The sequence below is a fragment of the Dryobates pubescens genome, chromosome 28 (assembly GCF_014839835.1).
Source record: "Dryobates pubescens isolate bDryPub1 chromosome 28, bDryPub1.pri, whole genome shotgun sequence".
In the NCBI taxonomy this organism is placed as follows: domain Eukaryota; kingdom Metazoa; phylum Chordata; class Aves; order Piciformes; family Picidae; genus Dryobates; species Dryobates pubescens.
The window spans coordinates 811323-944114 of NC_071639.1; the positions used below are offsets into that span (position 1 = coordinate 811323).

The 132792-nt window shown below is 57.5% G+C and overlaps 1 protein-coding gene and 1 pseudogene across 1 annotated transcript; both read right to left on the reverse strand.

Moving 5' to 3' along the window:
• Nucleotides 1-4400: 4400 nt before the first annotated feature.
• On the reverse strand, nt 4401-8442 carry LOC128898615 (kinesin-like protein KIF18B; annotated as a pseudogene).
• A 7718-nt stretch (nt 8443-16160) lies between these two features.
• LOC104300083 (ectonucleotide pyrophosphatase/phosphodiesterase family member 1) lies at nt 16161-111157 on the reverse strand. Its single transcript, XM_054174028.1, has 25 exons — nt 110949-111157; nt 92041-92113; nt 87238-87354; nt 83289-83414; nt 83071-83131; nt 71916-72013; nt 68838-68917; nt 67059-67178; nt 61438-61547; nt 58293-58358; nt 57945-58017; nt 44379-44487; nt 41320-41451; nt 39539-39570; nt 37639-37766; nt 32163-32232; nt 29480-29567; nt 28626-28801; nt 28124-28175; nt 26254-26408; nt 21959-22094; nt 19548-19628; nt 18233-18365; nt 17215-17371; nt 16161-16348 (listed from the first exon to the last, which is right to left on the reverse strand). The coding sequence occupies exons 1-25, from the start codon at nt 111138-111140 to the stop codon at nt 16181-16183; spliced, it is 2733 nt and encodes a 910-aa protein (XP_054030003.1). The 5' UTR covers nt 111141-111157; the 3' UTR covers nt 16161-16180.
• Between the last annotated feature and the right edge of the window lie 21635 nt (nt 111158-132792).

Genomic DNA, 132792 nt, shown 5'->3' on the forward strand with positions numbered 1-132792 from the left:
TGGATCCCATCTGGTCCCATGGACTTGTGGGGATCCAAGTGGCTGAGCAGATCACCAACTACCCCATTCTGGAACAGAGGGAAGCTATGCTGCTCCCTAACTCCTTCTGCCAGCTCTGCAGGCCAGCTGTCTGGAAGACATTGTGTCCTGCTAGTAAAAATTGAGGCAAAGAAGGTGTTAAGTACCTCTGCCTTCTCCTCAGCCTTTGTTACAACCTTCCCCTCCGTGTCCACCAGGGAGTGGAGGTTGTCCCTGCCCTCCTCTTGCTATTCAGGTATTTATAGAAGGACTTTTTGTTGTCCTTCACAGCAGAGGCCAGGCTAAGCTCCAAAGGTGCATTTGCCTCCCTCATTTTCTTCCTGCAAGACCTAGCACCATCCTTAAACATTCCATGGGTTGCCTCCCCTTTCTTCCAAAGATGATACACCCTCTTTTTGTCCCTTAGTTCCTTCAGAAGCTCATTGCCCATCCAGGCTGTCTGCCCCGGGGCTCATCTCTGGCACATTGGCACAGCCTGTTCTGAGCCTTCAAGAGCTCTCCCTTGAAGCAGGCCCAGCTGCAGGGGGGGAGGGACCAGCACCACGGCGGCGACGACGACGCAGGGCTGAGGGCACTGCCCCTGGGGTCCGCACAGCAGCGCTCCAAGCACAGCACTGGCTGAAGAACACAACTCCGGGCTCCCAAGTCCCGAGGGTGCACTCTCCGAAGGAAAAAAGGTCAGGCAGGGAGGGGAAGCGGCGCAGGGGGAGCCTCAGGCTGGAGAAAGCCTGGACTCCCCCAGACCCCCACCCGGGATCCCGCTCCCACGCCCTCCCTCTCGTAAATCCCACCGGTTCCCCGAGAGCTGCCCTTAGAACACCCTCCAGCCCTACAGGTTCCCAGCGTCCGCAAGGATCCCACATCAGCCTGGGGTCCCCACCACCACCCTAACGCTCCTACAGCCACCTCGGGGCCACACAGCCCCTCCACAACCAGAGCCCTGATCCCCAGCCCACTCCCCACGACCATACTCCCGGCCTGGAGCCCTCCCCGGCACCCTCCCCAGCTTCCCCCCAGCGCTGCCGCTGCCGCCTCCCGCGCTGCCGCCTCCCGCACTCCCTGCCTCCCCCAGCCGCCGCTCCCCGCAGCCGTCCCCAGCCCTCTCCCTCGCCGCTGCCGGAGCCCCAGCGCCACTCACCGCTGCCCGCGCCGCAGGGCTTCAAACGCTGCCGCCGGACACGCCCCCTGCGCTCATTGGCCGGTGCCCGAACGCAGCCTCCCATTGGCTCTTCGACGCCGACAGCCCCGCCCCCTCCCGCCGGCGCACAGCACCATGGGAGCTGTAGGCCGCCGGGGCCCGGCCGCCATCTTCGCCCTCAGCCCCGGCCCTGCCCCGGCAGCTTCTCCTCCCAGCTCCCTGCCGACACCTCCGGCCCTCACCAGCCCCCGCGGCCAGCCCAGCGCCGCCTCCCCCTCATCAGCGCTGAGAAGCCAGCAGCGGGCACCCGCCAGGGCCTGCGAGGGGCACCCCCGGGGCTGCCCACACATCCCCAAGGGCTCTGCTCTCTGACCCGGGGCTGGAGGCACTCTGGGGCTCCTCTTGCTGCGCTGCTGCTCAGAGGGCCTGAAGGTTGCTCTGGGGCTGCCGAGAGAGAAGGGCATCAGGCAGCGCTGGGCACAGCCAGGCCCTGGCAGCTCCCTGCTCTCTTGCCCTCCCCCCAGCTGGGGCTGCAGCCACCCCCCAGCACCAACCCTCCCCATGCCAGGGCTGTGCCTGGCAGCTGGCACGGGGCTGGCACAGCAGCAGGCTGCAGCCACCCCCCCAGCACCAACCCTCCCCATGCCAGGGCTCTGCCTCGCAGCTGGCACGGGGCTGGCACAGCAGCAGGCTGCAGCCACCCCCCAGCACCAACCCTCCCCATGCCAGGGCTGTGCCTGGCAGCTGGCACGGGGCTGGCACAGCAGCAGGCTGCAGCCACCCCCCAGCACCAACCCTCCCCATGCCAGGGCTGTGCCTGGCAGCTGGCACGGGGCTGGCACAGCAGCAGGCTGCAGCCACCCCCCAGAACCAACCCTCCCCATGCCAGGGCTGTGCCTGGCAGCTGGCACGGGGCTGGCACAGCAGCAGGCTGCAGCCACCCCCCAGCACCAACCCTCCCCATGCCAGGGCTCTGCCTCGCAGCTGGCACGGGGCTGGCACAGCAGCAGGCTGCAGCCACCCCCCAGCACCAACCCTCCCCATGCCAGGGCTCTGCCTCGCAGCTGGCACGGGGCTGGCACAGCAGCAGGGCTCACTCCTGGCAGAGGGGTTCCCAGGGCAGCCTCACCTGGGCTGCAGAGGCCTTGGCAGCTCCGCTGCCCACCCCCGGGGGGGCAAAGGGCTCTGAGAAAGGCAAAGAGGCCATTGGCACCCAGCCAGGCTCGGGGCAGAGGCCTCCCTGCAGCCCAGAGGCCACAGGCAAGGGGCAGCCCCAGCCATGGGGCTGGGCCCACACTGGGCAGCACAAGCAGCTGCTGGCAGCTCTCTCATCTCTCAGCTGCCTTCTGCTTCAGGGCAGAGGCTCTGGAGACCACAGGGAGCCTGGGCACAGAGGGTGCCTGTGTGGCACAGGCCAGCTTGCAGGGCCTGCAGACAGGGCAGAGATGGTCAGTGCCAGGGGGGATCCTGACTGCCCCCTGGCACGGGGCTGGGCCGTTCCCTGTCCCCATTGCCAGCTATCCTCACTCTGAGCTCTTTACAGAGCTCCAGAAGCAAGGAGGTCTCCCTGAGGGTGTCCTGCACCGCCATGGCCATGTGGGGCTCAGCTTCTGCACAGCCACAAGGCTCCAGGAGAGCCAGAGCCTCTGTGGTGCACAGCCCAAAGCAACCCCAACAATCCCCAACCCCCACAAGGGCACAGCCCTGACCCTCACTGCCAGGAGAGCAGATGCCCAAGCTGCTCCCAGCCAGCACTCCTGCAGCCATCTGGAGGATGCTCCAGGGCCAAAGGGAAAAGCAGGAGGAGAAAAAGCTTCTCTTGGAAGGCTCTCTGCCCCTTGCAGCCATGCCCAGATGAGCTCAGCCTGTGCCTGCTGGCCAAGTGCCTCCTGCCCACCCTCTGCCCTCCACAGAGCTGCAGCCACCCACCCAGGAGTCCCCCAGCCATGGAGGGGATCCCCAGACCCACAGGGAGGGCCCCAGGGCGGCACTCACTTGGGCACCCAGAGGGCATCCTGCTGCTGGAGGAGGTCCTGGCAGGGGGGCTCCAGGCCCCTGCAGCCCAAGGGCCCAGGGCTGCCGGCTGAGGCTGGCAGCCTGCACACCTGGGAGGTGCCATTGAGGTCAGGGCCCGGGGGCTGGGGCAGGGCACAGCCCTTGGCAGCTGCCAGCGGCGCCAGGGGCAGGCGGCTCCGGGAGAGCCTCCCCGGGCACAGCCTGGAGCTGCGGGGGCAGGGTGGCAGGGAGCCAGGGGCTGCCGGGGCTGCAGCCGGGGGGCAGGGGCTGGAGGGGCTCTGTGCCGCCCTGGCAGCCTCTGCTGGCTTCCCACTGCGCCGGCGGCGCTTCAGCCGCGGGGAGAGGCTGCAGGCAGCTGCCGGCTGGGCAGGAGTTGGCATCTCAGGGGACCTCCTCCTCTTGGGGATGGGGCTGAGGGCCTGCAGCGTGGCACTGCGGAGCGCAGCCAGGTGCTGGCAGCCTGGCAGGGGAGAGCTCACCACAGGGCCGCCAGGCACAGCCACAGAGGTCTCGGCTAGAGGAGCAGAGACCCAGTCGGCTCCCTGCCTGCAGCGACCAGGCACCCCCAGGCCCCAGGGCGTCCCCCTCTGCCCCCCACCACCCTCAGCTCTTTGCTGTGGCTGCCCCAGGCTCAGACCCCACTGGGTGCCAGGGCAGGAGAAACTTCTCCCCCTGCCCTGTGCCCACAGCTGGCAGCTGCCCCCCCCCACCCCTGCAGCAGAGCCTGGGGCAGAGCAGAGAGCACAAACCTGGATCCTCAGCAGCACAGCCCTGCTGGCTCCTCTGGGCTGGGCTGGCCCTGCTGGCCTCTGCAGCCCTCCCTGGGGATGAGGCCTGCTCCTGGCTTGCAGCAGCCTCCTGAGGGGCCAGGGGCTGCAGCTCCCCAGAGGCCACAGCAGCAGCAGCAAGGAAGCTGCCAGCCTGGGGCAGGGACTGCTGCTTTGGGGAGGAGCTCCTGGCAGCAGCTACAGCCCTGGGGCAGAGAGAGACAGAGCCAAGGAGCAGTGAGGGGCTGAGCCTCAGCCACTGGCACTGCCTGACAAGAGGCACTGAAGGCTCTCAGCTGCTGTGCCTGGGAACCTTCCCTGCTGACCCTTCCACGGGAGCTTATCCCCTGGGACTGGCTCTCGAGGAGCCATAGCCCACTTGAGAGGGCAGGCACTCCTCTGCAAGCCAAGACCCGGACCCTCCCCCACCTCCAGCACCCTCAGGGGGGCTGCACACACCAGGAAGGGTGAAACTCTCTGAGCAGCCAGGAGGAAGTGGCACAGGGAGGTGGCACAAGGACACTCACCCCTCTGGCTGGCTGGCACTCAAGCCCTGCAGCAGGAGGCCTGCTTCCTTTGCTCCCTGCTGCACATCTGCCTGCTGGCTGGCTGGGGCAGACCTTTCCTCTGCAGCCTGCAGCAAGCCCCCAAAGCAGCATGAGGCCACAGCTGAGCTGAGCCTGGGCCCCCAGCTGCCCATTCCCTGCGAGGCTCAGAGCTTTCTCTGGCACTCCACAGCCCAGCACCTGCTGAGCCAAGACCTCCCAGAGCAGCTCAGCTCCTGCCCTCTCCCAGCTTGCCCAGCAAGGTAGCTGAGCTGCCTGCTGGGTGCCACTCAGCAGGCCAAGCCCTCCTCTCACCTCCAAGGCCAGCTGCAAGGGAACAGGACAGCCAGCTGCCAGCTCCTGCTGCTCTCCAGCCCTCTCCCCACCGGTGAGGTCCAGGCACACCTTGGGCACAGCCTCCTCCGCCCTACAGGAGTCACAGCAGCAGCCCCTGAGCCAGGGAAGGCCCTCTGGGGAAGCCATCCCCTGGCCTACCAAGTTTTGGGGTGGAGCCCAAGGAAGCTTTGTCCTTTGTCCCCCAGCTGTGGGGGCTGCCAGGCTCCTAACTGCAGCTGGGCAGTGGAGAGGCTGTGGCACAGCAGCAGAGCAGCTCAGCTGTGTCCTGGCAGCCACTTGGGCTGCAGCCAGCAGCCAACCTCTGCAAGCTCCTGGCCGTGGGGGACCCCAAGATGCCAGGCCGGGCTCCATCCCTCCTGCCCAGCAGCCTCACCTGGGCAGCTGCAACGGGCTGGAGCCGAGGGCAGGCAGCGGCAGCGGCGCCTGGCTCTGTGCCCTGTGGGCAGCGCCCTCGTAGGCACGGAGCTTGGCCTGCAGCTCTGCCAGCTGGGAGCAAGGGGCAGCCCTGGCTCAGAGCCTGCCATGAGCCCCAGCAGCTCAGCAGGCTGGGTGCCAGGCAAAGCAGAGGTGCAGACAGAGCCCAGCCCTGCCGCCAGCAGCTGACCTGCGCTCTGAGCTGCGCACACAGCACAGCATAGTGACAGACAGTCCGGGCTGAGCAGGCTGCTCTTGAGCTGCAGGGAGAGGGAGGAGCGGAGCCGAGAGCAGCACCGGGACAGCTGCTTGCCCTCTGCCGAGGCGGCAGCAGGGCAGCTGCTCAGCCTCCCCTGGGCTGAGGGGGCCCGAGGGGTTGCAGCTGACTGTGAGAGGGGCTCCAGAGGCAGCCCGGCTGCAGCAGGGAGGCGGCGGCAGCCCGCAGCAGCCTGCCCCGGGCTCCTTCGCAGCCAGCCCCAGCCGCTGCCGGCCGTGGGGCGAGGTGCTCACCGAGAGCTGGATATCCTTGGCCCTGCTGGCATACTTGAGGGTGTTGAGGGTGTCGTGGCAGCAGCGCGGCGAGGGGCTGAGGGCAGCCAGCATGAGGGTGCGGCAGTTGCCGCCGATGGAGTCCTTGAGCAGCCGCGTCAGCTTGCTGTCCCGGTACGGGATGTGGCTCTGCTTGCCCTGGGCGGCACAGCGAGGCTCCGCTGAGGGGCTGGCCCTCGGCTGCCAGCCCTGGGCAGGCCCAGCCCAGGGCAGCTGTGCCGTGGGGACGGCGCTGAGGGCCCCTCGGCGGCAGCCTTACCTTGGCCCCAGCCAGCGCCTGGATGACGCTGAGCAGGGCCAGCAGCGAGCGGTTGATGCTGGCTCCCTCCCGCAGCCGCTCGCCCCTGCTCTTGGCCAGCGCGGCTCGCTCCGAGCCGGCCAGGTCGACCAAGCTCATCTTGGCCACCCGCACAGCCCCGCCGAGGCCCCCGGCGCGGTCCTGCTGCTTCACGTAGACCTGGCAGGGCACAGGCAGGGCACAGCCAGGGCAGGCTGCAGCTCCGCAGGGCGCTCGGGCTCGCCGCTCGCAGCCTGGCAGCCCCGGGCCGCCGGCCCTGGCACAGCCTCGCCGCCTGCCCCGTTGCGGGCAGCGCTGCCAAGGGCCGCCCCAAGCACCGGCCCTCACCTGCAGGACGGCGTGGGAGCGGGAGGAGGAGGAGGCGTTGGCAGCGGTGGGATGCTGCGTGCGGTTCCTGCCGCCCCTCAGCAGCGTCTGCAGGAGCTGCTCTGCCGAGCTGGGCTGGCAGGGAGCAGGCGGAGGGCAGGGAGCAGCGCGGGCACAGAGCGGGCAACGAGCGGCCGCAGGCACAGCGGCTGAGGCCTCCTGCGGCTCTGCAGGGCTCCTCTGGCCTCGGGCTCACCTCTGCCGCCAGCCAGCACCCACCCAGCCGGCACCCCCGGGGCCCCCCAGCCCCTGCCCCGGGGCCCCCCAGCCCTCCCCTCCCCCCTCCAGGCCCCTCAGTGCTCGCTGGCACCCCCGGGGCAGGCGCAGCGCTGCCCACACCTTGTGCCTGCTTCCACCCCCACCTGCTGGATGGAGAGACCCTGAACCACAGCTCCTCTCTCGGGATCCTCCCGGATGGGCAGAGGGCCCTTGGGCTCCAGCAGGTCATGGATCTCCTCGTTGTAGACCTGCAGCCGGCAACTGCAGCTCAGGCTGAGGGTTGGCTCTCCAGAGGGCAGCAGGCAGAGGAACTTTGCACCTCAGGGCCTGGTGCCCACCCAACAGCACCTCTGGCACCTGGTGCCAGCAAGAGCAGCTGAAGGTGCCCTAAAGGCAGGGGACAGCTCAGGAGGCTTCAGCAGCAAGGCACTGAGCCACTGCTCCTGCAAAGCCCTTGCAGCCAGGAAGCCCTCATTGCCCTGTGGCCCTCAGCAAATTCGCCCAGCTCCAGAGGGGGCAGACCAGCAGCACCAGCTCAGCAGGCTGGCCAGGGGGAGCCTGCTTCCAGACTGGGGCTGTCCTGGGCACTGGGCACAGCTGGCAGCACAGGGGTGCCCCTGGCACTACAAGCCCAGACCTTGGAGATGGTGGCCTGGCAGCAGGAGGGGTACAGCTGGGCACAGCCTACCTCCAGGTAGGAGACCAGGACCTCATAGCTCTTCTGCTCCTTCCTAGCCTCAAGCCTCCTGAACAGCTCCTCCATGGTGAGGTAGATGATGCCAGGGCTCTTCTCTGAGCCCAGCATGGTGTAGGTTTTCCCTGCTCCTGTTGCCCCATAGGCAAACACTGGGAGGAGAAAGGGAGGAGCCCTGAGAGCAGCCTCCACCACCAGCAGCACTGGGGGGAATGCTCCCGGCTCTGCCTCAGCTGGAAACGCCCCTGGGGACACAACCCCAGACCCAGCTGCTGCTATGGGGCACTGCTGCCTCCCACTCACATCCTGTCCAGCAGGACCCCCAGGGCCCTCTGCACCAGGCTGCTCCCCAGCCTGCACAGGGCCCCCAGCTGATGCCACCCCACAGGCAGGACTCCACACTCATCTGGGCTTGTCTCTGCTCTCCTCTTGCTGGCCTGGGCCCTGCCTGCTCCCAGAGCCCCCAGATGACATCTCCAGGTCAGCCCTGGCCCTGTCCTGACCACGCTTGGCACGGCCCCAGCTTGGTGCCAACAGCAAGGTCAAGGCTTTCTCTTTCTGCAGAGCTGCTGTGTGCCCACTACTGCCACAGCTGCTCAGGGCTTCTGGAACCAGCCCCCAGCGCTGCTGAGCCCACCCAGAGCAGGGGCAGATGGGGCAGGAGCTCCTGCAGGGACCAGAGCAGGCTGCTGGGGCTCACCAGAGCAGTTGTAGCCGTCGAGGACGGTGTCGACCATCTGAGGGGTGGTGTGCTGGAACACCTCCTCCTGGGTGGCCTGCTCAGCACAAACCCGGCCGAAGAGGAACTTCTGAGGTTTCCCTGGGTTCTTGCTGCGGCCAGCAGGCAGCACCCCGCCGGAGGCAGCAGCAGAGCCCTCAGGGTCGAACAGGAGGGTGTGATGGTCGAGCACCCTCAGCACCGGGTGCTGTGTGGCTCCCTCGCCGGGGGCCGGGGGTCGCACTCGCACCATGACGGCCACGGTGCCCTCCCGGGGGGGAGGGACCACCGCCATGGCGGCGGCGGCGACGAAGATGACACAAGGCTAAGGGCTCTACCCTTAGGGCTCGCACAGCACCGAACAAGAAAAGCACCGCTCGAAGGAAAGCGCCGGCTGAAGAACACCGAAGAACACCGCTCTGGGCTCGAAAGTCCTGAGAGTGCTCTCTGAGAAGAGAAAACAGGGTCAGGCAGGGAGGGGAAGCGGCGGAGGGGGAGCCTGAGGCTGGAGACAACCTTTACCTCTCGAGGCCGGAGCCGGCTCCCAAGCCCTGCCTGCCCTAACCGCCGCTGGTGCCGCCGGAGCTGCCGTTAGAACCCCCCCAGCCCTGCGCGTTCTCCCCGTGCGGAAGGACCCTGCATCCCCTGCGGGTCCCCGCAACCACCCGAACGCTCCGAGCCGCACCGCGGGTCCCCAGAGCCCCTCCCCCGCCTGAGCCCCGATCCCCAGCCCACCCCATCCCCCGGCCCCGTAACGCTGCCCGGGACCCGAACCCAGCATTGCCCAGGGCGCTCTCTCTGCCGCCTGCCCCAGCCCCGCCGCCTGCCCCAGCCCCGCAGCCCTCGCAGGCGGTCCCCGCAGCCGTCCCTATCCATCTGCCTTCGCCCTTCGCGCCCCGGAGCGCCGCTCACCGCTGAGGGCTCAAACAATCCCGCCAACCACGCCCCCTGCGCTCATTGGTCAATCGTCGAGCAGAGCCTGCCATTGGCTCTTCAGCAACGCGAGCCCCGCCTGCTGCCGCCCACGAGCCCCGCCTGCTGCCGGCCGCTCCGCGCAGTGCACCATGGGAGCTGTAGGCCGCCGGGGCCTGGCCACCATCGTGACGCTGAGCAGCCAGCCCCAGGCACCCCTCAGGGCCTGCGAGGGTTCCCCTGCCCCAGCCCCAGCCCCGGCCCCAGGGCTGCCCACACATCGCCAAGGGCTCTGCTCTCTGAGCCGGGGCACGGAGCACTCTGGGGCTCCTCTCGCTGCGCTGCTGCTCAGAGGGCCTGAAGGATGCTGCGGGGCTGCAGCCAGAGCAGAGAAGGGCAGGAGGCAGCGCTGGGCACAGGCAGCAAACACAGCTCCCCTCCTGCCGGCTGGCACAGGCCCTGTCCTGAACAGAGGCTTTCCTTTAGAGGGCAGCTGCCAATCAGCTGCTTAACCAAGCCCCATCCTGAGGCTGAGCGCCTTTCCCAGGCCGCTGCTGCTGCTCATGCTGCAAGAGTTGCAAGAGTTAAGCAGACAGCGGCAGGGGCAGGCTCTGAAAGGGTTTTGCTCTTGTGTCTGCCCTGCAGGTACTGCCCTGCTCATTCCTCACCAGCAGGGAAGGGCTGGTGGGGATGTGGTGCTCGGAGGCTGTTTAGGGGCCAGTGACCAGGAGAGAATTGAATCTCAGTCCTCAGCCAAGCTAAGAGGGTGTGGTGGTTTAGGCTGGGTGCTGGCCCAGATGCCACTGCGCAGGCCACACCTGGGAGGTCCCAAGGGGTGGGCCCAGCCCAGGGGGTGGTCACAGGGACCAGGTATTCCATTCCCATAATGCCCTGCTCCCCTATAAAAAGGCCATGCAGGGTCTTCACTTCCTCTTTCGTCCCCTGCTGCTGCCTAGGTAACATGGCTGAGCTGCCTCCCTTGGGCCTGCCCAGGCCCAAGGCTGGGTTGGGGGGGGAAGAAAGAGCCCTGGGGGGGGGGGTTTGGGTGTACCCCCAGGTGGGGATGGGATGTTCTTGGGTATGTTCTGGGATCTCTCTCTTTGTCATGGTGCTTGTGGGTCTCTGTAAAACTTTCATTGTTGTTTGTTATTGTTTTCCTATTTAAACTTTCATCACTTTTGCAATCTGTTTGAGTCGTTATTTCTGCCTGTGGTGGGGAGGGGGTCTGCCCCAACCCATTACATTTTGGCGCGCCAACGTGGGGCCAACTGCAGCTCGGATTGCAAAAGATGGAGAGTTTAAATTTAGTTCTGGGCGTCGGTTTGGGTTTGGGAAGTTGGGGCTCAGGTTTTGTGTTACCGGGGCGACTGTGTGAACTCCTGTGGACTGCAGAAGGATAGCTGGTGCGTAGCTGATGGCATGGAATTCCCTCCTGTTGTTTGGGAACAGCGAGGGGTGGCTCTTTCTGTGACTTTCTGCCCAGGGTAGCTTAAGAATGCTCGAGTAGCCTAAGAAGGCGAGACCTGCCTTCTCCTCGTTCTCTGCGGAGCGGCAGGGAGCGGAGGAGGGGCAGCGGCAAGCAGAGCGTGGTCGGCCCGCGGCCGCTGCGGGAGCGGACACCTGCGGCGAGCGGGCAAGCGACTGCTGGAGGTGACTCGGACTCTGCATCGCGGGGACAGAGACGGCGGGGGCCGGGCCGGGCCGCGTTCAAGCGGCGGCGGCGGCACCGCCCGAGCCGGGCTGCGTTCAGGCGGCGGCGGCAGCTGTAAATCTTTCCCTGGTGTTTTCGGGCATGTTCTGAAAACGGCGCCGAGCACCTGGCTCCGCCTCCTCTCTTCTCAGCGAGCTGTGCTGCAGCCGCCCCCTCCGGGGGAGGGCTGTGAACCGGATGTGGTGATGCCTCGGTATGTGAACGCCCCGTGGGGGGGCGATGTGCCTGCGATGTGCATTGGTGTAGCTTTGGACTGGCCAGAAGCTGTCGGTTGTGGTTCCCTGGAGGGATGGAAAAAGCGGTCGTGGAGCCTGATTGCTCCGACCGGCTTGCCCCAGGGGTGGAAAAAGCCGCTGAGAAACTGTAAATGCAGATAAAGGCTTGGCTGAGAAGTCGTGAGGTGTTTCCAGGTGACCAGGATGTCCCAAGGAGTCCACAAGGAATTCACACTGCAGGAGAAGGACTGCGTCACTGGGAGGTTCCATCACATGAGGAAGAACAACTGGAATGGACTGATGCTTGAGCCTGAATGAGAGACTGTGTGGAAGGACGCCCAGAAGAAGACATGGACTGTTGCTAGATATGTCATAAGAAGAGTTCTAATTTGATGATATGTTCTGGGTGCAGGGATTATGGTATGGAATAAGGGGTGGTCTGTGGTGGTTTAGGCTGGGTGCTGGCCCAGATGCCACTGCGCAGGCCACACCTGGAAGGTCCCAAGGGGTGGGCCCAGCCCAGGGGGTGGTCACAGGGACCAGGTATTCCATTCCCATAATGCCCTGTTCCCCTATAAAAAGGCCACGCGAGATCTTCACTTCCTCTTTCGTCCCCTGCTGCTGCCTAGGTAACATGGTGTGAGCTGCCTCCCTTGGGCCTGCCCAGGCCCAAGGCTGGGTTGGGGGGGGAAGAAAGAGCCCTGGGGGGGTTTGGGTGTACCCCCAGGTGGGGATGGGATGTTCTTGGGTATGTTCTGGGATCTCTCTCTTTGTCATGGTGCTTGTGGGTCTCAGTAAAACTTTCATTGTTGTTTGTTATTGTTTTCCTATTTAAACTTTCCATCACTTTTGCAATCCGTTTGCCTGAGTCGTTATTTCTGCCTGTGGTGGGGAGGGGGTCTGCCCCAACCCATTACAGAAGGGCAGCAAGAAGACCTCCACTCTGGACTGCCAGAGGGCAGACTGCAGGCTGCTCATGGAATAACTCAGAAGGTTCCTTGGGAAACAGCCCTTAGAAACAAAGGGGTCCAGGAGGGCTGGGCCTGCTTCAAGGGAGAGCTCTTGAAGGCTCAGAACAGGCTGTGCCAATGTGCCGGAGATGAGCCCCGGGGCAGACAGCCTGGATGGGCAATGAGCTTCTGAAGGAACTAAGGGACAAAAAGAGGGTGTATCATCTTTGGAAGAAAGGGGAGGCAACCCATGGAATGTTTAAGGATGGTGCTAGGTCTTGCAGGAAGAAAATGAGGGAGGCAAAAGCACCTTTGGAGCTTAGCCTGGCCTCTGCTGTGAAGGACAACAAAAAGTCCTTCTATAAATACCTGAATAGCAAGAGGAGGGCAGGGACAACCTCCACTCCCTGGTGGACACGGAGGGGAAGGTTGTAACAAAGGCTGAGGAGAAGGCAGAGGTACTTAACACCTTCTTTGCCTCAATTTTTACTAGCAGGACAGAATGTCTTCCAGAGAGCTGGCCTGCAGAACTGGCAGAAGGAGTTAGGGAGCAGCATAGCTTCCCTCTGTTCCAGAATGGGGTAGTTGGTGATCTGCTCAGCCACTTGGATCCCTACAAGTCCATGGGACCAGATGGGATCCATCCTGGGGTGCTGAGAGAGCTGTCAGATGAGCTGCCAAGACACTCTCCATCATTTTTCATCAGTCCTGGCTCACTGCAGAGGTCCCAGAGGACTAGAAGCTGCCAGCGTGGTGCCCATCCAGAAGCAGGGCAGGTTGGATGAGCCAGGGAATTCCAGGCCTGTCAGCCTGAGCTCAGTGCCAGGCAAGGTTATGGAACAGTCATCTTGAGTGCAGTCACACAGCACTTAGAGCATGGCCAAGGGCTCAGGCCCAGCCAGCAGGGATTCAGGCAGGGCAGATCCTGCCTGACCAACCTGAGCTCCTTCCATGCCCAGCTGACTGCCTGGTGGCTGTGGGGCAGGCTGTGGATGGAGTCTGCCTGGACTGCAGCAAGGCCTTTGCCACCATCCCCCACAGCAAGCTCCTGGCCAAGCTGTCAGCCCCTGGCTTGGACAGCAGCTCTCTGAGCTGGGTTAGGAACTGGCTGGAGGCTGAGCCCAGAGAGTGGTGGTGAATGGTGCCACAGCCAGCTGGCAGCCAGGCACCAGTGGTGTGCCCCAGGGAGCAGTACTGGGCCCCAGCCTGTTCAATATCTTTATTGATGATCTGGAGGAGGGCATTGAGTCCATCAGCAGTAAATGTGCAGCTGACAGCAAGCTGGGGGCAGGAGTTGAGCTGTTAGAGGGTAGGAGAGCTCTGCAGAGGGACCTTGCCAGGCTGGGCAGATGGGCAGAGGCCAAGGGCAGGAGATTGAACACATCCAAGTGCCAGGGGCTGCACATTGGCCACAGCAACCCCAGGCAGTGCTACAGGCTGGGGGCAGAGTGGCTGAGAGCAGCCAGGCAGAGAGGGACCTGGGGGTGCTGGTTGATGGTAGGCTGAACATGAGCCTGCAGTGTGCCCAGGCAGCCAGGAGGGCCAATGGCATCCTGGCCTGCATCAGGAACACTGTGGCCAGCAGGAGCAGGGAGGTCATTCTGCCCCTGTACACTGCACTGGTTAGGCCACACCTTGAGTCCTGTGTCCAGCTCTAGGCTCCTCAGGTCACGAAGGACATTGAGAGACTTGAAGGTGTCCAGAGAAGGGCAGGGAGGCTGGGGAGGGGTCTGGAGCACAGCCCTGTGAGGAGAGGCTGAGGGAGCTGGGGTTGCTTAGCCTGCAGAAGAGGAGGCTCAGGGGAGACCTTCTTGCTCTCTGCAACTCCCTGCAGGGAGGTTGTAGCCAGGTGGGGGTTGGGCTCTTCTCCCAGGCAGCCAGCACCAGAACAAGAGGACACAGTCTCAAGCTGTGCCAGGGGAGGTTTAGGCTGGAGGTTAGGAAGAAGTTCTACACAGAGAGAGTGATTGCCCATTGGGATGGGCTGCCTGGGGAGGTGGTGGAGTTGCTGTCGCTGGGGGTGTTCAGGGCAAGGCTTGACAGGGTGCTGGGTGCCATGGGTTAGTTGTTTAGGTGGTGTTGGATTGGTTGATAGGTTGGACACAATGATCTTGAAGGTCTCTTCCAACCTGCTTTATTCTGTTCTATTCTGTTCTGCACCCTGTCCATCAGGTCCATGTCTCTTTTATATTGAGGGCTCCCCAGGTGGACACAGCCCTGCAGGTGAGGTCTCCCCAGAGCAGAGCAGAGGGGCAGGATCCTCTCTCTCCAGCTCTGGCCAAGCTGCTTTGGATGCAGCCCAGGCTGCCCTTGGCCTTCCATGCTGCCAGTGCCCATTGCTGGCTCCTGTCCAGCCTCTCCCCCACCAGCACCCCCAAGTCCTTCTCTGCAGGGCTGCTCTCAATCTCCTCACCCCCAGCTTGGACTGGTTCTGTGGATTGCCCCCAGCCAGTTGCAGGGCCTGACACTCCTGACCATCTTCTTACTTTCCCCTTCCAACAATGAACAATTCAGCACCCCAGCTGGAGGAGAAGTTGTCTTCCCCTCAAAGAGCAGGAGCTGAAGAAACTCCCTCCTCACCCCCTGAAAATGCTGTGATGTAGCCCTGGTGCTGAACAGGCCAGGAGCCTTTGGTACAGTCAGGAGGAGCAGGCTGGGAGTGATGTCTGTGCTGGTCACAGGCAGGTACAGAGCAGTTACACTGACTCAGGCTCTCACAGCTGGATTACAACCAGGGGCTGCTACAACACATCTGAATTTCACACAGTGGAACTACCTCAGGGAGAAACAAATAAATCATGCCTGCAACAGAGGAGCAAGAGAGGAGGTCTGGTTAAAAGAGAAAATGGTCCCAGGATTGCAGCCCTGCTGGGAAGGCTCCCACTGCCTCCCAGCCCCCACCAGCCAGGGCCAGGCTGGGAGCTGCTCAGGCACAGGCTCTTCCTCCTGCTCTCACTCTTGTGCCTGGAGCATTCCCTTCTTTGCCCACCAGAAGAGCAGAGCTGTGGCTGTGCCAGCTCCACAGAGCACAGAGCCAGCTCTGGTCAGCAGCCTCAGCCAGGGTGGGGGCATGGCAACAGCAGCACAGCCACTGGATGAGGAGGGGGATCCTGCACTCCTGAGTGCCTGGCAGCTCCCAGGAGAGCTCATCACAAGCTTCCCCAGAACCTGCACCTGACAGTGTCTGCCTTCCAGAGGAGCCAGTTGTGGGAGCTGTAGGAAAATGTGGCTCCAGGAACAGCTACAAACACAGCCAGGATCAAGGCCTGCGCTGCCAGCAGCCAGCTGAGTGCCCTGTGGGCACTGACTGAGGTGCTGAGGTGTGCCAAGGAGCAGATCACCTAAGCAGCCCAGGGCAAGGGGACCTTCTCTTGACCACAATGGGATTTCAAAGGCACAACTGACAACATCATGCACCAGCCTGAGGAACACAGGAGAGCAAAATCCTTTCATCAAATGGAAGTCTAATTGGCAGTGAGATCATTACTGCTGGCACCTCAGGTGTAGTCCTCAGCTCATCTCTTCTGAGTTGCAGGTGACTGGGTGCAGTGCAGCCTCCTCTGACTGCACCCTCCCCTGGATGCATCCTGCACCTGCTCATCCTGAGGATGCATTTACAACATGCAAGCTGTGCAACAAATCTTGCTCCAGTTCTGGTGACCCCACAGGCAGCAGCAGACCAAGGCTCCCACCTGAGCACAGCCCTCTGGCCAGGCATCTCCCCCCTGCTTGGGAAGCTCCAGCTGCCAGCCCTGTCAGCCTCCGTGGGGCTTCTTGCACCACCAGGCTGCAGCATTGCCAGAGCCAAGGCTCAGAAGGCTCCAAGGAAGACTGCCAGGAGAGGTGGTGGTGCCTGGATCTCAGTGATGAGCAGGAATGCTGTCCTTTGGCAGGACTGTGGTTGCTAATGAGCTCTATTTTGAAAGTAGAACATTGGTCTAAAGCCATCCTTGAGCAGCTTCTCCCCCTCCAGTGCATACAGAGGTGACAGTGCTGTTGGTGTCTCAGGCCGTGATGGTCAAATGCTGCTGGCACTGAACAGTGGCCTTCAAGTGGCAAGGACAGGAGCTGCCATCCTGTGCTGCACACACCAGGAGTCCCTGAGATACAAATGTGGCACCCACTCGCCTCCCTGCTGGCGTTTTGGTCCAGAGTTCCCATGAAGGTTCCAGCTTATTGTTAAAAAAACCCCAAAACAACCTAAAAAAAGTCTTCATCCATGACAAAGTCTATTTACAAACAGCTGTGGCAGCAGCACCCCCTGGGGAGGACTCAGTTCACTTCAGCAGAGGGTAAGTATGTTTTCAACTGCAAAATCTCAGCCACTGGCTGCTTCCTGTCCTGGTAGAAACTGAGTCCAGTGAGCAGCTCCACGTCTCTGACCCGAGCTGTGTGGAACTTCATTCTCTCTTCAACCCACGTGGCCTCAGCCCTGCCAGCCTGTTGGGACACAGCAGGAGAAAGGGGGGGTGTAAAATACTGGGCTCTCTGACAGGCACTTAGTGAAGCAACAGAAGACATCTGGGTGTTCAGTGAGACAAAGCAGCAGCTGGTGGCAGACAAGTGCAGAGTCCTGCCCCAGGCACCAGTACAGACCAGGTCACCCTGATGGAAAGCAGCCCTATGGAGTGCTGGTGGACAGCAAGTTCTGCATGGGCCAGCAATGGGCCCCTGTAGCCAAGAGGGCAAATGGGATCCTGGGCTGCATTCAGGAGAGTGTGGCCAGCAGGGCAAGGGAGGCTCTCCTGCCCCCCAGCTCTGCCCTGGTGAGACCACACCTGCAGTAGTGTGTCCAGTTCTGTGCTCCCCAGGTCAAGACGGACAGGGAACTGCTGGAGAGAGTCCAAGGGAGGCTATGAGGATGCTGAAGGGCCTGGAGCAGCTGTGTGAGGAGGAGAGGCTGAGAGCCTGGAAAAGCTTGAGAGGGGATCTGATCAATGCCTATCAATATCTGAGGGGTGGGGGGCAGGAAGGGGCCAGGCTCTGGGCAGTGGTGTCCTGGGATAGGACAAGAGGCAATGGACACAAACTGGAACCCAGGAGGTTCCACCTGAACATGAGGACTCCTTGGTGTGAGGCTGCTGAGCCCTGGGGCAGGCTGCCCAGAGAGGTTGTGGAGTCTCCTGCTCTGGAGCCTTTCCAGCCCCACCTGGATGTGTTCTGTGTGCCCTGCCCTGGGTGCCCTGCTCTGGCAGGGGGTTGGACTTATCTCCAGAGGTCCCTTCCCACCCCTAACACTCTATGGCTCTGTGACAGCCAAGCCAAGCAAGCTGAGTGATCAGGTGCTGCTGGGGACTGATACTCACCGCACAGCTTTCACTGTTGTCTTCTCTGTGAGGTACAACAAAGGACAAGGCATCCAGAGAGCCCCCACAGCCCAGAGGAGTTTCAGAGGTGTTTTTACAGCTGGTCAGTACAATGAAGAAGTGAGTTGGAATTGGAACTTCTGAATTCCTGGGGTGCCTGCAACACAAAAGGTCTTTCAGTAAAGGCACCAAATGCCAAAGAACAACTGACAGCAATCAGCTGTCCCCAGCAGATCCACTGCAGCAATCCACCCTCGGCCCAGGGCAGGCTTCAGCCTGGGAGGACAGCTCCAGAGTCTCACTCTGCCACTCAAGTGTGGCCTGGGGGCTGATGTGAGTGCCAAGTCTGCTGAGGCAGAGCAGCAGGCTGTGAATATGGGTAAGAATCCCAAGCAGGTGCAGAGTGCAGCCCCAGCCCAGAACTCCAGCTGCCTGCTGGCCTCAGCCACCGGGGCTGCACCCACAGCTTTGCAGGGGGACTGCCGGCTCACAGTGTCACCCGTGGCAGCGTGGGGAAGCCCTTGCCTCACCCCCTCCTGGAGGCAATGTCTCAGGCACAGGCTGCTCAGGGAGGTGCTGGAGTCCCCATCCCTGGAGGGGTTTCAAAGATGTGTGGATGTGGTGCTGGGGGAAGTGGTGCAGTGGCTCAGCAGCAGGGGTGGGGATGTGAGCGCTGGGGGAGGGCTCGGACTTGGTGATCTCAGAGCTCTCTTCCAACCTCCACAGCTCTGTGGTAATAAGATTTCAGGCTGGTGAATATTCTTCCACATGCAACAGCTTCTCCTGCAGTGCACCTTCAGTTTGGAGGGTGACACTTCTGAGGGTGCATTTGCTACCTGTGCTCACTGCTTGTTCCTCACCTTCCCCCTGCTGCCCCTGCTCAGTGCCATCCCTGCGTGACACAACCTGCCCAGGGCCCATCCTCACACAAAGCTTCCCTTCAGAACAAGAATCACAACTACTTCTTGACCACTAACAGAGGGCAGTGACAAAGGATTGGGATGTGCAAGGTCCTCACCTTTTCACCTTTTCTGGGCTATCACAGAGCCCATCAGCATCATAGTCAAACACAGGCCCACTGACCACGTTGACTCCGCTCCTGGCTGCAGCATACTCTGGCAGCAGCTGCTGGTGGAAGTAGTTCCAGAGGACTGAAACACAGAAATGGAAGTGGGACAATCCCCAAGGCTAAAAAGCTCTCAGTGGAGCACAAGCAGATGGCATCAGCCAGGAAGAGCCTCAGTCACGCAGAGCACTGCAGCTTGGAGAGGCTGCAGCTCAGCCAGCAGCATGCAGTGCAGCACCCCCTGGCAGTGTGGTTTCACAGCCACCCCAACCACCAAGCTGAGGCATGGAGATGCTGCTGCCCTGTGGCCTTCAGCTTCTTTCCTTGGAAAGCAAACCATGCAGAGACCAGAGGAGGGAGGTGAGACACCACCAAGTGTGCCTGGGTCTTGCCCTGCTACCAAGCTGGCCTGGCTGACTTCTACCTCCACCCCTGCCAGTGGGAAGTGTCTCACTGGTAAGATCAACCCAGTGAGGGTGGTGAGACTCTGGCACAGGCTGCCCAGGGAGGCTGTGGCTGCCTCCTCCCTGGAGGTGTTCAAGGCCAGGCTGGGTGAGGCCTTGAGCAGCCTGGGCTGGTGGGAGGTGTCCTGGGCAGCAGGGCAGGGGCTTGGGACTGGATGATCTTCAAGGTCTTTTCTCACCCAAACCATTCCTGGACTCTGGGATAGTTTGAATTGCAGCTAAGGGTTGACCATTATTCCATGAAGAAAACCCCAGGACATCTTCTGTCCAGGGGAAGTGCCTTAGTTATTCTTCTTTTTCACCAGGAAGATGCTCAACCTGTCTCAGCCAACCATCTCATGCTGCCTCTCACCCAGGCAGTCCAGCTCTTCATCCTCCCTACTAGGGACAGTCATTTCCCTCTTTCCTCAGTGTCTGAGCCCCTAGATTCCTGCCTGGAAACCCAGTGGCCTTTAGGAGACATTCCTAAGCTGGACCTTAATGCAACTCACAAAGTTCTCTCTGGTGTCTGGGTTCCCCAAGGAGATATTCTGTAGAACCCTGCCTGGGTAGGCAGGGAAATGCAAACAGAAGGATCAGGCCTTGCCTGCAGGCTCTCACACTGTGCTGCCATGCAGAGAGCCACTTGCTGAGGGACAAGCTCACACCTTTCATAACCCCACTTCAAGGAAGTGCTCCCTGAGGTCAGAAGCCCACAGCTGGGGAAGCAGCTCAGCCAGGGCTGGTTGGCATGGCTGGAAGCAAGCAAAGCCCCAGCAGCCTTTGCTGCCCTCAGCTGTGCAGAGCACAGGCAGCCACAGTACCTTTAAATGCAGGATACATGGGCACAACGTTGGTGCTGAGCAGGGCATCGTGGTGAGGCCTCTGTCCCTCTGCCATCCAGTCTAGAACAGAACACAGCAGTTCCTGCCTTGGCTCTGGCACTGCACACTGCTTCTGCATGGCTGTGCTGACACTGAACTTCAGCCAGCTCCACCTTGCCTTCCAAAGCTGATGTGTGTCCAGGTGCTAACTGCAGGACATCCAAACCAACCAACCTGACAAGCAGCAGCAGCTGCACTTCTCAGGCACCTGGACTGCAGCCAGAGCAGGGAGAGCAGCAGCACAGGGAGGGGATTCTGCCCCTCTGCTCTGCTCTGCTCAGACCCCACCTGCAGCACTGCCTCCAGCTCTGGGGCCCCCAAAACAAGGGCCTGGAGCTGTTGGAGGGGGTCCAGAGGAGGCCACAGAGGGCTGCAGAACCTCCATGGGGACAGGCTGGGAGAGCTGGGGCTGTTCAGCCTGAAAAGAAGGCTCCAGGGAGTCCTTAGAGGAACCTTCCAGTACCTGAAGGGGAGCTGCAGGCAGCTGGGGAGAGACTGTTCAGAAGGGGCTGTGGGGATAGGCCAAGGGGCAATGGTTTGAGACTGGAGCAGGGCAGAGTTAGGATGGACATCAGGAGGAAGTTCTGCACAGGGAGGCTGGGGAGACACTGGCACAGGCTGCCCTGTGGCTGGTTTTGAGGATGTGGTTGAGGCCCCATCCTGGAGATATTCCAGATCAGCCCTGATGTGTCCCTGGGCAGCCTGCTCTGGCTGGAGCTGTCCCTGCTGCCTGCAGGGGCTTGGACAAGATGCCCTTGGGAGGTCCCTTCCAACTGGATGCATTCTGTGCCTGTGATTTGCATGCTCTGCTCTCTCAAGCAGCAGCTGTGTGTCAGGGGCTGTCCCTCAGATTTGTTCATGAATTCACAGGGTTTGGGTAGGTTTCTGTGTTTTGTCTTAAACCACTTTGGCTCTGTGGGAAGCGACACCAAGCTGTGTCCTGTGGTGATGGTGGAGCTGCAGTGAGCTGGCTCAGCACCCTGCCAAGCTGAGTCTCAAACTGCCCAGTGCAGGGGGCTCCACAGCTGCCCTTGGGAGATGATTCCAGTCTCTGCCTGTGCTCATGGGGAGCATTTTCTTCTGTGGTCCAATGGGAATGTCCCCAGCAGTAGAGTAGAGTGGAGTAGAGTAAAGTAGAATAGAATAGAGCAGGTTGGAAGAGAACTTCAAGATCATCAAGTCCAACCTATCACCCAGCACCATCTGATCAGCTAACCCATGCCACCAAGCACCCTATCAAGTCTCCTCCTAAACACCTCCAATGATGATGACTCCACCACATCCCTGGGCAGCACATTCCAATGGGCAATCACTCTCTCTGGGAAGAACTTCTTCCTAACATCCAGCCTAAACCTCCCCTGGCACAGCTTGAGACTGTGTCCTCTTGTTCTGCTGCTGGGTGCCTGGGAGAAGAGACCAACCCCCACCTGGCTCCAACCTCCCTTCAGGGAGTTGGAGAGAGCAAGAAGGTCTCCTCTGAGCCTCCTCTTCTGCAGGCTAAGCAACCCCAGCTCCCTCAGCCTCTCCTCACAGGGCTGTGCTCCAGACCCCTCCCCAGCCTCCTTGCCCTTCTCTGGACACCTTCAAGTCTCTCAATGTCCTTCTTGAGCTGAGGAGCCCAGAACTGGACACAGGACTCAAGGTGTGGCCTAAGCAGTGCTGAGCACAGGGCACAAGGACTTCCCTGCTGCTGCTGGCCACACTGCTCCTGATGCAGGCCAGGATGCCTTTGGCCCTCTTGGCTGCCTGGGCACACTGCAGGCTCATGTTCAGCCTACCATTGACCAGCACCCCCAGGTCCCTCTCTGTTTGGCTGCTCTCAGCCACTCTGCCCCCAGCCTGTAGCACTGCCTGGGGTTGCTGTGGCCAATGTGCAGCACCCGGCACTTGGATGTGTTCAATCTTTGCCATGGCACTCCCTGTACAAAGGCAGGCTCCATCCTCCTGGCAGCCACCCTTCATGCACTGGTCCATGGCAATAAGGTCTCCCCTCAGCCTTCTCTTCTCCAGGCTGAACCCCCCCAGCTCTCTCAGCCTCTCCTCACAGGGAGGTGATTGGCAATTTCATAGCCAGCCAAACTTGACTCAGACTTGACTCTTCTTTCCACTTCCTTCCATGAGTTGCCACTTGAAAAGCCTGAGAAGCTCTAAAACCTTCAGAGGTTCTACAAGGGACAGCTGCCAGAACCCCCAGTGCTGGAGTGCCCCAAATGCTTCCTTCCTCTCATGCTGAAGTGCACTGCAGCCACTCACAACTGCTGCTTCACCCTCTGGGCAGTTACCAGGACCACAGCTGCTGGAGCACAACTCACTGCAGTCAGCTCTGCTGGCAGAGGGAGGAGAGAACTTACTTGGAGGAGCAAGGAATCCGTAAGTGAGGGCAGGATGGCTGCGGTAGAACAAACAGCTCTGGCTGTGGTTGAGAGGAACTCGAGCATCCCTGTGCAAGCAGCTGGAGGCATCCTCTGCAGCAGGGAGCCACTGGTCCTGGGGAGCAAGGAGAAAGTATCACAGCTGCAGGCGCAGCTACAGGGCACAGCTGTGGGGCACAGCTGCAAGGCACAGCTGGGGGGCACAGCCGCGGGGCACAGCTGCAGGCACAGCTGCGGGACACAGCTGCGGGGCACAGCCGGGGGGCACAGCCGGGGGGCACAGCCGGGGGGCACAGCTGCGGGACACAGCCGCGGGGCACAGCTGGGGGGCACAGCTGCAGGGCACAGCTGCAGGGCACAGCCGCAGGGCACAGCCGGGGGGCACAGCTGGGGGGCACAGCCGCGGGGCACAGCTGCGGGGCACAGCTGGGGGGCACAGCCGCGGGGCACAGCTGCGGGGCACAGCTGCGGGGCACAGCTGCGGGGCACAGCCGCGGGGCACAGCTGCGGGGCACAGCCGCAGGCACAGCCGTGGGGCACAGCCGTGGGGCACAGCTGCAGGCACAGCTGCAGGCACAGCTGCGGGGCACAGCTGCAGGGCACAGCCGTGGGGCAGAGCTGCAGGCACAGCTGCGGGACACAGCTGCAGGCACAGCTGCGGGACACAGCCGCGGGGCAGAGCTGCAGGCACAGCTGGGGGGGCACAGCTGCAGGCACAGCTGCGGGGCACAGCCGGGGGGCACAGCCGCGGGGCACAGCTGCGGGGCACAGCTGTGGGGCACAGCCGGGGGGCACAGCCGCGGGGCACAGCTGCGGGGCACAGCCGCGGGGCACAGCTGCGGGGCACAGCTGGGGGGCACAGCCGGGGGGCACAGCTGTGGGGCACAGCCGGGGGGCACAGCCGCGGGGCACAGCTGCGGGGCACAGCTGGGGGGCACAGCCGGGGGGCACAGCCGGGGGGCACAGCTGCGGGGCACAGCTGCAGGCACAGCCGGGGGGCACAGCCGCGGGGCACAGCCCCGGGGCACAGCTGCGGGGCACAGCTGGGGGGCACAGCTGCAGGCACAGCCGGGGGGCACAGCTGCGGGGCACAGCTGCGGGGCACAGCCGGGGGGCACAGCTGCGGGGCACAGCCGCGGGGCACAGCTGCGGGGCACAGCTGCGGGGCACAGCCGGGGGGCACAGCCGGGGGGCACAGCTGCGGGGCACAGCTGCGGGGCACAGCCGGGGGGCACAGCCGGGGGGCACAGCTGCGGGGCACAGCCGGGGGGCACAGCCGCGGGGCACAGCCGCGGGGCACAGCTGCGGGGCACAGCCGGGGGGCACAGCCGTGGGGCACAGCTGCGGGGCACAGCCGGGGGGCACAGCCGGGGGGCACAGCCGCGGGGCACAGCTGCGGGGCACAGCCGGGGGGCACAGCCGTGGGGCACAGCTGCGGGGCACAGCCGGGGGGCACAGCCGGGGGGCACAGCCGTGGGGCACAGCTGCGGGGCACAGCTGCAGGCACAGCCGCGGGGCACAGCCGCGGGGCACAGCCGCGGGCACAGCCGTGGGGCACAGCCGGGGGGCACAGCTGGGGGGCACAGCCGCGGGGCACAGCTGCGGGGCACAGCCACGGGGCACAGCCGGGGGGCACAGCCGGGGGGCACAGCTGGGGGGCACAGCTGCAGGCACAGCCGCGGGGCACAGCTGCGGGGCACAGCCGCGGGGCACAGCTGCGGGGCACAGCTGGGGGGCACAGCCGGGGGGCACAGCCGGGGGGTACAGCTGCGGGGCACAGCTGCAGGGCACAGCCGGGGGGCACAGCCGCGGGGCACAGCCGCGGGGCACAGCCGCGGGGCACAGCTGGGGGGCACAGCCGCGGGCACAGCCGTGGGGCACAGCTGCGGGGCACAGCCGGGGGGCACAGCCGCGGGGCACAGCCGCGGGGCACAGCCGCGGGCACAGCCGTGGGGCACAGCTGCGGGGCACAGCCGGGTGGCACAGCCGGGGGGCACAGCCGGGGGGCACAGCTGCAGGCACAGCCGGGGGGCACAGCTGCAGGCACAGCCGCGGGGCACAGCCGGGGGGCACAGCCGTGGGGCACAGCTGCAGGGCACAGCCGGGGGGCACAGCCGGGGGGCACAGCCGCGGGGCACAGCCAGGGGGCACAGCCAGGGGGCACAGCCGGGGGGCACAGCCGGGGGGCACAGCCGCGGGGCACAGCCGCGGGCACAGCCGTGGGGCACAGCTGCGGGGCACAGCCGGGGGGCACAGCCGGGGGGCACAGCCGGGGGGCACAGCTGCAGGCACAGCCGGGGGGCACAGCTGCAGGCACAGCCGCGGGGCACAGCCGCGGGGCACAGCTGCAGGCACAGCCGCGGGGCACAGATGCAGGGCACAGCCATGGAGCACAGCTGAGGGGCACAGCCGCGGGCACAGCCGGGGGGCACAGATGCAGGCACAGCTGGGGGGCACAGCCATGGAGCACAGCCGGGGGGCACAGCCGCGGGCACAGCCGGGGGGCACAGCTGCGGGGCACAGCCAGGGGGCACAGCCGGGGGGCACAGCTGCAGGCACAGCCGTGGGGTACAGCTGGGGGGCACAGCCATGGAGCACAGCCGGGGGGCACAGCCGCGGGCACAGCCGGGGGGCACAGATGCAGGCACAGCTGGGGGGCACAGCCAGGGGGCACAGCCGGGGGGCACAGCTGCCTTACAGAGCTTCCCTCCCTCGAAATACTGAGCTGCAGAGGCTTTTAACTTAGTGAAGGGACTGAGCTCAGAGGCAGGAATTGTCCCGCTCTTGTCGGGGCAAAACAAGGCCTCCATGCACTTCACATCACCTGGAAATGAAGTGAACAGAGCTGCAGCTTCTCAGCTGAGTTCAGAATGTGTTCAGAGAGGAAAGCTGGAAGTGCTCATTAGAGACAAGCTGCTGGAGGTGTACTTGGTCATGGACCCAGAGAATCACTGGAGAAGCCCTCTGGGATCACCCAGCCCAGCCAGCAGCCCAACCCAACCATGGACACCAAACCCTGGCCCCAAGTGCCATGGCCACAGCTTGCTGGAACACCTGCAGGCATGGGGACTCCACCACCCCCCTGGGCAGGCTGTGTCTGAATGGGAAAGTCCAACTTGACAAGAACTCCACTTCCATCCATGAGATCAGTGCTGTGCATCAGCCTCTGCATCTCAGCACAGGGCTCACAACAGCAGACACCAGATTCATCTTCACCAAGCCCTCACCCCCCAACAGGATGATGCCCTGTGAGCAGGACTGGAGCAGCACAGGACCAGCTCAAGGCAGCCCAGAAACTGCTTCTACAAAAGGCTCCTGCCAGATTTCAAACTCTGCTTGAAGACCTCGAAGCTCCTGTGGAGAGCAGGCCGCAGGGGCAGGCTGCCACAGCACAGCTACACTGCCCTGCAGGCTCACAGGGCTCTGAGACCAAGGCCAGGGGAGTCCTCACTTCATGGTGGGTCTGCTCCTCTGGAGGGAAAGATGCAGTTGGCAGAAAGAGCTCAGAGGCAAAGGCAATCCTCAGCGGCACAGCAAAGTGAAGAAAAGCTCAAACTGAATTCTTCTGTTTCTCTCACCTGCTCACACCCAGCCCCTGGGAGATGAGCCCAGAATGCTTTGGCTGGGAAGGGACCCCAAAGGTCATCTTGATAACTCCCCTGCCATGGGCAGGGACACCTCCCACCAGCACAGCTTGCTCAAGGCCTCACCCAGCCTGGCCTTGAACACTTCCAGGCAGGGGACAGCCACAGCCTCCCTGGGCAGCCTGTGCCAGTGTCTCACCAGCCTCATTGGAAAGAATTTCTTCCCTACATCCAGTCTCAATCTGCTCTCTCCCAGCTCAAAGCCATCCTGCTCCTTCCAGCCCTTGTCAAAGTCCCTCCCCAGCTCTCCTGGAGCCCTTCAGGTACTGGGAGGCTGCTCTGAGGTCTCCCTGGAGCCTTCTCTTCTCCAGACTGCACAGCCCCAGCTCTCCCAGCCTGTCTCCACAGGGGAGGTTTTGCAGCCTCTGAGCATCTTGGTGGCCTCCTCTGGAGCCTCTCCAGCAGCTCTAGGTTCTTCCTGTGCTTGGGGCCCCAGAGCTGGAGGCAGTGCTGCAGGTGGGGGCTGAGCAGAGGAGAGCAGAGGAGAGGGGCAGAATCCCCTCCCTGTGCTGCTGCTCTCCCTGCTCTGGCTGCAGCTCAGGATGTCAGGATCAAGATGCATTCAGGAATAGCTGACATTCAAGCTGTTTACCTTGCATGGTGGCTTCTGAGGTGTGCTCCTGTGCTTACCTGCTGGTGGATGGTGTATGCAGTCCAGAGAGCCATGCTGTAGTCCTGGCTGTAGGCACTCAGGTAGCGGGGATGGTGGAGCAGGCAGTAGCTGAGCCCTGGCTGCAGCACCCGGGGCCGGCCGTAGGGCACAGACAGCTGCCCTGCACTCTCAGCTGAGGGAAAGAGTGCTGGGGTCAGGGCCCTGCAGAGCACCTTCCCCTGCAGGGCACAGAGTGCTGGGGTCAGGACCCTGCAGAGCACCTTCCCCTGCAGGGCACAGAGTGCTGGGGTCAGGGCCCTGCAGAGCACCTTCCCCTGCAGGGCACAGAGTGCTGGGGTCAGGGCCCTGCAGAGCACCTTCCCCTGCAGGGCACAGAGTGCTGGGGTCAGGGCCCTGCAGAGCACCGTCCCCTGCAGGGCACAGAGTGCTGGGGTCAGGGCCCTGCAGAGCACCTTCCCCTGCAGGGCACAGAGTGCTGTCCCTGCTGTGCACAGCAGCTTCCCCTGCAGGCACTGAGTGCTGTCCCTGCTGTGCACAGCAGCTTCCCCTGCAGGCACTGAGTGCTGTCCCTGCTGTGCACAGCAGCTTCCCCTGCAGGCACTGAGTGCTGTCCCTGCTGTGCACAGCACTTCCCCTGCAGGCACTGAGTGCTGTCCCTGCTGTGCACAGCAGCTTCCCCTGCAGGCACTGAGTGCTGTCAGTGCTGTGCACAGCACTTCCCCTGCAGGCACTGAGTGCTGTCCCTGCTGTGCACAGCAGCCTCCACTGCTCTACCTCTACAGCAGCCTCAGTTTCCCACTGCCAAGCAGTCTGAGAGGTCTCAGTGACCTCACCACAAGAGTTCCCTTTATCCCCACTGAATCACACAATGGTAGGGGTTGGAAGGGGCCTCTGGAGATTGAGTCGAACCCCCTGCCAGAGCAGGGCACCCAGGGCAGGGCACACAGAACACATCCAGGTGGGGCTGGAAAGGCTCCAGAGCAGGAGACTCCACAACCTCTCTGGGCAGCCTGCTCCAGGGCTCAGCAGCCTCACACCAAAGAAGTTTCTCTTCATGCTGAGGTGGAACCTCCTGGGTTCCAGTTTGTGTCCATTGCCTCTTGTCCTATCCCAGGACACCACTGCCCAGAGCCTGGCCCCTTCCTGCCCCCCACCCCTCAGGTATTTGTAACCATTGATCAGATCCCTCTCAGCCTTCTCTTCTCCAGGCTCAACAGCCCCAGGGCTCTCAGCCTTCCCTCCTCACACAGATGTTCCAGGCCCTTCAACATCCTCACAGCCTCTCCTGGTCTCTCTGTCCCTCTTGAACTGGGGAGCCCAGAACTGACTCAATCCTCCAGATGTGGCTTCACCAGGGCACAGCAGGGGAGAGAGGAGAACCTTCCTTGCCCTCTGACCACACTCTTCTTGCTGCTCCCCAGCTGTAAGGACACATTTCCACCTGAGAGCAAATGGCTCAGCAGGACTCTGCTGCTAACCTGCAGAGCTAGAGACCAGGAAGCATTTGAAAGCATTTTTACCTCATTTACTTGAGAGCTGCTCAGCAGCTGAGGCATTAAGCATTCTGTATTGTGAACAACTTTTATATCTGAACCACAGAACTGCCAGGGTTGGAAGGGAGCTCAAGGCTCAGCCAGTCCCAGCCCCCTGCCATGGGCAGGGACACCTCACACTGCAGCAGGTTGCTCACAGCCACCTCCAGCCTGGCTGCAAACACCTCCAGGCAGGAGGCTGCCACCACCTCCCTGGGCAACCTGTGCCAGGCTCTCACCACCCTCCTGGGGAAGAACAACTTCCTGACAGCCAATCTCAATCTCCCCACTTCTAGTTTTGCTGCACCCCCCAGCCCTGAGCCCTGTCCCAGCTGGGGCAGTGCCCAGCTCTTACCTTCTGCCTGGCTGAGATCCAAACGCTGAGGGAAATCCTGCACTGGCAACCCCTGCAGCACAAAGCAGAGACCCAGGTGCTAGCAGGACTGCTGCAAAGTGTGTTGTGAGCCACTCCTACTCCATCAAGCACTGAGTCACCCTGCCCTGTGAGTTACCCCTACACAGACCTCTGGCAAGCCCTGGACACAGGCTGTGGAGACTTTGCAGAAGCAAATTGGGTTTGCCACAAGCAGATCCACAGCCTCGGAGGCCACAGCCCCAAACACAGGAGGGGAACTGCCCCTGAGCCAAGTGAAGCAAGCAGCAGCTGACTGCTTGCTGCATCAGAGCTTGCTTCTGTGCTGGCTCTTCAGAGCTGAGTGTGACTTTACATAAGCAGGGCTGGAACCCCCTGGCCTCAAGGCAAGACTGTGCAAGCAAAAGCAGGAGACTGCAAGGTAAACACAGGAGAATCCAGCACAGCAGCCTGCTGCCACAGCTGCAGCCACTGCAGCACTCACCCTGGCCCTGCAGGAGCAGCCAGGGCTGACTGAGAAGGCTCTGTGTCCCACCACAGGGCACTCAGAAGGGTGGCTTCTCTCCTTGGGGTGGTGGGGGATGTACACAGGATCCCTCAGCAGATGGTTCAGGCGTCCATGGGTTCCATTGTTTGGGGCTGGTTTCAAATCAAGCAGATCTGTGAAAGAATTCAAGTGATAGTAACAGGATCCCAGAGTCACAGAATGCATCCAGCTGGCAGGGCCCTCCCAGCTCCCCCAGCCCAGCCCTCCCCCCAGCACTGCAGGCTCAGCACCAAACCAGGTCCCTAAGCACCAGCTCCATGCTGCTGGAACACCCCCAGGGATGGGGACTCCAGCACTGCCCTGGGCAGCCTCTCCCAATGTCTGAGAGCCCTTCCAGGGCAGAAATAGTTCCTCACATCCAGCCTCAGCCTCTCCTGGGGCAGCTTGGAGCCATTGCCTCTGCTCCTGGCCCTTGGCACCAAGGAGCAGAGGCTGTCCCTTCCTCACTGCAACCTCCCTGCAGGGAGCTGCAGAGAGCAGTGAGGTCTCCCTCAGCCTCCTCTTCTCCAGGCTCAACCCCCCCAGCTCCCTCAGCCCTCCTCTAGCCCAGGGGCTCCAGGCCCTTCTCCAGCCTGGCTGCCCTGCTCTGGGCAGCTCAAGTGTCAGCCTCTCAGCAGCCATCAGCTGTGCAGCTGCTGGAGCTCACTCAGAAACACAAACTCTTTACCTGTTAAAACCAACAGCAAGCCCTGAGGACTTGCTAAGGACACTTAACCATCTGTTATGAGAGGCCTTCCAATGCCCAGAAGCCCCCTGACTGCCCCCAGGCTGCCCCCAGCAGGGCTACTCACCACACATTAAATTGTACACTTCAATGTTCTCAAATGGCTCCACCTGAGTACGAGACTTGAACCCTGGTCCAAAGCCAATGAAGATAGCCTAGGGTTTACAGAGACAAGCTCAGTGGGACTCTGGCTTAGACCACTGAAATGGGAGATAGCTTCAGACACACACACACACACACATACAGAGAGGGCTTTCTCTGCCAAGAACTGAATTTTGCCAACATGGTCTGAAGCAAGAGGGGGCAAAAAGGCAATGTCTGAAAATAGCTGGGGTGAAGTGCTGAGAGAGCTCCAGAACCCACTGCTGCCTTTGCAAGGCTGTCTCCTCTGCTGGTGAAGGAGCTGAGCTCCTTCTCTTCAGTGTTTGAAGAGCCTTAGTGCAAATGCTGAGCCAAAATAACCCCTGGCAGCAGCTGGGCAGCTCTGAGCTCAGGGCTGTGCCTGCCCTGCTGGCAGGAGGGTTCCAGCAGGGGCTGCTGTGCCTGCCCTGCAGCTCCTCCTTCTGCTCCTTGCACCACTTCCTGAGCTGCACTGGCAGGAGCTATGGTGTGAGTGAACCTGAGCCCAGAGTGCAGCCAGCTCACACAGCTTTGCCCTCCCTCTGGCTCTTTTCCTTCTGGTTCAGTTCCCCAACCTCCTTGGGGCTGCAGCCACCCAAAGTTTGCTCCAGCAGAGAGCAGCCTCTGCTGCAGGAGGCAAGGGCAGCAAACCCTGCAGCTGCTGCCTGCCTGGCCTTGCATTTGCCCTGAGATATCCAGCTGGGGTTTGAGTGAGTGAAACAGACTGCATCCCTCTGGAGCAGCCAGGCACTGAGTGAGGGATGGGTGCTCTGCACCCTGTAGTACCTTCCTGGGTAAGGTCTGAGAGCTCTTTGCAAGCCCTGCTATGGTCTCACATCTCACAGCTGCCTGGCAAAAAGAGGCTGGAAACTGACTGCTGCTGAGCTGCCACCCTGCAGCTCCTGGTACTCAAACCTGCAGGCTAATAATTGCCTCAACAAGCCTGAGTGGAACCAAATGAGGCAAGAGCATGCTGCCAGCTTTCTGTTGTGGGAGGCAATCACAGGGCATGAAATTGGTGTTGCTGTAAGGTGAGCCACCAGAGGATAAACTGCATCTCTCTGAAGATCATTCAGGGATGCTATGAATGCTGGTGGCACCAAACTGGGAGCAGTGGTGACACCCCTCAGGCTGTGCTGCCATCCTGCCTGACCTGGACAGGCTGGGGAGAAATGGAATGAAATCCAACAAGGGCAAAGGTAGAGTCTTGTACCTGGGGAAGAACATGGAGCAGGATGGGTTGGGGACTGAGCTGTTGGAGAGCAGTGCAGAGGAGAGGGACCTGAGGGTCCTGGTGTACAGAAGGATGCCCCTGAGCCAGCAGTGTGTCCTGGTGACCAAGAAAGCCAAGGGCCTCCTGGGGTGCATTACAAGGGCTGTGGTCAGTAGGTCAGAGAGGTTCTCCTGCCCCTCTGCTCTGCCCTGCTGAGGCCACAGCTGGAATATTGTGTCCAGTTCTGGGGCACTCAGCTCAAGAAGGACCTCAGGGAACTGCTTGAGAGAGTCCAGCCCAGAGGCACAGAGCTGCTGCAGGCAGTGGAACATCTCCCTGTGAGGCCAGGCTGAGGCAGCTGGGGCTTGGAGCTGGGAGCAGAGCAGCCTGAGGGCTGCCCTCATGGCTGGGGATAAAGATGTGCAGGGCTGGAGCCAGGCCACCCAGAACACAAAGTCTGGACCAGCCTTACAGGTCAGGGCACTGACTGCCTAGGGAGCAACTCTGCTTGCCAGAGCCTGGGTGGCACAGTGAACAGGAGGCCAAACATGAGCCAGTGGCATGCCCTGGCAGCAAAGAAGGCCAGCAGCATCCCAGGCAGCAGGCTGAGGGGAGGGATGATCCCTCTCTCCTCTCCTGCTGGCTACTGCACCTCCAACAGAAGGATGGAATCAAGAAACAGCCCCTGGAGATTCAGGAGTGCCCCCAAGGTGGCTGAGGGTTGAAGGCCTTGGCCTTAGGGCAACACAGCTTCCTCAGCAGGGAGACACAGACTGCTCCAGGCAGGCCTAAGGGCAGTCCCCAGTAGCTGCACCACCATCACGGAGGTAGAGCCATGCTCCTCAGCACTACACAGCAGGAGGCAGAGGCAGAAAGTGACACCAGAAAGGTTCTGCATGGCTACAACTACAGCAATTTGCAGCAGCAGGACAGTCAGGCAGTGGAGCAGCCTGGTCAGAAGCTGTGCAGCTTCTGCCCTCAGCACTTTCAAAGCATTTTCAGCCACACAAAGCCTTAAGCAGTGTGGTCTGATGGTGCAGCTGACAGCCTTGGGGTGGAGGTGTCCTTCCAGTCTGAATCCTTGGGAGCTCTACAATTACTCTGTTTGAGGATTTGATTAGTTCTCTCCTCCTGCTGTTCATGTCACAACAAAGCAGCTCGGCACCACTTCATCCTCTCACCAGCACAGCACAGTCTCTGGGGCAAGGCTGGCTGGGTGCTGCCCAGCCCCTGCAACAACTGCCCCCAGCCTGTGCTGGCTACCCTCTGTCACAGCAGCAGGCCAGCACTGCTTCATTTCCTCAGCTGTGGATGGAATTGTGGCACAGATGCTGTTTTAAACAAAAAATCCTCTCAGCACTGAGCAAGCACAAGAGGAGGAGCTAAAAGCAAGAGCCAGCAGAAGCTTGCATCTCACCTGCATGCTGGGGAGGCGATTGTCTGAGCCATGGAATCCACCTGTGCACCTCTTGATCTCAGCTGGCTTCCTGTGAACCAGGCACAGTTTGTACAGCACACACAGAACCACAGAGCCATTGAGGTGTCAGGGCTGGAAGGGAGCTCAAGGCTCAGCCAGCTCCAACCCCCTGCCATGGGCAGGGACACCTCACACTGCAGCAGGTTGCTCACAGCCACCTCCAGCCTGGCTGCAAACACCTCCAGGCAGGAGGCTGCCACCACCTCCCTGGGCAGCCTGTGCCAGGCTCTCACCACCCTCCTGGGGAACAACTTCTGCCTCACAGCCAATCTCAATCTCCCCATTTCTAGTTCTGCTCCATCCCCCCCAGTCCTATCCCTCCCTGACACCCTCAAAAGTCCCTCCCCAGCTTTCTTGGAGCCCCCTGCAGATCCTGCAAGGCCACAATGAGGTCTCCTGGGAGCCTTCTCCTCTTCAGCCTGCACAACCCCAACTCCCTCAGTCTGTGCTCACAGCAGAGCAGCTCCAGCCCTCTGCTCCTCCTCGTGGCCCTTCTCTGGACACCTTCCAGCCCCTCCAGAGCCTTCCTGGCACAGAGGCTCCAGCACTGGCCCCAGAGCTGCAGCTGTGGTCTCAGCAGAGTGGAGCAGAGGGGCAGAATCCCCTCCCTGGCCCTGCTGGCCACACTTCTCTTGCTGCACACGTTCCAAAGCATCTCAGACCACTGTGTGGATAAATGGTTCAACACTGCCAGGGGCTTGTCCATAGGCAACAGCAGACTCTAAGCTCTGTCTTTACAACTGTTCATTCCTCTGCCACTCTTGTCCTGTCAGGACTCTCAAGAGCCCATCAGAGCCGTTTAGAGTCAAGTAAGCTCAGCCTGTGCCAGCAGCGCCCTCACAAGGCTGATGCAGCTGAGAGCCTTCCAGGACTCCCTTTGGAAACCCCTCAAGCATGGCAGTGTGCACAGGGCACCTGAGTGCCCGACACGTGTGTCACAAACCTGCCACCACCTGCGTGCTCAGCACAGTGCCACAGCTGCCAGCTTGGGACTGAGCACCCTCAGGGCACTGACAGCAGAGAAAAGCCTCTGCCACAGCCCTGTGCTGGCACAGTCGCTACCAGCAGGCTCCAAGAGCTGCAGCGACCCTGGACCTGCCTGGCACCGACCCTTGAACCTGCCTGGCACCGACCCTGGACCTGCCTGGCACCGACCCCCAAATCTGCCTGCACTGACCCTGGACCTGCCTGGCACTGACACTTGAACCTGCCTGGCACCGACCCTGGACCTGCCTGGCACCGACCCTTGAACCTGCCTCGCACCGACCCTTGAACCTGCCTGGCACTGACCCTTGAACCTGCCTGGCACCGACCCTGGACCTGCCTGGCACCGACCCTTGAACCTGCCTGGCACCGACCCTTGAACCTGCCTCGCACCGACCCTGGACCTGCCTGGCACCAACCCCGGACCTGCCTGGCACTGACCCCCAAACCTGCCTGGCACCGACCCTGGACCTGCCTGGCACCGACCCTTGAACCTGCCTGGCACCGACCCTTGAACCTGCCTGGCACCGACCCTGGACCTGCCTGGCACCGACCCCCAAATCTGCCTGCACTGACCCTGGACCTGCCTGGCACTGACACTTGAACCTGCCTGGCACCGACCCTGGACCTGCCTGGCACCGACCCTTGAACCTGCCTCGCACCGACCCTTGAACCTGCCTGGCACTGACCCTTGAACCTGCCTGGCACCGACCCTGGACCTGCCTGGCACCGACCCTTGAACCTGCCTGGCACCGACCCTTGAACCTGCCTCGCACCGACCCTGGACCTGCCTGGCACCAACCCCGGACCTGCCTGGCACTGACCCCCAAACCTGCCTGGCACCGACCCTGGACCTGCCTGGCACCGACCCTTGAACCTGCCTGGCACCGACCCTTGAACCTGCCTGGCACCGACCCTGGACCTGCCTGGCACCGACCCCCAAATCTGCCTGCACTGACCCTGGACCTGCCTGGCACTGACACTTGAACCTGCCTGGCACCGACCCTGGACCTGCCTGGCACCGACCCTTGAACCTGCCTCGCACCGACCCTTGAACCTGCCTGGCACTGACCCTTGAACCTGCCTGGCACCGACCCTGGACCTGCCTGGCACCGACCCTTGAACCTGCCTGGCACCGACCCTTGAACCTGCCTCGCACCGACCCTGGACCTGCCTGGCACCAACCCCGGACCTGCCTGGCACTGACCCCCAAACCTGCCTGGCACCGACCCTTGAACCTGCCTGGCACCGACCCTGGACCTGCCTGGCACCGACCCTTGAACCTGCCTCGCACCGACCCTTGAACCTGCCTGGCACCGACCCTTGAACCTGCCTGGCACCGACCCTGGACCTGCCTGGCACCGACCCTTGAACCTGCCTCGCACCGACCCTTGAACCTGCCTCGCACCGACCCTTGAACCTGCCTCGCACCGACCCCCAAACCTGCCTGGCACTGACCCCCGGACCTGCCTGGCACCGACCCTTGAACCTGCCTGGCACCGACCCTTGAACCTGCCTGGCACCGACCCCGGACCTGCCTGGCACTGACCCCGGACCTGCCTGGCACCGACCCCCAAACCTGCCTGGCACCGACCCCCAAACCTGCCTGGCACCGACCCTGGACCTGCCTGGCACCGACCCTTGAACCTGCCTGGCACCAACCCTTGAACCTGCCTGGCACCGACCCTTGAACCTGCCAGGCACCGACCCCCGGACCTGCCTCGCACCGACCCTTGAACCTGCCTGGCACCGACCCTGGACCTGCCTGGCACCGACCCCCGAACCTGCCTGGCACCGACCCTTGAACCTGCCTGGCACCGACCCTTGAACCTGCCTGGCACCGACCCCAGACCTGCCTGGCACTGACCCTGGACCTGCCTGGCACCGACCCTTGAACCTGCCTCGCACCGACCCTTGAACCTGCCTGGCACCGACCCCCAAACCTGCCTGGCACCGACCCTTGAACCTGCCTGGCACCGGCCCCCGGACCTGCCTGGCACCGACCCTTGAACCTGCCTGGCACCGACCCCCAAACCTGCCTGGCACCGACCCCCAAACCTGCCTGGCACCGACCCTTGAACCTGCCTGGCACCGACCCCCGGACCTGCCTGGCACCAACCCTTGAACCTGCCTGGCACCGACCCCCAAACCTGCCTGGCACTGACCCCGGACCTGCCTGGCACCGACCCCCAAACCTGCCTGGCACTGACCCCAGACCTGCCTGGCACTGACCCTGGACCTGCCTGGCACCGACCCTTGAACCTGCCTGGCACCGACCCTGGACCTGCCTGGCACCGACCCTTGAACCTGCCTGGCACTGACCCTGGACCTGCCTGGCACCGACCCTTGAACCTGCCTGGCACCGACCCTGGACCTGCCTGGCACCGACCCTTGAACCTGCCTGGCACCGACCCTGGACCTGCCTGGCACCGACCCTTGAACCTGCCTGGCACCGACCCTGGACCTGCCTGGCACCGACCCCGGACCTGCCTCGCACCGACCCTTGAACCTGCCTGGCACCGACCCCGGACCTGCCTGGCACCGACCCTTGAACCTGCCTCGCACCGACCCTGGACCTGCCTGGCACCGACCCCCAAACCTGCCTGGCACTGACCCTGGACCTGCCTGGCACCGACCCCCAAACCTGCCTGGCACTGACCCCAGACCTGCCTGGCACCGACCCCCAAACCTGCCTGGCACCAACCCCCAAACCTGCCTGGCACTGACCCCGGACCTGCCTGGCACCAACCCCGGACCTGCCTGGCACCGACCCCTAAACCTGCCTGGCACTGACCCTGGACCTGCCTGGCACCGACCCCCAAACCTGCCTGGCACCGACCCCTGGACCTGCCTGGCACCGACCCCCAAACCTGCCTGGTACTGACCCCCGGACCTGCCTGGCACCGAATCCCGGACTTGCCTGGCACTGACCCCCAAACCTGCCTGGCACCGACCCCAGGACCTGCCTGGCACTGACCCCCGGACCTGCCTGGCACCGAACCCCGGACCTGCCTGGCACTGATCCCCGGACCTGCCTGGCACCAACCCCTGACCTGCCTGGCACCGACCCCGGGACCTGCCTGGCACCGACCCCTTACCTAGCACCAAAGCCTGCACCTTCCTAGCACCATAGCCTGGCCTTACCTAGCACCAAAGCCTGCACCTACCTAGCACCAAAGCCTGGCATTACCTAGCACCAATTCCTGGCCTTACCTAGCACCATAGCCTGCACCTACCTAGCACCAAAGCCTGCACCTACCTAGCACCAAAGCCTGGCATTACCTAGCACCAATGCCTGGCCTTACCTAGCACCATAGCCTGGCCTTACCTAGCACCATATCCTGCACCTACCTAGGAACAAAGCCTGGCATTACCTAGCACCAATGCCTGGCCTTACCTAGCACCATAGCCTGCACCTACCTAGCACCATAGCCTGCACCTACCTAGCACCAAAGCCTGGCCTTACCTAGCACCATAGCCTGCACCTACCTAGCACCAAAGCCTGGCCTTACCTAGCACCATAGCCTGCACCTACCTAGCACCAAAGCCTGGCCTTACCTAGCACCATAGCCTGCACCTACCTAGCACCAAAGCCTGGCCTTACCTAGCACCATAGCCTGCACCTACCTAGCACCAAAGCCTGGCCTTACCTAGCACCAAAGCCTGCACCTACCTAGCACCAAAGCCTGGCATTACCTAGCACCAAAGCCTGCACCTACCTAGCACCATAGCCTGGCCTTACCTAGCACCAAAGCCTGCACCTAGCTAGCACCAAAGCCTGGCATTACCTAGCACCAAAGCCTGCACCTACCTAGCACCAAAGCCTGGCCTTACCTAGCACCAAAGCCTGCACCTACCTAGCACCAAAGCCTGGCCTTACCTAGCACCAAAGCCTGCACCTACCTAGCACCATAGCCTGGCATTACCTAGCACCAAAGCCTGCACCTAGCTAGCACCAAAGCCTGGCATTACCTAGCACCAAAGCCTGCACCTACCTAGCACCAAAGCCTGGCCTTACCTAGCACCAAAGCCTGCACCTACCTAGCACCAAAGCCTGGCCTTACCTAGCAACAAAGCCTGCACCTACCTAGCACCAAAGCCTGGCCTTACCTAGCAACAAAGCCTGGCCTTACCTAGCACCAAAGCCTGCACCTACCTAGCACCAAAGCCTGCACCTACCTAGCACCAAAGCCTGGCTTTTCCTAGCACCAAAGCCTGCACCTACCTAGCACCATAGCCTGCACCTACCTAGCACTAAAGCCTGGCCTTACCTAGCACCATAGCCTGGCCTTACCTAGCACCAAAGCCTGCACCTACCTAGCACCAAAGCCTGGCCTTTCCTAGCACCAAAGCCTGGCCTTACCTAGCACCATAGCCTGCACCTACCTAGCACCAAAGCCTGGCCTTACGTAGCACCAAAGCCTGGCCTTACCTAGCAAGCTGCCACTGGGAGTCCAGGTAGAAGTGCAGGGGCTCAATGCGGTCGTTGTGGGAATAGTGGAACCTCTTGGGCAGCAGCTGCTTCATGTAGGCTTTGAAAGGCTGCTTTGGGTCTCTGCACTGCAGTGGGGAGAGTGGAAGAGGAAATGCACCTCTCAGACTGCTGCTGGTCTCATCTTGAGTCAAGCAATCATTTGCAAAGGGGCTGCAGCAACTTCCACCAAGGACAGAGGGACTGTGGTCTGGAGTCACACAGGCTGGGACACAAACATCCAGAGCTACTGAACACCAAATCCTCCCTGGGTTTGCTTTCCATAGGTATTAGCAGAATACTGCTTTGTCATGACATAATTGACCTTACCTTTACTTGCAATTGCACAGAAGCAAACAGCACTGCCCAGAACTAACAGAGAATTGCTCTGAGACACAGACTCAGAGACCCACAGAGTGCACTGGGTTGGAAGGGACCCTCAAAGGTCATCTTGTCCAACCCCCTGCACTTAGCAGGGACAGCTCCAACTAGCTCAGGCTGCACATGAACACCATGAACCTTTCACAGCGGTAACAGACTGCCCAGTGCAGTAACTCCATAGCTCTGTCCCTCAGAAAGCAACAGACATTCAGGTTTTGAGATTGGTCACTCAGAGGCAAATGCATTTCCCACCAATCAATATCCATTAATGATTTTAAAAGGACCCAGCCAGAGAAAGAAGCCCTCTGACACTGGGCTGCCTGAGCAGTGATGCCATCTGTGCACCCAGCACAGCTCTCACTGACAGCACTGACTGCACAGACTGTGGTGCAGGGAGGAGAATGGAGGCCAGGTACAAAGCAAACAATCACAGAATTGTTGAGGCTGGAACAGAGCTCTGAGCTCATCCAGCCCAGCCTGTGACCCAACACCACCACAAGGACCAGGCCATGGCACTGAGTGCCACATCCAGTCTTGCCTTAAACACCTCCAGGGACAGGGACTCCACCACCTCCCTGGGCAGCACATCCCAGTGTCTGATTGCCCTCTCCATGAGGAATTGCTTCCTCACATCCAACCTAAACCTGCCCTGGCACAGCTTCAGGCCATGCCCTCTTCTCCTGTCACAAGCTGCCTGGGAGCAGCTTTCCTTCAGGTAGTTATAGAGAGTGATAAGGTCCCCCCTGAGTCTCCTCTCCTCCAGACTGAACACCCCCAGCTCCCTCAGCCTCTCCTCATCAGACTCTCCCTCCAGTCCCTTCCCCAGGCTGGTTGCTCTCCTCTAACAACAACAAAGCCCAACACCCTCTCTCAAAGCAGTTCAAAAAGGCATGAGGAAGATCTTATGCTTGCCCAGGAAATGGAGCTGGGCTTTCCAGTGCCCTTGTCCCCAGGCAGGACAATGCAGGTACACAGGTTCAGCAGCTTGAAGAGCAAGCTGATAGTGAAATGAACACAACCCCCTGGCTAGGACAAGGGGCAACGGATGGAAACTGCAGCACAGGAGGTTCCACCTCAACACAAGGAGGAACTCCTTCCCTGTGAGGGTCCCAGAGCCCTGGGGCAGGCTGCCCAGAGAGGCTGTGGAGTCTCCTTCTCTGGAGCCTTCCCAGCCCTGTCTGGATGCATTCTGTGCTCTTGCTCTGGCAGCCAGGGTGGACTCAAATCTTTCCCTTCCAACTCCTGTGATCTGTGGTGCTGTTAATGCACAACCACAGCCAGCCAGGTTACACCTTCCTCAGCTCTGACCTTCCCTCCTCCTGTCTGGAGCTGCTTTTGTTGCTGCTGACTGCACAGCCCAAGGAAAAGCACTGACTCCAAGTCCAGAGCCGTGCCATTACCCCAGTGAAGAGCTGCCTCTCCACACCACCTCTGCATGTCAGTAGGAATGAAGGTGAAGAGCAGATAAGGTGACACTTACTGTGAGGTTCCTGACAATGCCTTCATAATTAACTGGAAGAATCACATGTAAGAATTAGTCACCTATGTTAAAGAGAAACAATGTCACATGAAGGTCCTCCCAACACAGCAAGTAGCCAGCTGAGTTTCAAACACACCCTAGACATAAGCAGCTGTTTTTCCAGGATTAAAGCCACGAGGAGCAAACCAATTCAGCTGTGCTTTTAGAGATTGGAGTTCACAGCCTCTCCTCCCCTTGCTTGCTTCTTTACAGCTTCAGAGTTTAGCTCCAGTTCCAAAAATAACCCAGGAAGTTAAGTTTTCACACCAGAGGCAACTAGATGCTGCATTCTTCCTGCTTCCTAATATACTTCTGAGGACAAAGAAACAAAGACAACTCTCAGGACAGAGCTCTGCCTGGCAAGGCTCCTCAGAAAGAGAGCCAAGTGCAAGCTGGCTAAGCTTCAGCTGCTGAGACTGAAGCCAAAAGGAACCATGACCTCACTGGCTTTGACATTCTGCAGGGGCCAGGCTGATTGCTCTGCACAGTCACTGTCCCAGGGCTCAGACCCAGTGCCTGACTCAAGTGCAGAAGTGCTGCCCTGGCCATGGGAGCATTCCTGATTCCTGCATGGATGCAGGCAGTGTGCAAAGGCAGCTGTGCTGCTTCATGGAGACAGGCAGCAGACACTCTGCTGCTCCTCTCCCTCAGGGAGAACCTGGAGCTGCATTTGTCTCCCACCCTCCCCAAGGAAACATTTAAAACAGCTTAGAATAGCATCAAGCAATGAGGTAAACAGGACTTAACGTCACTGGGGCTGAGGCTTGTGAGTTTTAAAGGGCAGAGAAAACAATAAGCTAGACAGAAAAAAACCTCAACTATGAAACATAAAGGAAACTTCTACACAGCATTAAAAAGTAGCCAAAATTGCAGGCCCTAAACATTCACCTAAAATGAGTCTGCACAATCAAAGGGTAACATCTGTGAGCAGCAATTTCTCCTCAGGTTTATTCTCTCCTCTATCTTTGTTTGCAGCTCACTCCACTGCTGGCAGGCAGTTTTGCAGTCAGTGGGAAATGCCTTGTAACCCTCATGCAATAATAGCTGAAGGATGGCACCAAGCTCTCGGGTAGAAACAGACCCCAGTTATAAGCTGGTCAATCAAGAAATGAGGGGAAATCAAGAAATGAGAAGGGAAACTCTTTGGTGTGTCCTGAGCACCAAAGATGTGATTCAAAGGAAGACCACTGGCAAGGCAAGAGCATTTGCAGCTGGGCACTCTGAGGCAGCCTGCAGAGGCAGTCTGTAGGACTGACAGACACCTTCAGACCTGGCAAGTCAAATGGCCTTTAAAAGCAAGGGTGCACTCCCTAGTACTTCCTCCTCATCATCACAGAATCATGGAATGGTTTGGGTTGGAAGGGAGCTCCAAAGCTCATCCAGCCCAGCCCCCTGCACTCAGCAGGGACATCCTCCACTGGGTCAGGCTGCCCAGAGCCCTGCTGAGCTTCACCTTGTACTCCCCAGGGATGGAGCCTAAATCACCTCCCTGGGCAACCTGTTGCAGTGTTCCAGCAGCCTCCTGGTGCAGAACTTGTTCCTCATCTGCTCTTCTCTCGTTTCAAACCATTGCCCCTCACCCTCTGCACACAGTCCCTCTGCAGCACACAGTCCCTCTGCAGCACCCAGGTTGTCCCTACATGACCTCCACCCAGGTTTGCCAACGGATTCTGTGCATTCTGCATTCAGAAAGTACCAAGCCACAGAAGTGAGTAACAAGAATTAGTTTAGCAATTACATACAAGAGAAATACTCATCTGGAACATTGTTAGGCCTCAGGCGAGCTGCAGGCCCAGGCACCACTAGGAAGTCTTCAACATCATCCAGGTAGCTCTCCAGATAGGCTGTTCTCCTGCAGCTCCCTGCCTCCATCCCTGCCAAGCAAACACATTGGATTTTAAGGTGGGAATGCCAGTGTACAGTAGCCTCGAGGAGGAGACATGGAACTTAAGGGCTGGAAGTCAGATATGTAATTGCTCAGGGCTGTTTATCAGCAGCCTCAAGATGTGTGGTCCAAGGAGACCACAAATGGAGAAACAAAACCGTTCCCCAGATCCACACAACAGCCACTGAGGGAACAGATCTGCTTCCTCTCTGAAGGGAAAGAATCCTCTGTGGCTGAGAAGAGTCATGATGGAGTGGCCCCCAAAACAAGAAGGATTTGGACCTGCTGGAGCACATCAAGAGGAGGCCACAAAGATGATCAGAGGGCTGCAGAACATCCCTGTGCGGACAGGCTGGGAGAGCTGGGGCTGTTCAGCCTGGAGAAGAGAAGGCTCCAGGGAGACCTCAGAGCAGCCTTGCCTGCAGGAGAGCTGCAGGCAAGCTGGGGATCAGAAGGGGCTGTGGGGATAGGAGGAGAGGTGATGGTTTGAAACTGGAGCAGGGCAGAGTTAGGTTGGACACCAGGAGGAAGTTCTGCACAGGGAGGCTGGGGAGACACTGGCACAGGCTGCCCAGGGAGGTGGTGGAGGCTCCATCCCTGGAGACATTCAGGATCAGACTCAATGTGTCCCTGGGCAGCCTGCTCTAGGTGGAGATGTCCCTGCTGCCTGCAGGGGCTTGGACAAGATGACCTTGGAGGCTCCCTTCCAACCCAGTGCAATCTGTGACTATCTACCCAGCAGTGTTCAGCCACATCTCTACAGAAATAGCCAACAAACACAGCAGCTATGGACTGACCTTCCTCCCACTGCTCCTTCCTAATCAGCTTCCAGAAGTCAAAGAGGCTCTGAGCTGCTTCCTGCACTTGAACTCCTACTTTTTGGTCATTCCTGACAGGTTTAGGCTCCATTCATCTGCCAATACAGTTTAAACCTCTCTGGCTATTTGGCTAAGGACAAGGAGTTCTGCAATGCAGCTCTGTGCTGCAGGCAAGTGTGCTTATGGAATCATAGGATCATTAAGGTTGGAAAAGACCTTTGAAAGATCATCCAGCCCAGCCAGCAACCCAACCCCACCATGGACACAAAACCATCTCCCCAGGTGCCATGGCCACACCTTGCTGGAACACCTCCAGGGATGAGGACTCCACCACCACCCTGGGCAGCCTCTGCCAATCCCTGACCACTCCTGCAGCAAGGACATTTTATCTCATCTTCAACCTCAGCCTCCCCTGGCACAATTCCAGGCCAGGTCCTCTCCTTCTATCACCTGACAGAAGAGACCAATCCCCACATGGTTCCAACCTCACAGTACCACAGAGTCACCAAGGTTGGAAGAGACCTCAAAGCTCATCGAGTCCAAGCTGTCACCACAGACCCCATGACTAAACCATGGCTCCAAGTGCCACATCCAATCCCCTCTTGAACACCTCCAGGGATGGGGACTCCACCACCTCCCTGGGCAGCACATTCCAATGGGCAATCACTCTCTCTGGGAAGAACTTCTTCCTAACGTCCAGCCTAAACCTCCCCTGGCACAGCTTGAGACTGTGTCCTCTTGTTCTGCTGCTGGCTGCCTGGGAGAAGAGCCCAACCCCCACCTGGCTACAACCTCCCTTCAGGGAGTTGCAGAGAGCAAGAAGGTCTCCCCTGAGCCTCCTCTTCTGCAGGCTAAGCAACCCCAGCTCCCTCAGCCTCTCCTCACAGGGCTGTGCTCCAGACCCCTCCCCAGCCTCCTTGCCCTTCTCTGGACACCTTCAAGTCTCTCAATGTCCTTCTTGAGCTGAGGAGCCCAGAACTGGACACAGGACTCAAGGTGTGGCCTAACCAATGCAGAGCACAGGGCACAAGGACTTTCAGGGAGCTGCAGAGAACAATGAGGTCTCCCCTCAGCCTCCTCTTCTCTAGACTAACCTCCCCCAGGTCCCTCAGCCACTCCCCATACAATGCCCTCCAAAGCCCTCCCCAGCTTCTATTTAATTTGTAGAAAAAGAATGAGGGGAAAAAAAACAACCCATGGTGAAAGAGATCAGAGATTATAGACATAATTGCAGCACTACAGAAAAGCTATCACAGAAGTAAAGCAAAGCTTGATATTCACAACTGAGAGCTTCTAGTTGCACTGCTTCAGCTACCTGCAGAGCATTGCTGTGCAGGGGAGCTGCAGGAACAAAGCCAACCTTGTCTGTACAGCCCACCCTTTTTATTCTGTTCCTCAGCTGCTAGAGATCACAGCAGCAATGAGGAACAGAATATGAGAGCTGAGGATGCTGAAGGGCCTGGAACAGCTGTGTGAGGAGGAGAGGCTGAGAGCCCTGGGGCTGTTGAGCTTGGAGAAGAGAAGGCTGAGAGGGATCTGAGCAATGGTTACAAATATCTGAGGGGTGGGGGGCAGGAAGGGGCCAGGCTCTGGGCAGTGGTGTCCTGGGATAGGACAAGAGGCAATGGACACAAACTGGAACCCAGGAGGTTCCACCTCAACCTGAGGAGAAACTTCTTTGGTGTGAGGCTGCTGAGCCCTGGAGCAGGCTGCCCAGAGAGGTTGTGGAGTCTCCTGCTCTGGAGCCTTTCCAGCCCCACCTGGATGTGTTCTGTGTGCCCTGCCCTGGGTGCTGCTGCTTTAGCAGGAGGGGTTGGTGTTGATCTCCAGAAGTGCCTTCCATCCCCTACCATTCTGTGTTTCCAGGGTTATTTAGTCCCTCCCTATGTTACCCCCTTCTTTGTCCCCACTCCCCCCACAGAACAGTCTGATTCTCACCTACACTGATTATCTCTTCCTCTATGCTGATAACATAAGATGCAGCCTCTGGCTATCACTTCTGCATTTTCCTTGCCAGAGACATTCAGGTACAACCCCAGAAGGCTACTTTCTAAGAACAGCCCTTCAAAACTCTGCTAGTTTCTACAGTCCAGCTCACCATGGTCTGATATCAAGATGATGTTGAGGCATTTATGGAGGTTCAGCTGCTTGAGGCCATCCATCAGCATCCCTACAATGCTGTCCACTCTCTGTAGTGCCAAAATGACCTGCAGGGCAGAACCAGGAGTGCAAAGTGTTAACCACAGCAATTCAAAACCAGAAGTCATTTCTAAGGAGGCTGAATACATTTACACTGCAGCACTGTGTGCCAAGAAAGCACAAGGAGCTGCTCTTACAGAATCACAGAATCATGGAATCAACCAGGTTGGAAAAGAGCTCAGAGATCATCAAGTCCAACCTCTCACCCAGCACCAGCAAGGACATTTTATCTCATCTCCAACCTCACCCTTCCCTGGCACAATTCCAGGCCAGGTCCTCTCCTTCTATCACCTGAGAGAAGAGACCAATCCCCATATGGTTCCAACCTCAGAGTCACCAAGGTTGGAAGAGACCTCAAAGCTCATTGAGTCCAAGCTGTCACCACAGACCTCATGGCTAAACCATGGCACCAAGTGCCACATCCAATCCCCTCTTGAACACCTCCAGGGATGGGGACTCCACCACCTCCCTGGGCAGCACATCCCAGTGGCCAATCTCTCTTGCTGGGAAGAATTTTCTCCTCCCCTCCAGCCTAAACCTCCCCTGGCACAGCTTGAGACTGTGTCCTCTTGTTCTGCTGTTGGCTGCCTGGGAGAAGAGACCAACCCCCACCTGGCTACAACCTCCCTGCAGGGAGTTGCGGAGAGCAAGAAGGTCTCCCCTGAGCCTCCTCTTCTGCAGGCTAAGCAACCCCAGCTCCCTCAGCCTCTCCTCACAGGGCTGTGCTCCAGACCCCTCCCCAGCCTCCTTGCCCTTCTCTGGACACCTTCAAGTCTCTCAATGTCCTTCTTGAGCTGAGGAGCCCAGAACTGGACACAGGACTCAAGGGGTGGCCTAAGCAGTGCTGAGCACAGGGCACAAGGACTTCCCTGCTCCTGCTGGCCACACTGCTCCTGATGCAGGCCAGGATGCCCTTGGCCTTCTTGGCCCCCTGGGCACACTGCTGGCTCATGTTTAGGCAGCTGTCAATCAGCACCCCCAGGTCCCTTTCTGTTTGACAGCTCTCAGCCACTCTGCCCCCAGCCTGTAGCTCTGCCTGGGGTTGTTGTGGCCAAAGTGCAGCCCCTGGCACTTGGACTTGTTGAATGCCATCCTGTTGGCCTCTGCCCATCTGTCCAGCCTGGCAAGATGCCTCTACAGAGCCCTTCCATGCTCTAACAGATCAGTATCTGCCCCCAGCTTGCTGTCATCAGCAAATTTGCTGATGAGTGACTCAATCCCCTCCTCCAGATCATCAGTTGAAGAGGATGGGGCCCAGAACTGATCCCTGGGGGACACCACTTGCAGCAAGCCCCAAAGTCCTGGCAGGAAGCACATCCAGAGCACACTAACAGGAGGGACTAGGAGAACAAGATACTCACAGCATTCCTACTGCCCTCTGAAACCTGCTTCTTGCCTCTCCCTGCCACTCTCAGCTGCCTGCCCTGTGGCTGCACATTCCTCACAGCCACTGAGGATGGGCTCAGCAGTCACACCTGTGCTGCTAAGCAGGGATGCAGCCTGCAGCCTGCGCAGCACCTGCCCTGCTCAAGGCTCTTGCCATGTGCAGCCTGCACAGGCTCTGCACAGCTCTTGGCTCCAGGCTTTCCTGGGCCCCACACTGCTGTGCATTTGTGAGCAGTGCTGCAGCTGAAGGCATGAAGAAAACAAACACAAAGAGCAAAAAGCCTCAACTCCAACAAAAGAACAAAAGCAGCAGAAGAAACCCCACAGCAAACAAACACCACAACAACCCCAAACCAACTAAAACCAACAACAAAACCCCAAAGCAAACAACCCCCCCCCCAAAACCCAAACCAACCCCACAAACCACCCCCCAAAAAACCCCAAACAAGAAAAAAAACACAGATCAAAAACCAACCAACCCAAACAACCCAAACAACCCAACTAACCAACCCAAACAACCAACCCAACCCAAACAACCCAACTAACCAACCCAACCAACCAACCCAACCCAACCAACCCAACCAACCAACCCAAACAACCAACCCAACCCAACCAACCAACCCAACCAACCCAACCAACCAACCAAACTACCCAACCCAACCAACCCACCCAAACTAACCAACCCAACCAACCCACCCAACCAATCCAAACAACCCAAACAACCCAAACAACCAACCCAACCCACCCAAACAACCAACCCACCCAACCCAACCCACCCAACCAAACAACCCAACCAACCCAACCCACCCAACCAAACAACCCAACCAACCCACCCACCCAACCCAACCCACCCAACCAAACAACCCAACCAACCCACCCACCCAACCCAACCCACCCAACCAAACAACCCAACCAACCCACCCACCCAACTCAACCAACCCAACCCACCCAACCAAACAACCCAACCAACCCACCCACCCAACCCAACCCACCCAAACAACCCACCCACCCAACTCAACCAACCCAACCCACCCAACCAACCCAACCAACCAACCCACCCAACTAAACTAACCAACCCAACCCACCCAACCAAACAACCCAACCAACCAACCCACCCAACCAAACTAACCAACCCAACCCAACCAAACCAACCCAACCAAACCAACTCAACCAAACCAACTCAACCCACCCAACCCAACCAACCAAACTAACCAACCCAACCCACCCAACCAACCCACCCAACCCACCCAACCAACCCACCCAACCAACCCACCCAACCCAACCAACGAACCGACCCACCCAAACCAACCAAACAACCAAACCAACCAACCCAACCAACAAAACCCCACCCAACCAAACCCCAACCACCACCTCCCCAAACAAAACATCCAAACAACAAAACCCAAACCCATAACCCCCCCAACACCCACCCCCCCCGCCCCGTGACTGCTTGAAGGGACAGAGTGACCCCTCAGCCCCCTTGCTGATGGCACCAAGCTGGGAGCAGGGGCTGGCACCCTGCAGGCTGTGCTGCCATCCTGCCAGGGTGACCTGGCCAGGCTGGAGAGTTTAGAAGGCACAAATCCCATGAAATCCAAGGAGGCCAAGTGCAGAGTCCTGCAGCTGGGGAACAACCCCATGGAGCAGCTCAGGTTGGGGACAGCAGCTCTGGGAAAGAGCCCTGGCAGTGCTGGTGGACAGCAGGATGGCCACAAGCCAGCAGTGTGCCCTGGTGGCCAAGAAGGCCAAGGGCATCCTGGGGTGCATTAAGAGTGTGGCCAGCAGGTCAAGAGAGGTTCTGTGCCCACTCTACTCTTGCCCTCAGATGAGGCCTCACCTGCAGTACTGTGTCCATTTCTGGGCTCCCCAGTTCAAGAAGGACAAAGAACTACTGGAGAGAGTCCAGCACAGGGCCACTGAGATGCTGAGGGGCCTGGGACATCTCTGTGAGGAGCAGAGGCTGAGAGCCCTGGGGCTGGTTAGCCTGGGGAAGAGGAGGCTGAGAGGGATCTGACCAATGGCTGCAAATATCTGAGGGGTGGGGGGCAGGAAGGGGCCAGGCTCTGGGCAGTGGTGCCCAGTGACAAGAAAAGAGGTAATGAGCATAAACCTGAACATACAAAGTTCCACCTGAACATGAGAAGGAGAAGGGAGGTGGTGGAGTCACCATCACTGGAGGTGTTCAGGAGGAGACTTGATGGGGAACTTGGTGCCATGGGTTAGTTGATTAGGTGGTGTTGGACTGGTTGATAGGTTGGACTCGATGATCTTGAAGGTCTCTTCCAACCTGGTCTGGTCTATTCTATTCTATTCTATTCTACTCTACTCTACTCTATTCTATTCTATTCTACTCTACTCTACTCTACTCTAGTCTATTCTATTCTCTACTGTGAGGGTGGCAGAGAACTGGCGCAGGATGCTCAGAGAGGCTGTGGAGTCCCCCCTGGGCATGTTGCTGTGTGACCTGCCCTAGGAGATGCTGCTCTGGCAGGGGGTTGGACTCCATGATCTCCAGAGGTCTCCTCCAACCCCCACCAATCTGTGAGTCTATGACCCAGATGAGAGTCACTGAGGCTGGGTTTCAAGTATGAAGTGGAGAATGTGTTGTGCATCGGCAGGGAAGGCCTAAGGGTGCAGATGCTGATGGGACAGCATCAGAGGGCTGAAGAGACCAGAAGAATCCAAGCCTGCAAAATGTTCTTCCTCAAAATGCCTCTTGGGAGAGACCTTGCAGCAAGCTGCCCTTGACACTGTGACTGATGTTAGTCTCACAGCAAACTACATTACAGGGACTAAAAGAGCCCAAGGAGAAGCTGCCAGGCCAGCACTGTGTCCAGGGCTCTGCAGCTCCAGCTCCCTTGCCTAGGCTGAGCCACTGGAGCTGCTTCTGAACACTTGCTCAGGAAACAAACCAGAGAAAGGACTTTTGAATGTTAGGGGTTGGAAGGGACCTCCAGAGCCAGCCCAAGCCCCTGCCAGAGCAGCACTGCCTAGGGCAGGGCACACAGGAACACATCCAAGCAGGTTTTGAATGTCTCCAGAGCAGGAGACTCCACAACCTCTCTGGGCAGCCTGCTCCAGGCTCCAGCACCCTCACAGTCACAAAGTTTTCCCTCCTGTTCCCCTGGCACCTCCTCTGTTCCAGCTTGCCCCCAGTGCCCCTTGTGCTGTCCTTGGCCATCCCTGAGCAGAGCCTGGCTCCAGCCCTGCACATCTTTATCCCCAGCCATGAGGGCAGCCCTCAGGCTGCTCTGCTCCCAGCTCCAAGCCCCAGCTGCCTCAGCCTGGCCTCACAGGAGATGTTCCACTGCCTGCAGCAGCTCTGTGCCTCTGGGATGGACTCTTTCAAGCAGTTCCCTGAGGTCCTTCATGAGCTGAGGGGCCCAGAACTGGACACACTGTTCCAGCTGTGGCCTCAGCAGGGCAGAGCAGAGGGAGTGAAGAACCTCTCTGACCTACTGACCACAGCCCTTCTAATGCACCCCAGGAGGCCCTTGGCTTTCTTGGTCACCAGGGCACACTGCTGGCTCAGGGGCACCCTTCTGTACACCAGGACCCTCAGGTCCCTCTCCTCTGCACTGCTCTCCAACAGCTCAGTCCCCAACCCATCCTGCTCCATGGGGTTGTTCTTTCCCAGGTACAAGACTCTACCTTTGCCCTCGTTGGATTTCATTCCATTTCTCCCCAGCCAGCTCTCAGCCTGTCCAGGTCTGGCAGCATGGCAGCACAGCCTGAGGGGTGTCACACTGCTGGCTCTTGGCCATCCTGTTGTCCACCAGGACTCCAAGGTCCTTTTCTCCAGAGCTGTTCTGCCACAGCTCAGCCCCCAGCCTGCACTGGTCCCTGGGGTTGTTGCCTCAGTCAGCCACTTGTATAAGATGTTTTGCTTAGCATGAACAGCCCAGAGCTGCCCCTGGGGAGACCACACAGCTGCAGGGTATTTCTCTGCATAGCATGCCTGACATACAGAGCCTCTGCCCACTCAGGCACTGAAGGGACATCCCATGTCAGCAGGGGACCTACACTGCAGCTTCAACTAGCAGCCTGCTGCACATTCACCTTGCAGCTCCTTACAGCAACAGTAAGTGCTCCCACAGCAAGAAGAAGTGCAAGGGCTCTTCCCTGTTGTCACCAAGGTAAACACTTAGTTAAGATGCCCTAAAGCTCTGGTCACTCCAGGTGAGTGAATTGTACAAAGCCTCTGAATTCCCAGGAGCTTTCCAATCTGCATCTGTCACTGTGGTTGGGCTGGCAAAGCTCTTGAGAACAGCAGGAGCCCCAAAGCCTTGTTAGCTGCACTAGCAGGGAGAACATCCCCTTCATCAGCCTCCTTCCAAGCAGGCACAGAACCTCACTGCAGGATGGTGAGAGCCTAAGCACTGCACAGAGCCCAGAGGCAAAGGAAGGACAACCACAACCTGAGGACTTGGCCCACTGCAGGACAAACCTCTGACTCTCTGTCCCCTGCTTGTGGCTTTGGGGTTTTGCTGCCCTCCCCCAATACAAGCAGCATAAAGAATTGGTGGGATTAGGTAAAAACCACATAGAAACCATCCCCAAAGAGACTGCATCCCCGGACTGGCTTCAAGCCCAAAGAGGCTTCACCCCTAAAGAGGCTTCACCCCTAAAGAGACTTCACCCCCAAACAGGCTCTACCCCCAAACAGGCTTCACCCCCAAACAGGCTCCACCCCCAAACAGGCTCCACCCCCAAACAGGATTCAACCCTAAACAGGATTCAACCTTAAACAGGCTTCACCCCCAAAGAGGCTTCAACCCTGAACAGGCTTCACCCCCAAACAGGATTCAACCCTAAATAGGCTTCAACCCTGAACAGGCTCCACCCCCAAAAAGGCTTCACCCCCAAACAGGATTCAACCCTAAACAGGCTTCACCCCCAAAGAGGCTTTGTGGCCGTTTGACGCTGTGCCTTTAAGGAAGGGGCACACTGGCTAAATGTTTGTAAAATATTTTGGTATTCTAAACGAATTTCATTGGCCAAGTTGAGGTGGGAGGTGAGGTTAGTCCCAGCGCGGCTGGAACTTTCTCTCAGTCTTCCTTCCTTCGCTGTCCCTTTCGGCTGGATCTGCTTCTGGGCTTCTTGCCAAGAGATAAGAACTAACTCCCTCCCTGTAACAGGCCTGTCTGCTTCTTCCCCTGTCCTGCTAACCATCCTCGTCTCTTCTTCTACCTCTTTGGGGGAGAAGGGAGGTAGGGGGGTGAAGGGGGCACAGGGGGAAGCCCCCTCTGTGGGGGGTCTGGTTTCTGGTTGAGTTCATTTGCTGTATATTCCTGTACATATTGTAAAATCCCTGTATTTGTTGTGTTACATAGAATCTGTTTCCTTGTAAATTATACTCTCATTTCTCTGACTGGGTTTAGCCGTGGTCTCTTTCTCAGTGGGGGAGGGAAAGCAGAGCCTTTCCTTTCAAACCACTACACTCTTTTTATTGGTGCCCAATGTGGGGCCTGGCAATTAAGTAATTAAGTTGATTTATTGCTTGTCTCAGCCGGAGAAATGAAATGAAGGTGCTCTGGGTTTTAGAACATTTATTCTTCTCGGTCTGTGGCATGTTGGTCTACCGGTACTGCATCGGGTTGATGTTAGACCAGATAGGTAAATATTTAATGTGTAAAATCTATTTGTGGTTTATGCATAGGATCCAGCTGTTGGATCAACGCTGTTTGGGTTTTTTTCAGCTCACTAACTACGGCAACAGAACGTCTTCCACTTTGCCGATCGAGATAAGGGAGTTTAAGGCTTCAGGAGGTCAAAGAGTAACTTTAAGTGCTGGCTGGGATCTTAAGGTGATTTACTTGACGGGTGTAATCCTGCTGTTGCTCATAGTTATTGTGTGTCTGCTGTGGGCTCTACATAGAGACAAAAAGGTTTCTCGACCATGTTTTATGATTAAACAAAAATCTAGGAAGCGTAGGCGTTCCTCTAAATCTGCCCCAGAGTCCTCGAGTGACGAGGAAGGGGCTGCGTCAGTTAGAAAAACAGCAAAACCTATTGGCAAAGCAGCCTTAAATGCTCCACTCTATGACTTTGGCAAGCAGCCAGGGGCGGCTCCCATTCCCAAGATGGCGACCGGTAGTGAGGCAAGGTCATTTCCGTCCGCCATGACAGGACCGGAAGGGGCCCCCACGGCGGCTGATTTAGATCAGGACCTGTCAGCTTCTATCAGGATGGCTGTAAATTCAAACACAGCTCCAGTTAAACAAGTAGCAGTCTTAAAGACCAGAGGTGGAAAGGCCAAAGCTGATCCAGGAGCTAATGGAGGAGAAGAGCAGGAGACCGATCCCGGTGAGGGAACCTCTGCTAGACAGGATGATCCTGGTGAGGGAACCTCTGCTAGGAAAGTGCCTGCTGAAGATGAGGAGAAGATTTGTCTTAGAGATATAGCTGAGTTATTGAGATCATCACAGGATGGAGATGCAGCTAAGACAGCAGCTGGCAGTGGCACTTTTCAGCTTAAAGAGGTCCTTAGGAGAGTGGCAGCAGGATTATGGGGACAAAAGGTTCAGGAAGATGTGATAGATGGAGAGCAAGATGACATCACCGAATGCTCGTCACCGAGGGAGGAGATTCGCAATGTCCGCAAAGATTACCTCAGAGCAGATAAGGAACCCATCCTATCTTGGCTTGCTAGGTGTTATGATACAGGTGCTCCAGCTCTAATAGTTGGAGACAAGTCAGCAGCTCAGCTAGGAACTCTCTCAAAGGATAATGGAATACATAGACATCTAGCCAGGATTCTCGGTAAGGTTAATCTGTGGATACGCCTTTTAATGGCAGTTTCCCTGAGATACCCTTCCCGAGATGACCTTCCATGGAATCCTAAGCCCTGGACTACCATAGATGAGGGAATTAAGCGTCTGAGAGAGTTTGCCATTAGAGAGATACTCTATGGTGACCATGATACTCTGAATCCTGATGACATTCCTGTGGCAGCTGGTCTTGCTAAAAAGCTCATCAAGCTTGCTCCTTCCAATTATGCAAACATTTTGGCAAGCAGAATTGTGGCAAGAAATTATGGTGGAGATCCTCCTACGGTTGGCCAATTCACCGATCAACTAAGACAATTGGATGATAGCATGACACGTGTTTCTTTGGTTTCAGCCATTAAAGCTCTGTCTGGAAAAATTGAGAATTGCATGAAAGAGCTCAAGGATTCCATATACCAATTGGCACAAAGAGATAATTCCAATTCTTCCTCCAGGTGGGTGCAGGTTTCAGCTGTGAGGAACAGATGTCCTCCAAGGAGGTCATTCCCAAACAGGCCAAACCAAAACAGACCACCAAGGCAATCACGTAGGACCATTTGGATAACTCTGCGTGATCAGTTTGGTGAGAACATGAACAGATGGGATGGTCAACCAACTTATAATCTTTTCAGGAGACTGAGGGAACTGCAAAGTGGCAGAACCCAGGGTAGCAATACCAGAAGGGTAGCTGTTACTTCCACAGTTCCCCAGGACAACGATGACAGCTCCAACAGTGGCTCCAGTTCTAACACTGCCCAGTGTGCTCGTTGCACCTGTGGACATGTTCCCCATAACTAGGGGTGCCCTGCCTCCCGCCAGGGGGAGGAGAGGGGTAATGGAGATAACAGAATCTATTGGGATGTGTACATCCAGTGGCCTGGCACTTCACACTTTCAGAAGTACAGGGCCTTGGTTGACACAGGAGCTCAGTGCACCATATTGCCATCAAATTATCAGGGATCAGAGTCCATAACTATTCTGGGAGTCACTGGTGGATCTCAAGAGTTAAGTAAGGTGGAGGTTAATATAAGTCTAACTGGTAAACAATGGAAAAAGCATACAGTTGTGACCGGACCTGATGCACCTTGTATTTTGGGAATTGATTTTCTGAGAGAAGGGCGTTTCAAGGACCCTAAAGGTTACAAATGGGCTTTTGGAGTAGCTTCTGTAGAAATTGATGGACAAAAACTGAAGCTGTCTGCTAGACCTGAGCTTTCTGATGACTCTGCAGTATTGGGACAACACAAGATTCAGGACATTAAGTTGCCGGTTGCTTCTCGGACTATGCACCACAGACAATACAGAACCAACCGTGACTCTTTGTTGCCCATTCAGAATCTGATTCGTCAGTTGGAGAGTCAGAAAGTCATCAGCAAAACTCATTCACCTTTCAGCAGTCCAGTGTGGCCTGTGCGAAAGCCGAATGGAGACTGGCGTCTGACAGTGGACTACCGAGCCCTGAATGAAGTAACACCGCCTATGAGTGCAGCAGTACCAGACATGATGGAACTCCAGTATGAGCTGGAATCCAAAGAGGCCAAATGGTATGCTACCATAGACATTGCTAATGCCTTCTTCTCTATTCCCATAGCAGAGGAGTGCAGGCCTCAGTTTGCTTTCACCTGGAGAGGAATCCAGTACACTTTCAACAGACTGCCAATGGGCTGGATCCACAGCTCCAGCATCTGTCATGCAGTAATCCATGATGCTCTGGAGGAAGGTGGTGCTCCAGAACACATCCAGTTCATCGATGATATCATCGTCTGGGGTAAGACTGCTGAGGAAGTCTTCGAGAAAGGTAACAAAATCATGGACATTCTCCTGAATGCAGGTTTTGCCATCAAGAGAGACAAGGTGAAAGGTCCTACCACAGAGATCCAGTTTCTGGGAGTGCAGTGGCAGGATGGACGCCGACACATTCCAGTGGATGTGGTAAATAGAGTCTCTACCATGGCAAATCCCACGAACAAGCAAGAAACTCTACGTTTCTTGGGGATAGTGGGATTTTGGAGACTGCACATCCCTGGATACAGTCAGATTGTGAAACCTCTGTATGATGTGACTCGGAAGAGGAACAGTTTCCACTGGGGACCTGAACAGCAAGCAGCCTTTGACCAGATAAAGCAAGAAGTAGTTCAAGCAGTGGGTCTGGGACCTGTCCGAGATGGTCCAGACATTAAGAACATTTTGTACACGGCTGCAGGTGACAATGGTCCAACCTGGTGCTTGTGGCAAAAAGCTCCAGGTGAGACACGTGGACGACCTCTTGGTTTCTGGAGTCGAGGTTACAGAGGTTCAGAGGCTAATTACACTCCAACAGAGAAAGAGATAATAGCTGCCTATGAAGGAGTGAAAGCAGCTTCTGAAGTAATTGGAACTGAGTCACAACTTCTCCTAGCTCCCAGATTGCCAGTTTTGAATTGGATGTTCAAAGGTAAGGGTTCCACACCACATCATGCCACAGATTCCACCTGGTCTAAGTGGATGGCTCTGATAACACAGAGAGCTCGAATGGGAAATCTTGAAAGACCTGGTCTGGTGGAGGTGATCTCAAGTTGGCCTGAAGGCACCAACTGTACTAAACCTCCAGAGGAGAGAGTAACTCGTGCTGAGGAAGCTCCTCCTTACAATGACCTTTCAGATGATGAGAAGAAATATGCTTTGTTCACAGCCGGTTCCTGTCGTCTCGTCGGGAACAAGCGAAGGTGGAAGTCTGCAGTGTGGAGTCCAACACACCGAGTTGCAGAGGCGAAGGATGGAGAAGGAGAATCCAGTCAGTTTGCAGAGGTAAAAGCTGTCCAGCTAGCTCTCGACGTGGCTGAACGTGAGAGATGGCCAAAGCTTTATCTCTACACCGACTCATGGATGGTAGCCAATGCTCTATGGGGTTGGCTAAAGAACTGGAAGAAGAATGGCTGGCAGAGGAAAGGAAAACCCATCTGGGCAGCTGACCTGTGGCAAGACATTGCTGATCGAATCGAGAGAATTCCAGTGAAAGTGAGACACATTGATGCTCACATTCCCAAGAGCAAAGCTACTGAGGAACAGCAGCACAACCATCAGGCAGATTTAGCTGCAAGAGTTTCTCAAGTAGACAAGGACTCTGAACTTGATCTCGACTGGAAACACCGAGGTGAGATATTCTTAGCTCGGTGGGCTCACGATTCGTCAGGACATCAAGGCAGAGATGCAACATACCAATGGGCTCGTGACAGATCCATAGACATTTCCATGGATGCTATCACACAAGTCATCCATGACTGTGACATTTGTGCTGCTATTAAGCAGGCAAAGCGAATTAAGCCCTTGTGGTATGGTGACCGATGGTCCAAGTACAGGTATGGTGAAGCTTGGCAGATTGACTACATCACTCTACCACGTTCTCGTTCTGGTAAGCAGTACGTGCTTACTATGGTAGAGGCAAACACTGGATGGCTGGAAACTTACGCAGTCCCACATGCAACTGCACGCAACACCATTCTCGGTCTGGAGAGACAGATCCTGTGGAGACACGGAACTCCAGAGAGGATTGAGTCAGACAACAGAACTCACTTCAAGAACAACCTTGTAAAGAGCTGGGCAAAAGAGCACGGTATTGAATGGATGTTCCACATTCCTTACTACGCACCAGCTGCAGGGAAGATCGAACGCTACAACGGTTTGTTGAAGACCACTCTCAAAGCCATGGGAGGTGGATCTTTGAAAAACTGGGAGAAACATTTAGCACAAGCAACCTGGCTGGTGAATAGTAGAGGTTCAGTGAACCGAGCTGGACCGGCACATTCAGATCTGCTACGGAGAGTAGAAGGGGATAGAGTTCCTGTTGTTAGGGAAAAGCATCTGTTAGGTAAAACTGTTTGGGTATTTTCGCCCTCAGGAGAGGCTAAACCTGTCCGAGGGGTGGTTTCAGCAGAAGGTCCGGGTCACACTTATTGGGTAATGCAGGAGAATGGTCAAATTCAGTGTATTCCACAAAGAGATTTAACTTTAGCTGAAAGAGTTTAATTTCAGACTGCTGTACAGCTACAACGCACCCAAAGGAAGAGTCCCTGAGGAATCTACCGTGCACGAACCCTGAGAGCCCTGAGAGCCCTGAGTCAACTGAGAGTCCCTGTGTTCCTGCTTCCCTTTTCTTCGCTTCGTCTGCAGAGAGACAAGCTGTTTCCTTTTTCTTATTTCCTGACTTTCTTGGACTTCTGAATCATCTACATCTGAGTATAGCCGGAACGGACTATGAACTTTACTCACGAACTGTAAATATTGTTTCCGATTGGATGGACAGTGCGAACGACCAATGAAATTGTTTAGAAGGGGTGGACTGTGGCCGTTTGACGCTGTGCCTTTAAGGAAGGGGCACACTGGCTAAATGTTTATAAAATATTTTGGTATTCTAAACGAATTTCATTGGCCAAGGAGGTGGGAGGTGAGATTGGACCCAGGGGAGCTGGGAACTTTCTCTCAGTCTTCCTTCCTTCGCTGTCCCTTTCGGCTGGATCTGCTTCTGGGCTTCTTGCCAAGAGATAAGAACTAACTCCCTCCCTGTAACAGGCCTGTCTGCTTCTTCCCCTGTCCTGCTAACTATCCTCGTCTCTTCTCCTACCTCTTTGGGGGAGAAGGGGGCACAGGGGGAAGCCCCCTCTGTGGGGGGTCTGGTTTCTGGTTGAGTTCATTTGCTGTATATTCCTGTATATATTGTAAAATCCCTGTATTTGTTGTGTTACATAGAATCTGTTTCCTTGTAAAATATACTCTCATTTCTCTGACTGGGTTTAGCCGTGGTCTCTTTCTCAGTGGGGGAGGGAAAGCAGAGCCTTTCCTTTTAAACCACCATAGGCTTCAACCCTGAACAGGCTTCACCCCCAAACAGGCTTCACCCCCAAAGAGAATTCATGCCCAAAGAGGCTTCACCCCCAAAGAGGCTTCAACCCTGAACAGGCTTCACTCCCAAAGAGAATTTACCCCCAAAGAGAATTCGCCCCCAAAGAGGCTTCAACCATAAATAGGCTTCACCCCCAAACAGGTTTCACCCCCAAAGAGAATTCATCCCCAAACAGGCTTCACCCCCGAAGAGGCTTCAGCCACTCATGAGTTATTGAAATAAAGCCAATGAGACTCAGAGCTGCTAACCAAGCTTTGTGTCAATGTCAGCTAGGGTGGGCTGCCTGTTGACAGTTTACTTCCTCAGTCAGCACTGTGAGCATGGGCTTGGTTAATGTAACAGGAATTAAGGAGTTTTAGGGTCAGATCAAAGCTTCACATCAAAGAACACATCGAAAATTAAGAAGCCACAAACAGAAACCCAAACTACTCACCCCACTGCTTATTGGTCCAAACTGATGGCCTGAGGAATCTGGTTCTTCTAAATACAGAGTGTAAAAGTGTGGTCTACATCAAACAGCACCAAAAAGGTCACATTTTACATACAGGGAGAGAGAGTTTGCAGAGATCACATTTCAACAGTGGCTATCAAATGGTGGGGGAAGGACACATCACAGAACAACACAACCCAAACCCATAGCACTCACTGTGCTGGCACCCAGTAACATTTGCCCCTTGTTACAGTAATGGCAAAGGTGCTGCCTGCAGCAGAGCTGACAGGCACAAAGCAGGTGGCTGCCACACCACTGCAGAGCAGCTCACAGCTGCTGCTGTGCTCCTACCTTTCCTCCTCGGGCAGCTGCAGCCAGCGCAGGACAGTCACCACTCTTTCTTCAAAGGGGATGGAGCTGCAGCAGAGCAAGACAAGGTCAGCCTGCACTGGGGCTCCTCATTGCAGCACCATTCCTACCCTGAAAGGCTGCACTGGATGATGCTCCAGGTCCCTTCCAAGCTGGTATTCCATCAGTCTATGAAAACAGTGTCCTGCGACAGCTGAGCACTCACAGAGTGGCTCAGGTTGGAAGGGACCACAGAGCTCAGCTCCTCCAGCCTCCCTCCCAGGGGCAGGACACCTCCCAGCTAGGGCCATGGTACAAACCCACTGTGCTTTAGCAGGGAACAGGGAACCCAGCTGGATCCCAGCTAGGGCCATGGTACAAACCCACTGTGCTTTAGCAGGGAACAGGGAACCCAGCTGGATGCCCTGAGGGGCTGCGGAGCAGAGTGCAGGTTCAGCTGTACTGACTGCCTCTGGCCCTGCAGGAGTTCATGGCCTGATCTAAAGCTCTACTGAATGCTGCCCACACTGCAGAGCTCCTGTGCCTTACACACAGCTGCAGGGTGCAAAAGCACAGTCAGGGCTGCCATGCTGGGGGGCTGCCAACAAGGCTGGGGGGGCTGGGGTCTGTCCACTGCTTTGTTTTGCTTGCTTGGTTTGATGTTACATGGGTTCAGTTTGCTTAGTTGCTTTGGTGTGAGGTTGGTTTGGTTGATTGGTTTGGAGTTGGGTTGGTTTAGTATTGGATTGTTTTGGTTTGCTTGGTTGGATTGGTTTGGTTTGGTTGGTTTGCTTTAGTATTGGCTTATTTTGGTTGGTTGGTTGGTTTAGTATTGGGTTGGTTTGGTTGGGATGGGTTGGTTGGTTTAATATTGGCTTATTTGGGGTTGGTTGGGATGGGTTGGGTAGTTTAGTATTGACTTGGTTTGGTTGGTTATGATGGGTTGGTTGGTTTAATATTGGCTTGTTTTGGTTTGGTTGTTTGGGATGGGCTGGGTGATTTAGTATTGGCTTGGTTTGGTTTGGTTGGTAGGGATGGGTTGGGTGGTTTAATATTGATTTGGTTGTGATGGGTTGGGTGGTTTAATATTGGCTTGGTTTGGTTTGGTTGGTAGGGATGGGTTGGGTGGTTTAATATTGGTTTGGTTGGGATGGGTTGGTTGGTTTAATATTGGCTTGGTTTGGTTGGTAAGGATGGGATGGGTGGTTGGTTTAGCATTGGCTTGGTTTGGTTGTTTTGTTCTGGTTGGTTTGGGGGCTTGTCTGGGTTTTTTTTTTACTCTTGGTTTAATTTTGTTGCTGTTTTGGGGGCCAGAGGTTGGTTGGTTGGTTGGTTGGTTGGGTTTTGCTTGGGGTTTAGTTTGTTTGCATTGCTGGGGTTGGGCTTCTTCATTCTGTTGGGGGTTGGGGTTTGGCTGCTTGGATTTTGGGGGTTTCTTGGTTTGTTGCTCTTAATGCTTTGTGTTTTGCTGGCCTGGGGGGCAGGAGGTGTTTGTGGTTTGGGCTTTTTGGTGCTGGTTGGGGGTTTTATTTGTGGGGGTTTTATCCCCCAGGGGTTTGGTTTGGTTGTCTGGTTGGTTTGGGTTGGTTGTCTGGTTGGTTTGGTGGTTGGTTTGGGTTGGTTGTCTGGTTGGTTTGGGTTGGCTGTCTGGTTGGGTGGTTTGGTTGTCTGGTTGGGTGGGTTGGTTGTCTGGTTGGTTGGGTTGGTTGGGGTTGGCTGTCTGGTTGGTTTGGGTTGACTGGTTGGTTGGGTTGGCTGTCTGGTTGGTTGGGTTGGCTGTCTGGTTGGTTGGGTTGGTTTGGGTTGGCTGTCTGGTTGGTTGGGTTGGTTGTCTGGTTGGTTGGTTTGGCTGTCTGGTTGGTTTGGGTTGTCTGGTTGGTTGGGTTGGTGTTTGCTGGGGGGTTTTGGCTGGTTGGTGGCTGTGTGGCTTTTTGTTTGGTAGTCTTTGGGTTGGGTTTTTTGGTTGCTGTGGTTCTTTTAAATGTTTAGAGAGAGCACAAGTCCTGCTGTGCTCAGAGTGGAATGGCACCAGGCAGATGCTCTGAGCGAGTGGAGCAGCCCCATAGGAAGCATGATCTGCACCAATGGGAGGCACCCACAAAGCCATAACACTGCCAATCAACACAGGTTCAGGTGGCGAGGTGGAAGCTCCTAGAGACCAAACAAGCCACAGGCAGTGTCAGGAATGGGATTTGCTATGCTGTGTGAAGGCTGTGGGGAGACAAAGTGACTCTAGGAAGACAGAAAGGAAAAGCCTGAGCTGAGATTATTAAATAGAACAAAGAGATCTCTGCAGAGGCTTCATGCTGCAGGGCACAATGGCAGTGAGGAGCCAGCCCTGCCTGGAACACAACTGCCTCAACAGGCTGCATGCTAAAACTGCCACTGAAGTCATTTCCCATTGGAAGCCTTTGCCACAGTCCCCAGGAAGAGTGCAGCTGTCATGGGCAGAGTCATGCCAAGACCTGAGCCAGGCACTGTAGGAGAGGTGTGGGCTGGATGACCCTGAACACAGCCACAGGCAAGCACTGAAGCTTCAGAGCCAGCTGCTCTCATAGGTCAACCTTCCACATCTTTCCTGGCTCCATCCTCCCCACACTGCCCTGCACATCTTTATCCCCAGCCATGAGGGCAGCCCTCAGGCTGCTATGCTCCCAGCTCCAAGCCCCAGCTGCCTCAGCCTGGCCTCACAGGAGATGTTCCACTGCCTGCAGCAGCTCTGTGCCTCTGGGATGGACTCTCTCAAGCAATTGTCTGAGGTTCTTCTTGAGCTGGGGGCCCCAGAACTGGACACAACATTCCAGATGTGGCTTCAGCAGGGCAGAGCAGAGGGGCAGGAGAACCTCCCATGCCCTTCTAATCCACCCCAGGATGTTGGTTGAGGGATGACAAAATGACTGCATAAGGAATCTCCACTCTACTGAAAGAGTTCCTTTGGTCTCCTCTCTGCTTCATGCTGTCTCAAGCTGTTCAGGAAAGCAGGAAGGGAAAATGGTTCTGCATTCACAGAGTACCTTGGGAGGGAACAGACCTCCAGCCTTCGAGCCAGCACTGCAAGGCCAGCACTAAGCCATGCCCCTAAGCAGCAGCCCTGCCTGGCACATGCCCAGGGCAGCAGGGGGCAGCCCGGGGGAGAGCACTGCCATACCCATTGTAGATCTCGTAGAGGCTGGGGAAGCTGCCGTTGACGGCGACGTCCGAGCCCGGCCAGAAGAAGGTGGCTGCCCGCAGCCCCTGGTACATAGCAGTGAGCCAGATCTGCAGGGAAGAACCAGCACCCTCAGCACTGCAGGGAAGGACCAGCACCCTCAGCACTGCAGGGAAGGACCAGCACCCTCAGCACTGCAGGGAAGGACCAGCACCCTCAGCACTGCAGGGGAGGACCAGCACCCTCAGCACTGCAGGGGAGAACCGGCACCCTCAGCACTGCAGGGGAGGACCAGCACCCTCAGCACTGCAGGGGAGAACCGGCACCCTCAGCACTGCAGGGGAGAACCGGCACCCTCAGCACTGCAGGGAAGGACCAGCACCCTCAGCACTGCAGTGGAGAACCGGCACCCTCAGCACTGCAGTGGAGAACCGGCACCCTCAGCACTGCAGGGAAGAACCGGCACCCTCAGCACTGCAGGGAAGGACCAGCACCCTCAGCACTGCAGTGGAGAACCGGCACCCTCAGCACTGCAGGGAAGGACCGGCACCCTCAGCACTGCAGTGGAGAACCGGCACCCTCAGCACTGCAGGGAAGGACCAGCACCCTCAGCACTGCAGGGGAGAACCGGCACCCTCAGCACTGCAGGGAAGGACCGGCACCCTCAGCACTGCAGGGAAGGACCGGCACCCTCAGCACTGCAGTGGAGAACCGGCACCCTCAGCACTGCAGGGAAGAACCGGCACCCTCAGCACTGCAGGGGAGAACCGGCACCCTCAGCACTGCAGGGGAGAACCGGCACCCTCAGCACTGCAGGGAAGAACCGGCACCCTCAGCACTGCAGGGGAGAACCGGCACCCTCAGCACTGCAGGGAAGGACCAGCACCCTCAGCACTGCAGGGAAGGACCAGCACCCTCAGCACTGCAGTGGAGAACCGGCACCCTCAGCACTGCAGGGAAGAACCGGCACCCTCAGCACTGCAGGGGAGAACCGGCACCCTCAGCACTGCAGGGAAGGACCGGCATCCTCAGCACTGCAGGGAAGGACCAGCACCCTCAGCACTGCAGGGAAGGACCGGCACCCTCAGCACTGCAGTGGAGAACCGGCACCCTCAGCACTGCAGGGAAGAACCGGCACCCTCAGCACTGCAGGGGAGAACCGGCACCCTCAGCACTGCAGGGAAGGACCGGCATCCTCAGCACTGCAGGGAAGGACCAGCACCCTCAGCACTGCAGGGAAGAACCGGCACCCTCAGCACTGCAGGGAAGGACCAGCACCCTCAGCACTGCAGTGGAGAACCGGCACCCTCAGCACTGCAGGGAAGAACCGGCACCCTCAGCACTGCAGGGGAGAACCAGCACCCTCAGCACTGCAGGGAAGAACCGGCACCCTCAGCACTGCAGGGAAGGACCAGCACCCTCAGCACTGCAGGGGAGAACCAGCACCCTCAGCACTGCAGGGAAGGACCAGCACCCTCAGCACTGCAGGGGAGAACCGGCACCCTCAGCACTGCAGGGAAGGACCAGCACCCTCAGCACTGCAGTGGAGAACCGGCACCCTCAGCACTGCAGGGAAGGACCGGCACCCTCAGCACTGCAGTGGAGAACCGGCACCCTCAGCACTGCAGGGAAGGACCAGCACCCTCAGCACTGCAGGGGAGAACCGGCACCCTCAGCACTGCAGGGAAGGACCGGCACCCTCAGCACTGCAGGGAAGGACCGGCACCCTCAGCACTGCAGGGAAGAACCGGCACCCTCAGCACTGCAGGGAAGAACCGGCACCCTCAGCACTGCAGTGGAGAACCGGCACCCTCAGCACTGCAGGGAAGAACCGGCACCCTCAGCACTGCAGTGGAGAACCGGCACCCTCAGCACTGCAGGGAAGGACCAGCACCCTCAGCACTGCAGGGAAGGACCAGCACCCTCAGCACTGCAGGGGAGAACCGGCACCCTCAGCACTGCAGGGGAGAACCGGCACCCTCAGCACTGCAGGGAAGGACCGGCACCCTCAGCACTGCAGGGAAGGACCGGCACCCTCAGCACTGCAGGGGAGAACCGGCACCCTCAGCACTGCAGGGGAGAACCGGCACCCTCAGCACTGCAGGGAAGGACCGGCACCCTCAGCACTGCAGTGGAGAACCGGCACCCTCAGCACTGCAGGGAAGGACCGGCACCCTCAGCACTGCAGTGGAGAACCGGCACCCTCAGCACTGCAGGGAAGGACCAGCACCCTCAGCACTGCAGGGGAGAACCGGCACCCTCAGCACTGCAGGGAAGGACCGGCACCCTCAGCACTGCAGGGAAGGACCGGCACCCTCAGCACTGCAGGGAAGGACCAGCACCCTCAGCACTGCAGGGAAGGACCAGCACCCTCAGCACTGCAGGGAAGGACCGGCACCCTCAGCACTGCAGGGAAGGACCAGCACCCTCAGCACTGCAGGGAAGGACCGGCACCCTCAGCACTGCAGGGAAGGACCGGCACCCTCAGCACTGCAGGGAAGGACCAGCACCCTCAGCACTGCAGGGAAGGACCGGCACCCTCAGCACTGCAGGGAAGGACCGGCACCCTCAGCACTGCAGGGAAGAACCGGCACCCTCAGCACTGCAGGGGAGAACCGGCACCCTCAGCACTGCAGGGAAGGACCAGCACCCTCAGCACTGCAGGGAAGGACCAGCACCCTCAGCACTGCAGGGAAGGACCAGCACCCTCAGCACTGCAGGGAAGGACCAGCACCCTCAGCACTGCAGGAAAGGACCAGCACCCTCAGCACTGCAGGGAAGGACCAGCACCCTCAGCACTGCAGGGAAGAACCGGCACCCTCAGCACTGCAGGGAAGGACCAGCACCCTCAGCACTGCAGGGAAGGACCGGCACCCTCAGCACTGCAGGGAAGGACCGGCACCCTCAGCACTGCAGGGAAGAACCGGCACCCTCAGCACTGCAGGGGAGAACCGGCACCCTCAGCACTGCAGGGAAGGACCAGCACCCTCAGCACTGCAGGGAAGGACCCGCACCCTCAGCACTGCAGGGAAGGACCAGCACCCTCAGCACTGCAGGGAAGGACCAGCACCCTCAGCACTGCAGGAAAGGACCAGCACCCTCAGCACTGCAGGGAAGGACCAGCACCCTCAGCACTGCAGTGGAGAACCGGCACCCTCAGCACTGCAGGGAAGGACCAGCACCCTCAGCACTGCAGGGAAGGACCAGCACCCTCAGCACTGCAGGGGAGAACCGGCACCCTCAGCACTGCAGGGAAGAACCGGCACCCTCAGCACTGCAGGGAAGGACCAGCACCCTCAGCACTGCAGGGAAGGACCGGCACCCTCAGCACTGCAGGGGAGAACCGGCACCCTCAGCACTGCAGGGGAGAACCGGCACCCTCAGCACTGCAGGGGAGAACCGGCACCGTCAGCACTGCAGGGAAGGACCAGCACCCTCAGCACTGCAGGGGAGAACCGGCACCCTCAGCACTGCAGGGGAGGACCAGCACCCTCAGCAGTGCAGGGAAGGACCAGCACCCTCAGCACTGCAGGGAAGGACCAGCACCCTCAGCACAGCAGGGAAGGACCAGCACCCTCAGCACTGCAGGGAAGGACCAGCACCCTCAGCACTGCAGGGAAGGACCAGCACCCTCAGCACTGCAGGGGAGAACCAGCACCCTCAGCACTGCAGGGAAGGACCAGCACCCTCAGCACTGCAGGGGAGAACCGGCACCCTCAGCACTGCAGGGAAGGACCAGCACCCTCAGCACTGCAGGGAAGGACCAGCACCCTCAGCACTGCAGGGAAGGACCGGCACCCTCAGCACTGCAGGGAAGGACCGGCACCCTCAGCACTGCAGCTTGCTGCCAGCTGCCAGGTCACCTCCACCCACGCAGCTCTGCCCCCTCCTGCAAGTGCAAACACTCCAAGTGTTGACTGCTGCACTTTGGACACTAAGAGAATCACAGAGTGGGTTGGGTTGGGTTGGGTTGGGTTGGGTTGGGTTGGGTTGCGTTGGATTATGTTGGAAGGGACTCCAAAGACCATCCAGTGCCAGCCCCCTGCCCTGGGCAAGGACACCTCCCACCAGCACAGCTTGCTCAAGGCCTCATCCAGTCTGGCCTTCAACACCACCAGGGAGGAGGCAGCCACAGCCTCCCTGGGCAGCCTGTGCCAGAGTCTCCCCAGCCTCACTGCAAAGAATTTCTTCCTATATCTAACCTACACTGACCAAAGTCATTGTTCCTCATCCTGGCACTCCCAGCCCTTGTCCAAAGTCCCTCCCCAGATCTCCTGGAGTCCCTTCAGGTACTGGAAGGCTGCTCTGAGGTCTGCCTGGAGCCTTCTCTTCTCCAGGCTGAACAGCCCCAACTCTCTCAGCTTATCTTCACAGGGGAGGTTCTGCAGCCTCTGATCATCTTCAGAGCCTTCTCTGGACTCTCTCTGGCAGCTCCAGGTCCTTCTTGTGCTGGGGACCCCAAAACCTGATGAAGCACTCTAGCTGGGGGCTGAGCAGAGCAGAGGGGTAGAATCCCCTCCCTGTGCTGCTGCTCTCCCTGCTCTGGCTGCAGCTCAGCACTCAGCTGGCTCTGGGCTGCCAGGGACCAGTGCTGGCTCCTGGGGACTTTGTCACCAACTCACACCCCCAAGGCCTTCTCTGCCAGGCTGCTTCAAATCCACTCCTCACCCAGGCTGGATTTGTGCTTGGGATTGCCCTCAGCCAGCTGCAGGACCTTGCACTTGGCCTTGTTAAACCTCTCCAGCCTGAGTCCTTGGGGATGGATCCCTTTCCTCCAGCTTATCAGCCAGGGCACACAGCTTGGTGTCATCTGCAGACTTGCTGAGGGTCCCTCAATCCCACTGCCCACAGAGATGCTAAAGAGCACTGGTCCCAGTACCCACCCCTGAGGGATGTCACTTGTCACATTGAGCTGCTGACCACAACTCTGAGTGCAGCATTATCCACCCCTCAGGTCTGTGTCCAGCTCAGACACCAGGATGCCCTGCAGGACAGTGTCAGCTGTGTTCCATCAGCTGCTCTCCCCTGGCCCACTGCTGCTGGGACCCCAGCAGAATACTGCTCTCTCCTCACATAAATCCCCAAACCAAACCTCAGGAGCCCCAAATCTTGCTCCTGTCCCCACAGCTGCACAGTCACACCTGTCCCCTTCCCACTCTGCAGGCTGCAGCCACCCAAGTTTCCCCCTGCCACCCCGTGGTGATGGCTGTTTCCTGCCTGCTGAATGATGGCACCAAGGCATTGCCTCCCCCAGACAGCCTCTGCAGCCCCAGCACCACCTGGGGCTGGGAGTAAACCTTTCCTGCTGCTCAGCACTAACACCAGCTGGCAGCTTCCTCAGAGCAGTGAAGTGCAACCCCAGCCCAGCTCAGCAGCTGTTATCTCTATTACTGATTTGAAGCCAGCTTCCTGCTCAGGGGATCTGCCAGTAAGTGCAACAAGGGCTGCTGCTCTTGGTTTGTTTGTTTGCAGCTCTCCTGTGGGAGTTCCTGATCAGATTGAGTAATGCTTCTTGGCTGGCTCAGAGGTACCCTCTGTACTCTTTCAACATCCCTACAGATGCAAGAGCTATTAGGTAAGAGCAGGCTGCTGCAGGCTCCCAGCACTGCAGCCATACTTACAGGCTGTCCTTGGTACCACTGAGGGTTGAACTTCTCTTCACTTCTAAGGGTGAAAGATGCATTCCTCTTGGGGTCATACATCTTGTTATCAATGATACCATGAGATTCAGGATACAGCCCCTGCAATGGAGAACACACCTTGCAGCACTGGTACAAAGAGGAGGAAGCTTCTGGCTACACAAGCAGAAGGCCACTAGACAAAGATGCTCTGAATCATCTCTGTGTGCCCCCTAACACCCCCAGCAGCTCCAGATCCAAACTGCATAGCATCACAGATTCACAGTTTGAACTGAGTTGAAAGGGACCCTCCCAGGGCATCTTGTCCAAGCCCCTGCAGGCAGCAGGGACAGCTCCAGCCAGAGCAGGCTGCCCAGGGACACATCCAGGCTGAGCTTGAATGTCTCCAGGGATGGAGCCTCCACCACCTCCCTGGGCAGCCTGTCCCAGTGTCTCCCCAGCCTCCCTGTGCAGAACTTCCTCCTGATGTCCAACCTGACTCTGCCCTGCTCCAGTTTCAAACCATTGCCCCTTGGCCTATCCCCACAGCCCCTTCTGAACAGTCCCTCCCCAGCCTGCCTGCAGCTCCCCTGCAGATACTGAAATGCAGCTCCAAGGTCTCCCCAGAGCCTTCTCTTCTCCAGGCTGAGCAGCCCAAGCTGTACCTTCCAATTCATAACTGCTGTTCAGTGAGAAGCAGTTAAAACACACAAGCAAGCAACTTGCCCTGGGATCCCCCTGGGAAGCTCTCTCCCAGCCCATCTGCTGTACCTTTAGTACCAGTGGCCATGGAGCTGTGCTGGACCTCCACTGCACCTGGGGATTTCCAAGGAGAGGTACACAGAAGGGGCAGAGAGCTCCAGCTAGGGATAACCATGACCCAAGCAGTGGTCAGAGGCACAGGTTAGGTGATTTGAACAGGCCTGGTGCTCTGCCTGCAAGCAGTGAGCTCCTTTCTGCCTTAAAGGAGGGAACACCAGCAGGACCCTGCTAAACACCAGGGCCTGCTGCTTGTCCTGAGTGCTGTGCTCAGGGCCCCTCTCCCGTGGCTGCAGGGCATGACTAATGCACTTAGCCCAGGCTATCTGGGAGGATGACACCACTGACCACAGCACTGCTGCCCTGTGCTCCTCACAGACCAGGACCCAGGCCTGACTAACTGGGAGGAGAAGCAGCTGCAGGTCCTGCAGTATCTGATTGAACTCCAGTTCTGAAACAGTGCAAGTAAGAAGCACCTGCTGGGTTCTAACCCTGCATGTGCTGCTCAAAACCTGTTTTGCTTCTTCCTCCTCTACTCAGGAGGTGATAAATTTACCAGATGAGTTTTGTGACACTGCCTTTCAGGTTTGGGTGCAGTCCATCACAGGGTCAGCATCAGTGTTAGGCTCAAATCCTCTTGGCTGTCTCATGCCAAGCTGTCTTAAAGAAGCAGACCAAGGCCTGCAGTTGAGAGCAGTCTGCTGCTGTCAGCTTCCAGAGCAATCTGCAATTCAGTGTTAATATTGACACCCAGGAGGAGCTGGAAAGCAGCATGACCTCTGAGGGCACTGCTGCTCCTCTGGGAAGGTTCAGCTCAGATCCAGATGAGTCCTGCCCACCTGGATGCTGTGCTACACAGCACCTGCTCAGCTGCATCAGATGAAAAGTGCAGGCTGCACATTCCTATGTTCTGCAGGCAAAGCCTAAGGCTGCAATAGTCCAGCAAAGAAAAGTTCCCTTGGAGACACCCTGAGAGTGAAGAGGCTCTTCAGCAGGGGAAGCATCATAGACAAGAACTCTTACTGTGACAATGGAGTAATGGTTGGGGAAGGTCTTGGAAGGGTAGACTGGTCTCATGCTGGAGGTGTATGTCCCACACTCCTCTGGAGGGAGGAAGGAAGACAAATCAGCAAAAGCACAGAAACCTTGCAAGTTTCTCTTATGAGGACACACACCTAACAAACCAAAACCAACAGCAGAACAAACCCACACAAAGGAAACCCAGCCCCAAGCCCTTTCCAGATGGTTTCCATTCTACAACACTCTGGAGTTAACCTTTCGTGTCCCTCCCCTCATTCAGTTAGAAGCTGACCAAATATATTCACAGAATGCTCAGGTTGGAAAGGACCTCAGAGGTCATCCACTCCAAGCCCCTGCCACGGGCAGGGACATCTCTCAGCTAGGCTTGGCTGCTTATCCAGCCTGGCCTTGATCACGACCCAGGCAGGAGGCATCCACAGCCTCCCTGGGCAGCCTGTTCCGGTCTCACCACCCCCAGACTAAAGAACTTCTTCCTAAGCTCCAGTCCAACCCCTCTCAGCTTCAAACCATTCCCCCTTGTCCTGTCTCTAGACACCCTCATGAGAGGTCCCTCTGTGTTACACATCTCAGTGCCACCAATTTTCATTCACAGCACTCTCTTTCTCTCACTGAAGAAATTTGCCTGGTCTGAGCTTTCCCCCTACCACTTTCCTATGATGAAAAGAAAGAAACAAACAAAGGCTAGAACTCATGGCTTTGTAGCAGAGAGCTGAAGAAGCTGCAGTCCTTAGCACCACAGAATCCTGGAATGGGTTGGGTTGGAAGGGATCTTCCAGATCATCCAGCTCCCACCCCCTGCCCTGGGGGGGATCTAGGGGCTCAGTCACTGAGGAAAGAGGGAAATGATTGTCCCTAGTAGGGAGGATGAAGAGCTGGACTGCCTGGGTGAGAGGCAGCATGAGATGGTTGGCTGAGACAGGTTGAGCATCTTCCTGGTGAAAAAGAATAACTAAGGCACTTCCCCTGGACAGAAGATGTCCTGGGGTTTTCTTCATGGAATAATGGTCAACCCTTAGCTGCAATTCAAACTATCCCAGAGTCCAGGAATGGTTTGGGTGAGAAAAGACCTTGAAGATCATCCAGTCCCAAGCCCCTGCCCTGCTGCCCAGGACACCTCCCACCAGCCCAGGCTGCTCAAGGCCTCACCCAGCCTGGCCTTGAACACCTCCAGGCAGGAGGCAGCCACAGCCTCCCTGGGCAGCCTGTGCCAGAGTCTCACCACCCTCACTGTGGAGAATTCCTTCCTCATCTCCAGTCTCAATCTGACCTCTCCCAGCTCAAAGCCATTGTCCCTCTCCTGTCACCACAGCCTTGTAACAGTCTTCTCTCAGACCCCCAGGCATTGCCCCAGAGTCATGCAGGGATCATATTTTGCCCCAGAGTGTTGTATCTCAGCCCTATCCTGTTAGACATTCTGGGCTTACAATCCTTTCCCATTTCAAGTTTTGACCATCAGAAGCTACTTGGCCCTGGAGAAGTGAAGTGCCTTCATGAAGATACTAAGATAGTGATTTTCCTTGCAGCTCAGAACTGCCTGGGGTCAGTGACAGAGCTCATTACAGAGCCACTGGGAGGGGTTGCACTGCAGCCTGTCCAGACCAAAGAATGCAGCAACTTTCTGTTCAGTCATGCACAGAATAGGTTGGCTTGGAAGGGACCCCAGTTCCAACCCCCTGCCATGGGCAGGGACACCTCCCACCAGCCCAGGCTGCTCAGGGCCTCATCCAGCCTGGCCTTCAACACCTCCAGGGAGGGGACAGCCACAGCCTCCCTCAGGATGTGGGTGCCTGGAAGTGCTACAGCAGTTCTGCCTCTGAGGCAGCAGCCAAGCTCTCCCAGTGCCCAAGCCAGGCTCCTTCTGCTGGACCTTCCCTGTGTTTAATGAAATCATTTCCAATGTCCCATTTGACTCTGACAGAAAAAGCCCCAAAAAACCCTCAGCTCCATCTGGGAATTGTTACCCTCTGGAGGAGATGAAGTGGTGACAACCCCAGGACGAGCAGCAAGGGTTGTTACTGAGTTATTCTTAGTTCAGCTGAAACCAGCCAGCCCCAGGCAGTAATTTCTGACTGACAAGAAGACTGACATCAAGAGATCCCATCAGTTCCTCCCAGACCACAGCCAGAAGAGAGGCAGGAGAAGTATCTGAAGTTGCTTAGAGACTACAAAGTTAAGAAAGGCACTACAGAGGACAGGGGGAAAACAGGTGCTTCTGAGGCTCTAATTTCTATTTACATGAAGCTTTTGGGTTCAGATTCAGCAGACTTTTAGCAGCCCCTCCAGGTCTCCTGGTCCTCAGCATTTCCTTCTCCAGCTTCTTCTGCAAATATAACCAACTGCTTTCCTGCCTTGCTCTCCACTTTCAAAACCATCCACCCAAAGAGGAGGCAGTATGCCCCAGAGAGCAAAGAGTGGGTCTGGTTTGAAGAGCTAAAGGAAGCTCAGAGCAAAAAGCAGCCCACTCCTACACACAGCACAGGCTGCTTTGACACTGAATCACAGGGAGCTCAAGGCTCAGCCAGCCCCAGCCCCCTGCCATGGGCAGGGACACCTCACACTGCAGCAGGTTGCTCACAGCCACCTCCAGCCTGGCTGCAAACACCTCCAGGCAGGAGGCTGCCACCACCTCCCTGGGCAGCCTGTGCCAGGCTCTCACCACCCTCCTGGGGAACAACTTCTTCCTCACAGCCAATCTCAATCTCCCCACTTCTAGTTCTGCTCCATCCCCCCCAGTCCTATCCCTCTCTGACACCCTAATACTGCATGGGGTCACTGCAAGCTGTGAGCAACCTGCTGTAGTGTGACAGGGGGGGGTGGATCTGGATGAGCCTTGAGGTCCCTTCCAGCCCTGACAGTGCTATGACTCAGCCCAGAAGGCCTCTCCTCATGCCCAGCCTCCCTTTGCCCTGCCACACTCCCACACCTCCCTGTGCACTGCTGCTGTGCAGGGCAAGCACTTCCATTTGCATGGAAGGAGAGAGGGCTGGGAGGAGGAGGCCTGGCTGCCTGCCTGGCTCTGCCAGGTGAGAGGAGGCTGCTGTGCACCACGGCACTACTCACGGAGCTTGCTCAGGACGGGCAGAAGTCTGCCCCAGGTCTGCAAATACTCTGCTCTGAAGCCATCCAAGGAGAAGAGCAGCACTGGAGACTTGGTGAAGCTGAACAAACAGAAATTGCACCATTAGCAGACAGGCTCTGAGAAGCATTACAACAAAGTTTCCCCCAAGTCACAGTGATGCTCATTATGGGATAACAGAGCAGGCCAAGGAAGGAAATCTTCCCAAGCAGGAAGGTGGGCAGGCTGGCACAGAGGTGAGCAGAGCTGGCAGGGCAGCCCTGCCCAGAGGCTGAGGGCTGCAGGAGGGCAGGCTCAGGGAAGCTGTGACAAAGGCACAAACACCTGTGACACAAATAAGGCCAGAGGCTCCTGGGAGCCATGGGTGGTAGGAGAGCTCTGCAGAGGGACCTTGCCAGGCTGGGCAGATGGGCAGAGGCCAAGGGCAGGAGATTGAACATATCCAAGTGCCAGGTTCCACACTGGTCACAACAACCACAGGCAGAGCTAGAGGCTGGGGTCAGAGTGGCTGAGAGCAGCCAGGCAGAGAGGGACTTGGGGGTAGTGGTGGACAGCCACCTGAACAGCTATAGAATAGAATAGAATAGAATAAACCAGGTTGCAAGAGACCTTCAAGATCATCGTGTCCAACCCATCAACCAATCCAACACCACCCAAACAACTAACCCATGGCACCAAGCACCCCATCAAGTCTCCTCCTGAACACCTCCAGTGATGGCAACTCCACCACCTCCCCAGGCAGCCCATCCCAATGTGCAATCACTCTTTCTGTCTAGAACTTTTTTCTAACATCCAGCCTGAACCTCCCCTGGCGCAGCCTGAGACTGTGTCCTCTTGTTCTGGTACTGCTTGCCTGGGAGAAGAGACCAACATCCGTCTGTCTACAACCTCCCTTCAGGTAGTTGTAGAGAGTAATAAGGTCACCCCTGAGTCTCCTCTTCTCCAGGCTAAGCAACCCCAGCTCCCTCAGCCTCTCCTCACAGGGCTGTGTTCCAAACCCCTCACCAACCTTGTTGCTCTTCTCTGGACTCGTTCCAGCAAGTCAACCTCCTTCCTAAACTGAGGGGCCCAGAACTGGACACAGGACTCAAGGTGTGGCCTAAGCAGTGCAGTGTACAGGGGCAGAATGACCTCCCTGCTCCTGCTGGCCACACTCTTCCTGATGCAGGCCAGAATGCCATTGGCCCTCTTAGCTGCCTGGGCACACTGCAGGCTCATGTTCAGCCTACCATCGACCAGCACCCCCAGGTCCCTCTCTGCCTGGCTGCTCTCAGCCACTCTGACCCCAGCCTGTAGCTCTGCCTGGGGTTGCTGTGGCCAATGTGCAGAACCTGGCACTTGGATGTGTTCAATCTCCTGCCCTTGGCCTCTGCCCATCTGCCCAGCCTGGCAAGGTCCCTCTGCAGAGCCTCTCTACCCTCCAGCAGATCAACTCCTGCCCCCAGCTTGCTGTCAGCTGCACATTTACTGCTGATGGACTCAATGCCCTCATCCAGATCATCAATAAAGATGTTAAAGAGCATGGGGCCCAGCACTGATCCCTGGGGCACACCACTGGTGCCTGGCTGCCAGCTGGCTGTGGCACCATTCACCACCACTCTCTGGGCTCGGCCCTCCAGCCAGTTCCTAACCCATCGCAGTGTGCTCCCATCCAAGCCATGGGCTGACAGCTTGGCCAGGAGTTTGCTATGGGGAACGGTGTCAAAGGCCTTGCTGAGGTCCAGGTAGACAACATCCACAGGCCTGCCCACATCCACCAGGCAGTCACCTGATCATAGAAGGAGATCAGGTTGGTCAGGCAGGACCTGCCCTTCCTAAACCCATGCTGGCTGGGCCTGATCCCTTGGCCATCCTCTAAGTGCTGTGTGATTGCACTCAGGATGACCTGCTCCATAATCTTTCCTGGCACTGAGGTCAGGCTGACAGGCCTGGAATTCCCTGGCTCATCCAACCGGCCCTTCTTGTGGATGGGCACCACGCTGGCAGCTTCCAGTCCTCTGGGACCTCTCCAGTGAGCCAGGACTGATGAAAAATCATGGAGAGTGGCTTGGCCAGCACATCTGCCAGCTCTCTCAGCACCCTAGGATGGATCCCATCTGGTCCCATGGACTTGTGGGGGTCTAAGCTGCTGAGGAGAGCTCCTATCACTTGCTCATGGAACACAGGGAAACTATGCAGCTCCCTGGCTCCTTCTGCCAGCTCTGCAGGCCAGCTGTCTGGTAGACGTTGGGATAACAACATGAGCCTGCAGTGTGCCCAGGGGGCCAAGAAGGCCAAGGGCATCCTGGCCTGCATCAGGAAGAGTGTGGCCAGCAGGAGCAGGGAAGTCCTTGTGCCCTGTGCTCAGCACTGCTTAGGCCACACCTTGAATCCTGTGTCCAGTTCTGGGCTCCTCAGCTCAAGAAGGACATTGAGAGACTTGAAGGTGTCCAGAGAAGGGCAAGGAGGCTGGGGAGGGGTCTGGAGCACAGCCCTGTGAGGAGAGGCTGAGGGAGCTGGGGTTGCTTAGCCTGCAGAAGAGGAGGCTCAGGGGAGACCTTCTTGCTCTCTGCAACTCCCTGAAGGGAGGTTGGAGCCAGGTGGAGGTTGGGCTCTGCTCTCAGGCAGCCAGCAGCAGAACAAGAGGACACAGTCTCAAGCTGTGCCAGGGGAGGTTTAGGCTGATGTTAGGAAGAAATTCTTCATAGAGAGAGAGATTGGCCACTGGGATGTGCTGCCCAGGGAGGTGGTGGAGTCCCCATCCCTGGAGGTGTTCAAGAAGAGCCTGGCTGAGGCACTTGGTGCCATGGTTTAGTTGATCAGATGGTGCTGGGTGATAGGTTGGACTTGATGATCTCAAAGGTCTTTTCCACCTTGATTAATTCTATTCTATTCTATTCCATTCTATTCTATTCTATTCTAGCAGCCTCACTGGAGCAAGGCTCAGCCCCTTCAAGCCCCTTCCACCTCCAAGTGGGAGCAGAGGCCCTGGCTTTGCTTGGTCAGCCCTGAAGCCCCTCAGCCTAGCTGAAGGAAGGGACTCTGCTTTTACAGGTGCATTGCACTAAAGTAAGGAAGCCCAGTGGGCAGGATCTGCTAAACCAATCCAGCACCCCTCTCTTCTTCCATCTTGTAGTGATTTAACCAAGGAGAACCAAGCTCTGAACTGAAAACCCTGCCCCTGTGAGAGGAACACTGTTACACTCTGCATGGAACTTGGCATCACCTCAAACCCTCCTTCACTGCAACCAGCACAGAGCCACAGACTGCACTGGGTTGGAAGGGACCCTCCAAGGCATCTTGTCCAAGCCCCTGCAGGCAGCAGGGACATCCCCAGCCAGAGCAGGCTGCCCAGGGACACATCCAGGCTGAGCTTGAATGTCTCCAGGGATGGAGCCTCAACCACCTCCCTGGGCAGCCTGTCCCAGTGTCTCCCCAGCCTCCCTGTGTAGAACTTCCTCCTGATGTCCAACCTAATTCTGCCCTGCTCCAGTTTCAAATCATTGCCTCTGGTCCTATCCCCACAGCCCCTCCTGAACAGTCCCTGCCCAGCTGCCTGCAGGTCCCCTGCAGGTATTGAAATGCAGCTCTGAGGTCTCCCTGGAGCCTTCTCTCCTCCAGGCTGAGCAGCCCCAGCTCTCCCAGCCTGGCCCACAGCAGAGGTGTTCCAGCCCTCTGAGCATCTTTGCAACCCTCTGGTCATGCCTCTGCTGTGCTGAGGGCTCCAGAGCAGGACACAGCCCTGCAGATGAGGTCTCAGCAGAGCAGAGCAGAGAGGCAGAATCCCCTCTGTCCATCTGCTGGCCAATTGCTCCCAGCTTCAGTCCTGTTGAACGATTTCTTCCCAACTCTAAGTACTCAATACTGTATCACAGACGAGAACAGGCACCAGTAATGTCCCCCTTGAAGGTAAAAACAATCCTGTCTGTGACCTGTGGGTATGAGGACACAGGAGACTGAAAAGAACTCAATCAGATGACTGCAGTGCAGCAGCAGCAGCCCCTGAGAGTGCAGATTCACACAGAGGAACTGAGATGATTCCAGAAGCCAGCTGCAAGCTCCTTGCCCCTGCTCATACTTATGAAGTGTGAAGTGAAAATCTTTCCTTCTCAGAAGTCTGTTTCACTCCAGCTTCCCAAAATAAAAGGGTGAGGACTGGAGAGAAATGCTGTTCATGAAGTGTGGAGCTGCCTCAGTGAGGTGCCCCACAACAGCAGCCACACAGTCCCTGGCAATGACAGACCCACAGCCAGCCTGACTGCGCCCGAGCCACCAGCCCGCCGCGACTGAAATGCTCCCAGGGTGGGCGAGCTGCAGAGCAGCCACAGCCATCCCACAGCCACCTCAGACCCCAGACAGGATGCAGGGTTAAGATGCAACTGCAAGGTCACAGTCACAGACTTGTTTCAGTTGGAGAAGCCCTCTGGGATCACCCAGCCCAGCCAGCAACCCAACCCCCCCACGGCATCACACCCTGGCCCCAGCTGCCATGCCCACACCTTGCTTGAACCCCTCCAGGCATGGGGACTCCACCACCTCCCTGGGCAGCCTCTGCCAGTCCCTGACCACTCCTGCAGCAAAGAATTTTTTCCTCATCTCCATCCTAACCCTCCCCTGGCACAATTTCAGCCCATGTCCTCTCCTTCTATCTCCTGAGAGTAGGGAAAAGAGTCCAACCCCCAGCTCACTGCAGCCTCCTCTCAGGGAGCTGCAGAGAGCAAGGAGGTCTCCCTCAGCCTCCTCTTCTCCAGCCTGAACACCCCCAGCCCCCTCAGCTGCTCCCCCCCAGCTCTGTTCTCCAGACCATTCCCCAGCTTTCTTGCCCTTCTCTGGACCTGCTCCAGCCTCTTAATATCCTTGGAGTGAGGGCCCCAAAACTGAGTCCAGGACTTAAAGTGTGGTCTCCCCAGTGCCCAGTCCAGGGGCACAATCCCTGCCCTGCTCCTGCTGCCCACACCACTGCTGGTCCAGGCCAGGCTGCTGGTGCCCTTCTTGCCCACCTGGGCACACTGCTGGCTCACATTCAGCTGCTGTCACCCAGCACCCCCAGGGCCTTTTCTGCTGGGCAGTTTCCAGCACTCTGCCCCAAGCCTGGAGGATCCATGGGGCTGCTGTTCATCCAGGTCAGCAAGCAGAGGCACCCAGATGTGTTGTCAGCCACAGTCTCTCTCCACTGCCCACAGCTGTTGCTTCATGACACCAACCTCAACCTGTTTAGGATCAGGCAAACCTCGGCAGTGCTCAGTTCCATTTCACAGCACGTTAAACCTCCCACTGCCAGGTAACCACACCACCAGCAGCCTCCCCTGCCCCAGTGGAGTGGCCCAAAGCTGCCCCCAGGCTGTGGGGAGCCTGTGTGAAGCCTTCCCTTTATGGTGTATTTAATACAATCCTTTCAACATCCTGGTAAGGGAACTTAGTTGGGGACAAGAACTCCATGACCTTCAGGCCAGGATTCAAGTTGCTTGGCAGAGCAGAGCAGGGAAGCTCCATGTACCACCTCTGCACCTCTCCTGGGGATTTTTCACAGCAGACTGTGACCTCTGCACCTCTTGCCATGCCTTCTCCACCTCCCCTCCCAAAGGCAATCCTTCCACTGCAGAGGTCTGGAGATCTTCACTGCCAGGTTTGCTGCAATAAAAATATGCCCTCTGAGGCAGAGACTGCTCAGCTGAGGCAAGGCCTGGGCACCATGACCTACAGACAAGTCTGCATCTGAAAAAACCACCAAAACCCCAAAGAGGCAAACCCAGCCCAGAGCTGCAGCAGCTCCTTGAGAGGGCCTTTACGCAAGCCCTTCTGGTCTGGCCTTTCCGAGGCAGCCAGCTGCTAAGTACATGTTTTGGTTGTCTGCAAACCCAGCTACCGAGCCCTGGCACATGTCAAACCAAGCCTGGCAGCACAGAGCACTGCCACAGCCAGGGAGCGTGGCCAGCTCAGCTCTCCTGCCCTGCACACGCCGAGCCTCCCGGTCACTGCCGGCCCCGTGCTCAGAGGCAGAGCGACCTGACCCTGGCAAACTGCTCCCCCTCTGGAGGACCCCCCCGGGAAAGCTGACCTGAGCTCAGCCCTGAGCCACAGCAGCAGCCTCCATGGCTGTTGGCTGCTGGTAGCCAAGGTCCCCCTCGCTGCTCCAGCAACGTGCCACCGAGGGCTGGCAAGCCTGGGAGGCCCAGGGCTGGGGCCTGCCAGTGGTTCATGCTGGCCATATGCAAGCAGCATGACAAGGGTGTTGCACTGCTCTGGGGCCAGTGCAGAGACCACAGCCACATCCTGCCTCCACTGCAGGAAATGCACTGCCCATTTTCCCCTCCTAGGACCTGGCTTCATTGGGAACACCAGGCAGGCAGCACAGGTCCACCAGGGCACGGGCAGGAGCCCAGCCCTGCAGAGCACACTGCCAGGCTGGCCTGCCTCACTGCAGGCAAGTCACACCACGACCCAGAGGAAAACACAGAAGAAAGGAAAGGGGACAAGACGAAAAGCAGGTCCCCCTGGAAGGCTAAACACACTACAGAGCACACTGCTGTCTCCCACCTACAGCACACAGCACAGGAAGCAAAGCTTCTCCACTACCTGGCACAGAAGTTAGAAAGCTGCACATCAGTCACAGAATGGCTCAGGTTGGATGGGACCTCAGAGATCATCTACTCCAAACCCCTGCCAGGGGCAGGAACACCTCTCAGCAGCCCAGGTTGCCCAAGGCCTCATCCAACCTGGCCTTGAGCACCCCCAGGCAGGAGGCAGCCACAACCTCCCTGGGCAGCCTGTGCCAGAGTCTCACCAGCCTCACACTGAAGAACTTCTTCCCTAGCTCCATTCTACCCCTGCTCTGCCTCAGCTGCAAACCATTCCCCCTGGGCCTGGCTCCAGACCCCCTCAGCAAAAGTCTCTCTGCAGCCTTCCTGCAGGATCCCTTCAGGTCCTGGCAGGCAGCTCTGAGGTCCCCCTGGAGTCTTCTCCTCTGCAGGCTGCACAGCCCCAGCTCCCTCAGCCTGTGCTCACAGCAGAGCTGCTCCAGCCCTTGGATCACCTTTGTGGCCTCCTCTGGACTCTCTTCAACAGTTCCTTGTCCTTCTTACACCGGGGCCACCAGGACTGGCCACACTGTTGGAGGTGTGGTCTGACAAGACCAGAGTAAAGCCTCAACTGGAAGCCTAACAGCAATCCTCAAATACAAGAGGAAAGGAATCAGCAGCAATTCCAGCTCAGTCAAGACAGAATAAACAGCACTGAGCTTGAAGTGCAACAACAAACCACTGTGACCCCAGGAAATCCACCCAGCTAAGCCCCAGGATATAGTGCTTAAGCAGGGCTGAATGCTCAGTGCATTATTTCATGCCCAGCACACTGGGCAGAGCCCTTCCCTGAAATCTGAGAGCCTGGGAAGATTAGAATCCTATGGAGTAACAGAACCTGATCCTGGAGAGCCTTAGGTGTCTACTCCACATTGAGCACTGGCTCAGCCTCACTGAGAGGAGAGGCTGCAGAGCAGAAGGCAGGAAGGGACCTGGGGGTAATGGTTGACAGCAGCTGAACGGGAGCCAAGGGGGGCAAGAAGGCCAAGGGCATCCTGGCCTGCATCAGGAGCAGTATGGCCAGCAGGAGCAGGGAAGTCCTTGTGCCCTGTGCTCAGCACTGCTTAGGCCACACCTTGAGTCCTGTGTCCAGTTCTGGGCTCCTCAGCTCAAGAAGGACATTGAGAGACTTGAAGGTGTCCAGAGAAGGGCAAGGAGGCTGGGGAGGGGTCTGGAGCACAGCCCTGTGAGGAGAGGCTGAGGGAGCTGGGGTTGCTTAGCCTGCAGAAGAGGAGGCTCAGGGGAGACCTTCTTGCTCTCTGCAACTCCCTGAAGGGAGGCTGTAGCCAGGTGGGGGTTGGTCTCTTCTCCCAGGCAGCCAGCAGCAGAACAAGAGGACACAGTCTCAAGCTGTGCCAGGGGAGGTTTAGGCTGGAGGTGAGGAGAAAGTTCTTCCCAGCAGGAGAGATTGGCCACTGGGATGTGCTGCCCCTGGAGGTGTTCAAGAGGGGATTGGATGTGGCACTTGGTGCCATGGTTTAGTTGATCAGATGGTGCTGGGTGAGAGGTTGGACTGGATGATCTCTGAGCTCTTTTGCAACATTATTGATTCTCTGGTTCTATGATCCCCCAGTGAACCCTGCACTGCCTGCTGTCCACCCTGCACCAGAGCAAAGCCAGCTGGAGCCACAGCCCAGCCAGCCCTGCAGGGTGACTCCAGCCAGCAGGCTCTGCTCCTGAGCAGCAGCTGCAGGCTCACCAGGAGCACTGAGCTATAGTTACCTGTGCTGCCTGCCCCACCACAGGAAGCAGGCACTGTTTACTGAGCTGGTAGTTTAGCAGAGGCTTGTGTGCTAACAGTCTGAGAAGAGCCCACAGTCAACACTGATTCAACTCTGACCACACATCATCCTTTCCTGCCTTGGCTGCTATTGCAACATCTCTGCCTGTGCCAGGACTAAAACAATTTCAGGAGAGTTACTCTGCATGCCCTGGAAGCAGGCTCTGAATAACAAGCAGCCCTACAGAGCAGGGAACAAGAGGAGCTGCCCTACCCCATCACACCAGGAGCTGCACAAGGCTGTTGCATTTCTACTCAGCCCATAGGGGGAACAGCTTCTGATCACAGAATCACAGAATCAATAAGGTTGGAAAAGACCTCAGAGATCATCAAGCCCAACCTGCCACCCAACACCTCATGACTACTAAACCATGGCATTTAAACTGTAGCACTGTGTGCTAAGAAAGCACAAGGAGCTGCTCTCACAGACCAGTCAAGGCTGGGTGCAGCTCAGACAAAGGACAACAGAATCACAGAATCACCAAGGTTGGAAGAGACCTCAAAGGTCATCAAGTCCAAGCTGTCACCACAGACCTCATGACTAAACCATGACTCCAAGTGCCACATCCAATCCCCTCTTGAACACCTCCAGGGATGGGGACTCCACCACCTCCCTGGGCAGCACATCCCAGTGGCCAATCTCTCTTTCTGGGAAGAATTTTCTCCTCCCCTCCAGCCTAAACCTCCCCTGGCACAGCTTGAGACTGTGTCCTCTTGTTCTGCTGCTGGCTGCCTGGGAGAAGAGACCAACCCCCACCTGGCTCCAACCTCCCTTCAGGGAGTTGCAGAGAGCAAGAAGGTCTCCCCTGAGCCTCCTCTTCTGCAGGCTAAGCAACCCCAGCTCCCTCAGCCTCTCCTCACAGGGCTGTGCTCCAGACCCCTCCCCAGCCTCCTTGCCCTTCTCTGGATACCTTCAAGTCTCTCAATGTCCTTCTTGAGCTGAGGAGCCCAGAACTGGACACAGGACTCCAGGTGTGGCCTAAGCAGTGCTGAGCACAGGGCACAAGGACTTCCCTGCTGCTGCTGGCCACACTCTTCCTGATGCAGGCCAGGATGCCCTTGGCCTTCTTGGCCCCCTGGGCACACTGCTGGCTCCTGTTCAGCTGCTGTCAACCAGTACCCCCAGGTCCCTCTCTGCCTGGCTGCTCTCAGCCACTCTGACCCCAGCCTGGGGTTGCTGTGGCCAATGTGCAGCTCCTGGCACTTGGACCTGTTCAATGCCATCATGGAACTAGAACTATCCCCACACAGCAGCATTTCAAAAGCAAAATCAAAACACTGCTGATGATACTATTTGAGGCTCTTCAGGCAAGAACACAACTGAATTGAATCCATCCCCACAGCATAGCTACACACTATTTCCAGTGGAAACCTTTTCCATCAAGACTGTTTAAGTCACTTCCATTCATCACTCAGACACACAAGCAGAGGGTGCAGTCAACATCCAACAGCAAGAGCAGCACAAACAGGGCAGGCTTGGTGCTGGCAGGGAGCTCTGCTGTGCTGTTTGAGCCTGAATGCTGATTTATAGATTCATAAAATGGTTTGGATTGGAAGGACCTTAAAGGTCATCCAGTTCCAACCCCCTGCCATGGGCAGGGACACCTCCCTCAAGGCCTCATCCAACCTGGCCTTGAACACCTCCAGGCAGGAGGCAGCCACAGCCTCCCTGGGCAGCCTGTGCCAGAGTCTCACCACCCTCACTGCCAAGAATTCCTTCCTCATCTCCAGTCTCAGTCTCTCCTCTCCCAGCTCAAAGCCATTGTTCCTCATCCTGGCACTCCCAGGCCTTGTCCAGAGTCCCTCCCCAGCTCGCCTGGAGCCCTTCAGGTACTGCAAGGCTGCTCTGAGGTGTCCCTGGAGCCTTCTCTTCTCCAGGCTGCACAGCCCCAACTCTCCCAGCCTGTCCCCACAGGGGAGGTTCTCCAGCCCTCTCATCATTTTTGTGCCCCCCTCTGGACTCTCTCCATCAGGTTTGTGTTTCTTTTGTGTTGAAGATCCCAGAGCTGGACACAGCCCTGCAGGGGAGGTCTCCCCAGAGCAGAGCAGAGGGGCAGGATCCTCTCTCTCCAGCTCTGGCCTCACTGCTTTGGATGCAGCCCAGGCTGCCCTTGGCCTCCTGTGCTGCCAGTGCCCATTGCTGGCTCCTGCCCAGCTTCTCCCTCACCAGCACCCCCAAGGCCTTCTCTGCAGGGCTGCTCTCATCAGCCCCAGCCAAGGATGCAGGACTCCCACTGTCTGTATCACTGATTATCCCATGTGTACATGTGGTGCTTAGGGTTTAGTGGTGAGAGTAGTGTTGGATTAGCAGTTGATGATCTTAAAAGGTTTCTTCCAATCAAAACAGTCCTCTGGTTCTAATGCTGCCCCACTGGCACAGTGATCTGCCCACATTCTGCAGCTGTGGTGCTGGAAGGGGCAAGGAAGCAGAGGAGCTTCAGAGTGAGAGGGGAGGTAGGCAGCCTGAGGAACCCGAGATGGCTGGGTGGGGCCCAAAAATCTTAGGGACAGGAGGCACTGGATCAGATTCAGTGAGGGTGGCAGAAGGCAGAGTGCCCAGAGCACACATCTGTGAGGCAGCAGGGTTCAGGCAAGCACTGGGACACGTGGGGGCTACTGGGACAGAGCAGCCTGACCTGTTAGTGAGCATCCCCCAGGGGGCTGAGCAGGTGTGCCCTGTCTGCCAGCTGCTCCTGCTGGGATGGGAGGCAAGCAGGCCCCAGGGAGCCACAGAAGGGCAAACAGTTTCCCAAATGGCACATAAGCAAAGAGCAGAGCTATGCAAAGATGCAGGATGCTCACCCCTTTGGACACTGGGCTTCAGCAATGTCCTCACACTCTTCTTCAAGCCAGCTTGCCTCTCCTTAAAACACGAGTGCAGTTTATTGTTCCGAGACAGCACACTTACTGACACGTGTAAGGGGCTGGGGTGTCATTCACTGCATGCTTTCAAAGCCCTTGCTCCTTTCACACACATATGGGCACAGGAGGGACTGCAGAGCCCTGCTGAGGGTATTTACCTTTGCAAACACTCTGATAATTGACACAGCAGTCCTGGTTTTCCACACAGTCATCTGAGCAGGAGCAGTGATACTCGGGTCGCCTCTTCTCTCCACACCTGAATTTGTTGCAGGTCCATATGTGGGCTAAGAAACAGAGGGGAGAGAAGGAGAGCACCCTGCTTAACACCAGTGCTAAGTGAAGAGCTAGCAAACTAAGTGTTAAATCCTGTCTCAAATGTCTGCTCACTGAAAAGCATTCAGCCCTGAGTGGGGTAGGCTGAGGACCACAGAGGTAAGCCCTCCAGAGCACCCCAGAGTACTGAGGGGGCAGACTGTGCCCAGAGGGTGGACACAGGGTACTGCAAATTGCTGTTCCATCCCATAATCACAGTATCACAGTCTCACAGTATCACTAAGGTTGGAAGAGACCCCAAGGATCATCAAGTCCAACCTGTCTCAACAGACCTCATGACTAGACCATGGCACCAAGTGCCACATCCAATCCCCTCTTGAACACCTCCAGGGACAGCGACTCCACCACCTCCCTGGGCAGCACATCCCAGTGACGAACGACTCGCTCAGTGAAGAACTTTCTCCTCACCTCGAGTCTAAACCTCCCCTGGCACAGCTTGAGACTGTGTCCTCTTGTTCTGCTGCTGGCTGCCTGGCAGAAGAGACCAACCCCTTCCTGTCTACAACCACCTCTCAGGTAGTTGTAGAGAGCAATGAGGTCACCCCTGAGCCTCCTCTTCTGCAGGCTAAGCAACCCCAGCTCCCTCAGCCTCTCCTCACAGGGCTGTGCTCCAGACCCCTCCCCAGCCTCCTTGCCCTTCTCTGGACACCTTCAAGTGTTTCAATGTCCTTCTTAAACTGAGGGGATAATAATGCTGCATTGCCCTGTGTAAGCTGGCTCCACAGCCAGCTCTGCCCCTGGCTCCCTGCTGTGTCTGGGCACTGCAGCAGCTCCTGTGCAGGGGTTTGCAGGGGAGCTGCCAAGCTCTTTCCAGCTGTGTAGCTGGGGGGGGGGCAGGTCAGATCTGCTCAGGCCTGGTGTGTGCAAGCCTGGGGCAGGGGGGAAGGGCAAGACTGCAGCCTAGGGCACTTTGAGCCCACCCTGGGCCAAAGGCCTTGGCCTGGCTGGTGCCTGGTCTTGGATGGTTCTGGCCTAATGGGCTGAGGCTGCTTGTGTTTGGTGCACAGAGTGTCTAGTTTCCTGCAGGGACACCTCACACCACAGCAGGTTGCTCACAGCCACCTCCAGCCTGGTTGCAAACACCTCCAGGCAGGAGGCTGCCACCACCTCCCTGGGCAGCCTGTGCCACCTGTGCCAGGCTCTCACCACCCTCACCACCCTTCTTTCTGAACTCTAATCTGCCTCTCCCCTTCTCCAGCTGGGATCCTTTCCCCCAGTCCTATCATTCCCTGACACTCTAAGAAGTCCCTCCCCAGCTTTCTTGTAGCTCCCTTCAGATACTGGAAGGCCATAATTAGGTCTTCTCAGAGCCTTCTCCTCTCCAGGCTGCACAGCCCCAACTCCCTCAGCCTGTGCTCACAGCAGAGCTGCTCCAGCCCTGGGAGCATCTTTGTGGCCTCCTCTGGACTCTCTCCAGCAGCTCTGTGTCCTTCTGCTGCTGGGGACAGCAGAGCTGGAGGCAGGATTGGAGGTGAGGTGTGAGCAGAGCAGAGCCCAGGGGCAGAATCCCCTCTGCTGCCCTGCTGCCCACCCTGCTCTGGCTGCAGCCCAGCACACAGCTGCCTGAGGGCTGCAGGAGGCCACTGCTGGCTCCTGGGGAGCTGCTCAGCACCCAGCACCCCCAAGGCTCTTTCTTCAGGGCTGCTCTCAACCCACTCTGCAGCCAGCCTGGATTCTCAGGAAGTGAATCTCACTTTCATGAATACTCAGCTTCAGTAGCTCCCCCAACATCAGGAGGTCTCTACTGTGAGAGATAGGAGCAGCTCTTACGGCTCCAGTTACAGGACACTATGTGGGAATCAGGCTTTGATTCTCCACTGCTGTTAGGGCTCATCAATTTCAAGAAAGAGCAGCAAGCAGTGAAATCTCTCTCCTGGTGCTGAGCAGACAGCAGCTTGGTTTTAAAGACTTCTTTAAAGAGGTGCACTGAGCCCCAGTGGAGAGCAAACCCCATGCTCCATGAGCAAGCAGCTTGGGGCAGCTCGGAGGAGCACTCGGTAGCAGCCAGCTGAAGCAGGAGCCTGAGCTCAGTTTCAGCAGTCAGTTCTGAGCCAGCAGTGGAGTTTTGCACTTCAGGGTGAGCCTGCACTGATGAATGTCAGGAATGCACACAAAGGATAGGGAAAACAAAGAGCTAACTGAAAAGAATGCTGCAGATGAAGCATTGGGGCAAAACTGAAGTAGGGGAAGCAGCCAGGCTCTGGTTACCACCTGCAGCTCTCCCTGGCAACCTGCTCCATGGCGCTTCTCACACCTCTGCTCTTGGCTCAATCTGAGAACTGCTTCTCAGTTCGAACTCTCTCCACCAGTGCAGTCTGTTCTGTCACCCTGCCCTGTCCCAAGCCCAGTGCAGGACCCTTGCTGCACACTCAGGCCAGGGAGTTGCAAAGCAGAGGGTCTGAGTAGCTGGGTAAGGGGAACCAGCATCTTTCAGACCTTCTCTCTTGCCCCTTTTCCACAGGGTGATGACACAACAATGCAGAAACCATTTCTGTTCCTGGCTGGCCTGACAGCCTAGGAGCTGCTCTGGGGGCCAGGCACAATGCAGGGCACTGTTCTCTCACCCCAGGGCAGAACAAAAGGCTGGCTGGCGCCTCCAGTTGATCCTCTCCTTCCTGGGAGAGGGCAGCAGCAGAGGGCAGAGGCAGCCTCCCTCCCCACAGGGGCTATGGGGCAGGCAGCCTGCTGCCATGGCAGCTCCTCTGCAGCCCAGCTGGCTGAAGCACAAGCTGGGCTTGTCTGCAGCAGCAGCTGCACCACGGGAGCTCCCGGTACCACCCCGGGCTGCAGGGGAGGGGGCACCAGGAGCTGGAGAGCACGGGCAGCAGAGCCACGGGCAGCAGAGCCACGGGCAGCAGAGCCACCGGCAGCAGAGCCACGGGCAGCAGAGCCACCGGCAGCAGAGCCACGGGCAGCAGAGCCACGGGCAGCAGAGCCACGGGCAGCAGAGCCACCGGCTGCAGAGCCACGGGCAGCAGAGCCACCGGCAGCAGAGCCACCGGCAGCAGAGCCACGGGCAGCAGAGCCACCGGCAGCAGAGCCACGGGCAGCAGAGCCACCGGCAGCAGAGCCACGGGCAGCAGAGCCACCGGCTGCAGAGCCACGGGCAGCAGAGCCACCGGCAGCAGAGCCACCGGCAGCAGAGCCACGGGCAGCAGAGCCACGGGCAGCAGAGCCACCGGCTGCAGAGCCACGGGCAGCAGAGCCACCGGCAGCAGCCTTCGTACTCGCGGACGCTCTGAGCGCAGCCAGGGGCAGAGCCCCGGCGCCCTGCACCGCTCCCCCCCCCCCCCCGCTCACCCCCGCACCGGTGGCTCACCCCCGCCCCGCTCACCCCCGCCCTGCTCACCCTCACCCCCTCCCCCCCGCACTTCTCACCCCCGCACCTCTCACCCCCGCACCTCTCACTCCCACCCCCCTCCCCCCAGCACCTCTCACCCCCGCACCTCTCACTCCCACCCCCCTCCCCCCAGCACCTCTCACTCCCACCCCTCTCACCCCCGCACCGCTCACCCCCGCACCTCTCACTCCCACCCCCCCAGCACCTCTCACCCCCGCACCTCTCACTCCCACCCTCCTCCCCCCAGCACCTCTCACCCCCGCACCTCTCACTCCCACCCCCCTCCCCACAGCACCGCTCATCCCCGCACCTCTCACCCCCACCCCTCTCACCCCCACCCCTCTCACCCCCACCCCTCTCACCCCCGCACCGCTCACCCCCGCACCGCACTGCTCTCCCGCCTCCCAGCTCCCGCAGCTCCCCTCCATCCTTACCCGGCTGGATACAGGTTTCCTGGTAATCCAAGCAGCAGTTGCCCAGCTTGACACAGTCTCTGTCACAGCGGCAGCTTCCGAAGGTCCTCTCAAAGCAGCGCCCCTTGCAGGTTCTCACTGTAACGGCGCACAGGGGCAGGGGTCAGCCGCGGAGCCCACAGCACCCCACACGGGAAAGAAATGACTAAGGGCAGCCCACAGCCTACAGCATGGCTGGAAAAGCAGTGGCAGCCAAAGGAAAAGGCAAGCCCTGATGCGACTGACTGGCTGTTTTCTCTTAGTGAACGAAAATACTTTTGATTCCAGTGAAGAGGAATTCTACACAGAGAGAGTGACTGCCCACTGGGATGGGCTGCCCAGGGAGGTGGTGCACCCACCGTCCCTGGAGGTCTTTAGGAGGAGACTTGACAGGGTGCTGGGTGCCATGGTTTAGGTGGTGCTGGATGATAGGTTGGACTCGATGATCTTGAAGGTCTCTTCCAACCTGGTCTACTTCTATTCTATTCTATTCTATTCTATTCTATTCCATTCCATTCCATTCCATTCCATTCCATTCCAAAGCAAGAGTTCCTTTCTGGTTCAGCAGCAGTGTGCTGCTTCCTTAGTGGCAGCAGCAAGGCAAAACAGAGGACTCCAGCTCTGTCCTGGCCCTTCTGAATATCTCCAGGGATGGAGCCTCAACCACCTCCCTGGGCAACCTGCTGCAGTGTTCCAGCAGCCTCCTGGTGCAGAACTTGTTCCTCACATCCAATCTCAATCTGCTCTGCTCTCATTTCAAACCATTGCCCCTGGGCCTGTCCCTGCAGGCCTTTGGGAACAGTCCCTCTGCAGCCTTCTTGTAGCCTCCTTCAGGTACTGGCAGGCTGCTATTAGGTCCCCCTAGAGCCTTCTCTCCTCCAGGCTGAACACCCCCAGCTCCCTCAGCCTGTCCCCATAGCAGAGCTGCTCCAGACTCATGATCATTTCTGTGGCTCTCCTCTTGTCCCTGCTCCATCAGCTCCGTGTCTCTTCTGTACTGAGGGCCCCAGAGCTGACAGAGCCCTGCAGGTGAGGTCTCTGCAGAGCAGAGGCAGGATCCCCTCCCTCTGTCTCTGGCCACGCTGCTACACTGCTCCCTGGCTGCAGTTTTGTTCAGCTTTATTAAAGAAAAGGAAAGAAGGGAAAAAAGAGAGTGGGGCTGCTTGAAATGCAAAAGCACAGCTGGTGGCATGAAGCAGCTGATCAGTCTCATCCTCTGTAATCAATAGACCTGCACTGGCTTGGAAGGGACCCTCAAAAGTCATCTTCTCCAACCCCCTGCAGGCAGCAGGGACATCTCCAGCTGGATCAGGCTGCCCAGGGACACAGCAAGGCTGACCTTGAATGTCTCCAGGGACAGGACTTCACCCACACCTCTGGGCACCCTGTGCCAGTATTTCACCACCCCCACTGTGCAGAACTTCCTCCTGACATCCAACCCAAATCTCAAACCATTGCTCTTCACCCTGTCCCCACAGGCCCTTCTGAACAGTCCCTCCCCAGCCTGCCTTTACATCCCCTTCAGATACTGAAATGCTGCTCTAAGGTCTCCCTGGAGCCTTCTGCAGGCTGAACTCTCCCAGCCTGGCCCCACAGGGGAGGTTCTGCAGCCCTCTGATCATTTTTGTGGCCTCCTCTGGAGGCGCTCCAGCAGGACCAGGTCCCTCTTGTCCTGGGGGCACCAGAACTGGACACAGCACTGCAGGTGAGGTCTGGACAGAAGGGAGCAAGGTAAAACCTTCCTGCTTTGGCTCCTCTTCCCAAGCACCTTGGTGCGTGGCATTAGGAAGATGTGACCACAACGACCCAAAGCTGCAAAGTGAGGAGAAGCCTAAAAGGGTTCCAGTGGGAAACTCACCCTCTGGATTGCACTTGAGAGCCATGGTTGGGCTGCTTGTGAAGCAGCAGCTCACCTTGGAGATGATTCCAGACAGTTGTTCCCACCAGCAGAACTGCATTGCTTAAAATATCTTTTGCAACCTCCTGCCTGAAGGAACTTCACCAGGGGGGGGGGGAAAAAAACCACCACATATTTTGCAGGACAGAAAACAGCCAGAGAAATTCCACAGGGAACATTTCCAGACTAACAATTCTAACCAGCAAAACACAACCTCTACTCTGGTTTTTTTTTTGGTTGGGTTGGTTTTTTCCCCTCCATAACTGAGTGGAAAAATGGAAAAAATAATAATAATAATATAAAAAAAAAAAAAGAAGTTTGAGGACAAGATGAAATACAAAATGCTGGTGTTAGGGTGGGGGGGGAAAGGGTTATTTGGATTGTGTGTGTGTGTGTGCAGTGGACTGAGAAAAGCCATCCCTGTGACATCACCACAGGGACACTTGGGATGCAGGGAAGCTGCCAGGGCAGACAGTGCTGGGCTCAGGCTGCCTCCCAAATGGCCACACACAAGGGCTGAGCACAGCTCAGCTTCAGCTCCCAGGGTTGTCAGGCTCCTCTAAATGCTTCAAGCAGAACAGAATAGAAAAGGTAGGATAGGATAGGATAGGACAGGATAGGATAGGACAGGATAGGATAGGACAGGATAGGACAGGACAGGACAGGACAGGACAGGACAGGATAGGATAGGATAGGATAGGATAGGACAGGATAGGACAGGATAGGACAGGACAGGATAGGATAGGACAGGATGGAATGGAATAGGATAGGATAGGATAGGATAGGATAGGATAGGACAGGACAGGATAGGATAGGATAGGACAGGATGGAATGGAATAGGATAGGATAGGATAGGATAGGATAGGATAGGATAGGATAGGATAGGATAGGATAGGATAGGATAGGATAGACCAGGTTGGAAGAGACCTTCAAGATCATTGAGTCCAACCTATCATCCAACACCACCCAACCAACTAACCCATGGCACCAAGCACCCTATTAAGTCTCCTCCTGAACACCTCCAATGATGGGGACTCCACCACCTCCCTGGGCAGCACATTCCAGTGGCCAATCTCTCTCTCTGTATAGAACTTCCTCCTCACCTCCAGCCTAAACCTCCCCTGGCACAGCTTCAGACTGTGTCCTCTTGTTCTGCTGCTGGCTGCCTGGGAGAAGAGACCAACCCCCACCTGGCTCCAACCTCCCTTCAGGGAGTTGCAGACAGCAAGAAGGTCTCCCCTGAGCCTCCTCTTCTGCAGGCTAAGCAACCCCAGCTCCCTCAGCCTCTCCTCCCAGGGCTGTGCTCCAGAACCCTCCCCAGCCTCCTTGCCCTTCTCTGGACACCTTCCAGCAAGTCAACCTCCTTCCTAAACTGAGTGGCCCAGAACTCGACACAGTACTATATAGAATGGAATGGAATGGAATGGAATGGAATGGAATGGAATGGAATAGAATAGGAATGGAATGGAATGGAATGGAATGGAATGGAATGGAATGGAATGGAATAGGAATGGAATAGGAATGGAATGGAATGGGATAGAATAGGATAGGATAGGATAGGATAGGATAGGATAGGATAGGATAGGATAGAACAGAACAGAATTAACCAGGTTGCAAAAGACCTTTGAGATCACCAAGTCCAACCTCTCACCCAGCACCATCTGATCAACTAAACCATGGCACCAAGGGCCTCAGCCAGGCTCTTCTTAAACCCCTCCAGGGATGGGGACTCCACCACCTCCCTGGGCAGCACATCCCCAGGGCCAATCTCTCTGTCTGGGAAGAATTTCTTCCTAACATCCAGCCTGAACCTCTTCCTGCAGCACTAAAAGAGGAAGGGGGGGGGGGGGGGAGGGGAGAGGGGGGAGGGTAGCACAATTAGTTTAGGAAAAAGGACAAACAAACAGAATGGCCAAAAAGGGAACAGCAAAAACACAGCAAATAAACCAAACCATCATACAAAAAAAGAAAGAAACAAAATGCCTGAAAGAGGCCCAACCCCCCCAAAAACAAAAAAACAGCCTGAACCCAAAAAAGGCCAAAATGCCCAAACCCAAAAAAAGGCCAAAACCAAAATACAGCCAAACCAGGCCCAAACTCACACTGCTCTAAACAAAAACCAAAAACAACAACCAAGACAAAACAAAACCAAACCCCAACCCAAAACAACCCAAAAGGCTAAAAGAGGCCAAATCATGGAATCACAGAGCTGGCAGGGCTGGAAGGGAGCTCAAGGCTCAGCCAGTCCCAACCCTCTGCCATGGGCAGGGACACCTCACACTGCAGCAGGTTGCTCACAGCCACCTCCAGCCTGGCTGCAAACACCTCCAGGCAGGAGGCTGCCACCACCTCCCTGGGCAGCCTGTGCCAGGCTCTCACCACCCTCCTGGGCAACAACTTCTTCCTCACAGCCAATCTCAATCTCCCCATTTCTAGTTGTGCTCCATCCCCCCCAGTCCTATCCCTCCCTGACAGCCTCACAAGTCCCTCCCCAGCTTTGTTGGAGCCCCCTGCAGATCCTGCAAGGCCACAATGAGGTCTCCTGGGAGCCTTCTCCTCTCCAGCCTGCACAGCCCCAACTCCCTCAGGCTGTGCTCACAGCAGAGCAGCTCCAGCCCTCTGCTCATCCTCGTGGCCCTTCCCTGGACATGCTCCAAATCCCAGAAAGGCCAAAACCAAGAAAGGTGAAAAAGATGCCAAAACAGGCCAGAACCCAGAATGGCCAAAAAAGGCCAAAAGCAACATGAACAACGAGAGAAGCCCCAGAGCAAACAGCACCAAAACCACTCTCACACACACGAAAATGCTAGCAAACAAAACCCACCACGAAAGCCAAAGGAGCCCAAAGGCTTTGCTAAGTCTTGCTCTCTGCAAGGCAGGTTAGTTACCATCTTTGGAGCAGCTGGGCTTCAGGCCAAAGATGCACCCCAGGATCGTGGTTAACATGCAGACACAGAGCACCTGTGGGACAGGAGAGAACAGAAATCAACCTGAAAACAGCACTGAATGGTCTGGAAAGCCCTTGGCTTGTCCCTTTTGTAACATGATGCTACAGGATGGCACAGAGAGAAACTTGCCAGTGAGGAGGCTTCCCCCCAGGGAGCAGTGCTGGGCCCCAGCCTGTTCAGTATCTTTATTGATGATCTGGAGGAGGGCATTGAGTCCATCAGCAGTGAATGTGCAGCTGACAGCAAGCTGGGGGCAGGAGTTGATCTGTTAGAGGGTAGGAGAGCTCTGCAGAGGGACCTTGCCAGGCTGGGCAGATGGGCAGAGGCCAAGGGCAGGAGATTGAACACATCCAAGTGCCAGGGGCTGCACATTGGCCACAGCAACCCCAGGCAGTGCTACAGGCTGGGGGCAGAGTGGCTGAGAGCTGCCAGGCAGAGAGGGACCTGGGGGTAGTGGTTGACAGCAGCTGAACACGAGCCAGCAGTGTGTCCAGGGGACCAAGAAGGCCAAGGGCATCCTGGCCTGCATCAGGAACAGTGTGGCCAGCAGGAGCAGGGAAGTCCTTGTGCCCTGTGCTCAGCACTGCTTAGGCCACACCTTGAGTCCTGTGTCCAGTTCTGGGCTTCTCAGTTTAGGAAGGAGGTTGACTTGCTGGAAGGTGTCCAGAGAAGGGCAAGGAGGCTGGGGAGGGGTCTGGAGCACAGCCCTGTGAGGAGAGGCTGAGGGAGCTGGGGTTGCTTAGCCTGCAGAAGAGGAGGCTCAGGGGAGACCTTCTTGCTCTCTACAGCTCCCTGAAGGGAGGTTGGAGCCAGGTGGGGGTTGGGCTCTTCTGCCAGGCAGCCAGCAGCAGAACAAGAGGACACAGTCTCAAGCTGTGCCAGGGGAGGTTTAAGCTTGATCTAAGAGAGAAGTTCTTCCCAGACAATTTGCCCTTTGGAATGTGCTGCCAAAGGAGGTGGTGGGGTTGGAGTCCCTGGAGGTGTTTAGGGAGAGCCTGGATGAGGCACTTAGAGCAGTTAGGGTTGGTGACTGGTTGGACTTGAGGATCTTGGAGCCATGGTTTAGCTTTCAGGAGGTGTTAGGTATTAGGTCATAGGTTGGCCTTGATGGCTTCTGAGGTAATTCTTTCTCACTAACTAAGATGTCTATGGTTGCACACATCCATTTCATAGAAACCACTCTGTGCTCCACTTCTTCCTTCCTCCTGGGTTGCCATAAGAAGGTGAAGGCTGGCTGCTGGCCACAGGCTGCAATCAGCAGTCATGGCCCTTGAACAATGCCCATAATGTTCTTAGGAAAACCTTTTCCCACTTCCTAGTCTGCAGTTCATAGGAGATGTTGATCTATACCATGGAAGCAACCATGAGACATCAGACAGACCACAGTGCCTTACCCTGAGCAGACAGCATGGCCAGGGTTAGTTTGGATGCTGAAGGGATTGAATCACACAATCACAGAGCTGGCAGGGCTGGAAGGGACCTCAAGGCTCAGCCAGCCCCAACCCCCTGCCATGGGCAGGGACACCTCACACTGCAGCAGGTTGCTCACAGCCACCTCCAGCCTGGCTGCAAACACCTCCAGGCAGGAGGCTGCCACCACCTCCCTGGGCAGCCTGTGCCAGGCTCTCACCACCCTCCTGGGCAACAACTTCTTCCTCACAGCCAATCTCAATCTCCCCAGTTCTGGTTTTGCTCCATCCCCCCCAGTCCTATCCCTCCCTGACACCCTCAAAAGTCCCTCCCCAGCTTTCTTGGAGCCCCCTGCAGATCCTGCAAGGCCACAATGAGGTCTCCTGGGAGCCTTCTCCTCTCCAGCCTGCACAACCCCAACTCCCTCAGGCTGTGCTCACAGCAGAGCAGCTCCAGCCCTCTGCTCCTCCTTGTGGCCCTGGAGCTCTCAAGCAAGCACCATCCTGGCCTTGTCCAGCGTTTTGGTGTAAGATCTCATGCCTGCCCAAACCAGGGAAGATTCCTTCCATCCTCACTGTAACTGGAGATGTGGCATACATTTCTCTTAAGGAACAGCACACATTGCCCCTGTCTGTGCCGTGATGGAGAGGCCAGGGGAGCCAGCCATGCCCTTAGGATGGTGGCTCTGCACAAGAGGAGCATGTGGTAAGTCCTAAAGCCCTGCCAAAGTCCTGAAAGAGGCACTGTTAGAACACAGGCCACCCTATTCACAAGCACTGGGGAGCTATGGATAGGAGAGAATGTAGCTGTCACCTTTCCAGGCATTGTTTTCTGAGGAAAAATTGCTTTCAAGCAATGGATGAGAAGGTGGCCAGGAGCCAGCAATGGGCACTGGCAGCACAGGAGGCCAAGGGCAGCCTGGGCTGCATCCAAAGCAGTGTGGCCAGAGATGGAGAGAGGATCCTGCCCCTCTGCTCTGCTCTGGGGAGACCTCACCTGCAGGGCTGGGGCCAGCTATGGAGTCCTCAACATATGAAGGATATGGATCTGACAGAGAGGGTCCAGACAAGGCCATGAAGATGATCAGAGGGCTGAGAACCTCCCTTATGGGAACAGGCTGGGAGAGTTGGGGCTGTTCAGCCTGGAGAAGAGAAGGCTCCAGGGAGACCTTAGAGCAGCCTTCCAGTACCTGAAGGGCTGCAGGCAGGCTGGGGAGGGACTGTTCAGAAGGGGCTGTGGGGATAGGACCAGAGGCAATGGTTTGAAACTGGAGCAGGGCAGAGTTAGGCTGGACATCAGGAGGAAGTTCTGCACAGGGAGGCTGGGGAGACACTGGGACAGGCTGCCCAGGGAGGCTGTGGCTGCCTCCTGCCTGAAGGTGTTCAAGGCCAGGATGGATGGAGCCTTGAGCAAGCTGTGCTGGTGGGAGGTGTCCCTGCCCATGGCAGGGGGTTGGGGCTGGATGAGCTTTGTGGTCCCTTCCAACCCAACCCATTCTAGGATGCTACTCTGATCCCAGCAGCAGGACCTGGTGGGAGTGGAGGGGCAATATATTACCAGTGTGAAATTAAAAGTTCTCCAGTTGGCTTTTTCAAAGCAAATGCAACTTCCAAATCACCTACAAATTAAAAGGATAATAAGAAGTTTTGTTCTCCAGGTGGGGGCTGAGCAGAGCAGAGGGGCAGAATCCCCTCCCTGTGCTGCTGCTCTCCCTGCTCTGGCTGCAGCTCAGCACTCAGCTGGCTCTGGGCTGCCAGGGACCAGTGCTGGCTCCTGGGGACTTTGTCACCAACTCACACCCCCAAGGCCTTCTCCTCAAGGCTGCCCAGCCTGGATTTGTGCCTGGGGTTGCCCTGACCCAGCTGCAGGACCTTGCACTTGAACTTCATGATGTTGTCTTGGGCCAACCTCTCCAGCCTGCCCAGGTCCCTCTGGACAGATCCCTTCCCTCCAGAGTGTCACTTGCACCACACAGCTTGGTGTGATCTGCAGAGCTGCTGAGGCTGCCTCCATCCCTCTGCCCATGTCACCCACAGGGATGTTAAACAGCACTGGCCCAGTCCCCACCCCTGAGGGATCTGATCTGATCAGTTCCTGACCTGCAGCCACAAGCAGGCTGTGGAACAAATCAAACCACAGCTGCTCTAGCTGGAGGAGCTTCACTCCCATGCCTTCAAACAGCTACCTCTGGGACTCACACCACCTACAGCAGCCCTGTAGTGACACCACCCTGCAGTGTCACCCAGTGGAGCACCCACAGTCCCTTCTGGAGCTTCAGTGTAGGTCAGGTGTGTTGCATTTCACTGTGCCACCAACTCCCTGCAAGAACAAAGCCCAGCCAGAAGCCCCTGCAAAGGGGCAGTGCTGCAGCACTTCCCAGCTAAGCCTGGGGAAGCTTCACTCGAGCTCCCAGGAGGAATTCCTGAGACTCTGGCACCAAGTGTGACAAACTCAGTGCTTTGGTTTGTTTTGCAGGTCTTCTGTTTTATACAGCTGTGATCATAATTGGTCTGAACAAGCCCCAGCAGGGCAGGATTGTGTTCACTGAGGCACAGGAATGTCCTTCTGGGTAGGGAACACCACAGCAAGGTCCTGCTGCTTGCTGCAGAGCAACCTCTGCTTGCTGCAGGCAGCCCTCTGCAAAGCCTCAGCCTCACAGACCACAGCAAATGCTGAGGCTCTACTGCAAACCAGCTCTGCTCCCCAGTTTCTTCTCTACACACAAGGGAAGACAGGGGCCAGGCCCTCACCTGGCATGCTACAGCCACCTGCAGGGAATTAAGATTACATTCAAGCCCTTTCCTTAACATGAGGCCCAGCAGCCTGAATGTCTTAAAAACATTTTACTGCAAAACACTAAAGCTTCCCTCTGGCCCTTTTCCTTCCCTCCTTCCTCTTCTTTCTTTCATCTTTCTTTCTCTCCTTCCTTTCTCCTCTTTTCTTCTTCTTTCCCTCTTTTCTTTCCTTCCTTGTCCCTCAAATATCTTTTCCAACCTGGTCCATTCCATTCCATTCCATTCCATTCCATTCCTTCCTCTTTTCCCTCCTTCCTTCCCTGCTCCTTCTCCTTCTTCCCCTCATTTTTCTCCCCTCTCTCCTCCTTTTCCTTTTTCTCTCCTCCTCCTTCCTTCCCTCCTCCTTCTCCTTCTCCTTCCTCCCCTCCTTCTCCTTCCTCTCCTCCTTGTCCTTCCTCCCCTCCTTCTCCTTCCTCCCCTCCTTCTCCTTCCTCCCCTCCTTCTCCTTCCTCCCCTCCTTCTCCTTCCTCCCCTCCTTCCAAATCCACTCCTTACTCTCTTTCACATTCCATACAGCAGCCTCACACACCTGGTAAGCTCAGGGGTAAATCATTTGCCACCCAGCCCCAATGCAGTGCACTGCACCATGCAAATGCAGCTCAGTCTTTAAAGCTTTCAACCAAGGCTTTACCTGGAGCCTGACCGATGCCAGCCACATGGGGATCAGCCACACCAGTGCTCAGCTGGCACCCTGTGAACAACTAATGCTGGCCAAGAGCAGCACTCCTGGCCAGGCACAGCAAGAGCTGCCACACCAACAGCTGATCTGCTGCCGGTGCAAAGGCTCTCGGAGCAGCTCTGCAGATGACCAGGAATGCTCAAGCCAGCCTTAAAGGTTGCTCAGGTACAGACAGTCCTCTCCCTGCTGCAGCCCAGCTGTGGACTAACCCACTTTGTGTCTTGCTCTTGCTGCAACAGGTAGGTCCCCAATATTCAGCTCCCAGAGGAGCAGCTGGGCTCTGGCATGCTGGGGGCTGCTGTGCCCAGGCTACAGCTCTGTGCCAGTCTGCAGACAACAGCTGCATGTGTGCTGTGAGGGCTGATCTCCAGAGCCCTGCAGCAAGCACCAGACCCAAATCTCTCCCTACAACCACACTGCCAACACAATGCCTGCCTGTCTGCTCTGTCTTCTTAAACAGGAGCACATCTTAACCCTTCTCTCTCTCAGATTCTGCCCCTCAAAGCCACAACTGTTAACAACAGGGACAGAGGCACTGAATGCACCCTCAGCAGGTGTGCTGATGATACCAAGCTGTGTGGTGAGCTGGACTCAACTGAGGGCAGGGATGGCACCAGAAGGTGCTTGACATGCTGGAGCAGCTCCCCAGGAGCCAGCAGTGCCTCCTGCAGCCCTCAGGCAGCTGTGTGCTGGGCTGCAGCCAGAGCAGGGTGGGCAGCAGGGCAGCAGAGGGGATTCTGCCCCTGGGCTCTGCTCTGCTGAGACCTCACCTCCAATCCTGCCTCCAGCTCTGCTGGCCCCAGCAGCAGAAGGACACAGAGCTGCTGGAGTGAGGCCAGAGGAGGCCACAAAGATGCTGCCAGGGCTGGAGCAGCTCTGCTGTGAGCACAGGCTGAGGGAGCTGGGGCTGTGCAGCCTGCAGAGGAGAAGGCTCCAGGGGGACCTCAGAGCTGCCTGCCAGGACCTGAAGGGATCCTGCAGGAAGGCTACAGAGAGACTTTTGCTGAGGGGGTCTGGAGCCAGGCCCAGGGGGAATGGTTTGGAGCTGAGGCAGAGCAGGGTTAGACTGGAGCTGAGGAAGAAGTTCTGCAGCATGAGGCTGGTGAGACTCTGGCACACCCCAGGGGTGTTGAAGGCCAGGCTGGGTGAGGCAGCCTAGTGGAGAGGTGTCCCTGCCCGTGGCAGGGAGGTTGGAGTAGATGGTCTCTGAGGTTCCTCCCAACCCTAACCACTCTGTGAGGCTACGACCTGAGAAAGAGGTAGACTGAGAGGGGATTTGTGAGTCCAGCAGTGGGGAGGAAGGCAAATGAACTGCCAGCAGCTGGCCTTGCTCTGCAGAGAGGCAGCAGCAGAGCTGCTGAGGGTGTGTGATTTGGGCCAGTGCCAGGCCAAGCCATGGGGCTTGGGGTTAACCCAGCGCCTCAGGACAGGCTGTAGATCAACACAGTAACAAGTGCAGAGCAGAAAGTGTCCTCCTTTGTTGCACAAATATTTTGCAGAAGGTTTGTTTTGGACTGCAGGCCCTTTGTCATCTAGGGATGAATCTGCCCCAGCACTGCTTCCTTGACGTGGGAGGAAGCAATTAAAGCTTGGCTCTGCCAGCACTCCGCCGGCTGGGGCAGAGGTGGTGCAGCGTCTGGAAGCCTGCAGCCCAACAGCCATCGCCACAGCCTCTCGTGTGGAGCTGGGCAGGTGGCAAGAGGCGATCCTGGTCCCAGACAGAGCCTCTGCCCTCGCTCAGCTCCAGGGCAGGGGCAGCACAATTCCCCAGCAGGGGTCTTGGGGAGCTGCAGACACTGCACCCCAAGGAGGCAGATCCACTGACAGGCTCAGCGACACAGACCCTCAGCAGCCTGTCACCTGGCCTTTGCCATTGCATTTCACTCTTCCTCGACACAGCCTGTCCCTTCACACCACTGTCCCTTCCTCTCACTCCTCCCCCGCTCTGCTCATCCTCCCCACCAGCACTCTCCTCTTCCCCTCTGGCAAACAATGCACTGAGCTTTCCTCTAAGGGATGATCATTCCCAGTTAAGTTTCTTTCTGTGTTGATCTTCCTCCCTCTTTGCCTACCATGTACTCAGCTGCACTCTTGGGGGGAAGGTCTTGGGGATGTCAGTTGGTGACAAACTCCCCAGGAGCCAGCACTGGTCCCTGGCAGCCCAGAGCCAGCTGAGTGCTGAGCTGCAGCCAGAGCAGGGAGAGCAGCAGCACAGGGAGGGGATTCTGCCCCTCTGCTCTGCTCTGCTCAGCCCCCACCTGCAGCACTGCCTCCAGCTCTGGGGCCCCCAGCACAAGGACCTGGAGCTGCTGGAGAGGCTCCAGAGGAGGCCACAGAGATGCTCAGAGGCTGCAGAACCTCCCCTGTGGGGCCAGGCTGGGAGAGCTGGGGCTGTGCAGCCTGGAGAAGAGAAGGCTCCAGGGAGACCTCAGAGCAGCCTTGCAGGACCTGAAGGGCTCCAGGAGAGCTGGGGAGGGACTTTGGACAAGGGCTGGGAGTGCCAGGATGAGGAACAATGGCTTTGAGCTGGGAGAGGGGAGATTGAGACTGGAAATGAGGAGGAAATTCTCCACAGTGCAGGTGGTGAGACTCTGGCACAGGCTGCCCAGGGAGGCTGTGGCTGCCTCCTGCCTGGAGGTGTTCAAGGCCAGGCTGGGTGAGACCTTGAGCAAGCTGTGAGGTGCCCCTGCCCATGGCAGGGGGTTGGAGCTGATGACCTTTGGGGTCCCTTCCAACCCAACCCATTCTGTGACTCTGTGATTTTCATCTTCCTTTCCTCACCCTGCTGCCCCAGGCCAGCACAACTTACAGCTCTGAGGCTCAAGCCACATCCCCCAGCAGCTCTGGAATTCACCAGGCAGCAGTGCTAAGCAGTGCTAGGCAGTGCTAGGCAGTGCTTTCCCATTCCAGCCCTCACAGCTCTGTCAGGTCTGCCCCTGAAGAGGTCTGGAGACATTTGCACCCGGGGACAGCCCTCCTCGCCAGCCAAGCTGTGCTCAGAAGGGCAGATCTCTAAGGAAACTCCTGAGCTGAGAGGAGCTGGCTGCTCCCTGACACCAGCACAGCCACACACTGCACCCAGAGAGAAAAGCCAGCAGTGCCCCAGCTCCTCAGCCCACTCAGCTGTGCTTGCCACACTTCTGTGCTCTTCAGAACCTTGCTCCCCTCGAGCCACATTCCACACCCAGAGCTCCGGAGGGCAGCCATGGAGGCTCCCAGGCCCTGGTTGCCCTGAGTTATCCTGAAGCCAGAGCATGGCAAGCTTACAGGCAAAGCCTTGCAGGGCTGCCACAGGCAGGGCTGCTCTGCTTCTCAGAGCAGCAGGCAGGTGGGCTGCCCCTGCACATTCCTCTGGATGCTCTCCAGGCTGTCATCACTCACTGCTGCAAGCCAGGGGCACGTGAAGGACAAGAATGTTTGAAAGGTAGCTCGGGCTCGGCTACAGAAGCCTTCATGGAACCTACAGACTCAGAGATTGCATCAGGTTGGGAGGGACCCTCAGAGGTCATCTTATCCAACCCCACTGCAGGCAGCCCCATCAAGTTAGACTCTGAATGTCTGCAGGGATGGGGCCACAACCACCTCCCTGGGCAGCCTGTGCCAGTGTCTCCCCAGCCTCCCTGTGCAGAACTTCCTCCTGATGCCCAACCTAACTCTGCCTTGCTCCAGTTCCAAACCATTCCCCCCCCCATCCATCTTCATGCTCTTCCCAGCCCCCAAATCCCTTTTCAATAAACTAAAGCAGATGCCATGTGTGGAGCTGTAACAACACACAGTGTGAGGAGGGGGCTGCTTCTCCTGGGCACTGCTAACACCCCCAGATGTGCCAAGCAAACCTACTCTCCCCTCCAGCTTTCCATGGCAGATGATGGTGCTGCTGCCACCACTGTCAGGCTGAGGAGGAAGACTTAGCAACCTTAAAGAGCTGACCAGGAGCCAGCAGTGTGCCCAGGTGGCCAAGGAGGCCAATGGCATCCTGGCCTGGATCAGGAACTGCGTGGCCAGTAGGTCTAGGATGTGATTGTCCCTCTCTGCTCAGCACTGGTGAGTACTTGGGGTCAGTTTTGGGCCCCTCACTACAAAAAGGATGTTGAGGGGCTGGAGTGCACCCAAAGAAGGGCAACTAAGATGCTGTAGGGCCTTGAACACAAGGCCTATGAGGAACAGCTGAAGAACCTGGGGGTGTTCAGGCTGGAGAAGAGGAGGCTGAGGGAGACCTCATTGCTCTCTACAGCTCCCTGAGAGGAGGCTGGAGCCAGCTGGGGGTTGGGCTCCTCACATGCAACAAGTGCCAGGAAACAGCCTCAGGCTGTGCCAGGGGAGGCTCAGGTTGGAGATTAGGAACAATCTCTTCCCAGCAAGGGCTCTCAGGCCCTGTCCCAGGCTGCCCAGGGAGGTGCTGCAGTCCCCAGCCCTGGAGGGGTTTCAGAGCTGCATGGATGTGGTGCTGAGGGCTGTGGGGCAGTGGCAGTGGCTCAGCAGCAGGGCTGGGGCTGTGAGCTCTGGGGGAGAGGTTGGGCTTGGTGATCTCAGAGGTCTCCTCCAACCCCAACAGGTCTCTGACACAGTGTAGAACATGCTGAGAATGCAAGGAGGGCCAAAACCCACAGATGCACTAAGTGGTATGGGAAGAAGCTTGGACAAATCAGGTTCCAAAGCTGTTCAGTACAGCACACAGCTACCAACCACAGGCACAGCTTCAGTCCTAAACCCTTTGGCCATCTCCCCAAAGCAAAACCAGGGCTGACAGAATTCTGCACCTTCTGAGCATGGGCCCTCAGAAAACAAAAGCAGACATCAGATGGTGATGCTTTGCAGCATGGAAACAGCCTTCAGCCAGAAGGGGACTCAAGAACTGCCCCACCTGGTCGTGCCAGAAGGGAACAGCACAGCACAGACAGGTGGCTGGGTTCAGTTAGAGGCTTCCATGCAAGCAGCTATTCCAACTTCAACTTTTGCTACTCCATGGACAACAAACAGCACTCAGCTGGAGCAGCAGCTTGGACCCAAACCCTGCCACATACTGGAAGGCATTTCTGTGGGCTGCCAGTCTGCCACTGCACAGCAGAACTGGGCCAAGGCTCAGCCTTTGCTTGCTTCAGAAAGGCAAATCTTTCATCTCTCCTCATCACAGCATGGTGGGGGTTGGAAGGGACCTCTGGAGATGAAGCCCAGCCCCCTGCTAGAGCAGGTTCACCAAGATGAGGTTGCATGGAATGTGCCCAGGTGGGTTTGGGATCTCTGCAGAGAGACTCCACAACCATTCTGGGCACTGTGCTCCAGAGCTGCTGCACACTCCTCAGGAAAGAAGTTTCTCCTCATGTGGAGGTGCAGCCTCCTGGGTTCCAGTTTGTGCCCACTGCCCCTTGTCCTGTCACTGGCCACCACTGAGAAGAGCCTGGCCCCATCCTCCTGCCCCCTGCCCTCTCAGCCTTCTCTTCTCCAGGCTCAACAGCCCCAGGGCTCTCAGCCTCTCCTCCTCACACAGCTGTTCCAGGCCCTTCAGCATCCTCATAGCCTCCCCTGGACACTCTCCAGTCTATCCCTGCCCCTCTCACACTGAGGAGCCCAGAACTGGATGCACTACTCCTGATGTGGTCTCACCAGGGCAGAGCAGAGGGGAAGAGACCCTTCCCAAACCTGCTGGCCACACTCTTCTGGATGACTTCACTCCTTGCCTCCTCTCCTCAGCTAACTTGCTCCATGTGGAACAGTCACACAGCAGCCCACTTGCCAACAGCCACCCACATCCCACTGACAAGAAGATTCACTGTCTTGCAAGTGCCCTTCAAGGACACTTTTGCCACAGGCCCTGTGCCACAGCTGTGCAGCAGAGTGGGGCTTTGCCCTTCCCTGCTCTCAGGCTGTCTACATCCTTTGGAGAGGCTCCCTGGCCTGCTTTCCAAACTCCCTGCCAGAGGACTCTGAAACTCCTGAACACACTGCTGCCTCTTCCCTGGGACACCGAGGGAGGGGATGCAGGCAAACTGTCAGACAGAACCTCCTCTAAAGCCACTCTTCAGCCACTGCCCAGAGGGGATGGGCACAGGGATGACTGCTGGCAAGGGCTTGCAGTGACAGGATGAGGAGCAGCAGTGTTGAGCTGGAAGAGGAGAGACTGAGACTGGAGATGGGAGAGAAATTGTTGACAGTGAGGGTGGTTGAGACCCTGAAACAGGGGAGGGAGACCCTGAAACAGCCCAGGGAGGCTGTAACAGAATGTTAGGGGTTGAAAGAGACCTCCAGAGATCAAACCCACCCCCGCTGCCAGAGCAGGGCACCCAGGGCAGGGCCACAGAGCACATCCAGGTGGGGTTGAAAAGGCTCCAGAGCAGGAGACTCCACAACCTCTCTGGGCAGCCTGCTCCAGGCTCCAGCACCTTCATAGCCACAAAGTTTTCCCTCCTGCTCCCCTGGCACCTCCTCTGCTCCAGCTTGCCCCCAGTGCCCCTTGTGCTGTCCTTGGCCATCCCTGAGCAGAGCCTGGCTCCAGCCCTGCACATCTTTATCCCCAGCCATGAGGGCAGCCCTCAGGCTGCTCTGCTCCCAGCTCCAAGCCCCAGCTGCCTCAGCCTGGCCTCACAGGGAGGTGATGTCCTTCCCTGGAAGTGTTCAAGGCCAGGCTGGATGGGAACTTGAGCAACCTGATCTAGCAGGAGCTGTCCCTGCCCATGGCAGGGGGACTGGAACTGGATGATCTTTAAGGTCTCTTCCAGCCCAAACCCTTCTGTGATGCCACAATTCTGTCTGCCAAGGTATTCATTTCTAACAGCAGTGCCCAAGTGAGAAACTTTGCAACCATTTCATGTTTTCAAAGCCTCTAATTGGTCCCACCACCCCTGGCAGCTGAAGGCAGCAGCAATGTGGCTTCCACAGTAGCTCAAGGAAGAACAATTGAGTCCTTGTGAAGGTCCTGCTGATACTGGTGAAAGAATGCCAGGGGGAAAGCAGGAGCTGGAAGGAAGCCCTGCAGGATCTGTGTACCTTTGGCCTTGGCTGCTCAGGATCTAGCAGAGCACACTAGCTGAACTGTGCTGAATGCCAGCTGATAATGATCTCTGCAGGAACAGCATCCACTGGAACCATTCAGTGCTGCTTGTTTGAGCACCCAGAGCCCTGCAGAACCACATGCAGGAGGTGCCCAGCCACAGGCACTCTCCCCTGGCCCAGCAGCTCGGCAGCCTGTGCCTGGGGCAGTGACCTGATGGTGCCTCAGTGAGAGCACTGCTTGGGGAACCCTCAGCCAGCCTCAGAAGGAGCCTCAGCAGAGTCCCCCTGCCTGAGCTGTGCCACAGCCACGCTGCACCCCTGTCCCTTCTGCTCAAGCACTCACAGCTCACAGACTCTGCTTCCTTCCTGGGCCATGCCTAGACTCTGGCTGAAGCTGGTCAGCACCCCCAAACCTCAGTGCTTACCCTGCTCAGGTATGCTGAGGCTACCCCTGCTCACTGAGCCCACTGCCTGGGTCTGCCTTGTGGCCATGCCTGGAGAGTTTCCTCTTCTCTCTCAGCACCACCTGCCCCATCTGCTGTCAAAGTCTGTGACTGTCAGATCAAAGGCAGGCAGTGGAAGCCCTGAGGTATGCACTGAGCCAAAGCTCTGAGAGCCCCTGCAGGGAGTCTGAGCAGACAGGACACTGCTCACACCCCATATCACTCCCTGGTTCAGCCTGAGCAGACCAAAGGGCTGTTCCTAGCCCACCACAGCCTAATCCACCAGCAGACTGTCTCCATTCCATCACCCAGGCACAGCCTGGATGCTTTCAGGCAGCCAAGCAGCCAGCAGTACTGCCAGAGGCACTCACCTGGGTGTCCTTCAGCCTGCACCAAGCTCTGCACTCCAGCTGGAGTCCAGGAAGCCAGAAGCACTCACACTGCAACCTGGGTGGGGGGAGCAAAGCTTCCCAGGTGGCTGAAACCCTGCAGCTCAGCCACAGGAGTGTCCTGTCCTGAACTCCACACTGCTATGTCTATTCCTGAAGCAGGATTACAGAATGCATCAAAGGCCCTCCAAGGGCATCTTGTCCAATCCCCTTGCACTCAGGAGGGACACAGGAGGGACACATCCAACTAGGGCAGGCTGCCCAGAGACACATCAAGTTTGACCTACAATGTCTCCAGGGATGGAGCCTCCATCACCTCCCAAGGCAGCCTGTGCCAGTGTCTCCCCAGCCTCCCTGCAGAACTTCCTCCTGATGTCCAACCTAACTCTGCCCTGCTCCAGTTTCAAACCATTGCCTCTGGTCCTGTCCCCACAGCCCCTTCTGAACAGTCCCTCCCCAGCTCTCCTGGAGCCCCTTCAGGTACTGAAAGGCAGCTCTGAGGTCTCCCTGGAGCCTTCTCTTCTCCAGGCTGAACACCCACAACTCTCCCAGCCTGTGCCCACAGAGGAGGTTCTCCAGCCCCCTAATCATCTTGGTGGCCTCCTCTGGAGCTTCTCCAGCAGTTCTTTTCCTCCTGGGGCAATTCTGTTGTGTGTATTTCATGCCCTGCTGGCTGCAGCTGCATTTGCTGCACTCCCAGCAGGTCACCAGCAAGTGCAATAAGAAGCACAGCAGCTCTTTTGTCCAACTCCAGCTTTTACTGTGTCTTCAGTTCCAGGGAAGCCAGCCCTGGGGCTGGAGCACTGCAGTGCTGATGGCAGCCAGGCAAGGCACTTCCAGTAAAGCAGCCTTGCTTCCTACCACAGCAATAGTTTCCTAGAAAACATTACAATATTGGGGCCTGGCCAAGAACTGCTTTAATATTTCTGAAGCAAACCCACTTCCCAGTCCACTTGAACCAAGATAACCTCCCCTCCACCACCAGCTTTTGCTTCTTATTCCACCAAGGAGTCCTTCATGCCCTATAAAACTGAAATCACCTGGCAGCCAGTCCCTTCAGTGCTGCTGGTAAGCTGGGTGGAGTTTCTTGGAAGACAGAAGTCCCATCTCAGCTCAACCCAGCCAGGAGCAAAGCATTTCAGCCAGGCCTACCCTTCCTGCCTCAGGAAGGGGGAAAAGGACAAGGCAGAAAGCAAGCCAGCACAACACAGGCTGGAGTGGGATTGTTTGCTGCAGGCAAAAAATGGTTAGAAGGCTGAATGTGGTGCTCAGGTGTCTTGAGCTGAGGCTGCAGGTACAGCTCTTGGATCCAGTGCCTAAGAACTGACTGACACCCCACCCCCCACCCCCAGTGAGCTGCAGTCAACAGCCACGTTCCAAACCATGAGGTTTGGGCACAAACACTTTCCTGCCCTTGCCTTGCCCTTCCTCACATGAGTTGTGTTAAGTCCCAAGCCTGGGTGATGAGCACAAAGGGAAAAATCCATGAGTTTGGGACCCAGCCCTGTGCAGTGCTCCCCCCAGCCAGCAAGACCACCCTGCAGCAGCACAGCACCAGTGGCAGCAGGCAGAGGAGCTCAGCACGGCGCTCAGGAGCCCAGAGCTGCCAGCAGAACAAGCTTGGGAAGGATGTGGGGCCAGCACATTGCTTTCTCAGCAAGTCCATCTCACTTCCCATCTGCTCTCTCACTGGCTGCTCCCCTTCTTCTCCAACAGCAGATGTGGAGAAGGTAAAATGATGTGTGAAAAGTAAACCACAGACTGAAATTGGGGTTCTGCATCTGCTCTGGAGGAAGAACAAAAGAAATGCATTATTAACCTGCAGCAAGGTTTGGGCACACTCAGACAGCACAGGCTTGGGGCTGCCCTACAGGAGAGCAGCTCCAGGGAGCAAGGCCTTGGAGTGCTGGTGGGCAGCAAGTTCTGCATGGGACAGCAATGTGCCCTGGGGGCCAAGGGATCCTGGGGTGCAGCAAGGGAAGTGTGGCCAGCAGGGCTGGGGAGGTTCTGCTCCCCCTCTGCTCTGCCCTGCTCAGACCACAGCTGCAATCCTGTGGCCAGTTCTGGGCTCCCCAGTTCCAGAGAGACAGAGACCTGCTGGGGAGAGTCCAAGGGAGAGCCAGGAGGATGCTCAGGGGACTTGAGCATCTCCCCTGGGAAGAGAGACTGAGAGCCCTGGGGCTGTTTGGTCTGGAGAGGAGAAGGCTGAGAGGGATCTGATCAATGTCTATCAATAGCTGAGGGCTGGGGGGCAAGGGGAGGGGGCCAAACTCTTGTGGGTGGTGCACAGCAATAAGCCAAGGACCAGTGGAGACAAACTGGAACAGAGAAGGTTTCATCAGGAGGAGAAACTTCTTTCCAGTGAGAGTGCCAGAGCCTGGAGCAGGCTGCCCAGAGAGGTTGTGGAGTCTCCTTCTCTGGAGCCTTTCCAACCCCACCTGGATGTGTTCCTGTGCAAACTGCCCTGGGTGCCCTGCTCTGGCAGGGGTTGGACTGGGTGAGCTCTGGAGGTCCCTTCCCACCTCTAATGGACTATGGTCCTGTGATATTTAGGTGGAAAACCACGAGCATGAAACCAACCAGCCAGACATGAAACCTTCCAGGCATCCACAGAAGCAAAGATTCTTCCCACACCTTCATCCCCACGGGGGAAGGGAAAAAAACAAAGCAACAGCAAACCCCCAGCAACCAAACCACAAACCTCCAGCTGCCTCCAACCTCCTGGCCAAGCACATCCACCCTTCCCTGCAGCAGCACAAAGCCAGCAGCTCCAGGCTGCTTTGGAAGATGAAGATGCAAAACTTTCAGGACTCATAGGAAAGATCTTGACAGGGCAACAGAGCTTCCTGACTGCAGCAATGGCAGAGCTGCCACACCACCAAACCATGGCCATGGCTTCAAACTGGAGAGGGTAGAATTCGGCTCTGTATGAGGGTGGTAAGACTCTGGCACAGGCTGCCCAGGGAGGCTGTGGCTGCCTCCTGCCTGGGGGTGTCCAAGGCCAGGCTGGATGAGGACTCATGCAGGAAAACAACCAGAGGCAAAAGCCCATTTAGAGCTTAGCCTGGCACTGCTGTGAAGGACAACAAGAAATCCTCCTACAAACATATGAATGGCAAGAGGAGGGCAGGGACAACCTCCACTCCTTGGTGGAGGTGGAGTGGAATATAGCAACAAAAGATGAGGAAAAGGCAGAGGTGCTTAACACCTTCTTTGCCTCAATTTTCAATAGCAGGCTGCATTGTCTGCAGGGCAAGTGGCCTCCTGAGCTGGCAGATGGAGGCAGGGAGCAGCATAGTTCCCCTGTGATCCAGGAGGAAATAGAGTCCTGCTCAGCCAGTTGGATCCCCATAACTCCATGGGACCAGATGGGATCCATCCTAGGGTGCTGAGAGAGCTGGCAGATGAGCTGCCAAGCCACTCTCCATCATTTTTCAGCAGTCCTGGCTCACTGCAGAGGTCCCAGAGGACTGGAAGCTGCCAAGGTGGTGCCCATCCACATCTTGAGTGCAGTCACACAGCACTTAGAGCATGGCCAAGGGCTCAGGCCCAGCCAGCAGGGATTCAGGCAGGACAGGGCCTGCCTGACCAACCTGAGCTCCTTCCATGCCCAGGTGACTGCCTGGTGGCTGTGGGGCAGGCTGTGGATGGAGTCTGCCTGGACTGCAGCAAGGCCTTTGCCACCATCCCCCACAGCAAGCTCCTGGCCAAGCTGTCAGCCCCTGGCTTGGACAGCAGCTCTCTGAGCTGGGTTAGGAACTGGCTGGAGGCTGAGCCCAGAGAGTGGTGGTGAATGGTGCCACAGCCAGCTGGCAGCCAGGCACCAGTGGTGTGCCCCAGGGAGCAGTGCTGGGCCCCAGCCTGTTCAATATCTTCATTGATGATCCGCAGGAGGGCATTGAGTCCATCAGCAGTAAGTGTGCAGCTGACAGCAAGCTGGGGGCAGGAGTTGATCTGTTAGAGGGTAGGAGAGCTCTGCAGAGGGACCTTGCCAGGCTGGGCAGATGGGCAGAGGCCAACAGGATGGCATTCAACAAGTCCAAGTGCCAGGGGCTGCACTTTGGCCACAGCAACCCCAGGCAGTGCTACAGGCTGGGGGCAGAGTGGCTGAGAGCAGCCAGGCACAGAGGGAGCTGGGGGTGCTGATTGACAGCAGCTGAACATGAGCCAGCAGTGTGCCCAGGTGGCCAAGAAGGCCAAGGGCATCCTGGCCTGCATCAGGAAGAGTGTGGCCAGCAGGAGCAGGGAATTCCTTGTGCCCTGTGCTCAGCACTGCTTAGGCCACACCTTGAGTCCTGTGTCCAGTTCTGGGCTCCTCAGCTCAAGAAGGACATTGAGAGACTTGAAGGTGTCCAGAGAAGGGCAAGGAGGCTGGGGAGGGGTCTGGAGCACAGCCCTGTGAGGAGAGGCTGAGGGAGCTGGGGTTGCTTAGCCTGCAGAAGAGGAGGCTCAGGGGAGACCTTCTTGTTCTCTGCAACTCCCTGCAGGGTGGTTGTAGCCAGGTGGGGGTTGGGCTCTTCTCCCAGGCAGCCAGCAGCAGAACAAGAGGACACAGTCTCAAGCTGTGCCGGAGAGGTTTAGGCTGGAGGTGAGGAGAAAGTTCTTCCCAGAGAGAGTTGTTAGCCACTGGGATGTGCTGCCCAGGGAGGTGGTGGAGTCCCCATCCCTGGAGGTGTTCAAGAGGGGATTGGATGTGGCACTTGGAGCCATGGTTTAGTTGTCAGGAGGTGTTGGGTGAGAGGTTGGACTGGATGATCTCTGAGCTCTTTTCCAACCTTATTGATTCTGTGATTCTGTGGTGGCAGCCTCCTGCCTGGAGGTGTTTGCAGCCAGGCTGGAGGTGGCTGTGAGCAACCTGCTGGAGTGTGAGGTGTCCCTGCCCATGGCAGGGGGTTGGCACTGGATGATCCTTGAGGGCCCTTCCAGCCCTGACAATTCTGTGATTTCCTCTCCTTCTATCACCTGATACTGGAGAGAAGAGCCCAACCCCCACCTCACTGCAGCCTCCTCTCAGGGAGCTGTACAGAGCAATGAGGTCTCCCTCAGCCTCCTCTTCTCCACACTAAACCACCCCCACTGCTCCTCCCCAGCCCTGCTCTCCAGACCCTTCCCAGCTTTGCTGCCCTGCTCTGGACACACTCCAGCCCTCCATGTCTCCAGTGCAGCCCTAGCACCCCTGCAGGAGCCACACAGAGTCTCCATCACATGGTGAAGCCTTCCTGTGGAGCAGCAAGCAGACTGCAAAGCTACAGGTGCGGCCGGGAAGGCAGCGGGATGCCTGTGCGTTCATGCACTGGGAGAAGGCAGCTCACAGATCGATGGACAGGACAAAGCCTGCTGCACTTCCAGTGAGCTTCCTCACGAGAATGCCGCAGTGCCTGCAGCCTGATAACGATTTTAGCCTCATAATGATCGCTCCAGGCAGCCTGGAAGGTCTTCATTTTCCCATCTCTGCAGGGAGGATAATTATAATACAGCAGCTTGGCTAAAACTGGAAAGTGACCTACCTGCTAACCATGGCCCCGGCTGCTGGGGCCCGAGGCTGAGCGCGGCTCCCAGCAGCACTTCCAAACTAACTTTCAATCCACGCTGCTTCAAACTCAATGAAAATCAAGTTTGGATACTTCCTTCATCCCTTTGGCTCTTGAGCTCTTTAGCTTTCCGAGCCTTACTTCCCTGTTCTGCCCTGCTTTGTTTCCCCTGGTGCGTCCCCACCCCGAACAGCTCACACCGCTCAGTGAAGACACCAGCGACGCCGGGCACGGCCGAGGCGATTGCACCCCAGGCGCTGTCAGCAGAGTGCAATAAACACCCGGAGGAGCCCAGAGCCCTCCCCTCCGCAGGGAGCTGCGAGCACGGCGGCGGCGCAGGCGCCGGCCCCGGCCAGCGCCGCTCCGGACGCGGCAGGGAGAGCCCAGCGCTGCGGGAGCCCAGCGCGGGGTCCGCTCCCGACCGCCGGCAGCCGCTGCGGGGGCAGCTCCGAAGACACCGCCACGGGCTGCGCCGCGGCCCCCGCGGGGCTGGCGAGAGGCTCGCACAGCCGCAGCCCTGCACACAAGCACCTGCCCTCAGCCGCGCCGCCTCCTCTCGCAGCCGCCTGCCGGGGCAGCCCCGGGGCACGCCGCGGAGCCCCGGCCCTTACCAGGGAGAGCACTTTGTAGGTGTTGGGATCCTTGCTCTTTGCGCCTGGAGCTTTGTCCGGCTCCTCGGCCACCTCCATGGCCGGGAGCATGGGCACGGCCGCAGCCTGCAGCCCGCCGTCAGCCGCCTCGGTGCTGCCGCCGCGGTGACCCTCCCGGCCCTTCGCCGCCGCTTGCTGCCCGTTGCCCTGCATGGTCCCCACGGCGCTGCCCGCCGCCCGCCGCGGACACCGCTATTAATACCGTGGCTGCCCGGCCCCGCCCCGCTCGGCTGCGCCGGTCCCTGCCGCCCCGCCGGGCACCCCCGCGGCCGCACGGGGCAGGCAGCGGAGGCGCCGGCAGCGGAGGCGCCGTGCCCGCCCCGGTGCCCGCTCCCTGCAGGTGGGTGTCCCTGCGGGCAGCCCGTGCTGCCTCCAGGCAGCTCCGGTGGCGGCCGGCGCTGTTTACGAGGGGGCGCGGGGAAGGTTTCCAGCGCCGCGGGATGCCGGTGGGGGCGGCGGCGTGGCCGGCCCCGGAGCGGTCCCGGCTGGAGGTGTGGGTGCCGGCGGAGGCAGGCGGCCCCTGCGGCGTCTGCACCCTGAGCCCGGCCCGCCAGCGCTGCTGTCTCCGCAGGCTGAAGGTGCTGCTCGCCCAGCCTGCAGCCTTTGCCCTTTCCAGGGCTGGGCTTCCCCTCCCGTCCCCCGGGTGCCCGCGGGAACCCCCGCCCGAGGCACTGGGGCCAGCCGGGTGCCCGCACACCGGAGCGGGAGCTCCGTAGGCGGCTCCAGCGCCCTTCCCAGGGCCATTTATAGAAGCGTTTTGGTTGCAACAGACCTTTCAGATCATCAGGTCCAACCGTTAGCCCAGCACTGCCAGGTCACCACGAAAACCTTTCCCTCAGCACCACATCTACAGGGCTTTGAAACACCTCTAGGGATGGGAACTCCGTGACTGCCTGGGCAGCCTGTTCCAATGCCTGACAACCATTTCAGTGTAAAAATTTCTCCTGATACCCAATGTAAACCTCCCCTGGCACAGCCTGAGGCAATTTCCTCTGGTCCTATGTCATCTGGGGTGACTTTGGATTGAGTGCTGCCAGGCCAGGAGGTGCTTTAGAGTGATTCATGCTTGGATACCCTTCTGAGTCTCCTTGTATTTGAACAGGCTCTGGAGATGGGGCCTCAACCACCTCCCTGGGCTACCTCTTGCAGTGCTCCAGCAGCCTCCTGCTGCAGAACTTGTTCCTCATATCCAATCTCAATCTGCTCTGCTCTCATTTCAAACCATTGCCCCTGGTCCTGTCCCTGCAGGCCTTTGGGAACATTCCCTCTGCAGCCTTCTTGTAGCTCCTTCAGGTACTGGGAGGCTGCTCTGAGGTCTCCCTGGAGCCTTCTCTTCTCCAGGCTGAACACCCCCAGCTCCCTCAGCCTGTCCCCATCATAGCAGAGGTTCTCCAGCCCCCTGAGCATCTATGTAGTGTCTCATCTGATATTTGTTAACCACAAAAATAATCAGACCCATGAATATCTTAGAATACATAGAATAAACCAGGTTGGAAGAGACCTTCAAGATCATTGTGTCCAACCCATCAACCAATCCAACACCACCCAAACAACTAACCCCCGGCACCAAGCACCCCATCAAGTCTCCTCCTGAACACCTCCAGTGATGGTGACCCCACCACCTCCCCAGGCAGCCCATTCCAATGGGCAATCACTCTCTCTGTATAGAACTTTTTCCTAACATCTAGCCTGAACCTCCCCTGGCACAGCCTGAGACTGTGTCCTCTTGTTCTGGTACTGGCTGCCTGGGAGAAGAGACCAACATCCGTCTGTCTACAACCTCCCTTCAGGTAGTTGTAGAGAGTAATAAGGTCACCCCTGAGTCTCCTCTTCTCCAGGCTAAGCAACCCCAGCTCCCTCAGCCTCTCCTCACAGGGCTGTGTTCCAAACCCCTCACCAACTTTGTTGCTCTTCTCTGGACTCGTTCCAGCAAGTCAACCTCCTTCCTAAACTTCCTAAACTGTCAACATCCTTCCTAAACTTCCCTCATCCTTCCTAAACTGTCCTCTGTCTCAGCTCCATCAGGTCCACATCCTGCCTGTGCTGAGGGCTCCAGAGCAGGACACAGCACTGCAGGTGAGGTGCCAGCAGCGCAGAGCAGAGTGGCAGAATCCCCTTTGTCCATCTCTGGCCACACTTCACCCCCTGGTATTCACCAGAAAAGCCTTTTCACCCAATTTCCTCAGGGTCAAAACTCGTTCCTTTCTGGTTTTCCATCCTCCTCCTGTCTGCAGTCCCTTGACACCTGTCTGTTGGCCACACCAGTGTGCTCCTCTCTGGCAGGTTAATTATTTTCCTTGCTGGTTAATGATTTTCCACACTGAGGCTGCAGCACCTGAACTGTTGGTCTTGGGCCAGGAGGAGCTGACAGAGCTGAGGGTGCTTCATGAATATTTGTGCATAGGAAAGTGGCTGTTAATGAAGGGTTAGTGGATGAATAACTGGAAGGTTAGTTCAGGCTGCACAATATCCTTTCTCTGGGGGAAGACAAAAAGCACTGTTTTTGTCTGTGATGTAGTTATCCATAATTTCCATTGAATCATCAGCACAGAGCCACAGAGTGCCTCACTCACACCACCAGAAGGAGACTCCTGGTTGACTTCTTCCTACAATTAAGCAGAACCTTTCCTTCTACTCATGAGATGAAGGTCAAAAATCAACCTTTCATTAGCAATAAACCAAAAAAGCCTCAAACCTTTCACCTTCCTGGGGCTGTTGTGTGTGGGGGGGGGTTGGGTTGGTTGTCTGTCTGTGTGTGTGAGGGGAGAAGGCTTTGCTCTCTGGGCAGCGTGGCTGGAAGGGAAGCAAAAGCCTCTGCTGTAAAACCTGTGACCAGCAGCAGCTTGGAACCAAAAAGTAAAGAATCAGCATGGAATGGCTCAGGCTGGAAGGGGCCTCAGAGAGCTACTCCAACCTCCCTGCCACGGGCAGGGACACCTCCCAACCAGACTCAGCTGCTCAAGGCCTCATCCAGCCTGGCCTTGAGCACCCCCAGGCAGGAGGCAGCCACAGCCTCCCTGGGCAGCCTGTGCCAGAGTCTCAGCAGCCTCACACTGAAGACCTTCTTCCTCAGCTCCACTCTGACCCTGCTCTGCCTCAGCTCCAAACCATTCCCCCTGGGCCTGGCTCCAGACCCCCTCAGCAAAAGTCTCTCTGCAGCCTTCCTGCAGGATCCCTTCAGGTCCTGGCAGGCAGCTCTGAGGTCCCCCTGGAGCCTTCTCCTCTGCAGGCTGCACAGCCCCAGCTCCCTCAGCCTGTGCTCCCAGCAGAGCTGCTCCAGCCCTGGGAGCATCTTTGTGGCCTCCTCTGGACTCACTTCAACAGTTCCTTGTCCTCCTTCTGCTGGGGACAGCAGAGCTGGAGGCAGCATAATAATAGCTGAATAAGCATAATGAATAAAACCAAATGAGGTTGTCACAAAGAAAGATGAGGCTGTGATAAATGAAAGCAAATGGGGTTGTGATAAATAAGGGAGGTTGTTAGATCCTCATTCAATTAACTTCCCCCCCCCCCCCCAATTTGGACAGCTCAGTTCTCAGGAGTGTTTTAAAGTTACCAGGTTGCATTTTCCCAGCAGTTCCAGTGTCCCAGCCCTTGCCTGTGCAGTGTCAGCTGCTCAGCTGGGCAGCTGTTGGGAGTCCTGCATCCATGGAAGGAAGGAGCCTCCGGAGCTCACAGCTTCTGTTGCCTCTTCCTGTGTGGTCAAGTGGAGCAGTGCAGGGGCTCTGCAGGCTGCACCTGTGGATCCTCATTAGGTGACCCCAGGCTGGTGCAGGCAGAGCAGCAGCTGGCCTTGGACAAGGATAAGTCGAGTGGCAGCCTGAGTGTGCAACTCAGCTGAGAGAGAGAATACAGCATACAGAATTAACCAGGCTGGAAAAGACCTCAGAGGTCATCCAGTCCAACCTATCGCCCAGCACCATCTGATCAACTAAACCATGGCTCCAAGTGCCTCATCCAGGCTCTTCCTAAACACCTCCAGGCATGGGGACTCCACCACCTCCCTGGGCAGCACATTCCAGTGGCCAATCTCTCTTGCTGGGAAGAACTTTCTCTTCACCTCCAGCCTAAACCTCCCCTGGCACAGCTTGAGACTGTGTCCTCTTGTTCTGCTGCTGGCTGCCTGGGAGAAGAGCCCAACCCCCACCTGGCTACAGCCTCCCTTCAGGGAGTTGCAGAGAGCAAGAAGGTCTCCCCTGAGCCTCCTCTTCTGCAGGCTAAGCAACCCCAGCTCCCTCAGCCTCTCCTCACAGGGCTGTGCTCCAGACCCCTCCCCAGCCTCCTTGCCCTTCTCTGGTGTGGTAGGTTGAGAGAGGGCTTAGCTCTCCCTCCTCCACAGAGTAAGAAACCACAACTAGCCCAATCAAAAGAGCAAGCTATATATTTACAAGCATATATGGAAAGCAGGTTGTATCTAACACAATATATACAGGTATTTACAATATATACACAGAAATACACAGCAAAGACAAATAACACAACAAAAATCCCTCCCCGAGGGAGGGATCCCCTCCTTGGAACCCCCTCTCTCCCCTCCCACCCTCCCTTTTTCCCCAAAAAGGGGTCAGAGAGAGAGAAAGGCAAGTTACTAAGGAGAAGAGTTGTTAGCAAGCTTCAAAAGCTCATGCAGGATTAGTGTTTGCTTATCTGAAGGCCAACTCCAGCAGTTCGTGAAGAAGCAGGCAGGGAGAACAGGCTGAAACTCCAACTCCCCAACTCCCAAACCAAACTGAACTGAGGAAAAAAAAATTCCAACTGCTCCACAATTTTGTCTATCCACCAATGAAATTCGTTTAGAATATCAGAATGTTTTGGTTCTAGTACCGCAAACATTAGCCAGTGTGTTCCAGCAGTGTTTGTCCTTAAAGGCACAGCCTCAAACGACCACAGTCCACCCCTTTCTAAACAATTTCATTGGCTGTTCGCACTGTCCATCCAATCCAGAACAACATTTACAGTTGGTAAGTCAAGTCCATAGTCCATTCCGGCTATACTCAGATGTAGATGATTCAGAAGTCCAAGAAAATCCAAAATCAAGAAAATGGAAACCAGTTTGTCTCTCCACAGACGAAGCGAAGAAAAGGGAAGCAGGGACTCAGGGACTCTCAGTTGACTCAGGGCTCTCAGGGCTCTCAGGGTTCGTGCACCGTAGATTCCTCAGGGATTCTTCCTTTGGACGCGATGTAGCTGTACAACAGTCTGAAATTAAACTCTCTCAGCTAAGGTTAAATCTCTTTGTGGAATACACTGAATTTGACCATTCTCCTGCATTACCCAATAAGTGTGACCCGGACCTTCTGCTGAAACCACCCCTTGGACAGGTTTAGCCTCTCCTGAGGGTGAAAATACCCAAACAGTTTTACCTAACAGATTCTTTTCTCTAACAACAGGAACTCTATCCCCTTCTACTCTCCGTAGCAGATCTGAATGTGCCGGTCCAGCTCGGTTCACTGAACCTCTACTATTCACCTGTATAGATATAACATTCACCTGTATAGATATAACACCTGTATAGATATAACCTGTGTTAGATATAACCTGCTTTCCATATATGCTTGTAAATATATAGCTTTGCTCTTCGACTGGGCTAGTTGTGGTTTCTTACTCTGTGGAGGAGGGAGAGCTAAGCCCTCTCTCAACCTACCACATCTGGACACCTTCAAGTCTCTCAATGTCCTTCTTGAGCTGAGGAGCCCAGAACTGGACACAGGACTCAAGGTGTGGCCTAAGCAGTGCTGAGCACAGGGCACAAGGACTTCCCTGCTCCTGCTGGCCACACTCTTCCTGATGCAGGCCAGGATGCCCTTGGCCTTCTTGGCCACCTGGACACACTGCTGGCTCTTGTTCAGCTGGAGTCATGTCCACCCCCAGATCCCTCTCTGCCTGGCTGCTCTCAGCCACTCTGCCCCCAGCCTGTAGCACTGCCTGGGGTTGTTGTGGCCAAAGTGCAGCCCCTGGCACTTGGACTTGTTGAATGCCATCCTGTTGGCCTCTGCCCATCTGCCCAGCCTGTCCAGGTCCCTCTGCAGAGCTCTCCTACCCTCTGACAGATCAACTCCTGCCCCCAGCTTGCTGTCAGCTGCAAACATACTGATGATGACAGAAACCAGAGCAGCACTTGGACAGGGACCAAATGACATTTGGGTTTTGTCAGAAGCTATGCAAGTGCCACTGGGCTCTTCAAGCCCCAGGAAATCAAAATCATCATCACAATACAGCTGAAAGATTGAGCCTGGCAGTGCACAGAGCTCTGCACAGTGCAGCAGGATAAGAAATGGAAGAGGAGATGCTCTCAGCCACTTGAAGCTTAAGCATGCTTGGAGAGTCCTGCTGCTGAACACCAAAGCTGGGGAAGGGTCTGGAGAACAAGGCTGGAGATGAGGTAGGACAGGGCTCTGGGCAGCCTGCTCCAGTGGAGGATGTCCCTGCTGACTGCAGGGGGTTGGTCTGGATGAGCTTTGGAGCTCCCTTCCAGCCCAAACCCTTCTGTGGTTCCAAGTGACAGAACCTCTCGGTGCTGCAGCTTCAGGAATCTGCAGCTGGCTGCCTTTGGGAGGAGATGGCTGAGTGACAAGGAATTAATGGCAGGGACTACTGCAACTAACCCAAACTGCACGTGGCTGTGGCCATCTCAACAGAGTGAGGGAGCCTCTGAGGAGGGCAGGGCTGCTGCCAGCACAGCTGCCAGCTCCAGTCCAGGCTGGATCACACTGCATCACCAAAGGCAAGGGAGGGCAGGAGGTGACACCAGGCTGGTGTTTGCAGGCCTTGTCTGTAAGGGGACTCATCAGAGATGGTCCCTTTTAACCTGCCCCTCAGCTTAGCTTGTCAGGGTCATGGCAGCAGCTGCAGAGAAGAGAAACAGAAGAGATGTCACAGGAGAGAAGGGGGAACAGGGAGTGCTCCATACCCTGCAGCTCAGAGCCCACAACCCTGTTTCCCTTCCTTGCTAAGATCTCCACCAACTGCCTGTTTCTTAGCAAGACTGCAGCAAGCAGCAGCCACCTGCACAGCCCTCTCTGACCCCAGCTTGTGGGGTGGCCATGGCACAAAGAGGAGCCATGGGCTAGCAGCACGAGCTGTAAGCTGCACCTCGTGTGGGAGTGGAGTGTCTGCTCACTGCAGGCAGTGTGGAGACCCTTCCTGCTCCCACAGGCCCAGCTCTGGGCCCCTCAGATTGAGAAAGATGTGGAGGTGCCCAAATGTGTCCAGAGAAGGGCAAGGAGGCTGGGGAGGGGTCTGGAGCACAGCCCTGGGAGGAGAGGCTGAGGGAGCTGGGGTTGCTTAGCCTGCAGAAGAGGAAGCTCAGGGGAGACCTTCTTGCTCTCTGCAACTCCCTGAAGGGAGGTTGTAGCCAGGTGGGGATTGGTCTGTTCTCCCAGGCACCCAGCAGCAGAACAAGAGGACAGAGGCTCAAGCTGTGCCAGGGGAGGTTTAGACTGGAGGTGAGGAAGAAAGTTCATCCCAGAGAGAGAGATTGGCCACTGGGATGTGCTGCCCAGGGAGGTGGTGGAGTCCCCATCTCTGGCTGAGGCCCTTGGTGCCATGGTTGAGTTGATCAGATGGTGCTGGGTGACAGCTTGGACTTGATGACCTCTGAGGTCTTTTCCCACCTGGTTAATTCTGTGTTCTGTATTCTGTATCTTCCACAGCAAGGGAACAGGCTGAACCTGCAGGCAGAGACTCATAGCATCACTAAGGTTGGAAAAGATCTCCAAGATCATCGAGCCCAACCTTCTACCCAGCACCTCCATGTCCACAGGACTGTGTCCCAAAGTGCCACAGCTACTCATGTTCTGAACAGCAGTGCCATCCTGCAAGGGTCCTGTGGCAATCAGCTCCAGGCTGGCTGCTTCTCGAAACTCAAATTGCAGCATAAACCTTCTCCCAGTGCTGCTCCTTGTAGCAACTAATTCACAGAATCATAGAATGGTCAGGAAGGGAGCTCAAGGCTCAGCCAGCCCCAACCCCCTGCCATGGCCAGGGACACCTCACACTGCAGCAGGTTGCTCACAGCCACCTCCAGCCTGGCTGCAAACACCTCCAGGCAGGAGGCTGCCACCACCTCCTGGGCAACCTGTGCCAGGCTCTCACCACCCTCCTGGGGAACAACTTCTTCCTCACAGCCAATCTCAATCTCCCCATTTCTAGTTCTGCTCCATCCCCCCCAGTCCTATCCCTCCCTGACACCCTCAGAAGTCCCTCCCCAGCTTTCTTGGAGCCCCCTGCAGATCCTGCAAGGCCACAATGAGGTCTCCTGGGAGCCTTCTCCTCTCCAGCCTGCACAACCCCAACTCCCTCAGTCTGTGCTCACAGCAGAGCAGCTCCAGCCCTCTGCTCCTCCTCCTGGCCCTACTCTGGACACCTTCCAGCCCCTCCAGATCCTTCCTGGCACAGAGGCTCCAGAGCTGGCCCCAGAGCTGCAGCTGTGGTCTCAGCAGAGTGGAGCAGAGGGGCAGAATCCCCTCCCTGGCCCTGCTGGCCACACTTCTCTTGCTGCAGCCCAGGCTCTGCTTGGCTCTCTGGGCTGCAAGTGCTCCCTGCTGGCTCCTGCTGAGCTTCTCCTCCCCCAGCACCCCCAAGGCCTTTTCTGCAGGGCTGCTCTCCAGCCAGTCCCTGCCCAGCCTATATTGGTGGCTGGGATTGCCCTGCCCCAGCTGCAGGACCTTGCCCTTGGTGTTGTTGACCCTCCTGAGGCTGTCCTGGGCCCAGCTCTGCAGCCTGTGCAGGTCCCTCTGGCTGGATCCTTCCCTGCAGCTGTCAGCAGCACCACACAGCTTGGTGCCATCAGCAGCCCTTCTGAGGCTGCCCTCAGTGCCACTGTCCCTGGCACCCACACAGATATTCAACAGGACTGGTCCCAGTGCTGAGCCCTGAGGGACTCCAGTGGTCCCTGGCCTGCACTTGGACATTGTTATTGCCTACAGAGAAAAATGGAGAAAGCACAAGAGAGGAGTTCAGACTTCATTGATCTTCCCTTTAGTGCCATGACCGAGGGGCACTGTGCTGCTGGGTGGCCATGACCTAGGGGCTGCTGCTGAAGCTTGGAGGGATGATTTCCACAAGTGCAATGCAGGGATGGATGGGCATGAGGTGTGGGGTGACAGGTTGGACTTGATGATCTTTGAGGTCTTTTGCAGCCTGCCTGATTCTATGATTTGATGATTCAAGCTCTTTAGGAAGGACAGGCAGGGCAGGAGGGCAGGAGGGCAGGAGCTGTTGCTCTCTATACCAGTGACCAGCTGGAGCTCCACCTGGGCAGGGAGGATGAGCTGGTTGAGAGCATATGGGTGATGATTAAGGGGAAGCCAGGGGAAGGAGGTGTTACTGCAGGGGTTTGCTGCAGGCCCCCTGAGCAGCAGAAGCAAGCAGCTGAGGCACTCCACAGGCAGACAGCAGTGGCTGTGACCACAAGCCCTGCTCCTCGTGGGGGATCTCAACCACCCTGACATCTGCTGGAGGCACAACGAAGGATGTTCCTGGAATGCATAGATGACAACTTCCTCCTCCAAATGGAAGAGGAATCACAGAATGGGGACCTCCAGAGATCCAAGCCCCTGCCAGAGCAGGGCACCCAGGGCAGGGCACACAGAACACATCCAGGTGGGGCTGGAAAGGCTCCAGAGCAGGAGACTCCACAGCCTCTCTGGGCAGCCTGCTCCAGGCTCCAGCAGCCTCACAGGGACAAAGTTTTCCCTCCTGCTCCCCTGGCAGCTCCTCTGCTCCAGCTTGCCCCCAGTGCCCCTTGTGCTGTCCTTGGCCATCCCTGAGCAGAGCCTGGCTCCAGCCCTGCACATCTTTATCCCCAGCCATGAGGGCAGCCCTCAGGCTGCTCTGCTCCCAGCTGCCTCAGCCTGGCCTCACAGGAGATGTGCCACTGCCTGCAGCAGGTTTCATCAGTTTCAGTAGGACCAAACACCTGCTGGAAGCATTTTGCTGTTTTGATCAGATGTCTCCTCCATGGAAGAGCACCCACAAAGCTTCTGAGTAACTCCCATGGCTCTGCAAGTGTTTGCTTGGGAGGCATGACCACAACAACTGTTCCTTGCTTCTGGTGTCTTGACCATCACAGCCTTCACTGCCAGCCCTCTGCACAAAGACTTTAGAAAGCTTAAGCACTGCCAGGAACAAGACCCCCATGGACAGCTTCATCAGAATCCTGGAATGGTTTGGGGTGGAAGGGACCTTCAGGCTCATCCAGTCCCAACCCCCTGCCATGGGCAGGGACACCTCCCACCAGCCCAGGCTGCTCAAGGCCTCATCCAGCCTGGCCCTGAACACCTCCAGGCAGGGGACATCCACAGCCTCCCTGGGCAGCCTGTGCCAGGCTCTCCCCAGCCTCACTCAAGAATTTCTTCCTCCTCTCCAGTCTCAATCTCCTCTCCCAGCTGAAAGCCATTGTCCCTCTCCTGTCAGCACAGGCCCTTGTGGCTGTGCCTTGCCACCTTGCCACATTAACCCCCTGCCCTAGTTTCAGAGCAGCACTGCAGTGTGCTGTGTTGAGTCATCCTGCTTGTGGTGGGCAAGGAGAGCTGATGTCTGCAGCTGAGGCTGCCAGCCCCTAGGGCCCAGCCAGATGGTGAGTTGGTCACTGCTGGTTCCACACTCAGCATGAAGGCACAGTGCCTACATCACTGCTCCCAGCCTGCTTTCTCACCTGCCTGTTGCCCCTAAGAGCAGCAGCAGCAGCAGAGGAGCAGCACCAGGGGTTTCCCAGGCTCACAGAAACCTTCAGGCTGGAGCAGAGCCTCAGGATCACCCAGCCCAGAGCCCTGCTCTGCAAGGCTCACCCCTGAACCAGAGCCCCAAGCACCACAGCCAAAGCACCCTGAAACACAGCCAGGCCTGGGGACTCCACCACCTCCCTGGGCAGCACATTCCAGTCTCTGACCACTCTTGCTGGCAAGATGGTTCCTGCTGTCTGAACCTCCCCAGTGGCAGCTTGTGGCCATCCCCTCTTGTTCTGTCACTAACTCCCTGTGAGCAGAGACCAGCAGCAGCCTCTCCACCACACCTTTCAGGTAGCTGCAGACAGCACTGAGGTCTCCATGCCCTCCAGAGGCAGCCTCAGGCCCTTCTCAGACCCAGGCAGTCCCAGCTGAGTTCTGATGTGCTCTGTGGTGGGACTGATGGGAGGACAGGATGCTTCATCTGCCTGCTTTCCACTCTGTCCCCTGTACTTGAGGGTCTGCCTCTCATCTCCATAAGTCAGCTTACAGCCATGCAGGGACTCTTCCCAGCTGCCCTGCAGAGCAAATGCCCTTGTCACCAGCAGCAGGGTCATGGAATGGTCCAGGCCAGAAGGGATCTCCAAAGGTTATCCAGTCCAACCCCCCTGCAGTCAGCAGGGACATCCAAACAGAGCAGCCACTCCCCATGCACAGGCACAGAGTGGAAGGGGTTGGAAGGGACCTCTGGGGATCACCCAGTCCAGCCCCCTGCCAGAGCAGGGCACCCAGGGCAGGGCACCCAGAACACAGCCAGGGGGGGCTGGAAGGGCTCCAGAGCAGGAGACTCCACAACCTCTCTGGGCAGCCTGCTGCAGGGCTCTCAGGCAGCACTCACAGCCCACTCACTGCTCAGGGAGGTCATTCTGCCCCTGGACACTGCACTGGTCAGGCCACACCTGGAGTCCTGTGTCCAGTTCTGGGCCCCTCAGTTTAGGAAGGAGGTTGACTTGCTGGAAGGTGTCCAGAGAAGGGCAACAAAGTTGGTGAGGGGCTTGGAGCACAGCCCTGTGAGGAGAGGCTGAGGGAGCTGGGGTTGCTTAGCCTGCAGCAGAGGAGGCTCAGGGGAGACCTTCTTGCTCTCTACAACTCCCTGAAGGGAGGTTGTAGCCAGGTGGGGGTTGGTCTCTTCTCCCAGGCCCCCAGCAGCAGAACAAGAGGACACAGTCACAAGCTGTGCCAGGGGAGGTTCAGGCTGGATGTTAGGAAGAAGTTCTGCACAGAGAGAGTGATTGCCCACTGGGATGTGCTGCCCAGGGAGGTGGTGGAGTCCCCATCCCTGGAGGCGTTCAGGAGGAGACTTGATGGGGTGCTTGGTGCCATGGGTTAGTTGTTTGGGTGGTGTTGGATTGGTTGATGGGTTGGACTCGATGATCTTGAAGGTCTCTTCCAACCTGCTCTCTTCTATGTATTCTGTGTATTCAGCCTACACTTTGGCTCAGCTTGGTTTGCCAGGAACCTTCTGAGGAGCAGCTGCTTGTCCTTTCTGAAGCTCCCAGGCCATTTACAGCAGGAGTGGTCACAAACTCTCCTTCTTCAGCAGCTGCCTGCACTGAGCCAAACCAACCCTTCCCTGCCCAGGACAAGCCAGCAGCAGCTCTCAGAGGCAGCTTTGCTCCAGCCCTTGTTTGTGCCCAGTGTCTCAGCAGTCCCTCCTCGCTCAGGAGGAGGTCTGCATTACTCAGCAGCTCCTGGCTGAGCATCCCTCACCCAGGGATGTGGAATGCAGGCTCTGGAGCAGTGTTGCCTTCTCACATCTGCTCTTCCCACTAGGACCAACACTCTGTGGAAAAGGGAAAGGAGGATGAAACTGGGCAGGCAGAGGCCTCCAGAAGGAGGCTGTGAAGCTCATCCTGTCTCTCAGGGTGGCTGTTAATTGGTATTGTCACAAGGAGCTCTGCAGGAACCCCCCAGGCTCTCCCTGCAGCTCCTGCAGGGAGGTTGCTTTACACTCTCACCACTTAAAAACGAATATGTCCAACCAACCCCAACTCTAGATTTTAAGGGAGGCTGAATTGACTCAACCAGGATGTTGGTGGTGTCTACAAGTCACTTTATCCTCTCCCCAGAAGGAGCCAGGATGTATTTTTAGTGCATGTTTATTTTTGTCTAGGGTTCCTTTTTCATGGCAGGATCCAAGAGCAATATGAAGCAGATCCTTTGGCCACAGAGTCTGCAACTTAAAGTCAGTCAGGCTGTCCCAGACCAGCTGGTTAAGCTCCTGAATGCCTTCTCTATGGATGGGATCTGACACTCCCAGGCTGGTAACTCACCCTGGGGTTGCTGCACTTGGGCACTCTGCTCTTACTCTCAGTTGCCCCAGAGAAGAAGAGGCAGCCCCTGGGCAGCCCTGCTAGCTGACAGCAGGACCATGGCAAAGCAGCTGTGCTGAGGGATTGCTTTGGTAGTTACCCCTCTGGACTTGTTTGGTGGCCAGCAAAGACAAAGGCCTCCTGGCTTGGGTCAGAAGCAGGGTGGGCAGCAGGGCCAGGAGGTGACCATCCCCCTGTGCTCAGCACTGGGGAGGCCACAGCTGCAGTGCTGTGCTCAGCCCTGGGCCCTCCCTGCAGGAAGGACACTGAGGGGCTGGAGCCTGTCCAGAGCAGGGCAGCCAGGCTGGAGAAGGGCCTGGAGCCCCTGGGCTAGAGGAGGGCTGAGGGAGCTGGGGGGGTTGAGGCTGGAGAAGAGGAGGCTGAGGGAGACCTCCTTGCTCTCTGCAGCTCCCTGCAGGGAGGTTGGAGTGAGGAAGGGGCAGCCTCTGCTCCTTGGTGCCAAGGGACAGGAGCAGAGGCAATGGCTCCAAGCTGCCCCAGGGGAGGCTGAGGCTGGATGTGAGGAACTATTTCTGCCCTGGAAGGGCTCTCAGACATTGGGAGAGGCTGCCCAGGGCAGTGTTGGAGTCCCCATCCCTGGGGGTGTTCCAGCAGCATGGAGCTGGTGCTTAGGGACCTGGTTTGGTGCTGAGCCTGCAGTGCTGGGGGGAGGGCTGGGCTGGGGGAGCTGGGAGGGCTCTGCCAACTGGATGGACTCTGGGATTGTGTGTTGCTAGCCATGGTGATGCTCATGGACAGCAAGCTGGCTTGTAGCAAAGCTCTGTGCCATGGTGAAACCATGACTCCAACAGCTAGACAAGTTGTTACCTCTTGAAGCCCAAGTCCTGTTTGTAGTGCAGCCTGTGCAGTTTGCTTTGGGTTGCTCTCCAGGGAGGACAGGGGTAGGGCAAGCAGCTCCTGAAGATGAAGTAATGATGAACTGCAGTGACAGAATCATTGCCCATTGGTTTAGCAATCCACCAAGCCCTGTGGGCTTTCAGGGCATGGACCAGATTGTGAAACAAGGAACACTTCAGGCAGAGCTCTGTGCTCCTCTTGGTGTTCTTAGAAAGCAAAGGGAGGATCCTGCAAGTGCAGCCCAGGAGCACACAGATTGGGTTCCTCTGGAGACAAGCCACAGGTTCTTTGCCTGATGCCTCTGTGCTTTGTCCCAGCCCTCTTCACTACCACAGCCTGCAGTGCAGGAGCTCCAGCCCTGTCTCACATCCCTCTAACATGAGGCAATCCAACTCAACAAGGCTCAGATCAGTCAGGAAGAGCAACCTGACAAGGAGCCTGCACACAGGATCAGCACCTGGGGCTCTCCCTGTGACCTGGCCTCCCACCACAACCACCAGTTCCAAACAGGAGCTGCTCAGCTGCTGCAGGTACCAGGGTGAGATGAATGCCAAGCACTGAGAGGACATCCCAGCAGCACCTCTGCCTTGTTTTCCCTTCAGGCTGTGCTTTGCTTCCCCAAGCCCCTACCTGTCACCAGATCCTGGAGCTGCTTGGCTCCTGTACTAACTGTAGGCAGACAGAGACCTATGGAAAGGGTTTCCAGCATGCAAGGAAAATACTGCTCTGCTCCTCTCTGTGTGAGCCTGAAGGCTCCCAGTGCATGCCAGACACCTGTGTGGAGAGCACCTACAAGTGGTCATTGTGCCCTAACTATGCAAGTGCCAAATCTTTCCAAGGCTTACAGGACAGGTATTTGGAGGAAGAGTCTGCTGAAGGCTGCAAGGCAGTCACTTGGCTCGTTCCTCCCCTTCCTGCTACCCAAATCCCCAGCCCAAGCACATCACTTTTAGCTCAGGCACCAATTTCTCTCCTTTTCAATGTATTTCTCAGCCATTGATGTTGAGCTTGCACAGGCTCACAGGATGTGAGGGGTTGGAAGGGACCTCTGGAGATCTTTGAGTCCAACCCCCCTGCAGAGCAGGAGCATAGAATCCAGCGCAGGTCCTCATGGAAAGCTCAGGAGATGTGGCACAGAGGGCTGGGCAGTGAGGAGCACTGCAAACTGGCTCCACAGCAGAGCTCAGAGGGTCATCATCAGCTGCAGAGGCAGCTTGGAGGGCTGTGGCCAGTGGAGTTCCCCAGGGATCAGTACTGGCTCCAGTTTTGTTCAGTATCTTCATCAATGACCTGGCTGAGGGCATTGAGAGCATCCTCAGCAAGTTCCTGAGCATACAAGACTGGGGCTGGCTGACAGCCCTCAGGCTGTGCTGCCAGCCAGCCAGAGCTGGACAGGCTGAGAGCTGGCTGCAGGCAAACCTCATGGAGGGCAATCAGGACAAGTGCAGGGTCCTGCAGCTGGGCAGGAACAGCAGCAGGCTCCAGGACAGGTCAGAGGCTGCCCTGCTGGAAAGCAGCTCCAGGGAGCAAGACCTTGGAGTGCTGCTGGGCAGCAAGTTCTGCATGGGGCAGCAATGTGCCCTGGGGGCCAAGAGAGCCAATGGGATCCTGGGGGGCAGCAAGGGAAGTGTGGCCAGCAGGGCTGGGGAGGTTCTGCTCCCCCTCTGCTCTGCCCTGCTCAGACCACAGCTGCAATCCTGTGTCCAGTTCTGGGCTCCCCAGCTCCAGAGAGACAGAGACCTGCTGGAGAGAGTCCAAGGGAGAGCCAGGAGGATGCTCAGGGGACTTGAGCATCTCCCCTGGGAAGAGAGACTGAGAGCCCTGGGGCTGTTTGGTCTGGAGAGGAGAAGGCTGAGAGGGATCTGATCAATGTCTATCAATAGCTGAGGGCTGGGGGGCAAGGGGAGGGGGCCAAGCTCTTGTGGGTGGTGCACAGCAATAAGCCAAGGACCAGTGGAGACAAACTGGAACAGAGAAGGTTTCATCAGGAGGAGAAACTTCTTTCCAGGGAGAGTGCCAGAGCCTGAAGCAGGCTGCCCAGAGAGGTTGTGGAGTCTCCTCTGGAGCCTTCCCAACCCCACCTGGATGTGTTCCTGAGCAGACTGCCCTGGGTGCCCTGCTCTGGCAGGGGTTGGACTGGGTGAGCTCTGGAGGTCCCTTCCAACCTCTACTGTGATAAAGCTGAGCAGCTCCAGTAACTACCACAGCCTCCATCCCCTTCTTTAGCCAGGGTACCTTGCCCCAGCCTCTGGGCATGTCCCAGCTGGAATCCACATCCTTTTTGTGAGGAGCTGGAATGGGCTCTTGGCAGAGAGAACAAGGCCAGCAGCAAGAGCTTTGGATGTGCTGCAGGGGAAAGTCAGGGCAGAAAGGCTGTGCTGGAAAACATCTCTTGTCCTTGGGGAATTTTTAGAGCTTCAGACACTCTCACACCCTGCAGCAGGTCAGAGCCACCTCCCAGATGGGCAGAGCAGGCAGACAGAAAGGCAACAGAGCACACAGCAGGCTGGGTTTGAAGAGGCTTACTCAGGATGTACAAAACCCAGCCCCAAGCTTGTGCCCACAAGTTGCCCCTGCCCTGGGTTTTGAGGGCTGGGCCATGGAGCAGCCTGGCTCAGGGAGTTCAGGCTGGCTGTCAGCTCAGGAGAAGCCTGAAGGAAGGCCATGGAGATGATGTCCTGGCTTCTAACCCTCTTCTGTGGCTGACAAGGTCGTGCTGGGACACCACTGGCAGCAGATTCAGCCTCAGCAAAAGGATTTGGTGGCAGGGAGCTGACTGCCTCCTGCAAACCCAACAGCTTGCTGTTGTTAAGCTGCTTCTGAGCAGTTCCCCCCTGCCCCTTTCCCCCTGACTGCTCACAGCCACTTTGTAGAGACATTTTCTGGCTCAGCAGGGCACCTCCTGCCCTTACACTTCCCAGGGGCTCTCCCTGGCACAGCCTTGCTGGTGCTGTGCAGACAGTCCCCAAAGCCAGGACAGGAAGGAGTTATTGATGAGCTGCACTGCAACTCCACCCTTGGAATACAGGACCCCCACCCCCCCACACCCCATGCTCTGTGGCTCCAGGCATCTGTGAGAGGCTAAAATCTTATCTCCTCTGGCTCAACACAGATACAATCACCTTTGCTGCTGGCCCAGACAGCAGCTGATGTGTTGGGCAGAGCCACTGGCAGGACTCTGGGGAAGGCGGAAGGATAAAGGCTGCTCCCTGGGCCCCAGCTGGGCTGACCACCATGGACCCAGGCCACTGTGATCCATCCCCTGGGAACAAGGGCATCCCCACCCAGAGGTGCCCTGCAAAGGCAGGATGGGGAGACAATGGACTCACCACCTGGCCCCTGAGGTGCATGGGCTGTGTGGGCAGGGGGATGGAGAAAGAGGAGGTGGAGCCCCCCCCTTCCTCCAGCCCCCTCTCCAAACACAAGGAGTACTCAGGAGGATTTCCTGGGGAGCAATGCCTGGACTCTTATCTAAGGACAAGATCCTGGGGGACAACATTGGACACATACCTAAGGACTGAACACTGTATGAAAGGATTGAGCAGCTGCTGGCTCAGCAGAAGGAAATCACAGGAGGAAAAGACCTGGACAGTGCTGCTGAGAAGGAGAAACAGAGAGAACACCAGGAGAGAGGCATCCCCATGGGGCCTGAAAGAGGCACAGCAAGAGGAACACTCTCTCTGTGTCCCAAGTTCTGCCTGCTGCAACCCATGGAGCTGAAGAGGCTGCTCAGAGCATAGCAATGACCCCCCCCCCTCTGCAGCAGCCTTCCCCTACAGCCAAAGCTGCAGCAGCCTTCCCCTGCAGCCAAAGCTGCAGCAGCCTTCCCCTACAGCCAAAGCTGCAGCAGCCTTCCCCTACAGCCAAAGCTGCAGCAGCCTTCCCCTACAGCCAAAGCTGCAGCAGCCTTCCCCTGCAGCCAAAGCTGCAGCACACTTCCCCTACAGCCAAAGCTGCAGCAGCCTTCCCCTACAGCCAAAGCTGCAGCAGCCTTCCCCTGCAGCCAAAGCTGCAGCAGCCTTCCCCTGCAGCCAAAGCTGCAGCAGCCTTCCCCTGCAGCCAAAGCTGCAGCACACTTCCCCTACAGCCAAAGCTGCAGCAGCCTTCCCCTACAGCCAAAGCTGCAGCAGCCTTCCCCTGCAGCCAAAGCTGCAGCAGCCTTCCCCTGCAGCCAAAGCTGCAGCAGCCTTCCTCTGCAGCCAAAGCTGCAGCACACTTCCCCTGCAGCCAAAGCTGCAGCAGCCTTCCTCTACAGCCAGAGCTGCAGCACACTTCCCCTACAGCCAAAGCTGCAGCAGCCTTCCCCTGCAGCCAAAGCTGCAGCAGCCTTCCTCTACAGCCAAAGCTGCAGCAGCCTTCCCCTGCAGCCAAAGCTGCAGCAGCCTTCCCCTGCAGCCAAAGCTGCAGCAGCCTTCCCCTACAGCCAAAGCTGCAGCAGCCTTCCTCTACAGCCAAAGCTGCAGCAGCCTTCCCCTGCAGCCAAAGCTGCAGCAGCCTTCCTCTGCAGCCAAAGCTGCAGCAGCCTTCCTCTACAGCCAAAGCTGCAGCAGCCTTCCCCTGCAGCCAAAGCTGCAGCAGCCTTCCTCTGCAGCCAAAGCTGCAGCAGCCTTCCCCTACAGCCAAAGCTGCAGCAGCCTTCCTCTACAGCCAAAGCTGCAGCAGCCTTCCCCTGCAGCCAAAGCTGCAGCAGCCTTCCTCTGCAGCCAAAGCTGCAGCAGCCTTCCTCTACAGCCAAAGCTGCAGCAGCCTTCCCCTGCAGCCAAAGCTGCAGCAGCCTTCCCCTACAGCCAAAGCTGCAGCAGCCTTCCCCTACAGCCAAAGCTGCAGCAGCCTTCCTCTACAGCCAAAGCTGCAGCAGCCTTCCTCTGCAGCCAAAGCTGCTGCAGCCTTCCCCTGCAGCCAAAGCTGCAGCAGCCTCCCTCCACAGACCCAAACTGTCTTGGGGTGTGAGGGGTGTGATAATATGATTCCTTTCCTCTTCTCTCTCTCCCTCTTCTCTCTCTGCCTCTCTATTTCCTCTCTCCCCTTCTGATCCATCCACCTCATTTCTGTAATGAACAGCCTGGCTGTTGCCATCTTGGCCTCGTTTGTGCCTCTCATTTCATGACACAGAATATCCAAGGGAACTGAGGCTCTTGCCCTCTCTGGACCCAGACAGCATCACACAGCAACTGCCCAGCCTCACAGACACAGCTGGATGGGAAGCAAGCAGGGAACAGCTTGGCTGTGCCAGGGTTCAGCAGGGGATTCTGCCCCTCTGCTCTGCTCTGCTCAGCCCCCACCTGCAGCACTGCCTCCAGCTCTGGGGCCCCAGCACAAGGACCTGGAGCTGCTGGAGAGGCTCCAGAGGAGGCCACAAAGATGATCAGAGGCTGCAGAGCCTCTGCTGTGGGGCCAGGCTGGGAGAGTTGGGGCTGTTCAGCCTGGAGAAGAGAAGGCTCCAGGGAAACCTCAGAGCAGCCTTGCAGTACCTGAAGGGCTCCAGGAGAGCTGGGGAGGGACTCTGGACAAAGGCTGGGAGTGCCAGGGTGAGGAACAATGGCTTTGAGCTGGCAGAGGGAAGACTGAGACTGGAGATGAGGAAGGAATTCTCCACAGTGAGGGTGGTGAGAGCCTGGCACAGGCTGCCCAGGGAGGTGGTGGCAGCCTCCTGCCTGGAGGTGTTTGCAGCCAGGCTGGAGGTGGCTGTGAGCAACCTGCTGCAGTGTGAGGTGTCCCTGGCCATGGCAGGGGTTGGGACTGGCTGAGCTTTGGGGTCCCTTCCAGCCCAGCCCACTCTGTGAGTCCATGAATGTCTGATTCCCAGGCAGAGCAGGCTCCAGGGCTGGTGCATGGCAGCAGGAGCAGGGCTCACTCAGCCCTGGCAGCACAGACACTTCTGATTTCCATTGCAGTCAAGCCAGGGCAGTCTCTCAAGTCCCTGGCCACGAGGCCCTGCTGCTGTTGCTGCCTGCTAAAGCTCCCTGAGCGCTGCCCCCTGGGCCAGGCCCTGCATTCCCTTGCTACAGTGACAGTGTCCTTTTCTGCCTTTCAGGTAGTGATTATTTGTTGAGGGGAAGGCCACAGATCCAACTGAGTCACTGAGGCAGTTCCTGTTGTCCTCTGACTGGAGTTCAGGCTGATTCAGAGGCTGACCAAGCTCTTTCCTCAAGGCATTTTTGTTTATCCCTTGCAGTTTCCATTCAGAAGCTCTCCCAGGACCTTGCTGGTGAGAGTCTGACTGCTGATTTCCAGCTGGAATCTGCAGCTAGCAAATTACACAACACTGGGTGTGAGCAACAAGTTCTGCACCAGGAGGCTGGAGGAGCACTGCCCAGGGAGGTGGTTGAGGCCCCAGCCCTGGGGATGTGCAAGGTGAGGCTGGGCAGTGCTCTGGGCAGCCTGACCCAGTGGAGGATGTCCCTGCTGAGTGCAGAGGGGTTGGACTGGGTGAGCTGTGGAGCTCCCTCCCAGCCCAGAGCATTCTGACTCCACAGTTCCAAGGCTCTCATGATGTGGTGCAGCATTGCTCTCTGCCACAGACAGCTCTTTGCTTTCTCTGCTGTGCACCACTGCAGCAAGGGAGCTTTACCTCCTTGCTGCTCCTGGGTTTGCTCTGCTAAACAAGGCAGCTCCTAAAAGCTCTTCTTGTTTGGGAAGACATTAAAGCATTCAAGGGACTGGCTGGGAGAACTGGGGCTGTTCAGCCTGAGGACAAGGCTCCAGGGAGACCTCAGAGCAGCCTGCCAGTACCTGAAGGGGAGCTGCAGGCAGGCTGGGGAGGGACTGTTCAGAAGGGCTGTGGGGACAGGACCAGAGGCAATGGTTTGAGACTGGAGCAGGGCAGAGTTAGGTTGGACATCAGGAGGAAGTTCTGCACAGGGAGGCTGGGGAGACACTGGCACAGGCTGCCCAGGGAGGTGGTGGAGGCTCCATCCCTGGAGACATTCAAGCTCAGCCTGGATGTGGCACTGAGCAACCTGCACTGGCTGGAGCTGTCCCTGCTGCCTGCAGGGGGGTTGGACAGGATGCCCTGGGAGGCTCCCTTCCAACCCAGTGCATTCTGTGATTGCACAGGAACTCAACTTTCCATATGCCTGCAGGACTCTTCCCTTGCTGCTGCTGCTGCTGCAGACTGCAGTCCCCTCTCCAGTGCTGTGCCTTGCAGTCTGGAGCCTCCTTCTCATCCCAAACTGCAGCAGAAATAAGTGAGCCCCATAGCTTATGGCAGCTTATGGCAGCTCCTCTCTGTCTGCAGCTGCACACCATGTGCACAACCACTGCACAAGCATCTTAGCTAGTGGCATCTAGCAGTGCAAGGTGGGCAGATGACACCAGTGACAGTCACATCCTTTTGCACCTTCAAGCAACCTTTTGGTTAGGTGAGAGGCTGCTGCAGCTCTGGGTGAGCTCTGTAGAGGACAACTATACAGAATGGGGTAGTTGGTGATCTGCTGAGCCACTTGGATCCCCACAAGTCCATGGGACCAGATGGGATCCATCCTAGGGTGCTGAGAGAGCTGGCAGATGAGCTGCCAAGCCACTCTCCATCATTTTTCAGCAGTCCTGGCTCACTGCAGAGGTCCTAGAGGACTGGAAGCTGCCAAGGTGGTGCCCATCCAGAAGCAGGGCAGGTTGGATGAGCCAGGGAATTCCAGGCCTGTCAGCCTGAGCTCAGTGCCAGGCAAGGTTATGGAACAGTCATCTTGAGTGCAGTCACACAGCACTGACAGGATGGCCAAGGGATCAGGCCCAGCCAGCAGGGATTTAGGAAGGGCAGGTCCTGCCTGACCAACCTGAGCTCCTTCCATGCCCAGGGGACTGCCTGGTGGCTGTGGGGCAGGCTGTGGATGGAGTCTGCCTGGACTGCAGCAAGGCCTTTGCCACCATCCCCCACAGCAAGCTCCTGGCCAAGCTGTCAGCCCCTGG

Bases quoted from the DNA above. Each gene is read 5' to 3' on its own strand.
- LOC104300083 (XM_054174028.1), bottom strand. From the start codon at position 111,140: ATGCAGGGCAACGGGCAGCAAGCGGCGGCGAAGGGCCGGGAGGGTCAC. The intron at 44,488-57,944 runs GTGAGTAGTTTG...TCTGCCCTGCAG, and splicing joins TTGGACCAATAAGCAGTGGG to GTCATTTTGGCACTACAGAG. The intron at 16,349-17,214 runs GTGAGTATCAGT...GTGTCCCAACAG, and splicing joins ACAACAGTGAAAGCTGTGCG to GCTGGCAGGGCTGAGGCCAC.